Genomic DNA, 127,607 nt, shown 5'->3' with positions numbered 1-127,607 from the left:
AGATATCCCCACTTGAATTAATATCCATCTGCTCAAGATTCAACTTAATCGCGACGCCAGTATGATAATTAGAAGTTTTCGAACTAATGTGATACGTGGGAACTTCCAACATATTGCAGTCTAATCCAGGTATAACTAGATGAGCATGACTGAACGCATTATATTTGAAACTCGTGTAAAAGCGCAATCAAGTAAAAACGAACTATCAGTTAGTACAAATACCACACAACAGTTAGATTATTGAAATTGTTAATAACAGACATGATTTAAATGTGTAGTTTCATCATCATCATCGGAAAATACTGCACATATACTGTTAACAAATCCTTCCGATATTCACAACAGTGTAAACTGCTTAGGGAAGATAAATTTATGAAATGAATGAAGGTTGACAATATAATATGCAGATCACTAACGTATGATCTGTCTCGAGTGATTGGGGCCTACTCAAGTTAGACGGGAATGATATGAGCAATCAGTCAACGTCGAAGTCATACCTCGTGGTTAGCACCCAATGCAGATCACCCTTCGTCGCATCCAGGTACTATGGCTGGTTTAATGACCTTACAACATAAACGACGTTATTGCCGAAATATATTGGTAAGAGTATGTACAATTAACAAAGTGAAACCACTGTTGCGCGAACCGATCCATAGTAAGCAACTAATTGGTGAGCGTTGGTCGTCCTTGACGAGGGTCGATGAACCACTCGCCATTCAATGATCCAACTGCTGGATGATTTGGCTAGGGTTCAGTGACATTTCACTCGCCCTACAAATATAACTAGGTATAAATGAACACTAAAAGTATTCCTAACATTTTAGTAATTACACACACTAAGAAAAGGCTTGACTGTCTTAATCTTACGTAGTTAAGAGCCATCCTACTAGGCTTTATGAGAATGGGTTTTGGATGAGCCTGACATTAACAACTTTGAAATGGTTTCCATTTGTTAGCTTCAGCCAAAGTAGTTTTTATCAGATTTATTTGATACAGTTAAACCTTTAATATACACTATCAGACCTACACCTCAACGGGAAAACAGAAAATCCAACAAATTGGTGAAACATACAGTAACACTTAAATCCAATTCTTTAAATTACAGATGATTAAGGATTAAAAATGCACTAACTTAGAATATTTCAATTGGATCATTCATCCGTTTAAATACTTAAAGAAGTTTAGTTTTAACATTTATGTTTGGGCACTTAGAATACGATTATAGATAGTTTAATTATAAGCATCAATGAGGAGCCATATCATGGATCGCACTCCAAACGGATGTTTATCAAACAGCCTTAATATCATATACTTGATACATACTTAAAACCCCAGCGATGAGAGTATGCACTGATTTACCGAAAGTTTGGTCTACAACATTTACTGGATGAATTCAAATCTTTTCCAGAATATAGTAGCAACCTATCTCAGGGATATGTGGAGATAAGTCAACTAAAAGATTTTAATATTTTGGTAATAATAATTTTAAATCACATAACAGTATCGTATGTCTTAATTTATTCGTACAGCGGTTTTATCAGATTAATAACAAAGATCATCTTTATCGTCCACCAATTAGTTCATGAAACTATTCCAAACCAACTAGGGCAGTCAACTTGTAGTGGCTGTGCTTCGTTAATTAATCACCCTCGAACCGTTATCGTATAACCTTCAACGATGTTTGAAATCAGAAGGCAAAAAGAAGCAGCTACTACAGTTCATTTAGTAGATAATTCGGACCAGACAGCAGAGAGTCAAAATGAATGAGCAAGCGAACTACGATTGAAGCAGTAGCAAGTAGTTGTAGTAGTAGTAGTAGTAGTAGTAGTAGTGAATGGGTGCAAATGTACATATATGTATGTATAGGAAAATGGATGAGTCAGCGAATAGATTAAGCAGTTAATAATGAAGCTAGCAGAATGAATACATGCGTAGGCGCTAAACAATGTTCAAGCATATGTATTTCATACAAGCATAATAATAAAGATAGTACAACAAGTTGTTATATCATGGATGACTTTGTCCATTAAATAGGTCAACAAAAGACCTTGACTGAACTAAACTCAATTGCACGTGAGTCGCTATAAACTTCTTACTATTTATTTAATTCATGTAAACAACAATCACCTCCAACTTCCAAAAACTATGACTCATAATTCAACTTATTATCAAAACCTCAAAAGATAAATCTCTTGATGAATGATCAGCGACACTTAATTAATGGGCTACAAGTTCGAATACCATTGCTCCTATAATGAATTCGATAATCAAGTCATTACGCTAGCTATCACGAGCTTCCGCTTGAAACCAATCAAACGAACCTGTACCCGATGAGTGATTAGCAAATAGAAAAATCAATTCGTCTCCGAAACTGGGCGTGAGTAAACAAAACGAAATGACAGAATGGGTTGCGGTTTTTGTATTATATTGAAATCACGAGCCAATCTACCCTTAAACAACCGTAGAAGACTTAGAATCACCACAGTAACGTGACTACTATTTTCACTAAGTGTACCAGTTTCAGAAAGAAATTCTCGAATTTTAATACGATTTCTGTGATCGTAGTGGCCGTTTATAGCATTATAAGTTAACAACCATTTGTCACTGAGTTTATAAGTCATATAGTAGTCTTAATTTGATGTGTACTAATACACAGAGTGGCACCATAATTGATTCATTGTAGTCCTGTGAAAGATGAATGCGACAAAAAAGGGGTTCTTTGTGGACGAACAAAAACAGACTGCAGCGAACGGATGCAATAGTATATGATTATATACGCAGATAAGCATATGTGTGTATATATTGTATTTTACATACATTATATATATATATATATATATATATATAGTATATTGTTAATATAAAGGTAAACCTTATAACCATATTACTCTGGGAAAGTTATACCGACCCTCGTAATGATCCGATAAGAAATATCAGAATCAACATTTATTATCCATGTTCACTTGAATTAACAGGGGAAATGAATAGATAGTAGAGTCAACTTACATAACAGCATATTGTTATGGAATATATAGGTAACTTGGTCAGCGTAAAGTGCACAGCGTTCTTTATGTTCATGGCGTAAATATCCAGTTAGGGTTACAATTTAATATTAAGGATAAGGATTAGTAGTTAGGGTTGGGGTTTAAATCACTAACTAACATCAGCTTTAACTCCTAGGTAATAATATCGATACCCTGATCGTAATTCTTAGCATAAAAAGCTATGTGATTACTTTGTGTGTAGTCCGATTGGCTAAAAAGACGCTTACATCGCTTGGATGTATATTTGACCCCTACCACCGCCTGTTATATCCGTAGACGAACATGAAATAGGTTGTATATCGCGTGTTAGTTGCATGAAAATCGATAGATTCCGTTGTTGAAATATGGTGCAGATATTGAAAAATTAGACGCCATATAACTTTAGTTACTAATGGTTAACCAAAGGGATAGAATTTAGCTGGTTGACTAAATTATCTATGAAGCTTTCGGCTCAGATTTTGAACATTTTCGACATCCGTGTATTATGGTTAATGCTACTAATCCCACTTATCATAGTCCCTTTTGATTTGTTCATTGTTTATTGATTTCCAAACTTTCGTCGAAATAGTGATTGTCACAATTTTGTCGCATGTCAGACAACTTGAAAGTAGAATGTTTCGAGAACATTCAAACATTTATATATATGTTTCTTTTCTCTGTACCGTTTGGTTGTGCACACAATTCATTTTCCTTTATTTCATACTGATAAAAAATAGATCATAAGTGTAAAACGTCGTAGTCACTGGGAAATGTCCCATACATCTCAGTCAGTGGACCATTGGTGTCACTTTCATCCCTGTCTTATGTACTGAATAATATTGGAGCTTCCTAACGACCAACATCTCGCCATTGCTAGTAACTGATAAATCAGTCTCTAGAAAGTGGAAGAGTTTGATGTGCATGGGCTCCTTCCGTTTCAAGGATAGTCAGACCTAATTATTAATCTTCATAAGATAAAATCAAAACTCGACTTGTAGTTTCATGAAACGTCTTGAGCGGAAATGTCAATGGATAATACACACATTGTACCCGAAAACACTACACATGAGACTCAAGTGACCTTCAACCAAATTGTAGGATCTCATGACATTGTCTGTTTTACTATCGCCTACGATGACCTTTTTAAAATTGCTATATATATTTCTGTTTTAATAGTAATTGATACTGCTTTTTGAAGTTATACTTTTATGTGATGTTCATGTAATCTTGGGTCAATGATATGTATCTGAATTTTGAATTTCTTTTCCTAAATTTATCTGTTCATTATAGGTAAACGTTTAACTTGAGATACATCAGTGTAATGTAGGACTTTTTTCGCCCTATTTGATTCTTATCAGTTTTATATGTCTGCTGTAACTTAAATTGAGGGATATTGCAATGTTTCATACATATGGCATTCGCATTATTCACAACGCTGTGCATTAGTTTGGCTAGATATTTGAGGCATGCCCAGCTTTATATTTTATTTAAAAATATCTGCACTGTTTTGGGTATTTAATATTCGACGAAGGTAACTGTGGCCTGCTTGAATATCTGGGCTACCTGTTTCTGCCATCTAATTATTTCAACAAGTTTTCTGTTTTTTCATTAATCGCATAGCATATGCGGGCGCTTTTATGAAAAGCCTGCGACCTTCCGCTGCACAAGTTACAAAATGTACTATAAAATACATCGTGGTCGTTGGCAATATGCATTAAAGAGAATGAAAATTAATCACATGTCGATTCTAGAGCTTCTAAATTCTAACTGCCGATCACCAATCAACAAAGTGGACTATCTGCGACTCTTACTATGTCAAAATATGTATCGTAATTGTGATGTCATCGCAATTCAAGAATCTTGGTTAAATAATTTACAGGATGACTGCCTAGAATCACTACGTGATTTCAAAATTTATCCTCAGGATCGATCAAACAATAAAAAAAGGTGTGGGGGCGGTGTAGCTACGTTTGTAAACATAACCTGGTGTCGATCTTCGTTTGTGTGTTTTAAGTTTTCAAATGACTTTATTGACTGTATAACTTTAAGATGTCGCCCAAAACATCTGAATAAATACAAATATGTTCATGTTACTAATATCTACGTGACTCCAGGCTGAACATAATCTGCTCTATCTGGTTTCGCTGATGAATTCACTGGTTTCACTGTTTCTGCCTCCAGCCATTCACTTTCAGTTGTGTGTGGTGATTTCAATTCATGTGACTGCAGCTTCCTTACGTCGCTAGGTCACCAAAAACGTAGTAGATTTTCCTACGCGTTTGGATGCTCATTTAGACTTCGTTTTAATTATTGATATAGGTATACATGCGACTCGTAAACGTGCTCCATTGTCTAGCTCGGATCACTGTATAATTCGTGTTCTACCTAAAGTATATGGAAAACATGGGAAGAGTACACTCTTACATCAAACCAAGAAAGTCAAATATAGGAATTACTCAGAAGAAAATAACCGACTAACTGGGAATTATTTACAGATGACTCACTGCAAATCACTACTGATGTTATCACTTGTTACCTTAAATTCTTTTTTGATATTTGTTGTCCCACTGAAACCATTTTTGTAAGTTTTGATCGACTAACATCTTCACAAGTAAAAGGACTACGCAGGGTGAAAGAAAGAATGTACAAGGACAAAAACTGTAATGAAGTTCGTAAGCTAAATGGTCTGATAAACCTACAGAATAAACGTCTCAACACTATATTTACTCAAAAACTCTTGTCTTGCAAAATCTCTCCAAGTATATGTAAACTCTTTAAAGAACTTACAGGTGACAGACAGTTTAGGAGCGAAAACCAGCTAAATATTTGTGACTTAAATAAGTCTTTTGTACGTCAGTCATCTGATGTGATGCTCCCTTTACCCACAGGTTAAAAGAACAGCTGTGTTCCTAGTTTCACTTAAACTGATGCTCGAAAATGTCTCCAGTCGCTTAATTCCTCCCGATGTTTGGGACCTGATGGTATCCCAAACATCCTTTTTACAAAGTGTGCTGACGTCCTATGTTATTCATTCACGACTATTTTTAACAGATCCTTCTCATCTAATCTCGTACTGAAAATGTGGAGAAAGATGAAGATAATCCTTGTACCAAAGAAAGTATCTGGTGATAAGAATGTGAAATTTAGACCTATTGCAATAACTTCACCCTTCCTCAAAACCATGGAAAAATTATTGATACTTCCACTTCAGTTTGAGATTAAAGAGCATATTGATCCATATCAGTTTGCTTACAGATGCAAAAGAAGCACCTTAGGTGCTGTTGCTGTTCTGCATCACAACATAGTGTTCAACTTAGAAAAGGGTAAGAAGTAAGTTCGATTCGCTTTTCTGGACTATAGTTCAGCTTTTGTTTTTATACCAAGACAACATCTAATAACAAGCTAATCAGCGTCGACACTGACGGCTGGATAACCAACTGGCTATGTTCCTACCTCTATGGAAGGGAGCAGTACACTGTATTTGGAGGAAAGTGTTCAACGTCCCTACTGTCTCATGAGGGTGTACCACAAGGAGCTGTTCTTTCACCTCTTCTTTTCTCCTTTTTTTCTGAATGATCTGCCATCTTCCACAAAAACACTGTTGTGAAATATTCAGATGACCTCACTGTATGTATGCCGATTTCTACTTCTTTACTTCCCACAGAAATGAATGAGTTTTTATCTCGCATTGATTGTTGGTCTGTTGGTATTGGTCTCATACTTAATCCGTCTAAATGTCAAGCCGTTAACTTTAGCATGAGACATGAATGGCATCTAAACACCATTTTGAGATCCCATAATGCTGGTGCCATCGGAGACTTTTTGATAAACACAGTGTCGAAGGTCAATTATCTTGGTGTTACCTTTTCCTATGATCTCTCTTGGTCTTCCCACGCTTTATTGTTATCGAAGAAGGTTTTCCGTCTGACTTTCTACATAAAGAGAATGCATACTCTTGGGATTACTCGTCATTTACTCTTGCAATTTGTCAATTCTTGCATATTACCTATTATTGTTTACTGTTCTCCATTATCCTTTCCCGGGCTTTGGAGAAAAGCCTTTGCTGTATTGCGGAGAGTGCTGAAGGCAGGTAGTAAGATGGGTGGCGAATCGTTCGAGGTCATTATTAAAATGATTGTGGATAGACATCTAAAGTCTTGCAAACTTCTGTCACGTGTTATCTTATCAGGTACTAACCATCCCCTTCACTCATACCTTTCTCCTTGTATATCTTCTGGTGGAACGAGACGTAATTACATTAAAATCCATGCACGCAAGCAAAAGTATAAAAGTTCTATAATACCTTACCTAGCGAATATACTCTGCGGCGAACAGGTTGTTAGAGTGAAGCTAGTCAATAAGCTGCATTCTTAACATGTCTTTAATTTGAAAGGTTGTAGAGTTTTTCGTTTTTTTAAAGCCTTTTTTTCCTTTTTTTGTCTTTGTCACTGTCTTTTTTTGCTTAAGTAACTTGTTGAAATACTCTGTGCTGAGAATTCTATATTGTACCAAAATATAATACTGAATAAAGCCATTAATAATAATAATAAAGAAGGACGGTAAACTCATAGTCTTTTCACTCTAATCCGATAGCTGGACTATCTTCCTTGTTTGTCAAGAGTGTTTTTGTTTAGGCAACCCAGGTATTTTAACTTAGAAAATGAATATAAAATGATGTTGTGCATGACATGATCATGGCACTGAACTTCAGGACCTATCTTCATTGTTTCATTATTGCGATAGCAGTGTAACAACTAGCATTAAGTAAGTCTTTATTTATCTTGAATAACATTGTGCTGTGTAGCGTTTGGAAATCGGGAATGGTGGAACGAATAAAGGTATGTGATTTCACTACTAAAAATGTTGATACAAACCATCTTAGTAGTGTCAGAACAAAACTCACGTATTTATTTACTTCCTTATCTTCAGTAAGTATTGTATTACTATACTGAATGTTGATTGCTTTGTGTTTGAAAAAGGGAAACTTGCGCTTCGACTCTCCTATTACACTATCTTAACAAAAGCCTATTCCAACTACTGATCTCACCTCTTCTATAGATAAAATGAGATGTGTGTAATGACACTAAAATAAATAAGTAATAGCCGGTAAAATAGCACAAAAAATATCATCATAAAAGGAAGACTGTTTTCCCAATAAATTCTCATATTGTTTTGAGTAAAGTCAAGGAGGTAATAGATGAAGCCATTTAGCAATTGAATGAGCTTTCAATAAAGCTTGTTTCGATCTATGAGGTGAGGAAGTGAAATAGAACATATGATTCGAATTTTGTAAAATACTGAAGATATGTTACATTAGTTCAAGTGCCCCTTACGTACGCAAATGGATAATGAAGATAAAAACTGAGATACTCACAAAATTATAAAAGATCATACAGATGGATTTATTGTTAAATTGAATTTTTAATTTTTTTAAATTTCATCATTACTGTCTGTTACTTGAACTATTAATAACCCGCGGTTTTTCGATTACTTAGTATGCACATAAATCATGATTTATTCTGGGTTTTAATAAAGCCTCATTGACCGCTGTAATCTCTGTTTCACCTCATGTAAGTTAGATGTGTTCATTTTATTGATATCTGTAGCGTCTTGACATGTGTCAAAATAACTCAAAGTAACTCAAAACGTCAGGTTATATATATTGCTCGATGTTTTTAGTTTAGTGTCTCTATGTGACTAACTTGGGACAATAATAAAACGTCTGCATCACATGCGTTGAGAAGAAAGCTCTATGGCCATTAACTCACCCACGGATTATCATCATTCGGCTGGAATTTTCTTGTCGAAATATATATATTCATATACCTTTTGACACGATGTGAGATCATCTTTCAACTCTTTATTTTCACTTATTTTGTATCTTGGTGTATATGAGTTTTTTATACTTATCCAAATATACATTTTGTATCTGCTGCAGTTGATTTATTTCCTGTAAATCCATCTACCCATGGATCAATAAAGATCTCTATTCAAACAATTGTTTCTTGATTTTCAATCTTGAACTCATGTGGCTCTTTTAACCTGCATTCTTACTTTACAGTCTCTATATTGCGACCGAACACTTGACATCTTGGTAACATGATGGTTCGTGGTCCTGACAATCTTATTGCTTTGGGACAAATTCATTCATTTCTACATAAATCTAGTAACCTACATGTAACTGTCAAATGTGCTAAGACTAGTGCGGCCAGATGTATAAGTAACTTTTTTCATAGGCTACCAAGACCCCATGGCGTACCTTGACACTGGGAGGCGAGCAGAGAAAAATAATTTGATTTACAGTGACTCATCAAAAAGATGTCTATCAAATCATTCTTATCATCTAGGAAACGCTTAATTCCCCTTATGCTATTTCATATTTGTAATTGTTGTAATCAGGCTCAGTGTTAGCTTTAAAAGTGCAGTTTTAACTTTTCTCCAGGTAGCGTGTTCAATAAACAATTCCTTACGATCCATGTGTTATTTTATGGACAAAAACGGTATACGGCATGGTATTCCTCTTCTTTCCAGTGTCTCGACAGTTAGATGTATGGCCAAAAATCCTTTCAAATTTACAAACGCGGCATATAGAGGAAAAATTAGCATTATAAATAAAATTTTATTATTTGTTTGTATTCTATCCGTCAGAATTAGCACAAATGAGAAACATTTCTGATCAAAATAAAGTTTTGTCCCATCAGACTAGAAAAAAGTGCATCAGAGGGAATGCATGGTATCCTAGTATTGATTTTGAAAATTAGATTGAATCATATCCTCTGAACAATACTACGGAGAGTTTGGATGTAACCGTACTTTGTTAACTTTGATATAATAAAAAATGGTTCATAAATTATTAGTTGGTAGCCTCGTGCAGTAAATTGATGTACTTAGTTTGATAGCAATATAATTTAAGTCATTATATACAGGGGACAGAACTTTCTCTGAATGCCTCATCTTCAATCAAAGCAATTAAGTCCACTTTTTTTTAAACATTCATTAGATCTCTAGTTTGTTTCGTGATAAGATGTTATAGTGATAAAAATGAGCATAACAAGATATCTAACAAATTATTTTGATGTAAATGCTACATGAATTTGCATCTTTTTAGAATGTGAAATATGTTTGAATGTTTAGAAACGTCATACGCTTTTCAATATTAATAGTCTGGTATAAATGTTTTTACAATCATCTGTTATTGGTTGGCTGAGTGCTGTCATCTTGTACTTACGTTTTTCATCCTGTTTTTAGATACTTGAAAATAATCGTGTGGTTTTTGATCCATAGGAACGTTTTTAAGGCATAGGTAGTTTTTCATATCTAAACGAGTTGCCTCAATCGTGTTTTCTAACTTTTCACTACGTTATGCATTTTAAGATTTTCTACCACGAACTGCGGACATCATAGGGCTATTAAAAAAATTTAAATGCTGTAGCTTTCACGTTGTTTACGTCATTAGATTTGGGAGCTTCAAACTAAATTACTGATGCTTTCAATATGAAATTAGCTTTTTATCACTATTCCAAACCTATAGAAACTGAATGACTGTTTCGTTTGAGTCTAATACTTCTCATTAAGTATTATTATTACCTATATAGTTCAAAATGTATCAAGGCCTGAACAAGGTGGTTAATTAAATTTATGTGTATTTTCGTATTTGCAAGATTTTGTGCACTGTCAGTTGTTGCCAGACAAAGATTATAAGTATTTCATAGTTATTGGTAGCAAAGTCAAAGACAATGTTGAATTATTATCAGCAAGATTAGGTGAACAATAAGTACAAAATATTGTTTCTCTACTAATAATAGTTACTTTAATGCATTATTTTTGAAAGAGAATATTATTTTTACACGAAATTCAGATGTATATCTAGTCTACATTTGTTATTATTATTAATATGAGTAAGTAATGAGTTTATTAACCGATAATAACAAGTTAATTTGTTTCACTAGACGTTTCAAAATAAACTATTGTATTTTTTTTCCGTGAAGGACATTGTAAAGTAATTATTTTTTATAATTCCAGACTATGTTGTGAAGAAAGCCGTTTAATGATGTTGTTTCTCAACGGAAAATATTTCAGATTTAAATATTTACTGAATGCAAAGCATAGTTTAGTAATATAAAGTATTTTTGTAATGCCTAATTAATTAATAATCTTAGAAATGAGATGTGAATTTAGATTTTAAAATAATTACTTCAATTAATTTGTTCATCGTAGAAGTTCTGTGAAAGATTATCAGAACATAAGCAAGTAGTCTAAGACTATTTTATTATAAATCAAGACTGGTGAACTCTGCACATCCACAAACTCACATACGACTTTAAACACCAGATCATCATTTTCTATAGTAAGGATGGGACTGAAACGAGATCCAGTGGTTCATACGACTCAAGTTGGGTTTTATACCTTAATTATATTCATTTTATTGTTTCATTGTCAACAGTGATCAACCTAACCGATCACTTTTACATTAGAATTTTGTGAAAGTCTCGAAATTAGTTGATGGTGAACATAAGACTAATTACTTTGGTGTTACTTTGAGTTAGAGGGTTTCGTCTAGTTTAAAAAATAGGTCTTTCTCAAAAATTGACATTAATTGTCGATGAATTTCCTAATTTACAATGCTTCTTTAGTTTATAACAATAAATAAATTATTATTTGGTATTCCTATTTTTCTTCGCTTAAAAAATTTCTGTACGGTAACGTGCACAAATATATTTAGAAAAACAACTTCGTCAAGAAAAAAAGATTTGAAATTGAACTTTCAAACAAAATAGTAAAAAAAACTAATGATGATGTTTTAAGCAGATGAAAAATGAATTTGTTTGCTTTCAGATGATTATTTCTGAGATAATTTGTGTGAAATATGTTATCACTGATTCAGAGCGTCTTATACACACAAATTATTCTTGTCAATGTGTCCAACCAATAAATGTAGGAACACATGATAGCTTAGAGTACTCTGGATTTACTAATATATATATTAGACGATTTCCGCTTAAATTTGTATCTTTAATTTTCAGAGATTTATTGAAATGGTGATTTGTGAATCTTTCAATATTTACTTATCATTCGTTTCTATATTCTGGTCATTCTTATTTTCACCACATATCTATGGTTATTTAATTGGAGCCGGAATATATGACATAACTGGTCCAATAACCGATATCAATATGGTAAGAATAGATTAATTGGTACTTTATTATCATCCGAGTTTATTATAAATCATATTCTATTTCTAATATAAGCTGTATCTGCCTTTGTGAAGTGAGTAAAGTAAAAAAGTTGAGAGGTTAAAATCATTTTGATAAATTGATGAAATCCCGATAAGTCCGTTCAAGGAAAATTCAATCATTTCAAGGACAATTTTTAGCCTAAAATTGATATCGGCTTCAGTGTTGTTAGAAACAAGAAAACACTGAACATATATCTCTAAATTGTTTGTGGTTCATGAGTACTAATCTCTCTAGATTCTACATTAGATCAGATTTAGTGATACAAGCAGCTCAGTACTGTGAATTTACTGAATATTAATCGGATGTTTAGCGTTTTGCAGCATTAACCCATTCAGTTTATAGTTTAACCATTATCTGTGGAGATTTTCTAGGCTTAAAAAGAGTGACTAAATCCACAGATAACGTCTGAATGTTCAAATGTAAGCAATGTATGAGACCCTGGACAGTCATCTACTTATATGAATCATTTATTTAAATTGAAGAATATGTACATTACAGTCATGGCAGAAGTAAAATACTGATATCATTCAGTCGTTAAAAATTCACTGTTTTAATGACAATATTGAGTTACAGAACAAAGTTTATGGTTAACTCATTGATCTGGATAGAAATCAGAACCCAAAATTTCTAGTTTTGATCCCCTAACGAAGTAGTAGATGAACACTACGGAAGAGTCCCATACTAGGAAATCACAATCATTTGTGCTTCCTAATTCGCAGATTGAGAATTCCATGCTATTAAAAATAGATATTGAGTGATATACTATATTAAAAGCAATGTTTCAATAATTTTCCTTTTCACTTAAAATACAAGCTTAATTAATTATCACGAATTATATTGTTCTTCAATGATATAATGATAGTAATACAAAGAAGATAGCCTTGGATATTCGTATAAAGAGGAATTTCTAGCATTTTGTTTTCACTTGTTTCTAGATCATTATATCTTTTTTTTTAAAAAAAAACAAGTTTATCACAATCCAATCATCAACTTGTTACTGATCACAATCAATTACTCTTAACTTTATAAGCATATTCTGTGATTGTTACTTCTCTCTCTTTTCTTTTTATCAAATATGAATTATATTTATAATCTTTTATAATCAAATATGTTTTTGTTTTAATAGAAGACACTATTTATTTAAAAAAATCATTAATGAGTTTAATGAAAATTCTGAGAATATAGGTGTATGAAGTTAGAAGATAATTTCATCTATTGTATAGTTCGTTTACATAATAACTTCGACAGAATCAAGAATACAATGTAGATTTAAATGCTACTGGGTCATCTATCATATCTGAAAACTATTTCATTTATTATTATAATTATCATTATTATTATTGTGATTATTACTAATATTTCTCTTCTATTTACCTTCTTTTTTTAGATGGGCTATGGTAATATGAAACAAAATGATAATGGACTTCATTTAAGATTATTTAGTCGTGCATTTATTATTCAAGAGAATTCTAGTTCACAACCAATTGTCATTGTTATAATAGATGCTGGTATGGTATCACAAGCCGTTAAAATTAAAGTATGTCTATATATATGATAAATTTTATAAAAATAATAAGTATTGGAAATCAATACATTGTGATTAACTTGGCTGAAATTGTAAAAGTTTGTTTTCGAACCTTTTGTTGATATTTAGAACCTATAGGACAAAGTAGTAGACATAATAGTTTTATAGACAGCGCGTTAGCATTCGAAGCAAAAGATGCTAAAGATAAATTTCAGTATAAATATCAACACTGGAATGAAAGCACATTTCGATAGTGAGTTTTATATAGGATTCAAAAAGATTTCTTAGTTTCTACAACTAGTCATGTACCAAATATTATAAAAAAATCATTTGTTTATATTGGTTTGAAACGGTTATAGTAAAAAATTTCTCTCAAATAATGGATTATAATAATTTTAAGTCAAAAACATATTTTTACAATGGTGACCAGTAAACTAGATTCCCTTTGTTAATTTTTATAGAATAGCATGGTTTGAATAGAGTAATCTGGACTGTTTTTTATTTCGTTAAGTATAAGTTAACCATTTACAATCTGTTTTATGTAAATACCAAATTTAGATTAGATAATTTGTTAATGTAAAATTGTTCTTCATTACATTGGTACTTCCATTTGTAAGTAACTATAATGACAATCTAACAAAATCAAATGAATTCACATTATTCTATTCTTTTGAATTTATCGAATGTTTGGTCACTTAGATTGAAAATATAGTTAATTTTCTCGGTCAATGGATCACTTTTTGGATAAATGAAGATGAGAAAGATAAATTCATTTAAATTTAATTTTCATAGTATTCTTAATCCTATCCTGTATGCTTTCTTCAAATGATTAATTTTGTACTTTTTGCTTTAATAATTGGAAAATTATGCAAAAATGCTTCTTCGGCATTATTATGATAATCTTAATATTGTAGAAAATGATCTAGATCATTTTTAACTTAAGGAGGTTGTGAGAATTGTTGAATTTCATATTGTACTTCACGAACTGCTTCTAGATACTTACTTACGCCTGTTACTCCTCGTGAAGGTGCAGAGGCCACCCATCAGCTTGAAAGTCCTAGGTTGGATGCCTGTTGGAACTATGGGTTCACACCGCTGTAGAGTTTCATACCAGCACGAGACAGCCATCCAAATCTCTCTGGTTTTCACTGATTGTTTAACTAGAATCCTTCCGCGCTGTAAACCATAGGGTATCTTACTTGTTGCTATACAACAAAAAATTAAAAGTTTTTTGGTCTAGTTTACTGTCCAGTTATTTTTAAGGTTCTATATCATTAGTTTTGGGACCTCCCAGGAATTTCCAATATAATCGACCTATTTCTACCGTGCTTTTTTAGGTTTAGATGTGATCTTTTCTCATTTGGAATAAATACATATTTCCTTACTATTTATTGCTTTGTTGGCTGGATCACTTAATATTTTGACGTATGTTCCCTCAATGAACAGATACTCCATACCGGTTTCTCGGAAATATAGATCCTTTTTAAATCTTCAAACTTTATAAATGCTAACATTGCAATATGAGCAATTTTCGAAATACATTCACTACATACAACATAGCAATGAAATCGTAAACCATTATCGGAAGGTTGTCATTAAAAAATAATATTCAAATCAGTTCATTATCATTTATTTAATTATCAACGCTCATTTAAGTATTCAATTTTTGAACTATGTGTAAAACTACAATGTTATCTGTAGTAGATCATTCTTAAATTATAGAGCTTTATTTTTTAAAATAATGCTATGCTCCACAATCCGTCACTTATTTATTTCGAGTTTCTGGTTTAGTAATTTCAATCATGAATAAAAGTTCCAGATTAAGCTGTAACCTAGAAAGTTATAGAATCACAAGTGAAGTCACCGATAAAATTGAATAAAGGATCCAGATGTACTGCAAGTGAATTGAAGTTAAAAACATGTTCTAAGTAAAATATGTTAGGTGTTAGTTCGATTCTGTAAAAGGAAGGGTCACTGTGTTGAATTTTCAAATCAAGATAATAATACCGTTCAGTATTCACTAATTTTCCAAAGGGACCCACCTAGCACTAATGATGAAAATCGTTTTTACATTTCGTACTTTTTAATCTGTCCGTTTATTTTCACATTGATTCTAACCATTTCAATGAATCATTTGTCTCTTTCTCAAACAAAAAAAATCGATTTTAGGTCATCGATAATTTAAAAAGTCGATACGATAATGGGTTATTTACACATCAAAATGTTTTAATTAGTGCAACACATACTCATTCCGGTCCTGCTGGTTATTTACAATATGTTCTATATTCATTTACGTCTCTTGGATACGTTCCTGAAACATTTCAACCATTAGTTGAAGGAATTGTTAAGGTATATAAAAAATACTTTTATCTTTAATCATATGTAGGGGGTTGTGGAGATTGTAGTAAGTTAATAGTTGAACTCGTGAGCCGATTAAAGCCAGACCACCATTGTCAATCTGTAAGCAATGGACGGTCGTTTCGTTCTAGTATGGGACTCAGCAGTGCGCATCCACGATCCCACACGCGAGACTCAAATTCAGGACTTTCGATCTCGCGCGCAAACGCTTAACCTGTAGACCACTGAGCCAGCATCTAACGGTGTTAATGTCTAACTTCAACCAATCCAAGATATTGCGCCACCGTCCATCATTGCCTTCAGTGAGTAAATGCCTCACAAACAAATATCTTTTTAAGAGCTATCTTTAAACGTCTGATACAATAATGTCTTATCAATTAATTGATGAGGATAATTACTTAAGTTGATTGAAGACGGTCGTCAAAAAGCCTAGGCAGAGTTAGGCTTCGTGCTTGTTGATTTCCATCAGTATGAGATATCTGTAGTTTCGTTGAGAGTGATGCTCCCCATGGATTCAACTCGCACAGGGAATATTACTTCTTTTATGAATGCAGGTGTGTTTTACTAACACATACCAGCTAGCACAGAACCTCGATGTAGAGGTTCCTTACAATTGTTCCCAGTCACCCAGTAGTCATGCAAAGTTCACATGGTTCTAAGTCACTTAGACTGGTAAACACGTTACAACTGAATCAACGTAATTTAATTAGCACTAAGGACTAGGTCATTATGACAGTGATTGATACTCAGTGGTCAATCGATGTACATAATTATTATGTTTGTGTAACACGTTTGATAGAGCCCATGAACATAAATGAAATAAATGTGCACTTACATAACCGACTGAGTAATTTTTGTATTGTATTGTATCATCATGTTATTATACTAGAGTTTTAAGTTGTTAAGAAATATCAGCTCAAACCTATGAAATTATCAATACAAAAATACTTGAACAATAAAAGTAGTAAAGGTATCAGTGATAAATAAAACATTAGGCATGGAAAATATAACTTGCGAAACAAAAAGGTATAGTTTTGAAATCCAAGATCTAAGGAAAAGCAAAGAGTGAATGGATTTAAGCCATGTCACCCAACATTGATTGTGTACAACGCAATCAAGTACTTTGCAACCGCATACACTGCTCAAGCAACGTGTATAGTATTTATTGGACATCAGTTGTTATTAATGAACTTGCAAATTTATGTTTTTTAATATTCAGAAATATGTTGAATCCACATATAAATCATAAGGAGAATCGTTGATTTATTATCGTGTTTAGTAAAATCATTTCCCAATAAGTTCCATGTCGGCTGTATCATGTACCCAGTGAGACATTAGAATCAGAATCATAGTTGTAGTCATCTGTGACCTTAACTATATTGTCGAAATAAGGCCCAATATAAGGCCTAGAAACATTAAAATACATCTGACCCTACTTGTGAGATCGCTATCATGGTCATTAGTTTCATCCCAAATAGAACGAAATTCTCTTTCTGGGTTCCAATACTAGCGACCACAACTCAAATCTAGCAAAATGAAGATATTATTTTTAAAATTATATTATGAAAACTTTTATTTACTTGTTTATTTGATGTAATGCAATTTTAAACTAAAGCAATTGAAATTTGTGGCCTGTATTTACATTTTATTCGGGTGGATTTTTTTTCAGAGTATTGATTTAGCTTATTCTAATATGAAAGAAGGAAAAATATTAAAAGCTGAAGGAGATTTACATAATGCTAGTATCAATCGTAGTCCAGCGGCTTATTTAAAGAATCCAGTAGAAGAACAAGCTCGGTGAGTTTCCATTACTTTTATAGTGTGTAACGGGTTCTCGTTTATGACTAGACTCCATTAGTTAGCCATGCGTTGCATTCATTATAATTGGGCTAGACTTGGTACTATAATTTTAATTAATCATAATAAACAAAATAACTAGGTCAGTTAGAATCTTCTCTCTTTCGATTTTAGTTATTAACTATCGACCGAACTATATCATAATCTGATTGGCTGGATAAGTAAACATATCATATTTTGTAATTTACAGAGTTTGATCACCACTGAAGGCTAGCGGAACGGAATGTCAATTTTTAGGAAGAATATTGGGAAATAAAAACCCTAATAATATTTTTATTGATTCAATGATATATCTTTGTCCGTTTGTGTGTGACTTATCTTCGTTATTGTTACAAATCTATCTTTCAGGTAACTGTCGATAAACACTTAAACTAAACAAGGTGGCTTGTTTAGATTGTCATTATCTACATAAGCTTACGTGCAGAACATATCATCTCCATAGAATCAATCAGTTTACGTAGCTTACAATGTGAAGGTTAACTTATTTAGATCTTACCAACACTTTTATATGTCGGAGTAGGTAATGTTATTCACCAGTTTAAGCTTTGCTAGATGAAGCGACAGTGAAGCCACTTATTAAATCATAATAGGTTTATGCAACGAAATACTGATACAGTATAATTACTTTGTGAACGATCAATTCCAAGTAATTTGAATTTAATATTTTGAGACATTGAAAAATCACGATTCGACCTAAGTTAGATCACCATTGAAAATCTATAAGCATTGGATGGCCTGTTCGCATGCGAGATCTTCAACACGCACTTTTGAGGAGTCTCATACTAGGACCAAAAACACGATCCAATGCTTTCAGGTTATCGATAATGGTCTAAGTTAGATCAATTCGTGATTTTAACTGTGAAAATACTACAGTCTCCACAAACCCCCATATTGATAACATATTAAATTAATGCGAAATGAATAAACGGCAATAATAGCGTCTAAAAAATGTTAATTGATTTTTATTTCTATCATAGAGTATAGATAATCTATGATGAATATATCAATTTCTTATATCATTCAAGAAAGAACATGCATAAACACTTCTAAGAAAAGGAAGCGGTCTTCTTCTTATCATTTTTTAAACATCGAATATTAAAGTCGCTTTTATTCAATTGTAAAAGTTACAGTTAATGAAGCAATAATAATAATGAGATTTTCCGTAATATAAAATATTGAGTAGTATATTTATTTTATTTCAACTCATTTTGTGACATATCATTGAAAGGTTTTCATATCCTAGTTAATGATGATCTCATTTAATAACATCTAACATTTTATGAGTAAAGATTATTTGTAAATAATAAAAAAATTAATAACTAATGACTAATAATTATCATTTCTATTAAGTGTGATATATTTCTTTTATTATTTCAGTTTAGTTGATATAGTTATTAGAAAAAGAATAGGAAACCAGTAAAACACTTTTAAATTTTCAATGAAAGCGTTGAATAACTACGTTTATTAGATGTAATAAAAAAGATTTATTATTTATTTATTTGAACACAAGAGGGCACCAGATACATGTGCGCCACACAAATCTCATTTGATTTACGTGAGGGCTGTTATACTGCCCGGGTGCCCAAACCGAAGCAGGTGGTTTTCTTAAGGGGCCACACCCGGAGCCTTTGACCTAAAGGTCTGATCCACAAGGCAGTGGAGTGACGTAAAGAGATTCAGTCTCGTGGTAGCTGGTGACCAATAATTGGTTCATACGCCATTTGTTCCATCAGGATACTGAAGCCCATGTGTACCATTGGTTTGGAATCAGGGTTTTTCGAATCCCCTAGGTGAACTTTCCGCGTCCACCAACCCGGTTAAAGCGCCGGACACTCACTTTTCGTCCTCTCAATTTTGTAAACAACACCCGTGGTGCGAGCAGGTGGTGAGTAGGACTTCTCTGACAGAAGCTATATACGCGTGGCCATGTGAGAACATTTTTCGAGGGAGAGCGGACTCTCACCACTCTCGGCCGTATCAGGGCATTTGAGGGCTAATAAAAAAGAAATTTCGATAGTTAGTATAATGTTAAACAAATTATTTTATTTCAATTTACACTTTATATTAACTCAATTCTTTTATTAAATATCAGAAAGTACTGTAGGTGAATAATTTTGGAATTATACAATACATTCTATTGATGTAAGTTTCACTGACCGGTGAAATTGTTAAACGTATATCACATATGATCTTTAAAACTTATGTTATCCACATATTAACTAACTGATAATATTAACCAAAATAACAGTAAAAGGAAAAAAAGCAATAATTTGCTATTGACATATTAAGTCCTGATATTGATTTATTTTATGTTACCATTTGTTTGTTTGATTTGCAATTCAACATAAAATGTCTTCGTTTAGAATTCTTATAATATTCTTAGATAATCATTAGAAACCAAAGATAATATAGTCTAAAATGTATCATATTAATGGTCATATTTTCTTGAATATTAGTAAATCAGTAATATGTCGTTTTCAGAATAAATATTTTATTTATTTTTTGTTTATAAAACATATTTTAATTGATGTATTAAATTTTAAATAGAGCAAGAACAAACATTGATGCAGAATAGTATGAATTTATACTATTCTGCATCAATATTTGTTCTTGCTCTATTTGAATTCATAAAGGGAACCAATCGCATGGTATTAAATTTTGTCAATATATTGAAGATATTTATTTTTTTTAAATGTAAAAACAAATTCTATGATAATTTTTAACATAATTAATTCATAATTTGTACATAAGTTTTGTTTATAATGAAATCAAAATTGTTTCTCAGACTGAATACAAAATCAGTTACTAATCAACCTATTACAACTTCTTATTTTAATGTCTACAGATATCTTATATATATTACTCGTCATCTCTAACTCAGATTGATTTTTCATAGTGAGAACATACTTTACTGAGATGATTTCAAGTACTGTTTTCAGTTTTTGGTTGGTCACACAATAAAAAGATACTTCTTGAGGTGTCTGTAAAAAAAACTCGATTGATAGTGTTTGTGGTAACTTGGGAAGTTAACAACTTCTTGAGTCTGGTCATACATAATTATTTTCGCATAGTTTCGGATATGTTAACTTTACAATTAAAACATCGGCAAATTAAATCCTTAGGACAAGGTGAGGCATTGTATTTTCAGGGCTCACCTCTTATAAATTCTTTCCATCTTTGGAAGATAGCATCTTGAAATATATTGTTTGGCTTGGGCGTAACAGCTAATTGATGTCACATTTAAATACAGTTGACAGTACGAATTCACCGTTCGATCACAATTTTGTTATTTTCGGTGATATCACTCCCCAACCGACCTGGATGTTGTGATAGAGTCTAAAAAAACAAACATACCAGTCAATACAGCTCAACTGGGTCATCATAATAGAGAAACTCACCCACCATGTCAAGATAGCAGTTATAAATAAAACTACGTTGAATCATTCAGTTATTTATTCTTTCGGTTATAGATTATTTTAATTTCTAAACGTTTGTTATTATTAAGAGCTGAGATAATCAGTCTCTGTCTTGGTTTATAAACTTTGAACCGGGTACCTTGATACTCTGTCCATCATGTGTATTAACTCTTGGATATCATTGGTTCTGTATAAGAAGTCTGAAAATAAAAGGAAACACATGTTTTACATTTCACTTTGACGCATTATTACAAGAATGTATTTTTAGACTATTTTTTGATCTTTTTTTGTAAAAAAAAACATTTTCTTGTAGGTATGATGAAAATATAGATAAAAATATGATTTTATTAAAATTTGTTACAATGTATAATACACCAATCGGAATGATCAATTGGTTTGCTGTACATCCAGTCAGTATGAATTCTACGAATACTTTAGTTAGCAGTGATAATAAAGGATTAGCATCAATTTTATTTGAACAAAAAATGAATCATAACCAAATGTTAGGAAAAGTTAGTCATTTCCATGGTGATTGTTTTTCTGTCTAAATATTTTCCATTAAATAATATTAAATAAACTATTATTCATATTAATTTTTATTTTAACAAGTTAGTAAATATTTTTCTTAACTAGTAGTATAATTTTTTCTGCAATATTTTTCAATAAAATAATTTGAGTAACTTTAAACTTTTACAATAAAGTAAACTGTTTTCACACAAGGTAGCTGTGTTTCCTTAAGTTTTCTGATAATCTGATATTTATAATTTCATTGTTCGCATTATAAACTATTCCTAGATAGATAACTACTAAAAACTGAGAATCATTGGATAACCACTTGATTCTTGTATAAAATTTCGACTGTATTAAATCATGATAGTACTATAGACCGAACCCAGGAAACCCTAGTCATATCAAGTCTTTATTTATTTGTTTTTTTAATTTTAAAGAGAATATAATGTTTTTAGTTTAAATTTTGAAAAAAATTAGATAATTTATCTCTCTCTTATTCAGCTGATTAAGTTGTCAAGTGAATTTTTGTTTTTCATTTATTTTACAATTACTCAAAATATCTGAATTCATTTACAAAAAAATCAGATGAAGACATATGTGGAAATTGTATTTGAAATAATCTCAATGATTGGAATTTAAATAATTACATCGTTTCGTCCAGCAAACTTGTCTAAACTTCTTTAGGGTAATAATTAAAATCAAAATTAGCAATGAAATATATAGTATTCAGTGATCAAATGAAATTTTTACTATGCTTATCCACTCATATTTAGATGTTGATTTCAGTTTGGCGGATAACTTAGGTCAGTCATGTGAAACGTTCACAATGTAAAAATAAATGAATGAATGAAATTTGTGTGTATGTGTAAGATTGAGTTATTAATAGTTGATACTAGGTATAATTTACTCTTATATGAAGTGAAAATAAAAACAAAAGCGCAAGTTGAATGTTGAAATCGTCTTTGAATCGTCGATGCGCATGTAAAATAGGAATCATCGAATACATAATTGTATTGCTAAAATATCCCAGATTAATTTTTTTTCAGAATAACGATACATGTGAAATAATCAGGTTGGATAGAGAAAGGGTCCAATTGCTTTTCAATGGACAACTGCTAATTAGTTGCAAGTTGAATACCATCCTTTCTGTTCAGGCTGTTTGTATTAGTCCATATATACAGCGCTTCTGCTGTCGAGTTTTCTTTATGTGTGACAAAACCTTTCTGAAGTATTTTGGTACCTTCAGGGTTGATCTTGTGCCCTGTTTATGACGCATGTAACGCTATCGTCGGCCTATTCTCAAGAATCCTCATATATAATATGAACCATAATGAAGAGAACAAATTCTGCTAATAACTCTTCTTTAGATTGATCATATTGATATCGATAAGTAACTGCTGAGTGTAAATAATTTCATTAAATACAGACAATCCATTAAATATTAAATACGATGATGTTAAATCAACTTATCTGATTAGGTAGGTTCAGATTCTCTAATGGAGAGTAGTTTCCATTAGATCTACCGATGTATCCTACTATTTATTGTCAACAAACATAGAACGCTTATCAAGTAATAATTCCTCACAATTACTTCCAGTTATCAAATAATTCCAAAAACCTTTTTCAGCACAAAAAAGGATAGTAAATAATTCAATTTTTTAGAATTTCATTACCCTATAATTACCTATATAACCTATTTTAAATTTGAGATCATGAACCGATCAATGTTAGATTACCATTGAAAACCTGAAAGCACTGGATACCCATTTCATCCTAGTATTGAACTCTTCAGTAGTGCGTATCAACGATCCCACATGCGGGGCTCGAGCCCAGGACCTTTGATCTCGAGCGCGAACACTTAACCGATATTCGACGTTGTTAATGTCTAACTTCAACCAATCTAATTTATGATATCAATTAAAACTCAACAATCTTCACAGCCCTATGCTGATGTATAATATTTACCTGATTTTCTACAAAATTGTAGTTTTTCATATATTATACTGTTACGTCTTTATATAATTATTTTGAAGATTAACTTTCATTGACTATATTTATTCAAAGGAAAAACATATGGTGTAACCAAACACTTACCAATGTTATCGGTTGATTTATGTTTATCAAATCACAAAATGTTATGTACATTTTCCTAAGATTTATTAAGTTAATGTATTAAATATAAAATATTTGAATAATAATATCATTGTTTAATGCAAGTAGCCATCATCATTGAATACATCTACCATTATACATATTTGATATAAACAACATGATAACAGACAAATTTATTTCCAGTACTGTTAGGAAGGTTGATTTTATAAGGTGTTAGTTCACAGTATTGTTGACAATCACAACCAAGCTAAAAATAAAAGTACAACAATCTGACTGTTCTATTTTATAACTGTAATTTATAAATTGATTTTCATAAAAATAACTTCTCTAGTTTATTTCCTTTTATTGCTTTTCTTATTGATTTATATATTTCAAAAGGGTCCATTTGTTGCTGCATTCGCTCAAGCTAATGAAGGTGATGTTTCACCAAATACTGCTGGTCCACGTTGTATTGACACTGGTTTACCATGTGATTTTGTGCATAGTAGTTGTGGTGGTCGTGTAAGCCAATCAATAATAAACAAGAATTATAATTAATTTAATTTAGGCACAAAATTGTATTGCATACGGTCCTGGTTCAGATATGTTTGAAAGTACAAAACTAATTGCATACAAGCAATTTGAAAAAGCATGGGTTTGTTAAAATAATTACTTTCTATGTTTTACCGTATTCTTTCCTTCGTTCAGTTATTGTTTAATAATGCTACTACTGAGATAAATGGACCTATTAACTTTATTCATCAATTTATTGACATGACAAATATAAGTTTAAATTATAAAGTAAGCTGTCGATCTTATAGTAATTTAAACATATTTAATCAATTTAAAGAATTATTCAGGTCATACATGTGAACCAGCCATGGGTTTTAGTTTTGCTGCTGGTACAACTGATGGTCCAGGAGATTTTGATTTTATTCAAGGTATCTCTAATATACTTATAATTTAAAAATCTTTTACTAACTGTTTCAAAAGGTATTACACATGGTAGTTTATTTTGGCGGATTGTTCGAAATTTTATTAAAACACCAAGTGAAAAATTGATTAAGTGCCAAGCTCCAAAACCAGTTCTTCTTGCTACCGGTGAAGTAAGTGAATTGTTTGTGAAATCTTATATTACTTACTTACTTACTTACGCCTGTTACTCATCGTGAAGGTGCAAAAGCCACCCATCGGCATTCTCCATACAACACTGTCCTTTTCAGTTGTTTCTAGTTTCCATTCACTCTTCAGATATCTGATTTCGATTCCTAGCAAAGTGTGTTATTTAGCCTTCTTCTTCCTCCTCTTCTTCGTCTTCTTCTTTTTCTTCTTCTCAGTTTCCCTTCAGGATTCCGAGTTAGGGCTCATCTCGTGATGCAGTTTGGTGATTTTCGTATTGTATATCCTATCCACTTCCAGCGTCTCTTCCTATTATTAGAAGATAAGAACAAGGCTAAATGTTTGGTTAATTTGTGAAAGTTAGACGCTTTGTAGCGTAGTCTACACAAAATGCTACAAGATTTCTTAACTCATTTTTTATATTAAGTCATCAGTATTTGTAAAGGAATTATATTATATGAATTATAGCAATAAGTTTTTTACTCTGCCAAGATGAATAAACTGTTGGTTTGAACGCATTTCAGTACTGTTGAAAAAGATTTTAATTGTTTGAATTTATGAAAGTCACTCTAAGGTTGTTGACGTTTCTGACGTATAAGCTTTAATAAAAATAGTAGTAATAATAGTGATAATAATAGTATTAGAATTTCGAAATGCTATCTTGAAATTACTTTTTTGTCTCTCTAAACATCAACATATTAATATACTACATATTAAAATCTGTTTACCCTGTAAACTATGTTCCTAGACCTTGTGAAATTTACAATTGAACTTTTTTATTATGCTTTGTAGATGAATACTCCTTATCCTTGGCAACCGTCTATTGTTGAAACTCAAATTGTATCGATTGGATCTCTTTTAATTGTTGCCTTACCTGGTGAATTTACCACAATGTCTGGAAGACGTATTCGTGAAGCAGTGATTGAAGTAATTCTATTTATATATTGATCATAAAGACGCACTGTTTATGACGTCAACTTATCGCCTGATTGAATGATTACTTATGAAGTGCACTTAACCTTTAGTGGAGGAAGCTTCTTTATGTTCAAATAACCAAATTAAATAGCGTAATTGAAATGGAATACTTTACACCAATGTTACATTACATATTTAGATTGTGTATAATTCTTTACCTAAAATTTTCGAATTCATTTAGATGTTAATCAACAAGCGAGTAATTGATAAGTGTTTTCCATGAGAGCATAGTAGTTTGAATTCTAGGATTTATCACGATTTGACCTTACCTAGAGACAAGAAAAAATCGATTGTTGACATTCATAATTCTTTAATCATATTGAACAGATTTTTTTTATTTATTCATCTTGAATTACAATATCGTTAATGATTAATCCCAGCAATTATTACCGAGTCATTAGGCTAGAGGTATGATCACCATAATATGTTGCCCACTGATCAACTTACATATAACAAAGAACTATATAAGCATTTACAACTGGTCAATTACCATGGCTACTGTGTAGTAATTAATATAAAATTATCTCAATGTTAGAATGTAGTGATATTGTACTATCTGAAAATAAATATGATACAGATTTTTAAAATTTATGCTTAGATTTATTTATTTATTTTTTCATTTCGAATGACACAAAGTTCATAACTAAATAATTATCAATCGAATAGTTTATTTATTGTTATGATTTTATTTAGTTAACATAGAAATAACTGTAAACGAACAATGGTACATATTGTGTATTTTTATTTAAAAAAATTTTTTCGTTGATATTCATCACAGAATTTAATCAGTTGATAAATACAGTTAAAAAACTAGGTATCATTGAATAGTTGTTTTGTTTTGTTTGAGTTCTTTAAAACTGTATTCTATTAACAACCCTGCTAAAAGAGATTTTTATGTTGCATGAAGAATTAATTAAAATTGGAAATATGAAGTCTTGACTTTCTAATCTATAAAGCTTAAATGGATCTTAATTTTAACTTTTGGTGCCATCGTGAATTTACACAGCTGAAAGCTTCCATTCTATGATGAAATATTTATTTAGTGCTCGTTCTTTTTTTTTCTCTTAGTGAAACATCAACTGACACTTTGCTTTATTGTGATTTCTATACATAATATAGTTTAATAAAGCAAACAAAGTATCAACTAAATATACCTAAACACTATGATATATTTGTACAGATTAAAAGAAAAATAATCGATAGATTTAAGATAAGTCAATTTTAACCTGAAACTAGTTTTGTTCATTTATGAAGTAAAATCGCTTATAGAGTATTTTGATACTATCACAATCGCTCATTATGTTGATAAACACATTCTGTAACTAAAGTCACAATGGTTACCTAACCTTATATAAGTTAAGAAATTTAAAGATATATATAGAAAATTACCTTTTTTAAAAATTGATACAATAAAAATCTTCAAAAAATAAACAACAAAATATGTTAGATATTTTTTGACTATCTGACTGAGTGGATTTGCAAACTACAAAATTAAAACCTTATACACCTATTTACTATTCAACTAGTGGTTTTTTTTTAGTTATACTTTTTAGATTCTAATTAGTTGGTTAATTGAATGTAGTCGATAGAAGTTCTTGTTTGACATAGATTCCGTACTAGTTAACATTACACAGCAAAGTTTAATCATAGTATTGTGTAAACTGATGTTATATTTAGGATTCTAGTTCTCGTGATGGAATATATGATACTTAACAAAGTTTAACCTACATCCATGACTTTCTCTTGTCTCCAATTAATTGATATTAAATATAATACAACATCCACATTTATTTATATTTTCATTTATTTAGTTGATTTGCTCTAATTTTACAATTTTGACACAAGTCTCATATCAATTTGAATTTATGTTACACTTTACTATTACAATCGGTGCTGTGATAGGTAATGGTAACTATTATTAATTTAATTAAAAATATATATGAGGACGAATGTGTATCTGTATTATGTGACAGAAAAATTATTATAATTGTTCGTAATTAATATCTGACAGGTTAACTCGTGACACATATTTATGGGTGAATAAATAATTTAACTAATTTTTTATAGTTTGATAATATAAAGTATGAGAAAACTATCCATCATTTCTACGATAACATCATGTTTATCATAAGCTAGCACTCTTCCAACTACAACGAACATTTGAATTTCCTATAGACAAAAAACCAATTACCTACAAATATTTGTGAGAACTTTCGATTAACTTTGTACGAATAGTTTCACAATATTTGGCGTCTAGTTGGTGTAAGAAATTAAGGAGGAAGAGTGTATTTGTAAAATGTTGGTTCTAAAACACCACACCTTACTTTATCCAACGGATTCCCATCTCTGGTTTAAGGTCCTAACAAGTACGGAACTAACACGAAAAGTACTCACAAAAAGGTCGTCTGTGGTCGATCTCAAGCAGTTGTCCCTTGGGCACTGCGGTCATGCTCTAAGATCACTTAGACCACCTCTGACCCAATTTACTTTTCAGGTACCTCCAGGAAAATCCTTCCACGATGTGAGCGACCGGGAAGTAATAACCGCCCTCATACCTCTAACAGCACTCAAGACCACTGTATTCATAATCAACCTCCCTTCTCAATTCCTATTATTCCTCCTACATCGACCTTCAACACTAAACTTCCCCTCGTGGCTTCCTCCCCAAGTGTCACCATAGCCAACGATTCTATTGCGCAAAACACCGTCCCAAGTCTACTGAAACCTCGTTCCAAACTACGCATTGGAGCCTTCAACGTATGCTCCCTATGTCAAATCGGTCAGCAAACCTACTTGGATGAGACTCTAGAAACTGGTACAATTGATGTATGCTGTGTCTCCGAAACACGCATACAGGATCTTAGTGTGGTTATCCACTTGACCTCACCTCGCCAAAACGGAGAGCCGACGAGATACACTTTCCGTGTATCTGGTCACGCGATGGCTCGTTCTCGTGAACTGGCAGGTGTAGTCATAGTGCTATGTACGAGGGCAGAACAAACAGTATTAGAGTGGATCCCCGTTAACAGTCGTCTATGTGCTGTTCGGCTAAACGGCTTCGTAAGAACTCGGAAGGATAGGGACAAACGTCGTCTATTCGTTGTTTCTGCCCTGTTAGGTAGCTTAAACCATACGGAAAGAGATTTAGGTGGGTATTTTAGTATTTCGGCTCAGCGAACAGATAATGATGATCGTCTGCCGCAACTGCTCAGATAATCGTTTGTTTTTAGCAAACACTAATCTCAAGCATAAGGAAAGACATCGTCTAATATGGCGACCGCCTGCATCAAACCAACGATGTGCTCAAATAGACCGTATTGCCATCAGTCATTTTTGGCGAGGGTCGATAGAAGCTTGTAGCTCATTCTGGAACATCTGCTTGGACTCCGACCATGCTCTAATATGGGCACACATCTGCTTACGCGTTCGACTACTTCACTCCCTATCCTTAGTTCAGGTGTTGACCCAGACCAGTCTTTAAGCAACAACTTACATTTAGAGGGAGAGAAGCGTATTCCAAGCATTCTGATGTTGTTGCTTGGTGCTACCAAAAGACTCTGCATTGTATTAGCGTCTTCATCAAACAGGACTATATCATCTGCGTATTCAAAGTCGATAAGTGTACCTCCTGGTAGGAGATCAATACCCGAGAATTCAGTCGACGAGAATATTATTTCCATCAATAGGTCTATGATGAAGTTAAACAAAAATGGAGAAAGTGGACAGCCTTGACGGACACCACTTGAGGTTGCATAAGCAGATGACAGTTCGCCATAAGCTCTGACTCGACTAGTAGTGTTCGACTAAAAAGCCTTCACAGGGTTTATGCAATTCTGAGGTATGCCTGAACACCGATTACCACGACGCGCAATGCTGACTAGTTTTGGTGATTGTTCGAAGAAAGTTAGGGGCGGCCAAACCAAAACGCGGCATCAGTTCTTGAAGTCAATAACTTCTAGTCTTAGCCATTTAGGTAGTTGGAGCCAGCGTGACTATCGTATGGTTGGAGACTTTAGGTGACATGGCTCTGAATCGACCACTATGGCGTCGGTGTATACACTTTTTGTCTTCTTTTAAACTATGAGATTAAAATCGCTTCATATCTTTCTTTCTACAAATTAATTCTATCTTCCCGGACTATATCCTTTTATGAAATCTTTCTTTTATATTAGCGCTATTGAATTAACTACTTCTATGAATCCGGTGTTCATCTCGTTGTGCTAATGCGGTATGGCAACTTGTACCGATGCATATATGTGCTTGGTCGTACGTTGTAGCTGACTGAAAAGTGAAACGTTGGATTTGCTTCAAATTCATTCTCTGTGAATATGCAAATACATTTTACTTACAAAGATTATCTCATCATTTTACAATGTCATTTATTATTATCATTATTATTACTACTAATAATAATGTTACATATTATATATGCGGAGTACATTGGTATCAAGTGTATTCAATTTCAATTATAGATCTTTTCTTAAAAATTTCATTTTTTATGAAATTACTCTCAAATCTTCGTAAACGGTTTGTCAGTGAATAACACGAAATTTGAGTTGCTTGAATCTAATTAAATAATAATTTATATAACTTCCATATCAAGTAAAACCAGTATGCGTTATTTTGATCTATGCTTTTAAGATAAGAGGTATTGATGTTACTGTAATGTGCTCGAGGTTGTAACCAACTGTTAAGAAACCAAGTGCTTTAATTACTAACTTGTCGCTTTCGAGTTTTGTATCTTCTCGTATATTCTCTGGTACCAACATATTTTTGCATACTCTTCTTTATATTAAAAGTAACCTTACTTTTAGATTATACCTTGAGTTTCTCAAAATCTTCTACTTAGAATGTTCTAAGTAAGAGAGATAAAACATTACTTAGTTATGACACTTAAAAAATACAAAGTTATTGCCACATTTTTAAATTTATTTATTGGTGTTTCTATGATGAAATTGCATTATAGAATAATAATGATTGGTTAATGGAACTGTTAAAGACCACTAATGACAACCTTATATTCTAATGTTGATATTCATAATTACCTTTGAAATCATCATTTATTACTTCAAATAGAAAAACCTTATTTTTAGGCTGTTGATTTCTGATAGCCAATAATATGTTCAACTGAGATAATATTTATGATTTGTAAATGATTTTATTTTCGTATTGTTAAGATTTAATCCACGATTTTGCTGATAACTACAATACTATGAAAAAGGCTATATCGAATCATTTGAGGATGTGCACAAGTCACTGGTTAGAGTTCAACCCCAAAAATCTATGATAGGATAAAACTAATGTTCCTAATTTCGAATAGAGTTTACATATTATTCACGTTATTCAATTAAAATTTATTCATTTTGTTATTCGGTTTATTTGTTTTGAATCTATCACTGTGTGTAAAACTGATTCCATACATATATTTTAGAAATACGAACTGACCTAAGTTAGGCAATCATTGAAAATCTGAAAGTACCAGATGGCTGTTTCGTCCTAGTATCGGATTCCTCAGCGGTGCGCGTTGATAACCCTGTGTTCAGGTGGTAAACCCATAATGTTCGATCTTGCATGCAGACGCATAACCTCTAGACCACGTAATTAGCCTCCATTGGTGTTGAAGTCTTACTTCAATCAACCTTCGGTATTACATAACCATTTCACTTCAGTGATTGTAAAAATGTTACCTTAAATTAAACTACAGTGGATATGTGTTTTTCTTATCATAACGTTCTAACTGTTTTGGTCGATTTAGTTGGAAAGATAAATTCATGATAGTCTGTAATAACGGTGTCATAATATTTATCAACCCCTAGATTTATATTGCTTCTTGATTGCATCTTTCTAGTTGCATGTATAATTGTACGCGTACATTGTCGAGTATCAACAGTATTTAAGAATGAATAGACTTTGATCATCTTAATAAGAGCGAATTATATTCACTTACTTTTTATAGACTTATAAAACAAGTACTCATTTAGTGATATATTTACTTTATTTTCTTATGTAAACCTATGTCAATAAATGTATTTAATTAATTTTTATTAAAACAATTAACAACTAGTAAGTAAATAATACTAAAAACAGTAAAACAATCGTCAATATGGTATCATAAAAAATAACTTTACGAAAACAAATACAGACAAGTAATTTAATATGAATAAATACTAAAAAGTAAATATTATGTTTGCATGATGGAAATATTTTTGTCATTTAAGTATACATTAATAGTTGTTAGTGGTTATTGTAAGCAGATATTTCAAAGGGAAGTACTTGCTCGAGAGAATGATAAATGCGCTACATAAACGTTTATCAATGATTAACTTAAGGATTGTTTAATACTGAATCTAGTAATTATTAAATTCCCAGAGAAATCTCGTGATCAGCGGAGTTCATTCATGCTGGGAATATAAAGACAGTTACTAAAAGTGTCAATGAACGATAATAGCTCATCATGAAGAGCTGACTGAGATTAGTAATATGAACCATTCAATGTTAACTACATGTTTCGAATGTAACTCAGCTGTTGTGCTGAGTTTGATTCCTGATGTGATCTTTAGTGAATTCTATTATGAAGTATCCTACTAAGATGAAATAGTAATGAAGTGGTCCTTCATTTTTGTTGGTTCTTCACATGATGATTTGCAACGAAAATTTTACAAATCGATCAATTGCCATATAACTTGTCATCCTACAATCAACACAACTAATTAATGCATTTTATTATTTATTTATTTAAACACATAAACATTGGTACCAGGAGGCACCAAATATATATGCCCCACATAAACCACATGATTTGTATCGGATATTGCCTAGGCGTCCAAACCGAAGTAGGTGGATTTTTTTGGGGAGCCATACCCTGAGCCTTTGACCTAAAGGTTTAATCCACAGGACAGTGAAACAACATTAGAAGATGCAATCCCATAGGAATTTCAAAAACTAATGATAAGTTAATAAAATCATGATTTAAAAAATTTGGTGAATGTTTAACAATATAGAACTTTTATTAATTTGGTTTTTCGGATTTAAGATTAATTATATTGAAATTGTTTCTATAAACTTGAAAATGTGACTAATTTCAATAAACTACGGAAATTTTTTTTCAATTTAATACAGTGATTTTCAAAAAGTCTTATTTATATGGCTGAGTGTATAGACTTGAAATTTATCAAATAAATGTAGGTTGTGGATTTACATTTGTAACTGGACGATGGAAATTATGCTTATTCGTTTAGTTGGTAGTATTTACTTCACCTATATTTTGTAACGAAATAAATGAATAAATATTTTGAAACAGTCCAAATACTTTACGGCTAATGTTATGTCGTTATCAAAGAACACGTTTTCTACAAAAGTAAAGTCATGATCGGGCAATGAAGTAGAACAAACGGTGAGACTATAATTTATGGACGACTGAGCGACTCTAAGACCTTGAGAGTGTCCACCTACATACTGCTGCTAAATGAAGGTTATAAATCAGCATGAGGAATTAGGATTAATATTTACAGTTGATGGTTAGGGTTAGGAATCAGATATAGGGTTTTCATCACGAACTGATGTCAGTTATAATGCCAAAACTCTGTTTAACCAAATGGATATATGAATTTCGCGCCAAAATTCAAGACCTGTTATCGTAAATCTGATTGGTTCGTCTATAAATTATAGTCTCGCCGTTATATTTCTAGGTGATGTATTTGCAGTTTAAAATACGAATCTCATGATTGCTGACTACTGTGTAATGGATGTTGCCTTGAAACACTGCAATGCCCACTTGTTTTAACTGCGGAAAAACAGTCTGTTTATTGTTGTATATCTGAAAAAAGACAGCAATTATTTGACGTAGGGAAAAAGGACAAGACTATAGATAAATATTTTAGTATGGATTCTTAATAAATCTATAACTGATCCAACCAGTGATGGACAGCTGAATCTAAATACTTGAATTATAGACCAATAGTTAAATTTGAAAACAATGAACTAAACAGTAGTAGTTGACATAAATAATCACTGACTAAATCCTTGTAAACAGTTTACAATTACTTATAATTTTAGCTGAGTTAACTAATAATACAAACAAAATTCGGAGTTACATTTGTACTCCTTCCTAATACGTTTTATATTTTACAACATTGAATAATAAGGATAAGATGTACAAAAAACTAAATATATACAAATAGGTATACTTTTCCCATGTTCATGTTATAAAGTTTTTATGCATAAAACAGTTGATCAACGTTTAAATTGTTTCTAAAACATAAGGTCTGATTGTTGCCATATGTAATACATTGATATCTTAATGTAATAAAATCATCATCTCTATTTGACAAAGATCTGCCTATTTCATAAACAAAATAGCGTAGTTTAAATGGTATGAAGTTTCTCGCAACACTTTCACTCAACTGTTTTCGTACAGATTGAGAAGTTTAGATTTTTATTGGTGTAGTTAGTTGCTTTTCTTCGTATTGGTGATGATTTAATACATTTAAAATCTTTTATACTACATTAACAGACGTATTTTGAAATAATCTGACACAATAACTATAAGTTGCTGTCAATAATTCTCGAGAAACATTCGAAATAGTCTAATACAGATGTAATAGGTCAACTTAAGATTACCTAAGTTTTAGAGATTGATGGTATGTATGTAGACTGTTCCTTTGTATGAATAAGTATCAAGTGGATACAGTGTTGGTGACAATTACTCATTTACATATTGACTAACTAGTCTCAAATAAAAAATTCGTGGTCTTGGTTCTACTTCTAGTCACATACTACGTAAACTAAAACTATTGACTAACATTTAAAATTATTATTTATTCACTTATGATAGATTTGTACCAATTTCCTGAATGCTAATTTTCTACTGTTATTTACGAAATCTTTTCCATTTAGACCTTATTTGAATGATGAGATTATTGTACTAGAAGTGATAGATATAATTGTAGCATCATCAGGAATTATCACATTGTTCTGCTGTGTATATGTTGCTGTAAATAATACCGCATATTTTAAATTAAGATGTTTATGGATTTCTTTTCCATGTCTTCGTTGCATTATCATACATTATAAGTTGTAAAACTCGTTATTAAAATGTAGATGCTGAGAATTACATCAAATAGTGATTGTTGTAATATTAGCAAATACTTTCTTATAGTACACTAGTTTTGTAGCTCATATACTAAACTTTAACTCTTAAATGCTATAACTCTGAACACAGTAATGTTGAGTTATATGACGCAAAATCGGTCACAGTGACTTAAAAACAAGCATTCACGTCATTCATTAATTTAAATCTTTAGTTTAAGTATTCTTTTTCTGCGAACCTTGTTATTCTATCTTTCAGTTACTAAATTATTTCCCCTCCTTTTCTACTTATCTTTTTAGTTTCATCTCAATTAAATATGGGGTAATGCATGTTTGTGTTAGGCTTTAAGTTGTTTATAATTGCCCGTTATATGCTATTAAATAAATGACTAAATCGTTATTTTTCACATTGTTGATAGAAAACTTAGTCAAGGCTTATCGTGTTAACAATATGCTCATCATTTTTTGAACTTTCAGATTTATATGGATATTATACTAGTAACTTTAAATCGCTTCTTTCTTTTTTTGACTGGATTCCCATTTAGGCTGCTAATAATGCTTCTAAACAGAATGATCCAAGTTCAACTACACAATATGAAGTAATTCTTTCTGGTCTGTCAAATGTTTACTCAAGTTATATTGCAACTCCTGAAGAATATCAAGTAATAATAATTCACTAATTTGCTATGAATCAATTGTCCAATATTTTGTCTTTCTACTTTTATATAATTTATTTTAATCTAAGACTGTTTTGAAAGATTATATTAAACAATAAATTGTCACTACTTTTTTTAACATTATTAGAATGAGGAATTGTGGAAATTGTAGTACTTTTATTAGTTGAATTCATGATTCGGTGTAGGCCAGACCACCATTGAAAATCTGGAAGCACTAGACGGCTGTTTCGTCCTAGCACGGGAATCATCAGCAGTGAGCGTCTAGAATCCTGTACGCGAGATTTGAAACGAGGACCGTCGATCTTGCGCATGAACACTTAACCTGTAGATGACTGAGCATGTGTCCAACGCTGTTAGTGTCTAACTTCAATTGATCCGTGATCTTGCGTAACCCTTCATCTATTGTCTGTGGTAGATAACTGTCTTCACCCGACACGGATTGGACTCCATTGGTCACGGCTTCAATGGTGGTCTACCTTACATCAACTCATGAATTTAACTATTGACAGATCATTTTTAGTGTTTATCTAATGAGTAATGTTCACTTGTTAGTAGGTTTATATGTAGTAGTTGTTCTTATTTTTTTTGGAAAGAGGACGTAGAAAAGCACTTTTTAGGTATCTAAAAGAGATAATTATCATTAAAAAAAATCATAAATGGACAAATTAGTAATTGTAATCAATTCATAACAGTTTACAATGAAAGAGCATGAATTGATCACAATCTGTAAATTATAAATTGAAATAACAAAAACGGTGTCAATTTCCTAAATAATCATAAAGTTAATATTTCAATTTACTTTAATACACTTGTATTCATACTCATGTACAAATTATTTAACAAAATATTAAACTATATTACTTTTTATTACAATATAGAATTCTTCAAAATAAGTTAAAAATGTTCAAGTATAAATATTGTATAGATAAACAAATTTTAAATGAAAATAAACACCATTTTACGATAATTTGACAAAACGAAAATTAATATCAGTTGAGATCATGATTCAATTAAAGCTGGACCACCATAGGAAACCTGTAAGGACTGGACGGCCGTTTCGTCCTATTCTGGGACTCCTCAAGAGTGCTCATCCATAATCCCATATCGCGGGATTTAAACCCAGGACGTATCAGTCTCGCGCCAGGCGCTTAACCAACTAGACCACTGAGCCGGCATCCAATGGTGTTAATGTCTAACTTTAACCAATTCACGGAATTGAGCGATACATCCACCATTTTCTTCGGTGAGTTACTATCTCACAACAGACCCGGTTGAACTCCACTGGTCACTACTTCTCACTAGAACTTCAGGAAATGCCTCTTGAAGCCAGTGGGTGCGCATCACTAAGGAGTCTCACAATAGTACGAAACGACCGTCTAGTGCTTCCAGGTTTTCCATCGTGGTCTAGCTTCAATTGACTCATGATCTCAACCATTGAAAAGGAAAATTGTTCATTCGTTTTCTATTTTGTATACATTGTTTGAAATTATAATTACATATTTGTCTAACTAATTTAAAGAAATATGAATATATAATAAACGGATAAGTTTTCTCATTCAATGTAACCTTTATCGAAGTTTGAAATCATGAGTAAACTCTTCTCAGAATATTATATATAATTTAAACAAAAGTATTGATCATTATTCATTTGTTTTTGCGGAGAAAATTTAATTTTATTTTGTTAATTTAATTCTGCGTACTTCAAACTTTTTGACAAAATATTTCTTTATTTAAAAAAATTTCCATGTGATAATTGTGAGAGTGATTAAGAGAGAATCAATAATGTTAGTGAATTTCTCTTATATTAAACAATAATGAAAATTTAGTTCTTTTAAATAGGGTTTATTGTATTGTTTTTAATTTTTGAACATAATTATTAATTATTAAACTCGAATACCGCCAAGCAGTGCATCCTAAGATGTGGATTTAATACCACTTGAGATTCGTCAACCTGTTATTCCTGCTTATCAGTGTTGATGTTTATATTGGAATCCAAATGCAGTTCATTTCTTATCAAATTTCAATGCGTTATGCATCGATTTACAGTGACTGATAGCCATCAGTTATTGAAATAGGTGTAGACGTTTTTTGTGATAATTTAAATTTTCTATTTATTAGTGTAGTTGATCAGCGGCATGTTCTGGGTTTGCTTCTCAGTGTGAATATTAACATCTAACCGACAATTCCCAAATAAGATGAAGGCTGAGTTTTGAATATTATTTTCAGATGCAAATCCTATTTTATCTAAAACTAGTGAATAAGCTACAAAATCTTGATTATATCCTCAGGATTTATACATTTCAGCAGAGACTAGTTGCATACAATCCTTCAGATCAACAGCAGGAAAATACAAACATTTAAAAAATTATTATCTTCAGTTTTATCTGTCCTAAGGCTTCGTAAATCAAATGAGCTAATAACTGTCGCTTTATTCAGCTTAACTTATTAATAAGACTATATGATAGCATATGGTTATAGCTAATTTATTTTTTGACAATGTATCCTTTCGATTGGTAAAGCTGTCATCATCATCATCATTTGGACTGATCAACCATTAATAGAAGTTAATATTACTTTGGTCTTGATGCTTGTTGTTTATTAAACTATCGATTAAACTGCTCGCTTGTCTAAATGAATGATTAATTAAAGAAACTCTAATGACTTCGATACGTGATTGAATCAAAACAGAAGCAAAGTTCGTTTAAGATTTCAAATATATTTTGCTGAAAAGTTCGAACTAACATGAAATTCAAAGTTAAACAGAGATAATTACTAACACTAAAATCATAACTACGAATAATTTATCCAATCACTTTGTTTCTCTACTTCTTTGCTTTGAATTACAGCTTCAACGATATGAAGGTGCATCTACTATTTATGGTCCACTTACACTTCCTGCTTATGTTAATCAATTCAGTTTTTTAGCAGAAGCATTAGTTAAAGTATGTTTTAACCAATTCATTACAGTGATTATTATTAGTCATGACTTTTTTAATGCGTTTAAAATATACGGGAAAAACTATACTATTCAGTCTACTGAAAAATTTAATACTTTCACACACAAACCAAGATGTTAGCTTTCATTAATTTATTTGTCTATAAAAAGGTTTTCAATATTTGTTACGTAATTCACTGTTAGGTTGACATTAGGCCTACGGCAATTAAGATTTCGTACTCCCCTTTTCTTAGAAATTGTAGGGTGTGAAAAAAAATTCATTGATCGTTGATTGGTGTACTTGTTTTGCTAGTGTGTAGTGAAGTGAAAATGAACAAACATTTTGTCATCTTTAATAATTTTGTTATTGGTCGTAAACTGTTCATATTTGCAATATGATTAGTTGAAATCGAAATCGCATCTCGAGCTGTGATTGGATGTCAGAATAACAATAACATCACAGAAACGAACTGTCAAATTCATTTGCTCAGCAGTCATGAAGAAAAAATACGATAGACAGTTATCATCGTCTAGTTCGTATTCGCAAAGCCCGCCCAAGGATGTTATGTGAGCTTGTAATTTTCCGTAATCACCTATAGTGTACATTATAAATTGGCAAATTGCTTACCAGGAAGGTTCGCGCGTGCGAACACTTTGTACCGCATATTACAGACATCTTGATCTGTCAGACGTTTCCTAAAAGATTGGTAAGCAAAACTCTTTATGTGGAATGGAGCGGTACCAGATATCAGTAGCGGTCTCACAATTTGAAACTCCCCATCCGTTAACCTGCGCACCCATGAATTACCTTGGTACCTCAGGGAAGTGCACTCGTGGTTGTGATGCACATTCCCACGTACAACAATCCAGTAGCCGTCTATGATCTTACAATACATGAAGGCCGGACATTGAGTGTTCATGGAAGCCCTTCATGACCAAAAATTTTAAGAACATTAATCAATTTACCTCCTCCGTCTGATCCGCTGTGACGAACCGATAGATGTTATACGACCATGTCCCCAGCATACAAATTTAATATACGAGTTTTCATCTCTGCACAAATGCGAATCTCGAACTATATAATGACTGTAAGTCGACCTTTCATAATTTGTGATAGCGGACTTCAACGCTTCAAGCGATGGGAACGCAACGAGAAACAATGTAGTCAAAAAGACTTTCTTCATTTCCGTTACGTTAGAAACAACAGCGCTTGTACTCGGAACGTTACTCTCCTCCATAATGATGATTAAAATGTACTTCGTCGACAAGTACTGATGTTTTATAACTATTTGACAATACATAACTAACCAACTGAAACGAATTATGAAAATAGCGTTTTCATTGGACGAAACGGTATGAAAAATATTGTAATTTTGGGGTCGAAAAAAATTTTTTAAAAAAAGGGTGGGGTTTTTTTTTAAAAAAATGCCGTAGGGATAATTAAAACCACTATGTTATGTGTACTTATTTTATTTGAAACAAACTTCACTCATCTGTTTCCAGAAGCTTTCATAATTAGAACTGTTATAAATTGTCAATTGATTGCTACTTGTTATATCTGGTCGTCGCTGATTGTTATGTCGGAAACGCTTATCACTTATATTCAGAACAAGGGACCTCCACAATTCCCATGACGCGAAAGTAAAAACACAAAGACTGGTATAAATGAAGATTTATTAACCCCAAAACACGACCACCACGACGACCCTAATCGAAAATACACTCATCTATATATTGATTGTACGCACACTTTGATTAGTAATTAGGGTGAAATCACATATATGAAAAATACTCAGTTATAACAAACCACATACTGAGCATAGTTCATGTCAATTGAATGCAAGAATATCGTATATTATACAGAATAAAATATCATACGAGAAAACAACAAAAACTAGATTGAATAATCATCACATCAAATCATAACGGAAGTAATGTTGAACAAAACTCAAAATAAGTAAAGCAATCGAATTTTGACATCTTTCAGTCATTTCAGGGACACTCAAGAATCAAGTGAAATGTACCATTTATACATTTCTGAGTTTTAAATAACCTTACTAGTAAGTTTTTGATTTATTTGAGGCAGGTTTTGTGGAGATTTGTAAGTAATTATTTGAAATAATATAGCGACTCACGTGCAATTGAGTTCAGTTCAGTCAAGGTCTTTTGTTGACCTATTTAATGGACAAAGTCATCCATGATATAACAACTTGTTGTACTATCTTTATTATTATGCTTGTATGAAATACATATGCTTGAACATTGTTTAGCGCCTACGCATGTATTCATTCTGCTAGCTTCATTATTAACTGCTTAGTCTATTCGCTGACTCATCCATTTTCCTATATATATATATATATATATATATATATATATATATATATATATATATATATATATTGCACCCATTCACTACTACTACTACAACTACTTGCTACTGCTACAATCGTAGTTCGCTTGCTCATTCATTTTGCCTCTCTGCTGTCTGGTCCGAATTATCTACTAAATAAACTGTAGTAGCTGCTTCTTTTTGCCTTCTGATTTCAAACATCGTTGAAGATTATAGGATAACGGTTCGAGGGTGATTAATTATCGAAGCACAGCCACTACAGAATTGGTAATCCCGACGTGAGAACGGGAAGCGAATTTCGGCGAAATAATCAAATCCCAAAAATCCGATTCTTTTAATCTCAATTTGGATTATCAAATGAACTATAATTACAACTGTGGATTTATATTATTATTTTAATTACACTCACATTATTTCGCAAACATTATTAAACGTGACGATTATAATCATAATAAATAACAATTATCCATAAACAATTGATATATTGGTGCAATTTAGTAAGTCTGTTCCATTTTATAAATCGTGCCATTTTTTTATTATCATTGTTTTTGCCCGTCTATTCTTTCTTGTGACTGTTAAGTTATTTTCGTGTGCTACTTAATCTTTATAAGCATGTCTTATGAAAACACAGTTTCAAGCGTACAGCAAGCCTCGTCCGTGAGGTCTCTTAACCTTCCTGCCCCTTCTTTTAAAATCACAGACCCAAAACTTTGGTTTATAAGACTTGAAAATTATTTTCTCGCTAACCGCATTCTTTTGCAAAAGGATAAGTTCGGCCTGACAAGCACACTACTCCCAGACGAAGTAGCTGACAGCGTTCGAGAGGCACTAGCAAAACCAGACACAGAAAAACCATACGACGTGCTAAAAGAGGCAGTAATTAAAACTCTCTCAGTGACCAACAAGCCGTCGAACAACTCCTTAGCCAAGTACAAATTGGAGATAGAACCCCATCACAACTAAAAAATTATATGAAAAGTCTACTTGGCGATAGACACATTGACAATAATCTCTTTTATTAACTGTGGCTCCGCCGACTCCCTGCAAATATACAGCAGATCCTAGCTGTGGGAGATACGGATGCTGATTTAGACAATATAGCAAAGATAGCCGATAGAATATACGAAAGAAGCAAGCAAGCAAGCCCTCCACTACACAGCGTGACGGTAGACGATAGACTTGATACTCTACAGAAGGAAATAAATGTTTTATGCCGCAAACTCACAGAATTAACGCAGAGAGAAAAGCCACGAAGGTCATCGCGAGATCGCTCGCGTGAAAGGACCCGGTCAACTTCTAGACGACGCACAACTCCCGCGATATGTTGGTATCATCAAATGTTCGGCTACAGGGCTAGAAAGTGCCTACAACCTTGTAGATTTAACAGGGCTGGTAACCGATACCCACGAGTATCAATGGCAACAGCATCAACACACATAATGCCTGAAAATAGTCGCCTCTTTTATATACAAGACTGGACCACTGGCGCACAATTCTTAGTTGACACTGGAGCGGAAATTAGCGTAGTACCTCCATTTAACGAGGAAAGAAAAACATTAATCCGTCATTAGTGCTAAGAGCAGCAAACAAATCAGATATTAAGACATATGGTAAACGGAAATTGTCCCTAGATTTTGGACGTGGCGCTTCATACCGTTGGAACTTTGTCATAGCAGACGTATCGATGCCCATAATAGGCATATATTTCTTATGTAACTTTGACCTTCTAGTAGACTCTAGACGACACAGACTTATAAACGGCAATCAAACCACTTCGATAAGAGGAATACTTACGGAAGCCGTTTCAATGAACCTTGTGATAGATAAAAGTTGTGGTGATCCATATAAATTGTTGTTAAGGGAGTTCCCTGAACTCGTAAAAGTAACATACAATAAAGCTGATCTCAAACATTCTATTCAGCATCACATAGTAACGAATGGTCCACCAATCAATGCAAGACCAAGAAGGTTAGATCCCAAAAGACTAGCCATCGCAAAACAAGAATTCGACAAGCTGATGAGGCTAGGCATCGTAAGGCCATCGAACAGCCCGTGGGCATCCCCGCTACATATGGCCCCGAAAAAGAATGGAGAGGTTAGGCCATGTGGAGATTACAGAGCACTGAACAAACAAACAGTAGCTGACAGATACCCTATACCGCACATTCATGATTTCACCTACAGTATAGAGGGCACTACTATCTTCTCGAAGATCGACTTAGTCAGAGCATACTACCACATCCCTGTTGCCCCACAAGACATACCGAAGACAGCAGTAACAACCCCATTTGGGCTATATGAATTCCTGCGTATGCCTTTTGGACTGACTAACGCGGCACAAACCTATCAACGGTTTATCGATCAGGTCGTTAGAGGTTTACCTGGGGTATACGCGTATATCGACGATTTATTAGTAGCTAGCACCACTAAAGATGAGCATATACAACAACTACGGCAATTATTTATGCGACTCAGAGAACATGGCATTTCTATAAATATTGAGAAGTGTGAATTCGGAAAAGAATCTTTACAGTTCCTAGGTCACAATATAACTTCTCAAGGCATCACACCAATAGCAACAGAAGTCGGCGCCATTAGGAATTATCCCCTACCCGACTCATGGAAAAAGTTACGCCGATTTCTCGGGTTAATAAATTATTACAGACGATTTATCCCGAATTGTGCGTCAATATTGCAACCATTAACAGACGCGTTACGCGGACACGCACGGACATTCCAGTTATCACCAGACGCGATTCAAGCATTCGAGAACGCTAAAAAAGCACTAAATAGAGAAGTGACACTAACTAGACGAAAGAGCGAAACACCGTTAGCTATCATGACGAATGTATCAGACGTAGCGGTAGGAGCCGTTTTACAACAATTAGTAAATGGCATATGGGAACCACTCTCATTTTTTTCGAAAAGACTGAATCCGACACAAACAAGATATAGTACTTTTGAAAGAGAACTCTTAGCAATTTACTTAGCAATTAAACACTTCCGTCATATGGTCGAAGGCATAAATTTTACCGTCTATACAGACCATAAACCACTAACGAAAGCGTTAAGTGCTAAGCAAGACAATTATTCACCGAGAGAGATCCGACAGCTAGAGTTCATTTCACAGTTCACTTCCGACATACAGTACGTTAAAAGACAAGAAAACGATGTGGCCGACGCATTGTCAAGAGCAACGATAAACACACTTATGGCAAGTGGGATTGATTACAACGGTCTGGCAAAGTTACAGGAGAGAGACATCGAGTTAAATAAACTGAGATCTGGTGGTACAACATCATTAGTACTCGAAGAGGTGCGGTTCGGCAACACGAAAGTAATTTGCGATACATCAACAGGCCGACCGCGACCATTTATCCCGAAAACGTTGCGACACAAAATATTCGAAAGCATGCACATGTCGCACCCGGGAATAAAAGCCACGATAAAACTGATCAGCGAACGATTTGTATGGACAAACATGAATCACGATGTACGTAATTGGACACAAGTATGCATGAAATGCCAAAAAGTCAAAGTACATCGCCATACTAGCTCTGCAGTGGGTCCGTTTTCACACCCAGACACTAGATTTGAACATATACACATCGATATTGTAGGCCCACTGCCTGTTTCAAATGGATACAATTATATCTTTACATGCATTGACAGGTTTACACGATGGCCGGTAGCAGTGCCGATAAAAGACACCTCAGCTGAAACGGTAGCCAAAACTTTAATTGAAAATTGGATTTCTTACTACGGCGTGCCAACAATTATCACAACTGATAGAGGAGCACAATTCGAAAGTCGACTCTTTCAACAGCTTACAGAACTCCTCGGTATTAAACGAATTCGAACGACGTCGTACCATCCAATGGCAAACGGAATGGTCGAACGCCTACATAGGCAATTAAAAGCGTCCCTTACAGCCGTCATTGTTAACAACGATTGGTCTAATAAACTTCCTCTAGTAATGTTAGCTCTAAGAGCAACAATTAAGCAAGACATGGGATGTTGTCCAGCCGAGTTGGTATACGGAACTACTCTACGGTTACCCGGAGAATTTTTCACTCCAAGTAAAGGTGTTCCGACTGATGTAACCGGCTATGTGCAACGCCTGAGAAAGCACATGAGCGACTTAAAAATAACACCTCCCAGACCACAACAACGACGAGTATTCATACCACAGGAACTGCATAACAGCACTCACGTATTCATTAGAAGAGATAAAGTACAACCACCTCTACAACCGAGTTACGATGGCCCATTTAAAGTGATAGAGATGACGAATAAAACAGTTACCATAGAGAAAGCTGGGAAGACAGATGTAATTAGCATCGATCGAGTAAAGCCAGCTTTTATCGATAGCGATATTCAATCAACAAGTACAAACTCCTCTAAGATGGTCACACCGGCGAAACACGAGTCGCAAGAATCAATGACGTTAACGCAACAAAAAGACAAGACTCCGATAACAACAAGATCTAGCCGCAGAGTAAGATGGCCCCAACAATATGTCGCTACGATTTCTTATTAATGATCTACTATTTTAAATATTAGTTATAACTTCCACTTCATTGTATACACACGCATTATTAAGCTCATGTTATACGCTATAAAACTCAACGTATCTTATGTACCCTAACACTTATTCGTATAATTTTTGTTTAAAATGTAAAGCAATACCGCATTCCTCCTATTTATTGCTATTATTTTTTATAACCTCACGGACAGGCACAAACCAAATGTACAGCACACACTAACTTCATCTTAATTTTGTACAAACCATTTTTTTAAAACGACTGTAACTACCCTACTCAGTTTACTATTTTTTTGTGCAAACAGACATTTTTCCATATATCTTTGTTTGCAGGGGGGAGCTATTATAGCGACTCACGTGCAATTGAGTTCAGTTCAGTCAAGGTCTTTTGTTGACCTATTTAATGGACAAAGTCATCCATGATATAACAACTTGTTGTACTATCTTTATTATTATGCTTGTATGAAATACATATGCTTGAACATTGTTTAGCGCCTACGCATGTATTCATTCTGCTAGCTTCGTTATTAACTGCTTAGTCTATTCGCTGACTCATCCATTTTCCTATATATATATATATATATATATATATTTGCACCCATTCACTACTACTACTACAACTACTTGCTACTGCTACAATCGTAGTTCGCTTGCTCATTCATTTTGCCTCTCTGCTGTCTGGTCCGAATTATCTACTAAATAAACTGTAGTAGCTGCTTCTTTTTGCCTTCTGATTTCAAACATCGTTGAAGATTATAGGATAACGGTTCGAGGGTGATTAATTATCGAAGCACAGCCACTACAATACCATTGGAAACCAATAAGGACTGATGAATTATGTAAACATCCTCAACTGTGCGCGTGTACTTCACTGGAGATCAAATGTATGACCCTCGGGTATTGCTTCGAAAGTATGAAGGTCATAACAACTGATCCATTATCGTGTAGTACAATTTCAACTTCAATCGTTGTGTCAGTTTTACTCCAACTAAATTTATTTTATGACTTATCCTACCTGAAAAAATATCTGATTTGTTGTACATGAAGTGATATTTTGACAAACTGGACAGCTTTTTGATTATTGACAATACAAATACAATTCACCTTCATCCTTCTTGATTAATAAAGATTCCGTATGCAGTCATTAAAATCTTTTCTTCGAAATCATAGTTATTTCATTGTTTGCAAATTATCATTTATCGGACTAATTGATTTTTGTACATAGAAGTTCAGTGGAAAGAAATTTATATGAATGTGGACTTTAGTTATTATCGAATATTTGGACGCTCTCAACCTAAGCTATCGATTTATTGTTGTAAATAAACCGTTCATCTTTATAAAACAGTACGAAAAAAGTGTTTCGAAGTTAATTACTGTACACCGTAAAAACATTTTAACTTATAACTTGTATTAATAAATAATTCATAACTGATAACCAATAAAAATTGATCACACAAACTAATCAACTCATTACACCATAAGTTGATATAATTTATAAGTTATCAGGTAAATAGGACTTTGATTCAGAAATCGAATAATCCAGATTGAAGTGCAAATTATAAAAACTCCCTGAAAATAAGGATTACTTTAATGTATATAATTCTTTCCGAGATTAAGTAAGTTTTTATCGTACTTTGATTAGACTGTGGAGATAGGCACGACAAAATTATTTTGTAAATAGTTTTCGATATTATTCCCATTTATTTTGTTAATTCTCATAGTTTGTACATTTATACAAATGATTGTAAAAGTTGTTTAAGTGCATGACCTTGAACTCACACTCTTCCGTTTTGAACAGCTTATAGCAAGACACACTCTGCTAACCGCTCATAAATACTCTGCTACACACACGTCTCTCGTTCTTAACTGCCTGTGATTATGATAATTAAACTATAAAAGCATCTATTATTTATATATGTAAAAGTTATGGAACGTTACTTAAATCAGCAGGCTTTGGCGTGTTCAAGCTGCTTTTGGTTCCATAATCCACAATTATAGTTAATTAATAATTCCAATGAGGTTGTTGCAATTTAAGTGATATAGCACAGATGTAGTATATAATGGAAATATGGTTGTAGTCTGCAAATATAGATAATAGATACTTTTATAGTTTAATTATCATAATCACAGGCAGTTAAGAACGAGAGACGTGTGTGTAGCAGAGTATTTATGAGCGGTTAGCAGAGTGTGTCTTGCTATAAGCTGTTCAAAACGGAAGAGTGTGAGTTCAAGGTCATGCACTTAAACAACTTTTACAATCATTTGTATAAATGTACAAACTATGAGAATTAACAAAATAAATGAGAATAATATCGAAAACTATTTACAAAATAATTTTGTCGTGCCTATCTCCACAGTCTAATCAAAAATAGACCTAAAAGGTTTATCAAATATTCCATAATCAATATGGTGATCGATTGAAGTCAGACAATAATGCTGTTGAATGTTTGCTCAGTGGTCTGGAGGTCAAGAGTTCACGCGCGAAACCGAACGTGGTGAGTTCGAGTCCCACGTGCGGGTATAGCTTGGATCAACTCGTGGATTCAGTTGAAAATATTCTATAATCACCATTTGATTTTATAGTTGAAATGAACTTGGAAAATGACTTGTCATCGTGTGATATTATTAGTAATATGGGTTAAATTGTGTATTTTCAATTAAATCACTTCCTTTTTCTGTAAGACATGATTTATAATTGTGAACAAATTACAATTATGAAATATTAATTTACTACGTTCTCACTTATAATTTAAGTTTCGGTTAAAAAAATTTTTATTACAGTGTTCCCAGACAAAAACGGAACAAACACAGCCTTTAATAAAAATTATGGAAAAATATATTATTTTACAAATGAATTCATGCCTATTGAACGTGCAATTAAAGTTGATGTTTAAAGTGATAAGTATTTGTTGAAATATTTTAGTATGAACATCAGCACAAAGATTCACACATATCAAGCTGATAAGTCTTGCAGATGATAAGTCGAACATCCTGGAATTTACTGCTAACCAGAATTTCATTGTACAAAAAAATGTCTTAAATAGTTGTTTTCTTTATCTAATGAGATGAAATACAGATGCCATTAAAACAATAATCTGCTTTATAAGCCAGTGAAAATGTGTTGTCACTTAAATTTTATTGGTATTTATTGTTCATACGACGCCTTCACTTTGTGATGTGTGCTCCCTATGTTAACAGATATAAGTAGCATATAACATCAATCAGAATTTGAATGCCTGGTAGTAGAAGATTGAGAAGATTGAATTGAAGGGAATATGAATGTACACAGAGAGTAATTTTAATAACAACAAGAATGGAAGAACGACGAAGTTTGTAAGAGACAAATGATGGAAGATATACAAAGGTTGTATTTAATATATAGTTTTACGAAGTCACCTTTTAGTTTTGCATTAAAATAGTGAGTTAGTTTTCGCCACCTAAGTCTTCGTTTACTACAAAATAAGAATAAATTATAAAAATCTCTGTTCTGTCAATTTTTCATTAGAAATTGTTACTTAATAAAATGCATTAAAGTGACTGATAATTGATAATTTGGAGTAGATGGATAGATAATTTAATCAAAGGATTGAATTTTAAAATTCAATCAAAAACGATATAAAATTGACGGAATCACTGGCAAAGATAAAACATCTTGCTTTTGTTTGTACAATGAAAGTTTTTGCTCACACAATGAAAATAAAATCTCCAGCAATGATAAATTATTAAGAATAATTAAGGATGAAAATACCAAGTTATTAAAAAGTCAATAAATAAATACATCTAACCAACTATTTTCATAGGCTGATTCAATGAATTGGATGACATTCACTCTTATTTTCTTTCGATTTATAGTACTGCGTAATAGTTGTAGACCACGGACAACTATCACTAAACCAACAATCCATGTAAACCTGTTTCATCTTCGTATATGAGTCTCATACTATGGTAAAATAGTTTGTTAAGTACTTCCTAATCTTCAACAGTTGTTTAATTAAGATTAGTCGGTGAAATAAAGCATATAATTTCAACAAATTGCACAAATTGTCCTTATTTATGTTGATATTATTGTGATATTTCACAAGTATTATGTATTCGGTTCTAATTCTTACAGGTATTTTTAAAAAAAATTGTATTTACTTTTTTTTTAAATACCATCTAGCGACAAAAAGTTTCTCCCGGAACAGTTGCTCCATATTTTTTCAATGAAGAATTCAGTTTTGTGCCGAAAATTTTATTTGATACAGCACCATTAGGAAAACCATTTGGTGCTGTAATTAAACAACCAAATTCAACTTACTATAATGTAAGTCTTTTTTTCCCAGTAAATGATAAAATGTAAAATCATTGTTGCTATTACCATCATAATGATGTGATTTTAGCTGTGAGTAAACATAAGAAATAAAAAACTTTTTTCCTATTTTTAAGAAATATCAAATGAACATTTAGATTTATTGTAATTGTAAATTAAAAAAACAAACATATTCCGATAGTGATTAAATTAAACTTAAGTACTACACGATATTAATTCGATTTATACAAAATCTTGTTTGATTATTACGAATCAGAATTTCAGTTTCAACTTCATACTCTCTTTTCATTAACTAACTAGTCGAATAAACCAATGACTTATATCATTATGAATGATAGTTAATAATCTTACCGAAATTACAAAAATACGTTTGTATCCATTAAGTAAATGCTTTGTTTGTTTTTTTGCATCTTGTCTTTAATAAGTATCATTACCAACGTTTGAATTGACAATTTCAAATAAATTGAGCATTGGGTAGTTTGTTATTATTATAACTTGTGCCGCCAATGAGAGAGCAGTGACTTATCGATAGGGTCAATGACGCGTAAACCCGTATGAGCAGTTTAGAGTCCTTATTGGTCCTACTTCTTGCCTAGCCCAGCTAGTTAAGTACAGAACACAAATCCGAGCCTCTGCGATATGAATTATCTATTTCAAACATACTCGGTTTATATACCAATCAGACAGACCACATCGTACCAATAAAATATGAAACAACATTTGTGAAAGAATTAGCCAGATATAGCTGTGAATAAGGGAGGTAGTAATTAATATACCGGGTATAACTCAAGAATGGTAAAATGTATAATCATAATTTATGGGTCAAAATAAAGCTTATAATAAGAGGAATGTAATATGCATAGTTTAGTCACTTAATAATTATACAGTAGAAATATACGTTTATTATTGGTCCATAAATGGATCCCAAAAGTTACCATTCATTATTCTTGTCGGGAGATAACAGTTATAAATAAAAAATTATATATTTGTAATGTCCAAGTGAGTAGAAAAATCACATTTCTGACGCTTCATGACTTCATGTAAGCCGCTTCTTCAAAGTACGATTTTATTTTACTGTTTGAACACATAAATATTGGTACAAGAGAGCACCAAATATATATGCGCCACACAAAACAATGGAAATTTGAAGAGAAGGAAAAAGGTGAAGAGCGTAAAAAAGAACAATAACGAACAGATTAGTGGTAGGTAGTCTAATAATAATAATAATACTAATAATACTAATAATAATAATAATAATAATAATAATAATAATAATAATAATAATAATAACAACAATAATAATAATAATAATAACAATAATAATAACAATAATAATGATAATGATAATAATGATAGTGATTAATGATAATAATAATAATGATTGATGATAATGATTAATGATAATAATAATAATAATAGTGGGGGAAACGAAAAGCTACAATCAGAAGAAATCTTTCAAATAAGAATTAAACAACCACTTTTTATGAAGAAAGTAAAAGGTTACAGCAGGACCGCCACTGGCTTCTATTCTGAGCCATATCTGATAACGTCTCTAGCCACTGTGTAGCACCATCTCTCGGACCCCAGCCAGGGAATCGTGAAGGACCAACACAAGCCAGTCCTTTGCAGCTTTCTTTCATGCCACGACACCATGTCATATACTGACCACCTCTCCGCTTTTTCCAACCAGTCCCAGAGTCGGCAAATAATGCACGACGTGGAACTCTCTGAGACGACATTCGTAGAACATGTCCAAGCCACTGAAGTCGATATTTCAAGATGGTGACACCAATTGTATTATCATCTCTGTGCCCGAACACACGATACCGAACCTCTGCATTACTAACATGATGTTGCCACTGGATGTCAGCAATCCTTCGGATACAACGATGATAAAACACAGAGTCGTTGAACATCCTCAACTCGGAGAGGCCAGATTTCACAAGCATAGAGCAAAACTGCTCTCATCGACGCGTTGTAGATCCGACCTTTTACAGCCAGACTAACATCACGAAGGCCCCAACGATGGCCCAGATTGGCAGAGGCCACTCTGGCATTCACTATACGTGCATTGATCTCATCACTCACACCCCCACCAGTACTTATGCAGCTACCCAGATACACGAACTTCTCGACTACTTCTATCTGCTCACCATCCAGGGTGAGTACAGGATTAGAATCCTGCCAGTCTTGTAGAAGTACTTTGCACTTCGAAGGTGCAAAGCACATAACATACCTACGGACACTGATTGTCAACTGATTAAGTGCGGATTGCATGGCTAGGGCATTATCGCACAGTAAGACAATATCATCCGCATACTCAAGGTCGAGAAGTCTTTCTCCGGGCAACAGATCCACACCACCATTACTTACAGCCATCAGAGCTGTTTCCAGAATCTCATCGATGACAAAGTTGAAGAGGAATGGTGAGATTGGGCAACCCTGTCTAACCCCACTGCTTGAATGGAACAATGGAGAAAGGTGATTGTATGCCCTCACTCTGCATGAGGTGTTTGTATATAGGGCTTTTAGGATGTTAATAAACTTCTCAGGCACACCCTTCTTCAATAGACAATCCCAGAGAACAGTCCTGTCCAACGAATCGAAAGCAGCCCTAATGTCAAGAAACACTACGATTGTTGGCCTTTGATAAGTATGACGGTGTTCTAACATTTGGCGAAGGGTGAAGATATGATCAATACATCCTCGACCAGAACGAAACTCAGCCTGATCCTCGCGAGTCAATCTTTCTCGGGTTTTGAACAACCTACGAAGTATGACGGAAGCCAATAGCTTGGACGCAACCGGAAGTAGACTTATCCTCCGATAGTTGTTACAGGAACAACGTGAACCCTTTTTAAAGATAGGGACAACTATCGACTCATTCCATGACGATGGTACACTCTCTAGCTCCCAGAGCTTTGTAAACAACACAGTCAGTTCCTTAGCCAGAAAATCACCACCATCTCTAAAAAGAGCCGGAGGTAAGTCATCTGGGCCAGGTGATTTGTAGCGCTTCAAGAGTTGGAGTTCCTTGAGAACTTCCGCCTCATTTGGTGGATCAGTCGTCACCGGCCATGGAGGGCAGGACAGTCTGACCGATGTTGCCAAGGCAGCAGGCCAGTTGAACTGCCATTCGAAAAATTCTACCCATCGTCCAAGACGTCGATGGATGTTTCGCTCACACCAGACTTCTTGCTGCCAGTGGCTCGGATGAGTTGGAAGAGCTTCCGGTAGTTACCAGATGCAGCTGCTGCTCCCAGCTCATTAGCATGCTCCGACCACCAGTATTCTCGGTCCTTACTCAAGCTTTGCCCGATTTCATTACGTAACATCCTTCGTTTGTGGTCAAACTCACGGTCACCCGGAGTAGACCGACAGGCTTCAATGAGTTGTAAGGAGCCTGAAGAAACCCAGTGCTTATAAGCGGTTCGTTTCGCGAACCCACAACTCTTCTCGCTTTCCATTTTCATGGCTTCATGTAATTGCAACCAAAGCTCATCTATACTTTTCGGTGGGATAGTAGCTAGCCTAGAAGCTAGCTCGGTTCGATACTTACTTGCAACAGAAGTTGCAACCAGCTTGCTAATATCAATCCGTTGGTGGCGGTCACTTTGTTGGCCAGTGAAAAGTAAGATAAGATTGACGCAGACCAAGGCATGGTCAGAGTCCAGATAGGTACTCCAAAAGGAGCAGCGGTCTTGTACACAACCACGCCAGCGATAGCTGATATCTATGTAATCAACCTGAGTCCAGGCTTGAGATGCAGAGGTTGGAAGCCATGTGGCAAATCGGCGATGACTGTGCCGAAAGTTAGTGCTAGCCAGAAACAGGTTGTGGTCTGTGCACAGTTGCAGTAGACGGTCCCCGTTATCTGTCCTGCAACCAACAAGTCCCTATCGACCACCTAAACGACTCTCTTTTGTGCCTAGACGCCCGACCTGAGCATTCAAGTCTCCGGCTAGTACTACAATATCTGTCGGACGCACTTTCTGGAGAACAGATGACTGGTGGTAGAATTCATTCTTGATTGCATCCTAGCTGCGATCTTTGGTTGCATAGGCGGAGATGATGAAAAGACATCGTTTCTCACGCCGATTTCTTCTCACTTTGATGGAACTTTCTAATCTAACAACACATAACCGACTGTTAATAGAGATGCAATCGATTAGTGCTGCCTCAGCTCTAGCGCTTAGTGCGACACCAACGCCAGCAAGACCAGACGAAGATGCCACAGGGTCCCCGGATAAGCGCACGCAAAACAAGCTTTTCGAAGCGACAGATGAAGAGCGAATTTGTAGTACTTCACTAGAGTCTTGAATACGGGTCTCAGATAGACAGCAAACATCGATATTAAGACTTTCCAAAGACCATAGCCAGCCTTATCTGTTATCCGACCTGCATAAGTGTGCGAACGTTGAAAGTAGCCAGTTTGAATGATCCACGTGGTTTCAGAATAACTGCTTCAGTCCTCGTATTCGGTGGTAGCATACAATTTTCAACCAGGCAGTGACTCGAGAACGTTTAGATAAAACCGAGTTTCCACCATAGGCGAGCTGCTGTATAAGTCGAAATATAAGGATACATAAAGTGGGAATAAAAAAGAGTGGATAAATGACGTAGTAAATAATAATAATAATAATAATGTGAGTCATTTGATTGTTATTCGGAGCAAGAAGAATATTTTCCATAAATAGACAGTTCATCATTTTTTGTGTCTGGGCTGTGATACTCCCCAGGTGCCCAGACCGAAGCAGGTGGTTTTCTTAGGGGGCCACACCCTGAGCCTTTGATCTAAAGGTCTAACCCACAAGGCAGTGGAGCATCGTGAGAAGATGACGTCCCATCGTAGCCGGTGACCATTAATTAAACTTGGGTTAATTTAGTTTGTTTGTTTATTCCTTGAAAAATTGGTTTACATTGAGTCGCAAAACGTCCGAAAACCTTATTGTTCTACTTATTGGGATATTAAAAACATTTTATATATGATGTCTTTAATAATTTTTTTTATACTGAGACTTGATTACACTACATGAAGATTTAAACTCTGATGTGTTTTCTATTAAATCAGTAAATCCTGAACACGAAAATAAAAGTAAATCCTCAGTTACCCTTTTAATCATATTCCATATATACATAAACTTATAAGAAAATCATCATTTTAGGAATAATTCATTGTTGCGATTTATATAACAAATGAAACTGATGAGTTTTAATGTTGATTATTAACAATAAAGTATTTCATATCGTTTAGAAATCTTTATTTTATATTACAATCAATTGATTTTAATACAATAAGTTAATTAAGTAAAATCTTAAGTGTTTACTCAAATATTAAATTCTTTAAAAAGTTACAAATGTTCTTATAAAACATTTTGAAGTACAAACTACAAAATGCTCTAATCTTTATTAAAAGATTAACATAGTATACAGATATATATATATATATATATATATATATATATATATATATATATATATATATATATATATATATATATATATATATATATATATTTAGAATTACGAATCAGTTTAAAGTATTAGTATTAATAAGAACATACTAATGTAATCAAATGTGTAATATCCTAATCTCATAGAATGGATGATTGTTTGAATTTAAAATAAATTCCATGAGACGATTTTTGAGTAACGCTAAGATGACCGTGGGAGTGTCCAACCAATAACTAGGATTAGATGACGGTTATAAACCAATATGAGAGATTAGAATTATGATTTACAATTGATGGTTAAAGTTCTCCACCATCTCAAAATCATATGAGCGTAATACGCTTCTCGTTGTTCGAAAATGGGAGAATTTCGCCAAAAGGCAGGCTTCCACTCGAGAACAACTATATTTTCTCCATGAGTGCCTTCGCCAGCATGTTCTACCGACAAGTGTAAGATATAGACCTCCAATCAACTGCCCATTAGGATGGAGAATAGCCGAGCAAAGTGGAAGAAAAATGGTACACCTAATGATAACGGATGTACACTACAGGATCTGCAAATACCAACACGTCATAGAGGACCAAAAGATAAAGCTACAAAGGATGCTCACATCAGAACATTTGTAAATCGTGACAACAGCCATCAAGATATCATGCAAACGACATAGAGAACAAAGAAGAAACACCTTAAAGAAAAAACTAATCAAGATCTCAAAACCACCCATGGAAGAAAACACAAACAACTGCGTGATCAATCTGTCAAAACAACCACTAACAAATACGGAAGAACACCTGCTCCAAAAAGGATTAAACTACAATACAAGCGACGCCTCAAAGCTGGAGTTCTTCGCAGCACTAGAGTCATCACTCAAAACATCCGGAATCAGTGAAGAAACACAACAGGAAATAAGGCAAACTATAGTACCGATAACTCAACAGGTGAAAGAAAACAACCAACTGACTCCACAAGAACAAAAGGCCTTGAAAGAACTCAGAAATAGAAAAGATATTATCATAATACCAGCGGACAAGGGACGCACCACAGTAATCATGGACAAAGAAGAATACATCAACAAAGTCGAAGAACTACTCAAAGATAAGAGCACATACAAACTGATGGACACAAATCCCGTCAAAAAATTAGACAATCAAATCTCAAAGACTTTAAACAAGCTAGTCAAAGCAGGAGAAATAACAAAACAAGACCAATGGAGGATGAAATCCAGTGGACCAGTACTCCCTCGATTCTACGGTAGACCCAAAATACACAAACCAAACATTCCACTACGTCCAATAGTAGCACTCCCCGGAACGCCAACATACAATTTGTCAAAAGAAATTTCACGAATACTGAGACATCTAGTAGATTCAGCCAAACACTCCATCAAATCCCCAACACAATTCCTGGACCAAATTAAGGATATTCAAATCAACAACGACGAACTCATGATATCCTTCAACGTAACAGCACTGTTCACCTCAATTGAACCACAGCTAGCAAAAGAAACTATATCCCTGCTACTGAACAACGACACAAATCTCACCAAATACACGACGCTTCAAATTCAAAGTCTACTGGAACTCATCGATTTATGCCTAACAACATATTTTCAATTCAACAACAAAATCTACGAACAAACAAAAGGGACACCAATGGGATCACCAATATCAGGACTGATCGCAGAGACAGTAATGCAAAGACTAGAAGCCACGATATTACCAGTGATCAAGCCAAAACTTTGGATTCGCTACGTAGACGACACCTTTTTCATCGTCAAAAAGGATGAACTGGAAAACACATACAAACTGATCAACAACGTTTTCAACGACATCAAGTTTACAATGGAACAGGAGTCAAACAACCAACTAGCATTCTTGGATATATTGATCACTAGAACTGATACAGGAAAACTGGAAACTCAAGTATATAGGAAACAGACCCATACAGATCAAATCCTCAATTACAACAACAACAACCCAAGAGCTCACAAAATCAACTGCGTACACACATTGTTCAAGAGGGCGAGGACACACTGGCAGCACGAAAGAATGAAGAGAAATACCTGGAAGACATATTTCAAAAGAATGGCTACCCAATCAACTTCATCAAAAAGCACCAACGGCACACAGCATCAGAACCCAAATCAAGCACAAAAATCAACAAAAGGATCACCCTACCGTACATACAAGGAATATCAGAAACCGCAATGAGACGGCTGAAAACCTTCGGGATAGGTGTGGCACACAAACCAACGAAATCATTACAATCAATCCTATGCAAACCAAAAGATGAAATAACAAAGGAAAACAAATCAAACATCATCTACAAAATAAATTGTACCAACTGCGACAAACACTACATCGGACAAAGCAGACGCCCCCTTCACCTACGCCTACATGAACATCAATTAGCAGTCAAACGCCATGATATCTCTTCACTTATATCAATACACGTGGATAATTACGGACATTCATTCGTTTGGGAAAATGTAGAAATCTTAGACAGAGGAAACTCCAAAAACACCAGAGAATTTTTAGAAGCTTGGCACTCAGGTCAATCAGCAATCAACAAACATTGAAATCAATCCAATTTATAAACCAATCAGGAAAATCATGCATAAATATAGGAAGAAAAATCAAACCAATGGGAGGTACAACCAAAACAAAGAAGTAAACAATGATAAATTTAAGGTCAACAAGAACCAATCAACATCGAGGTACACAGAACAAGCTGTGAAACACATATGGAGAAATTCGAACACTTCACTTCTATCTGGAGTTTGTGCTGATGATGTCGTTCAGAAGAACGATGAAAGCTCCACGACCAAACCATCCAGCTCAGAGAACAAAACTCTATCAAAATGGTTAAAGTTAGGAATTTAGGATTTTCATCACGAACTGATTCGTTATCTTAAATCTGATTGGTTCGTCCATAAATTATAGTCTCACCATGGTGTATATTGATGATATGGTGTAGGCTACTTATATGCACATAGGTAGTATACAACGATAGTCAACAATAGAATATATTTCAGTAGAAGATCGAGAAGGAAAGAAAGAGAACGGAAAGCAATTGTTATGAAAATGCAGAAATTATGAAATCTGAGACGATGAACTGATGTTTGTAAAAAAAACAGTTAAGTTTGAGATAATAGATTGATATTTTGCAAATTAATGATTTACTATATGATTCACAGATTTTAGTGAGATATTCTTTAATTTTGTGTTCAAATACATTCGGTTGTCCTCACTGTGTGCTCTTGTTCGCTACAATGATACTTATTAGATTTTTCTAAACTATTTAATTATATGAATTATTTTTATTCATTAATAAATATTTTAATTATTTAATAAATTCAATTTTAAAAGTACCTACGACAGTTGAGATCATGAGTCAATTGAAGCTAGACCACCATGGAAAACCTGGAAGCACTGGGAGACCATTTCGTCCTATTGTGGGACTCAGCAGTGCGCACCCACAACCCCTCTTCGCGGGATTCGAACCCAGGACCAACGAGTCTCGCGCCAGGCGCTTAAAGAACTAGACCACTGAGCCTGCCTCCAGCGACCTTAATGTCTAACTTCAACTAATCCACAAAACTGAGCGACACATCTGTCATTGTCATCAGTGAGTTACTATCTCACAACAGACCCGGTTGAACTCCACTGGTCACTACTTCTCACTAGAACTCCAGGATATACCTAGCTTCAATTGACTCATGATCTCAACTGTTGAAATTACTACAATCTCCACAAAACCCTTTCTGATATTAAAAAGTGTCATTATTTTAACGATTTGTCATTTATTTTTTGTTGTTTATTTTGTTTTACTTTTAAAAAATTAGAAAAATGATATTGTTGAAGTACGTTTTGTCACTGCTTCACCACGTAATAATGTACTTTTAAATGGAACATATCTTACTATTGAATTATATAACAAAACATTAGATAAATGGAATATTCTGTATACAGATGCTAATTGGGAAACAAAGTATGTAGTTCTTTTTATATATTTTTTATCAAGTTTTTTGAATAAACATTTCTTATATGTTTATAGTATTTTTTCAAAAATCTTATTTCAAGTAAATTATGAAGTAGTAATACTTCGTCATTTGAGATGGCTTGGACATGTGTTACGTATGCCCAAACACCGACTGCCCCGACGTACGATGTTTTATGGTGTAGGAGTAGGTTGCAAGAAAGCTAAGGGCGGCCAGACCAAAACGTGGCACAAATACATGAAGTCACCGACAAGTGGACTGAGCCGTGTTGGTAGGTGTAGACTACCTGGTTGGAATCCGCGAGACAATAGCAACCGATGGTAAGAACCCTGAATGACATGGCTCGAAATTGTCTGCAATGGCGCAAGTGCATCTACTCTTTGTGTTCTCCCAAATTCTAATCATCTGAATTCTTCATGTCCCTTTCTTTTTTCTCTTTCTAAATTTATTTCACTGGATTATACTCCTAGAGTAACATCTTCAAACCCTAATGTTTCCGATTACTGCTTATACTCTTACTACCTCTACCACTACAGTATTTCAATCGACAACTGCATCTCTGTGTTAATGTGGTATGGCAACTCGAACTAATGTACGTACGTACGAAGTTCTACGTTGTTACTGACTGATATTGAGTTGGAGGTGCTGTATTCTCTAAGCCTAACGGTTTTTTATATTTAATCGAAAAATCTTACCGGTTTTCAATCAAATTTTCTTTGCGATTAACTAAAGCGTAATTTTAAATATGCGTTACAAGAAATAAGAAGAAAATTCATGTTTCCTCAATAATAAATGTATACTTGTTTAAAGTATGTTACCATTATGATTTGAATTTAAAGAAACAGTTATTGTAAATTATTTAACTTTGGACACCTATTTTATAATGACAGAACAGCTCAGTAATGGATGTTTTCGATTCTGTCAGAAATTCAAATCATGTACTCCATATTGAACAATTATTATAAATCTTCTGTTTTAATAGAATGGTGATATTTGTTTTACATCATAACCAGACTTTAGTTAGATATTTTTTGAAAGTCAAAAAGTAATGAGAAGTTGCTTAATACTAGTATAGGACCTCTCAGTAGTTCACATATATGACCACACCACGGATTAAGCTCTAATCTCTTGGGCTTTACAGAATGTACTTAATGTCTATATTACCAAGTCAAACGGTATTTATATTTAACTTCTATAGATTTACGACCGATGTTCAATATGCTTACTGGTTAACTGCCTCATACTCGATATTAGTGGACTGTAAATGTAACAGTCTCCATAAACTCCTTGTACTAATAGTTATAGCATACTAATTATAAAGGTTCTTAGTGACAAATATTCAATCATGCTGCATATGAAACAGTTACCAAACCCACTGGAATTTGATCGAGCAGAATAGAAAACTTACTAAAGTTAAACATATAAACTATTTAATGCTGACTTGGTGGTATAGATACTAAGTGAATTCTTCAAGCCTCATGAGTTTCAAGTTCAATCCGTAGTATGGACATGAGTATTCCGTATTGAGGAGTCTAATACTAGTTTCAAACAGCTTTTAACTGCCTTCTGGCTTTTAAAAATTGTTTAACCGAAATTGAAACGTGATATAAAGTATCAAATTCAACAGTCTCCATAAACCCTTCACATGAAGTGTTGGTTAGTTTTGTTTGACGGTGCCTTATACTTACCTATCCTTTTTGTTTAACTGATTAATCAAAGTTTAGTTAGGATATAATTTACATTCTTTCTATTTTTTAACTGTCCTCTTAAAGCATGATCCATTATTTTCTAATTTAAGGAGGTTATATGTGTGGTAACACCTATATATGACAATCTAAAGTGAAAAATCGAAACATGACGTCAGTAAATTTAACTTGTTGGTTAGACTATACTTAGTATAATTCTACATACATCTCTATTAATTTTATTCACATTATAAATGTTATTCTTTACTAAACATAAAGAAACCTCATCTTTCATACTATATGAAATAAATAACCATATTTTATTCAAATTTAAAACAAACAGTAGACACTTTTATAAGTCAAAATCCAATTTTAATGAGTTTTTAACTTTGAAATAGTTATTACAATTTAATTTGTTTCAATCTATAAACTACAGATATTTAATCAGAGTAAACAAATCACATTGATAGTGATTTGATTGACACGATTATGAATTAAATATTTATCATATTATTTGGGGTGAGATATGAATTCTAACTAATAAATATCTTAATAGTTGAATTCATAAGTTGATTTAAGCTAAGCTACCAGTGAAAACCTGGAAGCACTGGACGGCTGTTTCGTCTTAGTATGAGAGTCCTGAGCAGAACTCATCCACAATACCGTAGGTTGGATTCGAATCCAGGACTTTTAATCTCTCATGCAAACGCTTAACTTCTAAGCCACTGAGCTAGCATTCAACGGGGTTAAATACGTATTGATAATTAGTAGCCGGTGACAGATAACTTGCTTTTGTTTTTATAAAAGTTCTCAATAATACTACACAAAGATCTGTGAATTTTTTAAGATTATTTAAAAAATTGTTTTACATTATATATGACAATTAATTCAGAGCCTTCTATTGTTTATATTGTTTTCTGGAATCATTTTTGTCATTTCGTTGACATAGAAAAATATAGTTAATTTTTTACGTAAATGCACTTGACCCATAGTCCTACAATAAGTTTTGTTATATTTTTTGGAAGTTCAGTAGTCTGGATGTTTTCTTCGTAATATTTGATGGATTAATTATTATATTTAGTGTTGAATTTTTAATTGAAATTTACTTTTTGTCTTTTTATTTTTGGCTACTTATAAGTAGCCAAAATACGTCTTCCACATTTTCTATCATTTGTCGAATTACATCCTCAATATTAGTTGAATTTATGAGCCATGTTTTCTTCAGATGTATGCCAACATATGTTAACCTGAAATTTTGTATTTGTTTCGTGATGGTTTTAAAGGTGAGTAGACAATACAATACTATTTAGTTAACTAAAGTTTAAGAATTAAAAATCTATTTCCTCCCGTTATTTGTAATACCAAACACTAGTGATCTCAAAATGATCGGTTGTATGAAATACTTGCTTTAGAAATGCATGTGCCACACTGTAGTCCTGAGTAGTTGAAATCGAACTGTAGAAAACCCTTTATTTATTCTACTTGAAAAATTGTTTTTTATATAATAAGTTGACGTAATTTGAATGAATATAACCAAATTTAAATTTCCTCATCTGTATGTATTAGGCTTTCTCCATGTATTGATTATTGTTTCTCTCATGATTTACATTTTTTCGAGAGTGTCATAGACATGTTCTGATCTTACTAGCCAATCGTGTAAAATTGAAACTAAATTCATATAAAGTTCTAGATACATTTAATTTCTGTAAAACAACATTGCGTATGTGTATAGTGCATTTCCATCTCACTGTATACACAACAATATACATTTGGTTGAACTGTAAGATGTTTTATCATTCCTAATCACTTGATGCTATCGGTAAACTACAATAATATATCAGAATATATGCTATCAGGAAACAATATTCAGTGTATAAAACGATGTATTGAGCATAGGAATAAGCGTAAATTGATTCCATGGAGATCCTCTACAACTCAATAATCGGTTGTTGACCCAGTAATTCACAATGCATATTGGATTTTTCTGTTTGTTTCATAGGACTTGTGTTCTTATCTATAATAAATTTAAAGCAAAGTGTGACTTAAAGATAAATTTTTCATTTGTATAATCACTTAGTTGTTATTATTGAAATATTCACTTTTTGAAATATTTTGAGATAACTAAAAGAATGTAATTATCTGGCAATACGATTTTCAAAGTATTACATTTCGCAAATTCAAATTTTGGCTAACTTTCCCGACAACATCAACACTGTACACTTTAAAAAAGGGACGTTAGTTACTTCATGAAACATATCTCAATGGACGAGTATTATTTTTTGTCGTTAAGCGTACATTTCACTTTGTTTCTATCTGTTTCGTATGCATTAATTTATATAGTCACTCAATCTATTTGATAAAAATCTTATATATTTTACGTTATCTATCAAAGGTCATTGGCCCCAAATGCCCTGGTACGGCCGAGAGTGAAGAATGTCCGCTCTCCCTCTCGTAATGCTTTCACATGGCCAAGCGTATATAGCCTCTGTCAGGGAAGTCCTACACACTGCCTTCTCGCAGAACTGATGTTTTATACGCAAGTGATAGTATGAAAAGCGAATGTCCAGTGCTTTAACCAGGTTGGTGGACACGGAAAGTCTACCTAGGAGAGTTGAAAAACTCTGATTCCAAATCACTGGTGCACATGGGCTTCAGTATCCTGAAGGAACAAATGGCGTATAAACCAATCATTGGTCACCGGCTACCATGAAACTATATGCACTACCTTGTGGATTAGACATTAAGGTCAAAGTCTCCGAGTGCGGCTCCTTAAGAAAATCACCTACTTCGATCTGGGCACCCAAACAGTATTCCAGATCTCACATAAATCGAATGATTTATGTGGCGCATATCTATTCAATGCCTCTTTTTATCAATGTTTGTGTGTTTAAATAAATAAATCAATCAAAAGTCATTAAAGAGACTTTTATAGCATTTTATTTTCCGAACTTCCTTTTCCTGATATATCAATTTATTTTTAAATATTCTTAATCGATGACATAATTTTTATAACATAATTATTATATAATGTTTCAAAATTACACTACAAATAAAGAAAAAGCAATCATTAACTCAATAGATGATATATAGAATATTATATTTAGAACGAATTAAATAAACGTTTCAATGTTTCACTTCATGCTTTCAAACAAATTTAATAAAATAATAATCATACACTGAATTCATTTGTTTCTAATAATGATTATCATATATCTGTTACGACCTATATTAATTTTGGAATAAAATATGAATCTATCAGTCTTTGATTGATTGATTTATTTTACCAATAAATTTTAATCGATTTATTTGATTTTAGTTTCTACTTTTTAATAATTTTTTTTGTTTATTTATTTTTAAATTTAATCTTATGAGTCTCATTTTCACTGATCAATATTTTTATTGTGAAATGTGAAGTGATTATTCAATTAAACTACATTGAGATGATGATTATTTATTTAAATTTTTTAGATTTCATAGGATACTTTTTTAATTGTAATTAGTATTTATTATTTAAAAAATGTAGCGAATAATTCTCTTTCAAATGTTTTAATACCAGAATATTCAAAATTCAAAATCCATGATCAATTATCAACATGTAAATAGATTGATTTTTAAAAATATTATACAAGAAATCACAATTAACTATGATTAAGATCATTAGTGATCTTAAATAATTTACAAATAAATATTGAATTATTATTATTCATTTGATTTTATGGTGAGACTATAATTTGTGAATGAACTAATCAGGTATAAGATAACAGGTCTTAGATTTTGGCGCGAAATTAACTTATCCATTTGGATAAATAGAGTTTTGACATTATAACTGATATTAATTCGTGACGAAAATTATAAATCTAATTTTTTAACCTTAACCATCAACTGTAAATCATAAATCGAATTCCTCACATTAATTTAAAACCCTTATTTGGTCCTAGATATTAGGTGAACACTCACAAGGTCAGTCGCTCGAAGGCTGTCTATAAATTGTAATCTCACTGATTTTATTAACAAAAAATGTTTTTCTGCAATTCATTATGCATATTAGTTGAATAAACATGAAATAACAATCTTATCAAAATAATCAATAATTCTCTTCTACGTCTTACAATTTAAACATAATAGTGTGGCTTGCGCTAATGATGTCGACAGATATAAGTAGTATGTATCATTAAACGAAAGTGAAATGCCTGATGACACAAGATTAAGAAGAACGAAGAGAAGAGAACGAGAACAAAGAATGATTGGTGTGGAAATGAAGGAACAGTGAAGTCTGATACGATAGATTGACATTTTACAAATGGTGTATTTAATGTATGGTTCTCATATTTTACTAAGACGTTCTACAATTTTGTGTTCTAATAAATGAGTTTTTCCCCACTTGTATTCTCATTCACCACAAGATAGTTTATAATGTATATCAGAGAAGTTTCTGTCGATGAAGATTCATCAAAAAAATCAAGTATAATTTAGTCAGTAGAAATATAGACCTGTAAAAGCAGGTCACCGTAAGCTTATGAAATAATGCATCGACTGTTAAAACATCTATTTTATAAAAAGGTTAATATTTTACATGAGTAGTGATGGCTTAGATGTCAGATCAGTTGATTTTGAACTAGTAAGTTATGGATTCGTATCACATACCAGCTACTTCATTTCATAAATCACTTGTCTGAACACCAACAGTCTGGCTTACATAATCATTTACCGTATAAACGAGTCACGTAAATAGATAAGAACATTAGTTACATTGAACCATAATTTGTCGCTTATGGTGACCAAATGTATAGACTTAGTCAACAGAATTCGCTTAATAGTGCCTGTGATTTAAGTCATATGATGTCCAGTTACTGGTTAATAACCAATTGACCAAACACTACTAAATTCATAGTATACACTTTTCGTATGTTTCAAGTAATTTAATTTTTATTACATTTAAAACTATTCTCAGTCCAGTTGTGTTGCTTCTATGAACAAAGAAAAAAATATATCAGAAATTCAACTTTCTTTTCATCTGGATTTATGACTGATTAATATGTGATTAGCGAAAGATATGATTGTCTACCGAGCGAAAACACACTATATAATAATGTAAATCCATTCCATTCTGCTTTATATTTTACGGTATGTGAACTGCTGCTCGTAATTGAAGCAACAAATTGTCGTCTGGTTTATTAAGGTTCTCAGTATAGTAGTTGGATTATCTAGTCTCCAGGTGTATCATCTCGTATTCCCATATATATACGAGTGATACACCTGGGGATTATGTAGTATTTCATGTTGAGAGCAAATGATAAAACTATCGCAGACATAACCCTATTTCATTATTATATAAGTTGTCAACTTGAACCTCAATGTATTTCAAGTCAGCATACATAATTTTGTCAGTGTTATTTTTAAAATAAAATGCAAAGGATAGATATATTCTATTTTTATCATAGGAAAATCCATATTAATTGAAAGGAAATAATACGATTATCAATTTGATATTATCATAAATCATTCTAACTTTTTTTTGTTTGTGATAAACGTTATATATAATCACTTAAATCATTAAATAAACTAATTTTAACTTTTAGTTGTCAACCGTATCATTTTTTGCTTATTTAAATAAATTTCTTTCTTGTCTACCTCATAAGAACAGTAGAAAATAATAAATATAGAAAATATCAATATATATATATATATATATATATCTTCCTGTCTCTATCTCACTCACCTTAGTTAACTCATTTTTTTCTTGTTTTCTTTCTTTCATTCTGTCTTTCTTTCTTTTTGTATATAATCAATAATGATATTATTGATCACACTTTTATCTACTATATAAATTTGATTCAATTTCAGATAAAAGGTATAAATTAATACAGTATATATTAGTCAATAGATAAATACATCCATAGTGTCATTGAATTAGAAAAAGAGAATTCAGTGAAGAAAATTTTCTTTCCGACGAAATCATTTATTTATCCTCGAATCCATTTTTTGTGATGCACTCCTTTCTATCCTTCTATAGACATACATTTTCCATATAACTATATATACGAATGTACAGCTTAAGTAAATGATTTCGTCGAAAAGATAATTTTCTTTACTGAATTCTCTTTTTCTTATTCAGAGATAAATACACATTTCATATTATAGATTTAAGCTAAAATAATTCAACAGAACATAATGGTTAATAAATCAATACAAATTTTCTTTTTCTTTTAAAACATTGTTTATTCTCCATTAGAAATTTATTTACTTATAATAAGTTATTGTTTAATATAAATAAAAACAATAAGATTATTTTTAACGAACTTCATTTTCATTTGTAAATATATTATTATTCTTATATATTTATAGATGATTAAATTGTCAAATGTTATATTACTATTTAATGTATTCCAAGTAGTTTCTTAATTATTATCCTAATATCTTTGATTTTGTAAATGTATTTACATTATTTATGTAAGATGATCCACCAGGGTGCTTGGTACCTGAGTGATTGCGCCACAGGATTGTGTTGTACTATTCAGATTGTAGCGTTAAAGCGAGATCGAGCTGTACTGCTCGGGTTTTCACGTGAAAGTCTGGATGGTGTCTGGTTCTCCTGAAAACCAATGTTAAATTACCCTTGCTCACAAGGGTATATTATATGACTATGAACTAGTGTAAGAGGAAAAAAGAACGATAATATTATAATAAACATAAATAATAAAATTAAATGTTTACAATAGAAATATTAATCCACTGAATAATTTACTAATTTTTGCTTTTAACTAATAAACAAAAATGGTTGCGATTGTTGTATTCTCTCAATCTCTCTTATATATATATATATATATATATATATTCATGGTTATGTTTATCCTGGATTTAAGCATTGAATATCATGTAATGTAATAGAAAGATGTTTACCATTCGATTTGATTCAATTCTGTATATTATTAATCGAAATATATAATAATAAGTTAATTACATTTATGTTTAGCAATGTAATAAATCGTCCAATGTACCTACTGATAATTTAATGTATGAATTTATTTGAAAAATTAGTAAAAATTGAATTAGTCGATTGGAACTTGAGACTCAGTAGTTGCATACTAGATATTGTAGGTATCAACCTACAAATATTAAGTTTCTATAAAAATTATATTATTTAGTTATATCCTTATGAGTAGAAAATTTTTATTTATGACGTTTCGTGATTCAATGCGAATCATTTCATCAGAGCAAATTAATAATCGAATTAAATTAATGCGATTTTAAGTATTACAAATGAAACAATGCAGTGGAATTTAGCGTTATATGAAACGCTCAATCTACTCGCTTTTTTTAATAGTTGGAAAAGCCTTTCTGAATTATTTTGATATTTTTAACATCAACTTGGAGATTATTGAAAATAACATGTACTGTTGTTGATGATTTAACCTGTAAATTTTCCAATTCTGTAAGATTGTTAGATCTTTTTGTGTAACTTAATTGTTTCTTGGCACGAGTAGAGATCTTACAAGCGTTTCATATGATCCAATCATATTTCATCTTGTTTATTTTCCACGCAATCTACACACACATATATACTCAATTTCAACCGCGATACTGCATAGTACAATTGCATACATTTCTCATACCTACATTCTGACGCACAAATTAATGCCATGACAGGTCATACAAATTTCCGTTGACCAAGAATAACTTGATAATAATGTATTCAGACCAATTATTATTTTCATTGTACTCGAAATATGCTGCATTGTTTCCTTTGTACTGTTTAAATTTGTGTTGATTTACTTCGGTTTTTTAATTTCACGAAACGTCAGAAATATAATTTTTGTACTCATTAGGACATAACAAAAAAGTATTTGCTATTAACTTCGTACTCAATGCTCAAGTTATTTGAAACTTTTAAGTCTCTATATTGTATAAATATGTTCTTACGTTCAAAAACCTATTACATATGACAAACGCATTGTCAATGACTATTAAAATCATTGACAAACTTTACACCTCATTCTTTCAGATGTTTCATCAATCAAACTAACCTTTCTATGATAGTAATAGCAAATTGTAGCTGATAAAAACTTGTATTACAATTCAGTTTGGTTAGAAAGTTCGTATCTTTCAGGCTTGTAACAGTCCATTAGATTTCTAATAGATTATTTACCAAGTTCATGGTTTTCAAGATCTATGTTCAACAAGACACTTATAATTACTGAAGTTCTCGTAGTGATTCGATACAATTTGTACACCAAAGTATACTCCCCGATTCTAACTCATTTAAAAAGAATCGGTAGATCTTCACACAATTTCAACAAATACATACCTTTGAGTGATCAAGATATGCAATGAAAGGCTTGAAGTCAATAAGAATTAGCTTTTACTGGTCCAAAACCATTTTATTCACCTAACAATTTTCTTGTTTCTACAGCGAATATACGCTTTAAAACAATTAGTCTGTTTTAAAAACTTTGATAGAACTGTTGTGTCCTTATGCCTGATTAATTAAATCACGTGATACGACCACCAGTTAGAGACACGAACTTATACGACCAGACTAATGACTCACAAACCTGTACGAGCAGCCTAGATTTCTTATTGGTCCTCCAAAATGGTAGCTTCTTTCCTAACCCAGCTGGTTCAGTTCAGAACGCCAATATCAGCCTCCGCGATACGAGTCATATAGTTCAGACATACCGGGTTTATATACAAAGAAACCAGACCGCATCATACCATAAATAGAAAATAACAATTATACAAGATCAAGCCAAACGTTACTGTGATTTTCAAAGACTTACTAATAATTTGGGAATATCTTAAGAATAGTAAACTGTATGATGATAGTCTGTAGGTCAAATGGAAGCTTATGATAAGAGGAATATGAATATGTATATAATAGTTACTTAATGGTTATACAATAGGAATATACGTATAATATTATTCCGTAAATAATTCCTGGCGGTTACAATTCCCTTATCATCCGTCCAGTTTTAACACGAACAATTAGAAAACGGAGTTCATCTAAAAAATTTGATGAATATGCGTTATACACTTCAAACAATCTGGTCATATATATACATGTCAAGTCAGTTTATATGAAAATTGATCGAGGTCAAACAAATGAAAGTTCAATTAAACAAAATGATAATTGTAAATAAAACGAAAAAAAATTAATATAGGATGGAAGGAATAAGAAATTTTCTGCTTACTCTAGGCTATAGAATGACTTAAAGATTACCAGGATAAACTGAAGGTTACAACAAATCGTTTCTGTACACATAAGGCATGTTTGAATTCACGAGCAACAAAGACTACTATAAGCCTAGGAATTCATCCTTGACACTTTCTATGAAATTTTTTAAAAACTATATTAATATCGATTCTATCCCCTATTTTAATTATATGCTTTCCTATCAATGAATATAGTTTTCTAATTCACATGTTTATCAGAGCATTTGACATTCATTGTCACATATTCTATAATCCTTGATTGCATGTATGTTCATATAAACATGTAAATTGGTAAATGCTCATGTGTTTTATCATTATTTGATAATAGCAATATCAAAAATAATTAATTTAGTTTTAAATGATAAATGAATTTAAACAAATTAAATAATATTATCACATTTATATTTGACTATTTTACATGTGTTTTTTTTTAATTGTTAGCTAAGCTTTTTCAGTAATCTTTAAAAAAATAACAAATAACATCTAGGTATTTTTATTGAAATGAAAATACAAAAATGCTTTTCGTTAGAAATACTCTCTATATTAGATTGTATATGTTGCAAGGATCAAGCGAATTCATTTCATCTACAAAATCGACTGAAATTTAAAAAAAGAGAAATAAGGCTAATAGAAATCATTTGATTTTCTTTCTTCTTTGCTCACTTACTTACTTACGCCTGTTACTCTCAATGGAGCATAGGCCGCCGACTAGCATTCTCCAACCCACTCTATCCTGGGCATTCCTTTCCACTTCTATCCAATATTTGTTCATTTTTCTCATGTCTATCTCCATTTCTTGGCGTAACGTGTTCTTTGGTCTTGCTCTTTTCCTTTGGCTATTAGGATTCTATGTGAGGGCTTGCCTTGTGACGCAGTTGATTGCCTTCTATTCAACTCTAAATGATAACAAGTCAGTTGGGAAATCTATAGATTATAGATTCGATCGTATATGAAATAGTGAGTATACTATACTGTTCAGAAGTTTCAAGTTATAAGTTAGTTATAGATACTTATTGATGTTTGACTTCAACTGAAAGTAGGTTTTTGTTGTTGCTGTTATTAACATTAGTAGTATTAGTATTTTTATCATTATAATTATTGTACATGATAATAATATAACAGAAATCACTTATTACATTCATTTCGATCACTTCAAAATTTACTTTAGTTAGTATGCGGCTGTGAAAAGTGTTGAATTTCACTGAAAACATGAGTCGATATAGGTTTGACAACCATTGAAAACCTAAAAGCATTGAAAAGCCTTTTCATCCCAGTATGGAAGACTTCAGCATTAAGCATTCATCAATTCGTAATCGAGAATCAAACCCAGTGCCTTCGCTCTTGCACGTAAACACCTAATCTCTGGGTCCCTGTGTTGAGGTCCAATTATGTGCGAGTTTAAATGCAATCAACTCACACTGTTGGTCGACCATCATTTATTGTCTTCGGTGGTTAACTGCCTCACACTTGAAAAGTCTTAACTCCATTGGTCATTGCTTCTCGCCAGAACTCTGGAAATTTCGCCCTGAACTCATTCACTAGAGAGCACATGATAACTGTTTGATTCCTGCTATCAGGGTTGTGGGTGCGTACTGCTGAGAACTAATGTACTAAGATAAAACCGACGTTGAGTGATTTCAAATTTCCAATGGTTTTCAAACTTAGATCGTTTTATGATTGCAGCAAAATTTTGTTTTAGATTTTTCATTAACAAAAAAATGAGTAGAAAACAACATATTGATTAGTAAACTAAAGCTAATAATATTTCACGTGAAGATGATGTTTTATTCATTTTCCTCTTTAAAAGAACGTAATAGTATAGTTATTTATACAATAAAGTTAAAACTATTAAACTGAAAATGGATACGTATGTGAATATGACAGAGTTTATTGTGAACGTCTTCGTTATTTCTTTTTTCCCCAAGATATTAACAATTTTTTACTATCTTTAGTGTTTATTTGATGTATTGAACTATCTTGTTCAGATTATATTTTCTGTGGAAACGGCAGCGTCATCTACTAGTGATTTAAACCACAGGATTAAGAAAAACCAATGGATTTCTAATCAGTGTACTGCACTAATAGATTCTCGTAAAGCTTATCCCATCAGGCTTCGAACACAATGAAGAGCAAAAGCAAATCAGGTTTAGGTTAACCAAACGTCTATGGAGCGACCGTGAGCAGCGGTGGGCAACGAAAGCAAAAGAGATGGAAAAGGCGGCAGATGTAGGTAACACAAGACAGCTCTTCAGGCTAATAAAAGAAACTGGAACTAAGAAGTCATGTGTAACTGAGACGGTCTCTGAGAAAGACGACACTTGTCTGCTTCCAGACTAGACGTTTAGAACGATGGGCGCTGACTGGTGTTGGAAACGGTTAGATGAAAGTTAGGTGCGGCCAAACGAAAACGTGCTATCAGTGCTTGAAGTCATTAAATTCTATCTGAGGTATGTTAGTTGATGCAGACTACTTGGTTGGGGTGTGTACACTTTTTTTATTCCCTTAAACTGTGAGATTAAAATTACTTTATACATCTTTCTAAAAACTAATCCTTTTTCCCTGTATCATGTCTTTATATGCAATCTTTAACTACATATATTACTACCATTGAAGTAACTACTCCTATGAATTTTGTGTTCATTTTGTTTTGTTTATGAGGTATGGCAACTTGGACCGATGAATATATGTTCCTGGTCCTATGTTGTAGCTGACTGACTGAATATCATAAAAATGTTTCAAATCAAGAGTAACATTCGATAAGATGGTCTAATGTATTTGGATCATTCCTAATTTTAATGAATACATTTTTATCATGTCCAAATAAATTTGAAATAATAAATTGTGATGAATAGTTGGAAAAAAAAACGATGTGATTCATACGTTTTATAAGATCACTATAAGTTGTAATATGGAAACAAACGCGATTTATTTATTTATTTGAACACATAGATATTGGTACAAGGGGGCACCAGATATATACGCGCCACACAAATCTCATTTGATTTATGTGAGGGCTGTGATACTGCCCGGGTGCCAAAACCGAAGCAGGTGGTTTCCTTAAGGAGCCACACCCGAAGCCTTTGACATATAGCTCTGACCCACAAGGCAGTGGAGCATGGTAAAGAGATGCAGTCCCATGGTAGCCGTTGACCAATAATTGGTTCATACGCCATTTGTTCCCTCAGGATACTGAAGCCCATGTGCACCATTGGTTTGGAATCAGGGTTTTCCAAATCCCTTAGGTAGACTCTCCGTGTCCACCAACCCGGTTAAAGCGCCGGACATTCACTTTTCGTCCTCTCAATTTCGCAAACAACACCCGTGGTGCGAGAAGGCAGTGAGTAGGACTTAACTGCCAGAGGCTATGTATGCGTAGCCATGTGAAAGCATTTCGAGAGGGAGAGCGAATACTCGCTACTCTCGGCCGCACCAATGTATTTGGGGGCACAAGTGGAGAATACTAATTTATTGTTAATTTCTTCTCCTCTTTTTATATATTATGCAACGTTGCAACTGCTGGGTTTCCGAATAATTACTTTGATTATTATTAACCCTCTTTCTTCCAATTACTCAATGTTAGTTTATAATCGATATGTCATTATATAATTATTGCGTAACGTATATATATAAGTGTAGAGCCATGATGAAAAACTAGTTGAAAAGAAATTTATTTGCTCGATTTGTTCCTTCTTAATTTATTGTTTCATCAAAAATTACTGAGTTCTGTCATAAAATATGAAAACCATACATTAAATACTTCATTTGCAAATCCTTCAGCAATTATTTTAAACTTCATTGTTCTTTGATTGCTATTAAAATTACTCTTTGTTTATATTCCTGTTCTCTTCGATTCGATTTTTTCAGCCTACTGCCAAGCATTCCACTTCTGATTAGCGTTACATACTACTTATGTCTATCGTCATACGTAGCATACACCACGATAATTGTAAATTACCTATTGTTTAACAAACTAATATATTTTTTTAAAGTATTAATAGATGGTATTCAATTTTTTCTCTTACAATTTATAGAAGTAACAATACTTGTAAATGTTTGAATTAGTCACATTTAAAGAAACATAATTCATTATGTTTACTACATTCATTTTATGTTTATTAATTCAACTTCCGGATTTTATTCAATTGTAGTTATTATTATATCAACAAATAATTAATTATTGATCAGTAAGTAATTTTCTGCTGCCTAGAATATAGTTCTAATAAAATTGTACTTATTACTATACTCTCTAATCGACTTGACGTGGCAACATAATAAATTTCATTAAGTGCTAGGTGATTGATGGGAATCTACAAATATCAGGAGAATGAATGTTATACTAGTTGGTATTTATTGGCAAGGCTTATCTAGAATTTTGTAGAAATTTATGCTACATGCCCGAATCGAGTTGACATCACCTAATGCCAGATTCAAATATTGGCTGTTGCTAATCAATTAACCAACCAACCAATAACATGAACTAATTTGTCAAATGAGTGAGGAAGAAAACGTATAGCTTTATGATTGTAGAGATATAGCTTTTCTAAGTGTAAAGATATTTATTCGTCACTTTTCTCTTCTTATATCTTACACTTTAAATTAGCAAAGAATAGGATATTTTATCAGATGGCCGTTTCGCCCTAGTAGGGGACTCTTCAGTAGCACAGGTCTACAATCTCTAACGCAGAAACCGAACCAAGGAATTTCGGTCTCACGCACGAACATTTGATCGCTAGAACACTGAATTGGCTTCCAGTAGTATACAAGTTTAACTTCAATCAATCTACAATGTTGCGCTACCATCTTTGGTTGCCTTTTGTGGGTAGCTGCCTAACATTCGAAACGGTTGAACTAAACTGATCGCAGAGTCATACTCTAGAACTAAACGATCGTCCAGTGCCTCTGGGTTTTCAATGGTTTTCTTACTTAGATTAGTTTTTGGTCTCAATGAAATTTATCAACCTCCATGCTAGGTTTGAAGCGGTTACGAGTTCACTTAGACTGCGAACGGAACAAAGACTCGGTGACCAAAACCAAATAACCTAGCTATTCGATGCGTCCCAGCCCCGCTAACTAGAGGAAGAAGTTCAAGCTTGGAATGGGGAAGTGCATTCCGCAAACAGCCAGTAAATGAGCGATAACAACAGACACAAATCAAAACGTATGTATATAGCAAAAATCCGTCCTTGGGGAGTTACAAAATAGCATACTGAAAGACACAACGGTCCAATAGCATTTAAGATTCTCCCAAGGGAGAAATACGACATAAAAATGAGAAGAGCCCTTTTGGCGCGAAAACAAGGAAATTCAAAATTTCGAAATAAAATTACAAAATTAGGTCCTTTTCCAAGTGAGTTCTGGGAATCTAACGTCCCCAATACTCCACAACCCTATTATTGAGGATTTTACAGATCATCCAACAAACTATTATTTAGGAAAAATATTAAAACAATCTTCTATACTACCTTTTTGTAATTTTCATCGACTTATTAAATCAAAATCGCTGTGACATTCAGTTCTCCTATACGTTATGTTATTTAATCATGAGGTATAGTGCGTCAATCCCTAGTGTGATATACGCTTACTAAGAAATCGCCCTTCGCTCTTAATAAGAAAACCCTTTTGTTGACAAGAAATGACTGTAATCGACGTGTAAAAAAAATCTTTTATTTTGCAATGGTTCGAAAACATGCTCTGTTTAACCCATCATGTAATTGTTATGAAATGCTTCACCGTTTTATAAATATCCACTCAATTTTATCAATGGAGCTAAACGTATTTGTTGATAGTTAGAATTTTGACGTTACAAGCGTCATTACTACAAATAAAATAAAAAGATTGAGCACACATTAGTAGTTATCCAGCCATAACATATTTTTCTGAGTATGCATGGTTGTAGACAAAACAATATTGGATGTATCAGTTGATATTACCTCTCAACTAATTAGTTTTATCGAGTTAGATAACAGTTAAAAAGACTTCCAGAAGAGACTGTTCTTTCCTTTCAGTAGATAAATTTATCCATTCACTATTCATAAACAGTTGGACTCTATTAAGTTATCCCAAGTTGTATTATAGTCATTTTACCATTACTATTATTACTGCAACAATAACTACCAACTACTACTAATGAATATATTTCTGATGTTTCCACTCATTGATATATAAGAAAAAATATATTTGTTATTAACTCTCTACTCACAGCTCAATTTGTTAAAAAATATGAAATCCAACCTTGGTATTGATACCTACACTAACTATTACGTCGATTTAGTAATGCGAACAATTGATACTTCGATTTTTGAATTGTTTACGCAGTTAAAATACTTCTAATATTTTACAAGTAAAGTGTAACTGAAGAAATCCTAGACTGAATTACATCGTGTATCAGTTGAATTTAGACATTAACACCGTTGGATACCAACTATGTGATATAGAGGTGAAGCGTTCATACACGAGAACGAATATACTGGATTGGAATCCTAAGTGTAGGATCGTTGATGTGAACTTCTGAGGAGTCCCGCACTAGTATGAAACGGCTGTCCAATGCTTCATAGGTGGTCTAGCTTAAATCAACTCATGAATTCAATTAATAAAATGACTACAATCTCTATAAACCCTCGTTCTGATAGAATATATTGCTAGTATAGGGGTTGTGGAGATTATTGTTTTTGATTGAGATCCTGAACCGATTGATGTTAGACCACCTTTGGAAACCTGGAAGCACTGGACGGCCGTCTCGTCTATTGCGGGACTATTCAGCAGTGCGCATCCACGATCCCACTGCGGATTCGAACCCAGGGCCTTCGGTCTCGCGTGCGAACGCTTGATCTACTGGACCACTGAACCGGCATCCAGTGGTGATAGTGTATAACATCAACCAATCCACGAAATTGCGCGACCAACTTCCATTGTACTGAGGTAGATACCTGTCTCTACCCGACATGAATTAGCTCGACTGATCACGGCTTCTCACTAGAACTCCGAGAATTCCCTCACGAAGCTAGTCACTAGTGCGCACATGTTGATTACTAGTATAGGGGTTGTGGAGATTATTAAGTTTTTGATTGAGATCATAAACCGATTAATGTGAGGGAATTCTCGGAGTTCTAGTGAGAAGCCGTGATCAGTCGAGCTAATCCGTGTCGAGTAGAAACAGATGTCTACTTCAGTACAATGGAAGTTGGTCGCGCAATTTCGTGGATTGATTGATGTTAGACACTATCACCATTGGATGCCGGTTCAGTGGTCCAGTAGGTTAAGCGTTCACACGCGAGACCAAAGGCCCTGGGTTCGAATCCCGCGAGTGGGATCGTGGATGCGCACTGCTGAATAGTCCCGCAATAGGACGAGACGGCCGTCCAGTGCTTCCAGAATATATTGCGTTGAATATCTTGTCGTCTATAGCATCTCTTAGAGTGTATTGTGTGAAAAAGGGGTGTGGGTTATATTTCTCACTACATTAAACAGACAGCCCGTTGTACTTTCTCCATCAATTCAACCATGATATGGTGAGTAATTACTCAATCGATTAGTGAGAATGACGACATATCAACTTAGGTATTGATCTGGATAAAATTTAACTTTAGATTTTAATGAGTAAACAAACAGTTAAGGTGTATATTTGTGTTCTGATTTATCGAGACATGTTTTTCTTTTTTAATTGATAAAGTATAACTGAAAACATAAGTTATTTAGAAAAAGTAAGCAATGATTACGATAGAATTCAGAGCACGTGTTTCATTCTATTTAAGGTTTGTCGGCTGTATGCATGTAGTTGTGGCAACATAGTTGTCTTAAGTTGATTCTTAAAAATATGTATATCTACCAATAAAACTTATCGGAATTCAATGTGCAATATCAACCACGGATTTATTTAAACTTTCGCCATAATTATAGGATGTACAAAATTTATATACATCAACTGTAAAAAAATAAACACAGTATGGGAATCTTTGTCATTAATAATCATAATAAAGCCTCGTAAAAATATAATTGCATCGTACCACCACATGAACACAATGAAATTTAATTACGGATATAAATAGCACGGGAATTTCACTAACAGTAATATTAATAGTAGTAAAAAACCTATACATACTTAATATGATTAAAAAAAGAAATAAATTCACTAGTTGTTGTTTACTTGTATCTTACCATTGTTATTCAGGATTGCAATTGATCAGTTTCCTGTTAGCATATGTGCATCATATGTGGACTGCCTCGATATTGCCTTAGGTCACAAGTTTTATGAGCAAAGATCGATGGTGGTTAGCAGTGGAATCCAGGACGCGCGTTTTGACATATTCGGAACTCGTCAGTTGGATGTACCTACATCCCAGAATTGATGTTCGCTTTGGGACTCGAACCCAATACCATTGGGTTCAAACCCCATTGTGTTGCCTACTTAGCTACTGAGTCCTTATAGCTACCTACTTGAGCGATGGGGTCAAATTTTAAATTCACTTGTTGAGAAGATACAAGTAAACAACACCACGTAATTTTAAAAGTTCATGCCATTGCACAAGTAGTTGACTATCAGGACTCTATAGCTAAGTGGGTAACGCGATCATGTTTGAAGTGATCGGTATCGGGTTTGACTCCCAGACTGAACATCAACTCTGAGATGCAGGTACACCAAACTGATGAGTTCTGAATATGACGAAATGCACGTCCAGAATTCCATTTCTAGCCTCTATCTAAAGATATTCAAGGATATTTAACCAATAATTACTATTATAGAATGTACACCTAAATCACCAACGCGGTTAATAGTAATATTTAATGATTGCATGATTTCATATCACAATATACTCAAAAGTAACATTCATTTAATCTGCCTAAACGCCAACATCAAAAACAAACAAACAATTAAAATCAATCTTGATAAAACAAAAGTTATTCTTATCGATTTTACAACAGAATAGAAAATATAATTTATACAATAAGTAAATTAAATGGTTTATATCAATTGCTTTATTCATACAATATCATCAATGTTTAATTGAGTATTTTAAATTGATGAATTGCTTTGTATCACAATATTTTGCATTATTTCATATTATCCATTAATATTGGAATATTGAATTTATAGGTCAAATTTAATCGATAACCATAATTCAGTAATGAAAGTAAATGAATTAAGTATAATATTTATCTCCCATTTTCATGTATTACTTTCTCGTATTATTTATTTATTTCAATTGTTGAGATCATGAGTCAATTGAATCTAGACCACCATGGAAAACCTGGAAGCGCTGGACAGCCGTTACGTTCTATTGTGGGACTCCTTAGCAGTGCGCATCCCCGAGCCGTGACCAGTGGAGTTCAACTGGGTCAGTTATGAGATAGTAACTCACTGACGACAATTGTGGATGTGTCGTTCGATTCTGTGGATTAGTTGAAGTTAGACACTAACACCATTGGATGCCGGCTCAGTGGTCTAGTAGTTAAGTGCTCGCGCGCGAGACCAGTGGGTCCTGGGTTCGAGTCCCGCGATGTGAGATTGTGGATGCGCACTTCTAAGGAGTTCCACAGTGGGACGTAACGGCCGTCCAGTGGTTCTAGGTTTTCCATGGTGGTCTAGATTCAACTGATTCATGATTTCAACTATTGAAATTATTAATTAATTATTTTAATATTTGATAATTAATAAAAGTAAATAGAAAAATTATGTAAATCGATAAGTTACAAAATGATTATAGTATATAACAAATTAAATAGTAAAATGTCAATATTACCTAAAATAAACTGTTATATCACAATGAGAATAATGAGTGGTAACTGTTGGGATCTATTTATGATCTAATATTATACATATATTTTTATTTTATAACTGTTAAGTAACTAAACTATTCATATTTGTGTTCCTCTTGTCATAAGCTTTATTTATACCTATGAACTTTTACTATACGATTTACCATTCTTGAGTTCTGGCCAGTCTATCGATTACTATTTCCCACATTCACAGCCATATCTGGTTAAATCTTGTACAAATGTTATTTTCCGTTTTATGGTACGATGTGGTCTGTTTGGTTGGTATATAAACCCAATATGTTTGAAATACATGATTCATATTGCAGAGGCTGAGATTGGTGTTCTTAAGTTAACAGGCAGGGCTAGGCAGGAAGCAGGACCGATAACAACTCTAGACCGCTCGTACTTGTTTTATGCGTCGTCATTGGTCCGGTCGATAAATCACTGTTCTTTAATTGGCAGTATCATTACGTTATATATTGATAGGGACTCAAACCCATAAGTTATTACAGAAACCGAATCAAAAGTTTAGTTAGAAGATTTTTCGGTTTATTTTTTAGAAACTGAATACACTTCAAATAATTCTATCAAATTGTTTGCATGTGTGTGTGTGTACGTAGATTATTCTCTGAAACACAATAATGTCTTTTCTTTTGAAGCTGTTTTTTTTCTTATTTTGGACATAATGTCCAAAATATGAAATTCATAAAAATATAGTTGAACAGAGACAATATATTTTCAATGATACTTTCTTAATGGAAGGTTAACTTACTTTTAAATAAGACAATCCAACTTCTGTGTAAAACATTTATGATGATAATAAAATATACTCAATCGAACAAAGTAATTATCATTATATTAATATGATTTTCGAATGATTTTTTTGTGGTTTATTGTTTAAAAATACCAACAATATGAAATGTATCATGAATTATATTAAAGAGGTTGTCCTAAACTTCTTGGTATCTTTGTCACGGTGCGGTGTGTTTTACGTAAATCCGCATAAGTAGTATATAACGGTGGTTAGACATAAAATGTATTTCAGTAGATTGGTAAGGAAAGAACGGAAACGAGAACGTAATTGGTATGATAATGCATGAACAATGAAATCTAAGACAATGGACTGATATTTGCAAAAACAGTCAAATTTAAGACTATGGATTAATATTTTGCAAATTAACCATTTACTATATGCTTCTCAGATTTGATTAAGATGCTATGTAATTTTATGTCAAATACATTCGATTTTCTCCATTTGTGTTCTTTAATAAAAGACTAAATATCTTAAGCTCATGTTATTTCTATTCAAAGAGCTATTTTAATATCATAGTTTTAACAAACTTCTATTTATTTTAAGTTCTATTCAACCAGTTTCTTATATCTTAATAAATTTATCCAAAATTTTTTTTATTATTTCTAAAATATTATTTTTTTTTTCAGATTTATTTGGAGTCGAGATGGATTTTTAACATGGTTACTTGGTCGAAGTTATGCTATTATAGAATGGACAATTAGTTCAATTGATGGTATATGTATTCCTGGTATTTATAGAATAAAACATTATGGCACATCTAAAAATATATTTGGTGAAAAAAAACAGTTTTCTGGTATAACAAATAATTTCACAGTATTATGCTAAACACAAAATAATAATGAAACTATAAATTGAATTAAATTAATTTTTAGTTTCATTTATTTATAAATTCTGTTTTATGTTTTAATCTTTAATATTTTGATATTTCATTTATTCATGTTGCACAGTTTTGTTTTTCTAATATATATATTTTTTTTTAAAAAAAATTCCTAAATATTCCCTTAAATAAAATACCTTTTATAAAATTGACAAAAGTACTTACTTACGCCTGTTACTTCCCGTAGAAGAGCATAGGCCGCACACCAGCACACTCCATCCAACCTTGTCCTAGGCAATCCTTTCCAATTGTTATTTCATCTTTTTCATATCTGGTTCGATTTCCCGACGTAATGTATTCTCTGGTAACAATATTTTAACTTACTTATCACAAATCAATCTATACACAATCAGTATTTATTTGATATTACCATTTCTGTCTTTCTTAAATGTATCATTTATTTATTTATTAAGTTTGTCAATTAAATTATAAAAATTCTTTTTATTAATTTGTTTTAAATGATTAAGTTCTTTTCGAATTTTTCAATGATCTTGAAGTCTCTTCAGTTTTCTTTTACATATATATGATCAGTATTTATTGGTTTGATAACATTATCTAAATCTCATTTTCTTCAGGTAAGACGAATTATAAAAAAAATTCTTTATAAATTTACATGATCATTGATAATAAATTAGATGAAATTGATTTTGTTGTTGAATTTCAAAAAGACACTTTGTTTTAATTATTATTATTATTAAACAAGATTCATGTATTATTCATAAACAAAATGGGATTGATTAACTAGTTTTACATTTTGTGTGTTGTTTTATAAATGAACAAACAATTAAGTTTTTTGTTGTTGTTATTATGATTGATTTCATCAAACAAAATAAAATCATATTGTTCTAAATTATTCAATGTTTTATTTGTTAGGTTTTGTTTCAATTCTTAAGTAAATTGATGCAGAAAATGAATTACATTTATTGCAATAGTTTTTTCGGTCAATGGTATATTAGTTTGATTTACATAATCAGTGAGTAGAAAATAAAACTATGATTGATCTAAAATTCTAACTTTGCTAACTAGTTTTTAAATCAGATCAACCAAGCAAGGTCGCTGAAATCACAATATTAGAGGCCTGAAAGCTTTTTCAATAAATAAAATGACTAGTATTAATTGTATGTATATTCGTTGCTGAAAAAAAGAGTAAAACTTTATACGAATCATAATTACAAGGACATAATAGAACTTCTTAAAGGATACAAATGTCAAAGATTAGTATTCACCTTATTCTGACTGAATTATTCGAACTGATATCTACCGGCAGACACTTTTGGCACGACATACCAGAGATGAAATTTTTCAACGGTCAACTAATTTAAGAAACCTATGTACTACAAATCGTTAATCTAAGTCGAACAGAAACCCAATGATTTAGCTAACCAATGGCGTCAAACATTTGAAATATCGATCCCCTGTTTCCTTGTTGTAAACGTTCAAGCAGCCACGAGCCTTTATTTTAAAGCAATGTAATTGATTCTACGTTATACATATACGAATTACTGAACATCGTTAAAAAGGGAACCTTGCATGATGTTCGACGTATTTTCAAGTTTACATCAATTTCAACTAGCTTTTTCGCTCCATTAATCAATTCATCTTGTAACTGCAAAATTTTCTGCTTATAGTATTGGACTGTTCTCAGTTACTTTTATTATTTTAAATTTAACGATAATGAATGATTTATTTTCCTTATTATTTATCCCCCCTGTTTCAATTATCTGCTTTAATTAAACAAACTTCTTGGTTTGTAGAAGATAGGTATTATATATTAGTTTGGTTGATACATCTATGTCTATGGGAAGGGACACAAGCAGAAACAACTTAACACCTAGGATAAAAATATTGTGCTACTGAAAATTCTCACCCAGTCACATCATGATATGAGGAATGGTGGAGATATTTTTATCAAGAAAACCAGGAAAAATAGAGAAATTACACATAACAAAATGTGTACAACCGTCCAGTGAATATTCTTAAAAGTATAGTATCGGACTCATAAAACAATAAAATGTTAAGTTTCTCAGCATAAAGATCCCATAATTCTAGAGACAGTCAAATCACAACATCAATCAAGAAAATAACTGACTTGCTACTCTGAACCATGCAGAGAGTATTGTAAATTTTTAAATAAATATTTATAATATTCCAGTGAGTAGAAAAATTAGATTTTCTGATGTTTCGTGACTTAGTGTAAGCCACATCTTCAGAGATTAAATAACCAAATTAGAATTATTTATAACAATCCACTAGTGAGCATATGTTGATTAATATCAGATGGGTTTTGTGAAGATTGTAGTAATTTCAATGGTTAAGATCATGAGTCAGTTGAAGCTAGACCACGATGGAAAACCTGGAAGCACTGGACGGCCATTTCGTCCTATTTTGGGACTCCTCAGCAGTGCGCATCCACCGACTTCATGAGGTATTTCCTGAAGTCCTAGTGAGAAGTAGTGACCAGTGGAGTTCAACCGAGTCTGTTGTGAGATAGTAACTCACCGAGATATTAAGTGGTTCATTAAAAAAAGGAAATAAATATTTGTTAAATAATTTTTTTCAAATTAGACATAATTCTGTATACATGTACAATATAAAAACAAGAGACAAAAGAAAGCCACAACGATGATAACATTAATTCGAATTATATATATAGGTATATTGAACATACACATATATGTTAAATATTAAATAAATTAAAATACACAAACATCAGTGTCAAATACAATCATTTTGCCGTTGTTAAATATAACACCTATGAATAATTGTATAAAAGATATACGATGACAATTTATTATTTCCGTTAATTGCTTGTAATTAAAAGAGGAACGTGTGTGTGTGTGAGAGAGAGACACAGAGAGAGATAAATCCTGATATCATCATTACAATTAAAATGAATTGATTAATTAGAAAGAAATAAAAACTCGATGGTATATATTTCTTCACTTAAACATATTCTATTCAAAATTTATTTTGGAAGAAAAAGAAAACAAAAACAGAAAAGAAAAAAGTATTGGGGAGGAATACAAAAGGAGAAAAAAAAGACAAATTATTATTTAATTAATGTAAAATCATTTGAACTATCTAATCTTGAAGATAATGTTGAAATTGAATGTTTAGCATTTTTTAAACCGGATTTTTCTATAGTTCTACCAATTAATGAACCCCAAATTAATGTGAATAATATAATACCAAGTAATATTTCAAATAAACATTTTATAATTGATGTTAATCTATCAGTTGGATATATTAATATTAAGATAATTAATAAAATTGTTATAAATATCGCCCATATTAAATGCAATAAACGACCATGTATACATTGATTCAAACCACGAGTTAATTGTTGATCTATATCTAATAATAAATCACGTAATCGATTTAATTCATTTGCTGACATTGTTTCACCCTCTATAGAATAAAAAAGGAGATGAATTAGTACTGTATTATATTTAAATATATTTAATAATAATTAATATAAAGTAGATTCATTTTGTCTGTAAACAAAAACAACTAGACAATAATATCGGATTATGGTTAGTAATTGAATTTATCATGTGAATTTCGTTTTCTTTAGGACTCGTCAGCCGGATCCATCCGTAAGGGACCCAGTGTAGATCCTTAAATTGTTATTCCAACTCAGTAATTTGCGCCTCAAATGCTCATGTTATTCATTCGGTTATAGGGTCTAGACAGCCACAAGGTTGTGCGAAAAAAGGTGAAACATGTGTCACTATCCAAATTTAGTAAAAATGGGTATATTAGGCTAATTCGCTCAGGATTTGCACACACCAATAATGTTCCATTGTAAATACTTAATACAGACAGGAAAGTATAAACCCTTGAGTGAATAACAAATGGTATTCTACAACAATATTAGCTTTGCTCGCAGTCCTGGGTCCGAGTCCTGCCCGCAGGGTCGTAGATGCGCACTGCTGAGTAGTCCCATACTAGGATGGAATGGTCATCTAATGCTTCCAGGTTTTCAATAATGGTCTAACTTAAACCAGTTCATCATTTCAATGAAATCCAACAATGTCCACGACCGTATAATGAAACTCTGCTTTAGTTGTGATAGATTTTGAATTGGAATATAGTGCATTGACATGAATCGATTCATGAAATCTCCAAACGCCAGTAAAATGACACATGTTTCATACATTTCTAAAAATCAACAACTAATGAATTGGCGGACCGTTATTATTACTATACCGATCTTAAATACTAAAGTCTACTCGACAACATGCTTTACTTATCAATTAAATAAAAGTCTATAGTTTTATTAAATTACACCTAACCTCATTTATTTATGTAGAAAGTATTCGCCTCAGATTGCTCTCAGTTGAGGTACATTTGAAAATCAAAGAGCAATCGAGAGCTGCTTTGTCCTCATAATAGACTTGAAGTGTCTAGTAATATATCAAATTTATATACTTTATTCTAGCTTCCGTATATCCTGTAGCCACCGAGTAAGTAGCATAGTTGTTAGGAAACGGGTACTAGGTAAGGATGGCAAATCAATTGATGAAGTAGTAAAACTTCATCATTTGAGATGGCTTGGACATGTGTTACGTATGCCCAAACACCGACTGCCCCGACGTACGATGTTTTATGGTGTAGGAGTAGGTTGCAAGAAAGCTAAGGGCGGCCAGACCAAAACGTGGCACAAATACATGAAGTCACCGACAAGTGGACTGAGCCGTGTTGGTAGGTGTAGACTACCTGGTTGGAATCCGCGAGACAATAGCAACCGATGGTAAGAACCCTGAATGACATGGCTCGAAATTGTCTGCAATGGCGCAAGTGCATCTACTCTTTGTGTTCTCCCAAATTCTAATCTTTTGAATTCTTCATGTCCCTTTCCTTTTTCTCTTTCTAAATTTATTTCACTGGATTATACTCCTAGAGTAACATCTTCAAACCCTAATGTTTCCGATTACTGCTTATACTCTTATTACCTCTACAACTACGGTATTTCAATCGACAACTGCATCTCTGTGCTAATGTGGTATGGCAACTCGAACTAATGTACGTACGTACGAAGTTCTACGTTGTTACTGACTGATTGAGCTTCCGTATAGACCAGTTTATTCGTTCTTGAATCAAATTTTGATGTTGTTAATTATTCACTTACTAACTTTGACTGTTTTTTTTAGTGCATGTGTATGGATTACTTACCGTACTCATCACATGTCTTCGGATTACTTTTGTCTGGCTATATATATTAAGTCTCGCTTTATCAAAACGAGTTGGCTCACTCGCCTTTGCCGCTCCGCTTCTCTTTATCGCCTCCTATTCTGAATGGCCGTCTGGATAAACGAGAGCATGAAATAAATTCATCCAATCCAATTTGTATTTGGTTTCTTATTACTGCCGGATTAGCATGGGTAATATACGAAATCAAATGAAAGATTTATGCTCATAGCATATTCATACGTCTATCAACATTGGAATCAGATCAATGAGCTATCAAAGGCTTCTTGTCAATGAGTAGCCGTGACCTCAACAGTCACCAAACTCACGATCTTCAGATTTCGCAATGAACACTTAACCCTTAGAACTAATGGGCCGGCGTCGATTCATGCACTTTCCACTTCAAACAATTCGCAATTCAGTGCAACGATCATACATGGCATTAATGGCGAATATTTTACTCTAGCCTTGTCTGAATTCCGATCGTCACGAGCAACAAGTCAAAAATAGAATTATGTTGATAAAGCTGAATGTAAATATTATGATGAAATAGAACAAAGAAACGTCGTATATCAACAAATGAAAACATTGATTACTAAAATGTACAAGTGAAGCAAACAATTCAACCAGGATAATTTTCTTTCAGATAGGGAAGTTCACCTAAAATTTACAAAGAGTGTATTGAAAAACTGCAGGGGACTCGCCAGTAGTCTCTGTTGTTTCAAGTCACTGAGTCCCATGGTTTCTATGAAACTAACCAAGAAATCGTGAAGAATTAGCAAATGTCGATACTATAAATTTATTTTTCATGTAACAGAGTCATCACAAATCTGAATTACACGCGGTCCATTTAGTAGTCCCGCCACATGGCAGAAATTTAACGGATATAAAGAAAACTATATACATATGGCTCTCTTAAACTATCTACAATTGAGGATTATTAAAGTGTCACTAGAAAAACAGACCTATGCTATACTTTATATTCTTTTTAACAGCGTCTGAATTACATACATCAGAAAAACTAACACATATCCGGTGCGTATCTGATTAAATTTCATTGGGCAATCAGCATCAGCCAAAGTGACTGCTTACTATATATTTCTTAAAGTCAAATTGAACACTAATATGAATAACTTTTTTAAATCTTGTGCAAAATGGATGGCAAGCACTAGGAGAATGTTTTCAATTTTAATTAACTTAAATGGCTATTGTTATTGAAGGTGGGTTTGTAGAGATTGGCTAAGTTTGCAAGCTGTATTCGTCACAGGTTGATCTCAATATAAGTACTGCTAAAAATCATGAAGTACTAGACAACTATTTCATTCCAGTATAGAACTCAGTAGTGCATGTCCACGACACCATCAGAAATTAAACCCATATTCTTCAAGTCTAGTGGTGAGCATTCGACTAACCGCTAGCTTGACGTCCAATGGTACAATACCAACTTCAATCACATTGAGATAAAACGCAACAAACATCCAAGGCCATTAGTGACAACTGATTAACTTCCGATATGTTTGAACTCCAGTAGTCACAACATATTAAAAATCCATGAATATCATGATCTTAGTGAGCTGAATATTATAGTTTAGTTGATGGGATATTGTGCACATTGATTCAATTCACACAACGAATTTACCAATACAATCTACGGACAATCATGATGATTGTAATTCTAATCACATAACTACATGATAAGAATAAATACAGATAATCAAGTAGAAACGTATACCTGGTTTTACAGGATTGCGTAATCTTGTAATAGTAAAGCTTGCAGCTACACCTTCATGATCGGAATAATGTAAACCATATGGGTCGTCAGGTACTTTACGCATATCTAACCAACACGAATCACAGACAAGTTTAGCATAAGCTATAGTAAAACAGAAATTAAGTAGAAAGACAATTCATAAAATATTTTAACTTTTTTATTAATGATGATTAGAAAAAATAAAGCAAATATTTTATTACTACGATATATAATTGTTCAAGAAATGTATAAACATATACAATACTATTTGTTCTAATATAAATGAATATTCATATATACAATAAAAACACACATTTTATTATAAAGTTATTGAAGTGATACAAAACAATTAAACATTAGACTTATTTCATATTATAGGATCAGAGGTAGTTAACAGTAAACCGTGAACATGGATACTATGCTGTTTGAGACTCATTATGAAGGCGTACCTGCAATCTTGAGGCAAATGATGCATTATATTAGATTCAAATCAGTGTCACTCACTTTCACAGTTCAAAACGTGATCACTGAGTTACACATATAAAAAAAATTTTCAAAATGTATATTCCCTTTTATAACACTAATCCACTAGATATTTTAAAGCATTATTATAATATAATTTATCCAAATATTACTGATATCAAATCAATAATAAAAGTGTAAAAATTCTAGAGTAACATACGGATTAACATGACAATATATTGTAGTAAGCCCATTCAATTACTGCATTATTTACCTACCCATTGGAATTTAAACACTTAATCCATAATGTAATTTTCTGTGTGATTCTGATTGAGCACATAACTGCACATCAATTTTAATCTATTCTCTCATTAGTTGTAATACACAGACAATCAATAATTTATCCATACTTGATTAACACTCAAAAATATATATATGAATTTTTAACACTCACACACAAACACACTCTTGGTTTCCCTGTGTGCTTCCTTCCTATACGTTTGCGGATTTTACCAATCTTTAACAATAAACTATCTCTATAACTGGTGTTCAGGCATTTGAATAATCTCGGGTAAATCCATAATTCTACTAAGAGATTTAGCGTGCATTAAATACTCAGTTAACGGGATACTATTTACTGGAGTCAGATATAGGGGAAATTAACCTCTACAACATTAAACTTTAAGCATCTCAGTAACTAACTGTAAATATAAATGAAAAATGTGTTATTTTTTTGTTTTCTGATAAATAAAAGTTCAGTTCGTACTGTATTTGTTTGTTTCGATTTCTTTTTTCTCCACGAAATTGTTTATTTCATAAAGTGAAATTATTTAAATAATTAAATTCATTTTTTAATTAATCCATATTATTTAGACAGATTATATATGTATAAATACATCACTTTTTCATTCTATTTGTGTGTGGGCTGTGGTACTGCCCGGGTGCCCAGACCGAAGTAGGTGGTTTTCTTGGGGAGTCACACTCGGAGCCCTCGATCTAAAGGTTTGACCCACAAGACAGTGGAGCAACATAAGGAGATACAGTCCCTTGGTAGTCGGTGACCAACAATTGGTTCATACGCCATTTGTTCCTTTAGGATACTGGAGCCCATGTGCACCATTGGTTTAGAATCAGGGTTTTCCAACTCTCCTAGGTGGGTCCTCCATATCCACCAACCTGGTTAAAGCGTTGACCATTCGCTTTTCGTCTTCTCAATTTTGCAAACAATACTCCCGTCACGAGAAGGCAGTGAATACTACTTCCCTGACAGAAGCTGTATACGCGTGGCCGTGTGATAACATTTCGAGAGGGAGTGAGGGCCCTCCCCACTCCCGGACATACCAGGACATTTGGGAGCATATATATCTGGTGCCCCCTTGTACCAATATTTATGTGTTCAAGTAAAAATAAATAAATATATCACTAAGTAACACCGTAGATTTAAAAAACCCTGATATATTGAATAATCAATTAGAAAATGAAGGTAGAATTTATCAGTGATAACTTTTAAAAAATTTCATAGTTTCAGTTTTACAATAATTTTTTATTTTGAACTTAAACATTATGAATATTTTTTTATGCTTAACTGATTTTTAATCTCATAGTTACCAATTTAAAAAATGTATTATACATTCTAAATCTATTTTAAGCCGATTTGTGTTTAGAGGATAAAGTATTTTATAAAAGAATTAAGCATATCTTATCATTCTTATCCGTTTATGCAATTGACATTCTTCGGACTATATAATAGTATAAGAGATAGTATTTTTAATAGTTGAGATCGTGTATCAATTGAAGCTAGACCATCATGGAAAATCTGAAAGCAATGGACGGCCGTTTCGTCCTATTGTGCGACTACACAGCAGTGTGCGTCCACGATCCACGATCTCACAAGATGGGATAGTGGAAGCACAATGCTGAGAAATCCGACAACAGGACAAAACGACCGTCCAGTGCTTCCAGGTTTTCCATGGTGGTCTAGCTTCAATTGACTCATGAACTCAACTATTAAGATTACTATAATATCCACAAAACCCCTTCTGATATTAAAATATTTTTGTTTAGAAAGCAAACAAAAAAACAACTTTCTTAAAATGTGTAATTCACAAAAAGATAATTGAAAGTTGTCTATTATGTATAGATTTGTTTTACAACTAAAATATTAGCAGAAATGATCAATTGTGTAGCAATCTCTTCATTCTCAAACGTAGCGTCGACCGTTCGATTACTAACCAATCAGTATATTCGGAATCGCCAAACAAAAAGTATTCAATTGTTAGAAAAATAATATCCTAACATCAATAGTTCACCCTAAATGAAATTAGTCGGTGATGAAATATCATACTTACACTATACACTTAATTCAATCAGTTATAATCAATATTGGGCTTGACACAAATGTACATTACCACGAGTTCTAATACCAAATTAATATAATGAAATAAAATTAACAAAATGAATAAAAAAGCAGTCCAAATAATAGTAATATTAATGACTAAAATTGGATAATACACATCAAAAAAAAAAAAGAAATGAGACGATACGCATAACGTAATATTGAAACACAAGATCTAGAAGACAATTAAGAGTGTCACTGTGACCGATTCTAGGTCATGTTTAATTACTGACCATAATCATTTTCTTGAACATTAAGTCAGGTAGTTTTCAGTTACTAACATGGATAATTCCAATAGTTAATAACTTCTTACACTGATATCATAACGGTAATTACGTCCATGTTAAATCTAACAAACTAAAATTCTCAGTATAAGATTGCAGAGATTGTTGAGTTTTTAATTTGGATCATGAAGTGATCAATGTTAGACCACAATGTCTATTGTGAGACAGTTACTCACTGAACACAATGGTGGACGGCTGCACAATATCGTGGATTAGTTGAAGTTAGACATTGACACCGTTGGATGCCGGCTCAGTGGTGCAGAAATTAAGCGTTCGCGCGCGAAATCAAAGGTACTGGGTTTGAGTGAAGCGTGAGGGATCGCAGATGAGCACTACTGAGGTGTCCCATACTAGGATGAAACGACCACCTAGTGTTTCTAGATTTTCAATGGTGGTCTAACATTCATCAGTTCATGATCTCAATTAAAAACTGAAATTCATATTACCTACACTACTATTTCTTTTTATTGAAATACACACCTAAAAACTACTTACGTAGGTAGTATCTAAATGAGATTTATAAAATGTATTCATACTCATATATACATATGTATATGTATAGAGATTATGAAAAATTAATTTACAGATTTAGAACCATAAAAAATCAGCGTAACATATTTTTCTTCCAAAAAAAGAATTCATATAATTATCTTCATTTGGATAAAAATAGTGTTGTATTTGATTTTGGTTATTTCATCCCACATGTCAAACTGTTTTAAATATATAATCTATTTTTCTACGCAAATACTATTTTTAAGGATATCCGAAAATAGTAATTACGAATGTATTAGGTTAATTGTGATTTCTTCCTTTTTTTGCTTACTTATTCTATTTAAATGTACTCCAACATCAGTGACAAGTACGCACATACCCACATGAATACTCACAGCTCTGATGAATCATACCTGTATGGTTATAATGAAGAGAGAAATATAAAAAAAACCATTGTTTGCAAATATCTATTAGCGAACATCTTAACTACTGTAGTGAACGAGAACATGAGTGGGGGTAATCGAATGCATTTTAATACATTATAGAATATCATAGTAAAATCTGTAAACCATACAATAAATACTTCATTTGCAAAGTGTTCATTAATTGTCTCAGATTTCGGTATCCCTTCATTTTCACATCAATTGCTTCCTGTCCCCGTTTTTTTCCTCCTCGATCTTCTACAGCCAGACATTCTATTCCTGGCTAGCGTAAAATACTACTTATGTCGATATAAGTAGCACACACTACTGTTAATTGCATTACTTTAATTTTTTTAATTTACGAATGAGTTTGCTCATGACAAATTAATGTGAAGTGAAAATAGTTAGGGAAAAAAGTGGACAAATGTTGTTATGTTAAATTTTTCAACTTCAAAAGACTTTAACATTCTATATGTTGGGATATTCAGGAAAATATCCCAAAATTTATTCTATTAAGTCTAATGCTATTCTTGGACTTGGAGATGGTATTATTTTCTTATTGGTCAGTACTTATTTCACGTATCATTTTCCTACTGGTCAATATTGTACAATGTTATTTTCTATTTTATGGTACGATGTGGTCTGCTTGATTAGTATATAAACAGTGTTTGAAATATAATGATTCATATCTCCGAGGCTGTGACTTGTGTTCTGGACTCAACTGGCTGGGCTAGGCAGGGAAGCGGGACCAATCAGAACCCTAGGCCGTTCTACGTGTTTACGCGTCTTTGGTCCGATCAATAATTCGCTGTCCTCTAATCTGCCGTCACAGCTATAGAACTATATCAGTCATAAACACTATAGAACCTGTTTCGGTTGAAGTTGCCACACTATATGAATTATCAAAATAAATGTCACAATAATGGAAATAGTAACAGTAACAGTAGTGACAGAAAAGATAAGACATAAACAGTAAGATTTAAGAATGAGAAATTAAAAATTAAGGTAATTTTAGAGCTTGAAATCTAAGAGAAGATAGAGAGTGAATTTGTACCATTTCACCTAACATTTTCAACCATTAGACCAGATAGTCTAGTGGACCACATATAGGGAATCTGTACCTACCAACACAAATAACAAACTGATACCATGTCGTGGTTTTGGTGTCCCTAGATTTCTTCCAGTCTACTCTGACATCAGTAAACGTCGCACGTCGAGGTAAACCATGGTTAGGCATAAGTAATACAACATTCATTCTACCTCACTTGATGGAGTTTAACAAACTTAACCGATTTTTTATTTTCCCTAGTACCCTGAATTCGGCCTACATAGAAGAAAGGCATGATTGTTAACGAAATTTTCAAGGAAAATACCTCACAAATATCACTAAACCTATTCACATTTCCAACTTTAGTTAAATCTAAACATAAAAAGTGACAATTATTCAACTGTTTCACCTCCCAACTTGTTCAATGTTAACAATAATATTGTAGTCCGACTGGTATTCTTAAAACTCCAATGGAAAGCTAGTGATTAGTAAATATCTAAGATGTTTTCAGTTGCACACAAATAAATTATTCTGGTAAACAAGAGGACAGTTCTAAATACCGAAACCGATTCATAAGGAATTTAGTATTGTGATGATATTAAGATGATAAAGAAGCTGGTGAAGACCGTGGTGTAAATGAGTAGTATGTAGATTGCCTGCTAGTTGATCTTTCATTCTTTATGCCAGATTTACAAAAAAGAAATATCATATAACTAGATCTCTCAAAATATAATGATTTATTGTAACAAAAAAGACATTCTAAACTCTGAAGTTATTGTGCAATCACAAGTGTTCATACAGTGACATTTTGGTTATGAATGCTGTCCATCAAGTTACAATGTGGTTACTAGTCTGAGTAGCTCGATATTGTATGCACTATGATGAGCTTTAAGATCATAGGCACGCCTTCCTGAAAAGTGCTAAATAGCATTAAACTTTGCTCCAAGTTTTCTAATCGACCACCTTACATTTTAAGATAGAATATTCTAGATTAGAAAGGTCCATTCTACCTTCATGAAGAATGTAGTGTAAAACAAAAAGAAAATTGAGGTTATTTTCTTTTTTTTACCTAGATACTAATGAACGACATAATCTCTAGGATCTCAACTAAGGAAGTTCTTACGGACCAATTTAATACTGATCGCATAAAACTGTTTCGTTCCATACAGTGAACAACTACTTACTTTTTATACCTATTAGTATTGGCGAATAATGCAGAGAGAAGAGGTCTATGAGACGGTGTGTTCGTAAGTCAGTTTCATCCGAAAAAAACTATGGTAATGATGATGGAACCAAGTGACCAATCAATCAACATTATTTAAAGGGATATAAAACCAAAAAAGGATAAATCAATCCAATAACAATAATATCATCACCATCATTATCTTACATGGTATATGAAATGAATCTATTATTGATGGCCCAGAACGATAAAATATGTAATCTAATCTTTCACCATTCCCATATGTATTTGTCCAAAGTTGATTACGATAAGGATTATCAGCTCGATCACACGTACATCCCTCTGACTCTAATTCTGTAATATTTGTATTCTTCAAAGCAACAGTCTATATATATGCACATATTTTTTATTTTATGGAGAAAAAAGAATGGAAAACGTAAGAAAAATCAGTAATTTTAATTTTTTGGGAAAAAACATAGTCACTATTATTTTTTAAATGGCACATCAGCCAGACTGGCTCATCTGTGGTTATTGTATGAGGACTTCAGTCTTTGATTATAGACTCAGAAGACCTGTCAGATAGAATTATATCTAGTTTCAAGATCCTAGCTAGTGTCGCAGTCAGACTAACAACTTAAACCGGAAGCTTTGAAGTTAATCTACCTGGTCCTTTCCAAATTCGTTGAGTCGATAGGCTTACCTCAATTTCTCATTCAGATTGTTTAGAAAGTGGTTAACCACATAGTAGTTGAAGTTAGCTGAGCTGTTTTTCGGAAAGTTTCACCCATCGTCCCAATTTTCCAGCGTGACAGTGGACCAAAGTATATGCTTCTACTGAGATCGTTGCACTAACAACTGACTCTATAACACCTGTGTCCTAATATATCTGATCAGTTACCAACTATTATCTATCCAATCAGCCTGTCCCATTTCTTTTGTTTTTGTCACCAACATCTCAAAATCATATCACTGCTGTTTTGATATTTTACCAAGCTTAACATTATTCTAGGCCAAACGTCTCTCTATTTGTTTTTGAAATACACTCTTGATCTTCACATAATCAAGATGAACACTAAAGTCTTTCGGTAAGACGCATACTCACACTACAACACGATCCGAGTCTAAATATAAGCTCCAGAACAAGCATGTTCTCCTACCGAGCCCCTCAAGCGATAGTTGATGTAAATATGGTTTATTCGTGTCAATTCTATGGTTAATCATGTTAAATATTTCTCTTTATTTTTGACAATGATTTTGTTAGAAACAAATTATTACCTGAGAATAGTTTCAACATGCCCTTCTTTTTATCTGTTCGGTGATCCGGGACACTGAAAGGCAGATCTATTTATTTTCTAGCTTCATTTACCCTAACCAATTGACCATCATAATAATCTCCTACGATTATTGTCTGAGGATTTAAGTTTTTTAAAACGGGTGTAAACTTACTTACTTACTTACACCTGTTACTCCTCGTGAAGGAGCATAGGTCGCTCACCAGCATTCTCCATCCAACCCTGTCCTGGGCAATCCTTTCCAGCTCCTTCCAGTTGTAATTCATCCTTTTCATATCTGCTTCTATTATCCGACGTAACGTGTTCTTTGGCCTTCCTCTTTTCCGCTTCCCTTCAGGATTCCAAGTTAGAGCTTGCCTCGTGATGCAGTTTGACGATTTGCGTAATGTATGTCCTATCCATTTCCATCGTCTTTTCCTAATTTCCTCTTCAGCTGGAAGTTGGTTTGTTCTCTCCCACAGAAGGCTATTGCTGATGGTATCCGGCCAATGGATGTTGAGTATCTTGCGTAGACAGCTATTTATAAATACTTGTACTTTCTTGATTGTGGTTGTTGTAGTTCTCCAAGTTTCAGCTCCATACAGTAGAATTGCCTTGACGTTCGTATTGAAGATTCTCACTTTGATATTGGTTGAAAGTTGTTTTGAGTTCCATATGTTCTTCAATTGTAGGAATGCGGCCCTTGCTTTGCCAATCCTCGCCTTTACGTCTGCATCTGAACCTCCATGTCTATCGACGATGCTTCCCAGATATGTGAAGGATTCTACATCTTCCAGAGTTTCGCCATCAAGGGTGATTGGATTGCTGTTCTCCGCTTTGAATTTGAGGACCTTGGTTTTCCCTTTGTGTATACTGAGGCCTACTGATGCAGAGACTGCTGCTACATTGGCTGTCTTTATCTGAATCTGTTCACGTGTACGTGATAGGAGGGCTAGGTCATCTGCGAAGTCCAGATCGTCTAATTGGTTCTGAGCTGTCCATTGTATTCCGTGTTTTCCTTCAGATGTCGAGGTCTTCATAATCCAGTCGACCACCAGAAGAAAGAGGAAGGGAGAGAGTAAACAGCCTTGTCTGACTCCGGTCCTTACTTGGAATGCATCTGTCAGCTGTCCTCCATGCACTACTTTGCACTGTAGTCCGTCGTATGAGTTCCGGATAATATTGACAATCTTCTCAGGAACTCCGTAGTGTCGAAGAAGTTTCCATAATGTCCTCCTATCTACACTGTCGAATGCCTTTTCATAATCAATGAAGTTGATGTAAAGCTTCATATAAATTTCATTTCTTACTTCTGTCAAAAGGGAGTGAGTGAGAGGGTATACTGAGATGAAGGTTAACGATGTGTATCTTAAACTGTTCAGGTTTTTAAAGGTTCTGTTGATCTGAAAAGCACACAAGCGACTGTCTAATGAAATATATCCCAGAAGCGACTGTTGTACTACGGGGCTTATTACTGCATTTACGTTAACCAGAGCACGATAAGTAGGGATGATGTCTCCAGATGTACGAAGGGTAAGTCGTCTTCGTCCATAATTGATTAGGTCAGGTCAATTGCAAGTTTCGGAGAGTTATATATATATATATATATATATATATTAATGCCACAATATTCTAGAGTCCTAACTAGTAAACTACTAAGCTGTAACATTCACTAATACATATAGTGACATATACAGTTGACAAATAACCAACAGTGAATAATGTAGCTAATTTGCCAAGTAAGTCTTTCTTTCTCATCAGTACATTTGTAGAAACTATTAATGCCATTCAACTGCCTAAAATGAAATATAGCAAGATTTGAATCTATCAATAAAATATCAAATGATTTTAACCTTTTAAACTATTGTTTCATTAAAATATAATCAACAATATACATAACAAGAAAAACTTTACACATTTTAAAAACTGTCATTATTAGCATAAAATAGTATATAATAATGTACAGACTATAATAAATAGAAATTACTATACTACTTCTAATGGATATTCAATGTAATAATATAATCAGCTGATAATAGATCAATAGTAATTCTTTTTCAAATATCATATTTATCACACGAGTTAACCACATGAATATTATAAAATAACTACTCCCATTACATGATACTATGATAATGATGATGATATCTGATTACATCTTGTTTTTCTGAACTAAAATTATATAAGATTATATAGGAACATGAAAATATGTACATTTAATTGTAATTTTTACTTAGAAAGATCTTCCATACGCGTATCCCTTTTATATATATATATATATATATATATATATATATATATATATATGAAAATGTGGGCCCCGCTTATTCTCCAACAATTTAAGATGTGGTTGATTGGGAAATAGTTTTCAATGCAAAATAATATCATTTGTAGAAGACTAGCGACAGTCAAAGAACTACATAATTGGACGCGTTTTAAACAATCTTTCCTCTTTTCTCACACGTAAGTTTTAGATAAAAATTATCAACTTGTGAAAAAAAAGTTAATATATCAGTGAAGATGAGTCTTGAAGATAATAACTTCATTCATAATCTCAAATGGAGTTAAGCTTAAAATGATACTTACCATTGGCTAAGTTATAAAGTTATTATTAAATGTATGATCACATGTTTAATGATCCAGACAGTACCAAAATTTCGCATTGGTAAAGGGTTTTAACCATGATTAGGATACTGAAAATTCACCCGTTGATTTTAGCCGATAAAGAAAATGCTTTTAAAGCACTTCCTTTATATTAAAACATAACCAGAGAGTACTGGGTAGCTGTTTTGTGCTAGCATGAAACTCAGAAGTGAACATCGGTGACCCCAACACGGTTCGAACCCGGGTCCTTCAGGTCTTCCAGTGAATGTATAATGGACTATATTCAGAGCAGCAATTATAAAGTAATTGAAACAGTTAAATTTTAACTAGGTTACTGGTTCGAACCCTGCTAAACTCATACCAGTCTAGACATCCAAGTAGTACCACTAGTTCTCAAATAAAAATATATAGCCTAATATAATGGTTTAATACACGAAATTGCAATCGACTATCAAGTTTTAGAAAAAAATTATAGTAATTACTTAAGAACTAGTGTAATGAGAGGGTATTTCATACTATAGTGATAGACAACCGTAGAATACATTATAACAATAGAACGTTCTGAGCTATCACGTTTATTAAACAATACGAAAAGACAAGGAAATGGAAAAATGAAAATAAATATGGGGCAAATCAGTAACAGAATAACAAAATGATTGAGAATTAATTATTTAAGTCATACTATTTTTATAACAGATAGTGATATTAAACGGCTGTCCCAGCCAAATTAGATATGGAGCGTTAGAGCTTATAACTTACAATTTGAAAACTAATTATCTTAACTAATAATCCGTTGCTTAATAGTGAATGGATCTAAATAATAATGGTTCAGTCAGTCAGCTACAACGTAGGACCAGGCACATATATGCATCGGTTCAAGTTCCCATACCTAATTAACACACCAAGATGAACACAAAAGTCATGGAAGTAGTTAATTCAGTGGTGGTAAGATATAAAAGAAAGACCGCATATAAGGACATAGTCCGGGAAGACAGAATTAGTTCGTAGAGAGAAAGATATGAAGCGTTTTAATCTCATACTTTAAAGAAAGACAAAGAGTGTATACACCAACGCCATTGTGATCGATTCTGAGCCGTGTCACCCAGAGTCTCCTACCATTGTTTACGATAGTCACATGGACCCCGACCAAATAGTCTGCATCTACCAACATGGCTCAAACTAGGAGTTATTGACTTTAAGCACTGATGCCACGTTTTGGTTTGGCAGCCCCTAACTTTCTTCCAAATATCCCAAACACTAATCAGGATTGCGTGTCGTGTTAATCGGTGTTCAGGCATACGTAACACGTGGCCCAACCATCTCGGTCGATGAAGATTAACAACCTCATCAACTGCTTACGAGTATTTTCTACCCTTAATGGCCATGTCTCGCAGCCGTAAAGTAGAATAGAACAAACTGCTGCACAGTATACTCGTCCGTTAATTGATAGGCGGATATCTCGCCTTCGCAGTAGGTCACGTAAGTTTGCAAGAGCCAAACGAACTTTTCGAATCCGTGTTGAGATTTCGTCGGACACCAAAACTTCCAAGATGAGTGAAGTTGTCTACGCAGCATACATAAATAGTACCACTTTCTAGAGTCTCAGCCAAGTAGGTCTGCTGACCGATTTGACATAGGGCGCATACGTTGAAGGCTCTAATGAGCAGTTTGGAGTGAGGTTTCAGTACACCTGAGACAGTGTTTTGACCACAAGAATCGTCGGCCATGGTGACACTTAGGGAGGAAGCCAAGAGCGGAAGCTTATTGTTTAAGGTCGATGTAGGAGGAAAAATAGGAATGGAGAAGGGAGGTTGATTATGAATACAGTGGTCTTGAGTGCTGTTAGAGGTATGTGCGCGGTTATCACTTCTCGGTTACCTACACTGTGGAAGGTCTCTTCTGGAGGTACCTGAAAAGGAAATTGGATTAGAGGTGGCCTTAGTGACCTGAGAGCGTGACCGCAGTATCCAAGGGACAACTGCTTGAGGTCGGTCACAAACGACCTTTTTGTCTTACCGTTCTTCAATCGACCTATCTGACGTGATAGGACCTTGAGGAATGATTGTTACAGCCAGTATAGCTTGATTGGTTCAAGATAGGCGAGCCCGACCACTACGTCAAGGTAGTAACAACGGTCGGGAATCATGATGGTTAATTTGTAAACTATATCATGTGGTGTTGCTCATCACGCTATGATGATTATATTCAGATAGCTCACAATTTCCGAAAATACATATGCCTTAAAAAATTTACTGCGTATCATTCGTCTTAAAAGTTTGATGATATCTTAGGGACAATAACTGGATTCACAAAACATTTTAACAATAAAAAATAACTTAATAATGTGTAGCATATCGAAACATAATTCAGTTTACTTCCATATTGATCAAATATATTGCTAACTGTTAATTGATAATATAAAAGGTTGAAGTTAGACATTAACACCGTTGGTTGCTGGTTCAGTAGTTTAGAGGTTAAGTGTTTGCGCACGAAACCGTGGATACGCACTGCTGAGTCCCATACCAAGACGAAACAGCCGTCCAGTGCTTCTACGTTTCTATTGGTGATCTAAAATTGATCGATTCATGATCTCAATAAAAAAACTCAACAATCTCTACAACCCCATATTGATAATATGAATGTACTTTATTTTACTACAAAATCATTAGTTTCTGTTTTATCTAATTCTTTTCTTTCCTTCATGTTCATGCATCAATTTACTTTACACTTTTATAAATGAAACCTATACATATTGCTCTAAATACTAACATATCAACAATAATATACAACAGATAAAATTACTAACAACTGGACATACCTATGATGTTATTTTATGTAACTCAACTATTGGTTTACAGTAAATTTACTACAAAAATGTATGTGCTATAAAAAAAAGGTTGAACAGCTGTAACTTTATAAACATTTGAAATATAATATTTAACACATCTAGTATAAATGTTAATTAAGTTGATTAACTTTTCCCACTTATATTTACATTAATTAATTTAATGGATTATTTAAATTTAGTCATAATCATAAACTAACAGTAGTTCAAGAACTGTTAGAGACTAGAGAAAACTGGATAACTGTTTTGTTCGACGTTTAGAATTTCTTAGTAATACCCACTTAAAAATTTATAATCTTGGTTAGACAGCAAGTGCAATACTTTAAAATCACTTACATTTTAATTTCAATCGATTCGTCATACAGAGCGGTGATCAAGAAATTCCATCAGTAAATGACTTATTCATAAATAAGTTAGCACCATGAATCCCGACATTCAACTGATAGTTCAAAAAATCTGTCTTAAAGTTAATCGCTATTAAGAACAATAACTAGGAGGTTTTCATAATTACCAAGTAATGAAACATGTGAAAACATTTTTTGAAGAAAAAAGACAGCATATATATATCCCAAACTTACATTATTAAGCCATGCATCAGATAATTTTAATGAAGTACTAAACAATTCAATAGCTGAAGTATTCGATTCCAAATTGAAATCTCCAGTAATTATAATTGCATCAGAACCAGTGGATGTCATGCGAACAAATTCCATTATTTCAACTAATTGAGATATTCGATGTCCATTATATTTATCTAACATACGATCTAATTCATAACGAGCAATTAACTTGAATGGAAACAGAAAAAATAACATTTCGAAAAAAAAGAAAATTGAGCAACTGAATATGAGTATATATATGTATACAACCAAGTCGAAATTATCATGGGATCATTGATTAGTTAATTTGCAAGAAAATAGTATTTGAATTAAAAGGCTTGAGTACAAATTCTAAAAAAATACTATGATTGATCACATTCTTCTATTTACAAATTTATTAGTTCAAGTACTTACCATTATTAATAAGTGGTTACTAACTTTTATACATGACTTAACAATGTCGATAAATCAAAGATGTGAATATTTCAAGTCAGATAATTGCGATAGCCTATTCAAATAAAAGAATGGTATAGGCTAGTACTATGTGAAGTCCACATAGGTTGTTCTAGTCTCTGGACAGATCAATCTATTCACTCATCTTAAGCCATATTTTTAACCTGTCACTTATTCACTTATCTGGACTGTTTTTTATATGGTCACATGTGTGCTAATTACTTACCTTACTTATCACATGTCTTATTTTTGGTCTGACTATAAATATCGATTCACATATGTCTAAATGGAGTTGGATCACTCGCCTTTTCCACCTGGTGTCATTTTGTTTTGCTTCGCCTTCCGATCAACGATTGTACGAAATATGCGTATTCAAAAATTCATTCCCGTATTGCACTTATTTAATCCCGTTACTCATTAATGTCAGTTAAGTCGATGATTATATACGAGGATTGACGACATCTATATTTCGACGACAAGCAGCAAACAATCTACCTCGAGTCAGATCTCGAGCCACTAAAGAACTAATTAATACATCCCAGTCTCTAAGGTTTCCTTCCATTTTCGTTTAAACTAAAACCTGAAATAAGTAGGAAAGTATATATTCGCGAAACTATCGTAGGGGCTTGTATCGTCTAAATAAAGAATATGATTTAGTCGAATGTACTGAATATTATGACACTATATAAGTGTAAATCAGTTCAGTTTGTTGATAGAAAGAAACAAACAGGTTATATTTAAACTTGCAAAACTTAAAAAAGTAAAATATTTTGAGATAAAAGTAGATTTGTCATTTAAGACTGTTAGTCTAAAAACAGCGCGGAACATATGAACCAAAGAGTCAATAAATCCCCATATGACTTAAGGTTAATTAACACGCTAGTCTGATGAAATTCAGCTATAAACAACTTATTGTCACTCTGATCAGAATATTAAACTTGGATAAATGAAGTTTTTTAATGCTCAAAAAGTATCTGAGATGCTTTTTCAGTTTAGTTCTAATGGCATTCTCGACTGATTTACTTTGCTTGACTACAAATTTAGGTTTTATTTCAACACTACTGACAACATACTTTAACTGTGTTTAAATAAAAATTTTGACTTAATCTCTACCAGTTATTTCTAAGTAAAAATTCAAATGTACATTCACTCAGTGAACACTAGAATTTTCTTTTTTTCTGTTGTTGCTTGACTGAAAATATTCACTCACCAGCTTTAGTGATTACACCATGAACATTTTTCCGAAATCCATAAACACCAGTATAATTACCAACCTCAATATCTAGGTACCACTAATATGAGTTCAGATATCATCATAATTTTCAAAAATAACACAAATTGTAGCAACAAAGTTTATAATTTCTTTTTAATTTTTAACTGTTTTAACCCATTAAATGGGTCATGTGATTACAGCATTCAAAATATTGTGATGCAAACCTCATTTTTTTTGCAGTAGAACTTAAATTACGGAAAAAATATAGCCTTTTGCCAGTATACAAAATCCACGACTATCAAAATTATTGAAGAACAATTCTCTCCTTATTTCAGTAGTATAACAATGGAGAAGATAAAAATATGTCAAAAGCTTTTTATTTGAATAGTAAATCTTAAGAATCTCATTAGACAAGTGGTTATTACAGAACACATAAATCCTTCAAATCAATTGATAATTAAATCATGAATGCTTAAAGAATGATATCAGAAAGAGGTTTTGTGAATACTATAGTAATTTAATAGTTGAGGTCATGAGTCTATTGAAGCTAGACTACCATGAAAAACCTGGAAGCACTGGACGATCATTTTGTTCTGTTGTGGGACTCTTCAGCAGTGTGCATCCACAATCCTGCCCCGTGGGATTCAAACTCAGGACCTATCGGTCTCGAGAGCAAACGCCTAACCTCTAGACCACTGAGCCGGCATCCAACGGTGTTAATGTCTAACTTCAACCAATCTACGAAATTGAGCCACTGTCCACCATAGTCTTCAGTGAGTTACTATCTCACAACAGACCATAGTGGTCTAGCTTCAATTGACTCATAAACTCAACTATTAAAATACCACACTATCCACAAAACCCCTTTCTGATAATAATCATCATACGCTCACTAGTGACTGGCTTCAAGAGGTATTTCCTAGGGTTCTAGTGAGAAGCAATGACCAGTGGAGTTCAACCGGTCAAACGTTGTTAAACACAGACTTTATACATCAGTATTATATGTTAGAGATAAAATAATGTTAAATAAATCTATTCACTTGAGGGTTAAGATCATATTAATCTATTAAATAAAATTACACTGTAAATAATAGATATATACATACCTGGCAAGTTCGTTGGTAAAATTATAATTGCATAAATCACACAAAAAATGATTGCTTTAGAAAAGTGTCATTATTATATAGCTCATCAGTCATATGATATATTGATTATCTGACTAGATACTAATATTATTTTAATTATGCGATTAAAAAAGGAAAAATGTTTAGAAAAATCTAACACTTATCGAAGTTTATTTAGAATAAAAATATTATTATTATTGGTATCGTTTAAACTTGTGTTAATTTTATTTCGTCTATTTATTTACTTTGAAGAAGTAACTTGAATTAAGTTATGAAACGTCAGAAGTACAATTTTCTACTCATTGAGATATTACTAACCTATTGTTATTATTAATGGCTTTATTCAATATTCCACGTTTAATACAATTCTAAAAATAACAATTCAACAAGTTTCCTTTCCAAAAAAAAACGACACCTGAATACAGACATAAACTAGGTTAATAAACTAAATGGAACTAAATGAAATATCTTTTAATGAGATTAGAATCTGTATAACTTTTACTTAGAATCATGTTTAGGAATACACGTCATTGACTACGTCAGCTCTTACAACCTGTTCGTCATAATTTATTTGCTAAGTAAGGTATTGCAGAGCTTTTATATATTCGCTTGCGTGCATGGATTCTAAGGGATGTATTACATAATCCAATAATCATTTCAGTTACCAAAGGGATGATATTTTGAATGTCTTGATTAAAATATGTTCAATCAAAACATATCTTATTAAAGGTTTAGAAAGTTAAATTTGAATATACCAATTTAAAGGTACAAGTTTTTGCGGTAAATTAATGGCAGTCAAAGAGCTGCTAAATAACGAAAAAGTAAGGAGTAGCCTAACTTCTTATTGCATAGTATCTAAGCCTATGACTTTTGTGAGAATTACACTTGCAGACCTTTGATTTCAAGGTGAGCACGAAAACCGTAAACATCTCTAAACTCAAACACAATAACTTAGCTTTGTTAACAAACGAATTATCATCATTACAAAACATTTAGAGTTCGATGAGTACTGCTGTACTTAACTAAACCTGAATTCGCACCTAAATTTATGAATATTAAGGTAGCTATATTAGTGTTCGCTATTTGTTTTATTTATTCTCATAAAAGAGGACAAAATGAATAGACACTAAGGTATAGTCTGATGGCTGAAACATACAACATCCAACCAGGTCACAAGTTCTGTCTATTTTGGCTTGGTCAGTTTGAAGTAGAGTATGCCAAACTGTAGGTGGCTTATGAGTACCATAAATACCAATTAGTCATTAATTAAACATATACTTTAATAAAAATATTATTAAAAGATCTCAGGAAAGATAATTTATACAAATTCTTGGTAGGTGTTGTCCGTACCACTAAATATAACTTTTGAATAATAAATTATTTTTATTATAGAAAGAAATCGAGACCACTGAAGATTCTATGATATTATTTTGAATAAATTACAAATATAGAAATAAACAAAGCAGAGCATTAATAGCGCTTAATTGATGTAGGCATACAAATTGTAAACGTCGTTCTTTTAATTTTGACAGATTATTTGAAATAAACAGTCACTATTAATTCATAGTTTTTATTCTTCACTCATTGTTTAAACTGTATTTTCTATATTTAAATTTCTAATGTGTTTAACTTTATTGTACCTCTTCTACTTCACATATTGTTGATTTCCTGTTTTGTACTAATATGCAATGTAGAAAATTGGATCCCATTTTAACTATTAATTACCAGTTTTGAAGAATCAAAACTTTTTATTTATGTCAAATAATCTTTTTTTTTGAAAATACCACTACTAAACATCATTAGAATTTCAACTAGTCTATCCTATATTTTCCGCATTATTTATAATACTGCATAAACTATAACTATTGACAGGTTTTATTTCATATACTCAATGCATTACGTTAACAGGAGATTCACTGCCTTACCGTTATATTGGAATGACATATAAGGAATGCTCCATATAAAATCTAACAAGTCCTCTATATTTATATACTTCGCCTTAAGGAATATCCAGGTTATTCATCAAAATTATTTTAATGTGTGAAACTTTTAAATTCATAACGTAATTTTGATTGCTATTATATAAACCGTGTAAATGAATTTGATTTATGCACAACATAATATGTCCATCTCGGTCCAATCTGTATTCAGCCAACTGTTTTTACTAAACTCATTCGATGGCTCAAAAATCCTCAAATTTCTTGTTAGGGTAAAACAAAACAGACAAATTATGTTTTCTCACACAGCTAAAAACAATTTGACAAATTTCACAATGTTCAACTAATTTCGATAATGTAATAAGAAGACGAAGATTATCAGAATTATGTGATATATTAGCGCAATACATTTTGAACAATCTGTGTTTACCAATTTAAACGTGTATTTGGTCACACATACATAGGGAGGAGCAATCGTGATCTCAAAATTAGTGTCAACATGTACCGAAATGGTTGCAGAAACAAATACAATCAAGTGACCCAATAAGAGCAGAGGATAAACATCCATCATCGTCTATTGCTAAACATATAATTGAAACAGGCCATAAGATTGGTCTAAACTCGGTTTTTGTGGTTTTGTATAAAAGTGTAAAAGGGCGTATACTAAGGTTTATTGAGGCCTTAGTCAAACCCCCTTTGTGTGTTCAAAAAACAGTTTGTTCTTACCTTAAACCTACCCTGGTAATATTGACTTATTATCCAGAATGATTAGGTTTCGAATTGTGTTGACATTATTATTTCTCTTATTATTATCCTTATCTCCTCTTACCCCATTTCCAGTCTAGTTGACCTTTTATATTTTATATATAAATGCTCTTAACAAGTATATGTGTGATCAGATTGTTCGAAATGTATTGCGCTAATATATCACATAATTTTGATAATCTTCGTCTTCTTATTACATTATCAAAATTTATCAAAGGAACTGATTGCTTTAAAGTTCAACAAATTATAATCAATCAGCGTAATCTATTCAGACTGTCATTGCAGGAAATTGCTGTCAACAGGGGATGGACGTATAAGACGAAAACATACCTTTCATGTTGTATGCCTAAAGCATCATAAATATTCTATAACTACGCAAACAAGTTATGAGCAAACTATGGTTATTAAATGATTTGAAACGCCTTCTACTAGTTTCTACCTAAGTAGATAAACGATATAATACTCTACATAGTGTGAGAATTAAAAATGACTATTCGTACCTGAAATCAATTACTGACTCATATAAAAGACTGAGGGATAAAACATCTACTAATCTGTCTCATCCAGTCAAGTCCTCCGACAGAATTGTCTTAAGTAAGAGATGCGTGAAAACTTGATGCTTTTCTGATTATAGCAGTATCCATCAAATATTAAATAACCTAGATAACTATGTTGTGTTTGAGGAAGATTTTTAAAAATAACTACCAATCAAACAAACAAATTTAGTATAAGGGTTGTGCAGATTATTAAGTTTTTGATTGAGATCATGAACCGATTGATGTTAGACCACCTTCCAGGTTTCCAAAGGTGGTCTAACATCAATCGGTTCATGTTCTCAATCAAAAACTTAATAATCTCCACAACCCCTATACTAGTAATCAACATGTGCGCACTAGTGACCAGCTTCGTGAGGGAATTCTCGGAGTTCTAGTGAGAAGCCGTGATCAGTTGAGCTAATTCATGTCGGGTAGAGACAGGTATCTACCTCAGTACAATGGAAGTTGGTCGCGCAATTTCGTGGATTGGTTGATGTTATACACTATCACCACTGGATGCCGGTTCAGTGGTCCAGTAGATCAAGCGTTCGCACGCGAGACCGAAGGCCCTGGGTTCGAATCCCACGAGTGGGATCGTGGATGCGCACTGCTGAGGAGTCCCGCAATAGGACGAGACGGCCGTCCAGTGCTTCCAGGTTTCCAAAGGTGGTCTAACATCAATCGGTTCAGGATCTCAATCAAAAAAATTAGTAAACGTGATCTTATACTAATGAGGAGATATAAGCGAAACTGTGGTTTATGAACGAACAAATCAGGTATAAGATAATAAATCTTGGATTTCGGCGCGAAATTCACTTTCATTTGACTAAATAGTTTCGACATTAAAGCTGATGTCAGTTCGTGATGAAAATCCTAAATCTAATTCCTAACCTCAACCATCGACTGCCAATCCTAATCCTCACACTGGTTTATAACCTTCATTTGGTCCGTTATTAGGTGGACACTCTCAAGGTCACTTTAGTGTCGCGCAAAGGTCTTCCATAATTTAGTCTCACCGAGATATGCACACTTTTACCGCTAACACATGCCTCATCAAGTTATTAGTTGAGAAATATCATTTGCAAAAACGTTGAGTAAGAGAAGCGAAGTTTGGTGTTATCCCTAAAAAAAAATAACTTTGACAAATCTTGAATGATTCCAAAGATTCAGTAACCCTACTAATTGTCTCTCATTAGTGTCATAGCAACTTGAAGTTTACGTTTAGCTACCAAGGTAAAAGCTAGAACGCTAATTTCCATGTTTTGGTTTCAGTGCCCCTGTTGTTTCGCCAGATCTTACACAATCCATACATTTCAAGAACATGTGCATGATTCTGTATTGTTTAGTAAAATGAAATGGTTTTGGTAAACAAGCTTATTGTATTCATAGCAGGCCATTCCATGATAAATTCATATTTGCTCAAACTTAGAGGCATTAAAACTAAACTATTTGAAAATAACGACGTTTAAATGGGGATTATCAAAAACACTGGATAACACAATTGCAATAAGGAAAAACAGCTTATCACAAAGATTTACTTTTTATGAGTCAAAAGCTGTATAATTATAGGACTGATAATGTCGCAAAATCTGGATAGACAAGAATGACCCGAGGTTCCAGTACGTCTTCTCTACATACAATGAGATGTCCATAGAACACCCATTAAATAAAGAAATGGACAATGCTTCATTAGAAAGCAGTGGAAAATGAGTGAAATGCAATGAAGGCACAACTTTTTGAAAATTATGAAACAAAAAAGAATTGGAACTGTTTGTATCAAAAAACTGCTGACCATTCAAAACCAAACTTTATCGTTTTGATGCGTTAGAAGGGGATACTACTAATAAATTTCTTGATACTTAAGCGACTGTCCCAGGTAAAACAGATATATATGCCTGCTTTGTAACTTGATTAGTTTGGAATATTCCAGGTTCAACAAACTCTGAGAGATCTAACTATATGAGTACTTTTTAACAAAATCTACAAACTTTTTATCAAATAAAATCCAGTTAATCAAACCTATTTTTAAAGAGAGAAAAATCTTACGTGGGTTACATAAAAGTTAATCCTAAATCCTTCTTTGCTTGTGATCCGGGCTAACCCAATACCTTTGCCACAATAGTAATCAGCTTGGTGAATAAGATGAGGATATCCGTTAGTAGTAAAGGGATGTGTGAACACACATTCTATAGTCCATTTTGAAAATATGCACATACCAGTTCCTATAAGGTTGCTAGGAAACAATTAGATGACTCCATCGAATACATACCAATAAAAGTAATTAGAGTATGGATACTTCTCGTCCAGAATGTTTCGGAGCTTTCTGTAATCTGATTCCAGCCAAATCTGCCAAAAGCTAGTTCAACGAGTACACCTACCTACCTCCTGAAGTAAAATCACGTCGAAATCCCCAACTGATAACTTCGCGGCAATCGCATTAACACGGTCTTCTTTTCTCACAGTCGGAGACGGGAAAAACACGGCCCTAAAAGATCAACTACAGAAATCTTCACAAACCAGCAATTAAATGTTAAAACCTTGAACTTTTCTTCGACCATGTTGTAAATTATAATATCAGGGGGTGCCAGTGAAGCTTTACGGCTCGGAGATAAATCTCGACGTTTAGTCTGCAGAAAATGTATAAGAAAAATGTGCTGCCTAAATAAAGAGGATTCTACTATACAATATCGTATTATTGCATTTAAAAGATATAACAAGACAGCATACAATACCCATGCAAAAAGATAAGATGAATCGGCTTTCAAACTTTTCAAAACAATGATTATCTAAATGCTCATATGATAGGACCACCCTGCTAAGTAGGAAATCACTTACAAAGCAGCGAAAATTATTCGAAGATCGCTCCGTTACTGAAGTGTTGCCTTACCAATCATATAAAGTTTGATAATACGAATATAACCAATATGACAGGATTTTAACGTGGCATGCTTTTAGAACATTTTAAATCACTAGTACGTAGAATGGCCTCGGGTTTATGATGATCTGTTGCAAATTTCATTGGTCTTCGTGGAGCATCATAAGTCTTCTGCACAGTTCAGTGTAGTGAGTCTAGTCACTTGATTCCCAGTGACCATCTTCATGATTATGAAGATCTTTGGACCGACGAATGTCGCTTAAAAATTTATATTGACTCGTTAAACGCTGGAAAAGCAGAAAAATATGTGTTGATGTACAATTTTACTAACTTCGGTTTTTTAGATCACGAAGACCACTGAGCACCTAAGCGCTTATTGTTTTCCCGTGAAAGTGCTGGATTAAGAGCGGCTTACTGCCGTTTTTTCAAGTGGTTTGCTCAATAATAAAGCAGGCATTAAATGTAACGATTACAATTGGAGTAGTCGCAGCGGCTGCATTCGAAATAACTTCAGTGTTTTACCCGGTAATATGATCAGAGCTACTCTCCGGGAAATAATCAATACTGAAATTTCCGAACAACGTGTAAATTTCGATGATGAAATCACCCGAAAAGCTTATGCAGCAATTTGTAATTTTTACATAGTAGTGTCGCGAGAGTTAATACACTGGATATGATTCAAGAAAGGAGGAACAAGAAAGCAGTGATCAATACCAGCCGAACAAGAGCAGAAAAAGCCAAGGCACAAGCTGAATACACAAGCAAGCGAAGAGAAGCATCAGAACTGACAAAAGTAAATATGTGGAAGGTTTAGCAATGACAGCGAAAAAAGGTGCAAGAGAAGGAAACATGAGACTACTGTATGACACGACAAAGAAACTCTCTGGAAATCGCCGCAAACCAGAACGACCAGTGAAAAGCAAGGAAGGTAAGGCAATCACCAACATTGAAGAACAACAAAACAGGTGGGTAGAACACTTCAAAGAACTCTTGAATCGACCAGCTCCACTGAACCTACCCAACATCGAAGCAGCACCCACGGACCTCCCAATCAATGTTGGCCCACCAACAATTGAAGAAATTAGCATGGCCATCAGACAAGTCAAGAGTGGCAAAGCAGCAGGACCGGACAACATCCTGGCAGAGGCACTAAAAGCAGACGTAGCGGCAAGTGCAAGGATACTCCACATTCTCTTCAATAAGATTTGGGATGAGGAACAAGTACCAACAAACTGGAAAAAAGGACTCCATAGACGCCCAACTTCGAGACCAACAGGCAGGATTCCGTAAGGATAGATCGTGTACAGACCAAATCGCAACTCTACGGATAATTGTGGAACAATCAATTAGATGGAATACATCACTCTACATCAACTTCATTGACTATGAGAAAGCATTTGATAGCGTGGACAGAACAACACTACGGAAGCTTCTTCGACACTACGGGGTGCCTCAAAAGATAGTCAATATCATGCAGAGTTCATATTATGGAGTAAACTTAAAAATCGTGCATGAAGGACAAGTCACAGATTCGTTCTAAGTAAAGACCGGTGTCAGGCAAGGTTGCTTACTCTCACCCTTTCTCTTTCTCCTGGTGATCGACTGAATCATAAAGACGTCAACAACTGAAGGGAAACACGGGATACAGTGGACATCTAGGATGCAGCTGGACGATCTAGACTTCGCAGACGATCTGGCCCTTCTATCCCAGTGTGGCAGCAGCCTAAGCAGCGGTAGGTCTCAATATACACAAAGGGAAAAGCAAGATTCTCCGATACAACACAACACACACCAATGAAACCACACTGGACAGAGAAGATTTGGAAGATGTAAAAACCTTTACATATTTAGGCAGCATCATTGATGAACACGGTGGATCTGATGCAGATGTGAAGGCGCGGATCGACAAAGCAGGAGCAGTATATTTACAACTGAAGGACATCTGGAACTCAAAACAACTGTCAACCAACACCAAGGTCAGAATTTTCAATACAAATGTCAAGACAGTTCTACTGTATGGGGCAGAAACCTGGAGAACTACGAAAGTCATCATCCAGAAGATAAAGGTGTTTATTAACAGTTGTCTACGCAAAATACTTCGGATCCGTTGGCCAGACACTATCAGCAACAACCTACTGTGGGAGAGAACAAACCAGATTCCAGCGGACGAAGAAATCAGGAAGAAACGCTGGAAGTGGATAGGACACAAATTGAGGAAAGCACCCAACTGCGTCACAAGGCAAATCCTGAGGGTCAAAGGAAAAGAGGAAGACCAAAGAATACATTACGCTGGAAAATGGAGATATACATGAGAAAAATGAACAAGGATTGGATGGAACTAGAAAAGAAGGCCCAGGACAGAGTGGGTTGGAGAATGTTGGTCGGCGGTCTATGCTCCATTGGGAGTAACAGGAGTAATTAAGTGTCATGAGAGAATTTCATTTTAAAATACAGGAATGCGCTCGTTTATTTGCGCGTAATTCTTGAAAGAAACTGTGATGAAATGAAAGATTTAATCCACTGACCCGAATTGTAGGGCGTTATGTTAAACGTCTTATCCTAGGCGAAATCAATCCATAGCACAGCTGCGCTGAAGAGCTTACGTTGTTAGTCCGTAGATCATTTTACTGGCCATCACAAATAAACGATGGATTATTTGGGGGTCATTTATTTATATACTGTACGACAGATGGCCGTAATTCCTGTATGGAGTGACTACCAAGAAAACTTTAGATTTTTGACATTGTACTGAGATTAATTGTAACCCTCAAACAGCTAATTCAATTTTCCTCAGAGTTTTCATTTTGAGCCTTCAATTATCGGTGAGTTTTCATCATATGTAGCTTGCAATTTTTACCCACATGTCCAGTTTGGGAAAATTTCAAACATGGTGATTTCTTTCTGACTCACCCTGACCTTCGTTATACATGTGAACTGACTAGTTTACCACAACCATACAAATAATAACTCTCACTACACAACAAATTCAGTATATTTATTTTCCACCTTAGCAACCTGCTCAACAGCCACTTTTTTGTAAATTACAGAATGACTAAGACCTGTTATGTTATGTATCATGTCGGCAAACCTCAAAGACCAAGTCGCATCTGATTAAATCAGCTCTTAAGCAGCGAAAGTTCTTGCTCCAGTCCCTACATTTTTCACGTTTCCATTGATACTTATCCATCTTATGTGCCTGTAGGAAGAGGTTTGTCCACTTTCTTAATTACACCTATCATGTTCAGCTATTGACACTTATCTGTTAGCCGCAAAGTTTTTATACTAGCACAACAAGCATCCAAAAAACAGAGAGCTTGTTGATATATGGTCTGGGTTGGTTTCATTTACATTTAGTCTTTGGCACTAAAATAATATACCTGATCCCAAAATCACAGATTTGTTGTGATTTGATTACCTAATCTGTAAGATCTAACATGGAAGTCACATAATTGCCCATACCGACTCATCCTACGTGATAAGCAGCAGTATAACGTTTAACACTTTCGAAGGGATGGAATGATATGTTTGGTATGAAAAGAGATAAGTTCCATAGAGTGACTGCTTCTCCATCACCTAGCCATGCCATACTAACTAAATGTTTCACGCTCACCGCTCCTGACCTCCAAGTGTTAAGTGTTGAATGAGTGTTCTGCTTCAAGGATCGTGTGGTTCAAGAGCCAAAATCTCTATAAAATCCATCAGATCAAATTTATTCTGTCTGTCGTTGTATTCCACAGATTCAATTTAAAAAGTGACTAGTCCCAAATTTCAATCGTATCTAGCTCAACATCTGCTTCATTATCATCAAGCAGTTAATCAGACAAAACGGAAGTATCTATTGAATGATTACTCAGTCAGCTAACAGACAAATGTCGATATTTCTCCACAAACAGAACCATAAAATAAGGAATACTCGCTCGTAGCAAAAATTTCTGAAGTTAAACTCGAACCAATTTTCAATTAGTATGAGATCAAATAAGAAACTCAAAACCAGATAGTGAACTGGAAGATGTTAGAAACCAACCCCATAATTTCAGCTGGAGTTAAACGGAAATTGGAAACTGACAGAAGCTCAGTGACAAATAGAAACTGTTATGATTGGCAGACTTACTGTCAAATAATGAGAATATAAGCTCGCTAATTCAACCACGCACTGACTGAGGAGATATGACAAACAATCACTTGGCGTACAGATTTATCAATGTCACCTGAAAGCTCCAACCCGTTGCACTTGCTAGAAGTGCTTGAGAGTCACAAAAATCAGTTGCGACAACAAAAACATTGGTAATTTCGTTTACCATTTCTTCTGATATTCCATTCCAGCTATGGTGCATGCGGACTTCGAACAACTGAATAACACTGATTAAAGAATGAAATTCTAGTTTGTATGGACAAAACCCCTAGTTTCCATGCTGTCATGCAGTCGATACTGTTTTTTGCAGGCAATAAGCCTATTGTTGGTGAGTTTGTGAGCACTAAACCTTAGCCAGGATGACAGCCTAAAGGTTTGGTGTATGGCGGATGAAGACATAACGCATGACTGACCAAACAAGAATATTCTCAAGAAGATTCAGTTATCTGTCCTGGTCAACAGAGTTGTCCTTGTAGAATTATGGCACAAGTTCGTTGTTACTATTTTTCTAATAATAGACTTAATCATAATATTGTAGATTTGTCATGATGTGACTAATTATCCTATAAGATCTTACGTGGAAGTCACATCATAGTCTACACTGACTCATCGTATCGTGACAAATAGCAAATATGATGCTTCTGAAGAACACATTTGGGCTGAACATAGAATAATATATTCAAAGTGAATAAAGACATGTTATACAGAATGACCACGTCTGCCAGGATGAGCTATGCCATTTGATTGAATTAATTAATTATTCCCGCCTTCAACAAGTTTGGTCTTCTCTCTGTGTCAAATGCTGAATATATATTTTCCCAGTTATCTCGCGTTCAGCTTTGGAGATTGTGTGGTTCAAATGGTTCAAATGGTTGTGGATGGAATAGAAGAAGCTTTCGCTTAACAGGCTTCCGTGTCTAGTAGCAGGGGATCACCAAATCCTCCAGGCAGGAACCTAGGTATGTTAACAATAAAAGAGGAAAAGAAATTAGTAAATCATAGTGTGATGCTGTTCTTGGTTCTTAAGAGTAGGTCAAGTTGCCTCTTGAAGGACTCCTGAGAAGTCGCTTGAACTAGCTCGGCCGGCAGCGAATTCCAGCATTTGACAACTCTTAAGGAGTGGAAGTTGTGTCTACATTCCGTCTTGCTACGTTGTGTTTCCAGTTTCTGGGTGTTACCCCTTAGGTTATTATTCGAACTAAGCTTAAGTAGGTGTTTAGGAGGATGTCCAGAAGTGTTAAGAATACTATACGCCATTAATAAATCACCTCTAAGACGCCTATACTCTAATGGGTAAAGGTCTAGTGAATGGAAGCGTTCTTCGTAAGGTTTAGATTTGAGTCCTCGAACTGATTTCGTGGCTCGCCGTTGGATACGCTCTAAAGTGACCTTGTCCTTTTGGAGTGAGGGGGGAGTACTATGTTTCCGTACTCAAAATGGGGACGGATGAAACTATTGAAGATTGTATGGAAAGTTCTTTCGTCGAACTGTCCAAAAATGCGCTTCAACGTTACCAGTGCAAGGTTTGCTCGGAAGGCATTTTTGTCACAGTTAGCGTAAGACTTCAAATCATGGGGCATCAGGACTCCTAAATCTTTTTCTATTTGGGATACTGCTAGAGAGGAGTTTCCCAAGTTGTAACTGTAGTTTGCGACATGTCGCAGATGGACTACTTTACACTTTGAAGTGTTAAAGGTAAGTCCGTTATCGTCTGCCCAACTCTGAAGTCGAGTCAGATCCTCCTGAAGTGCCTGTATATCGTCTTGGTTGCGTATCTCTCTCCAAAGTTTCACGTCGTCGGCAAAAAGTAGTAAGTCTGACGTTACCTGTCGAGGAAGATCATTTATGTAGATCAAGAAGAGAAGAGGCCCCAGTACTGAGCCCTGGGGGACCCCACTAGGACATTCCATAGCCTGAGATAAAGTGAAATTAACCCTAACCTTAAAGTGTCGATTTTTTAGGTATGAAGTAAGTCAATCGATTAGAGGTGGTTTGATACCTAGGTTAGATCCCAATGCCACCACATGCTCACTCAACCAGAGTATCCTTCCAAAATCTGAAAGAATGGGATCGCAATCACTCCTTCAAAGATTTTTACGTGAGTCCATTCATAAGGCAAGTCATCTGTGAAAACAAATCTGTGAAGAACTCATTATTTTGTTAGGTGAGTACAACATTAAGAAGTTTTGCACTTTTGGTTTGATAAAAATGCAACCTACCCCATAGCCTTACCTTTTCAGGTCACCGGAGGTACTATCCCAGTCAAACGGAAAAAAATATCACTTCCCTAATGTCAGTATCGGTTTTTGATTTCTATCTAGAGCAAAGAAACAAAACAAGTTGGTATATATCACACCCATGGAGAGCATTGTCATGTAAATATAGTATAACATACAAAATCGTTTACTCATCCAGTTGCTTACAGGACCATATTTAACTACTAATTTAAGGATTTTACTTCATGGTTTGAAATTTATGCATTTCCTGCCAGTGATTGAGCTTTCAAAACTGTAACACGAATACTATATGCGAACAATTCAGCAAGCACTTCTCGCAGTGCTACAAAACTGGAACCGAAAACTCCATCATTACATTTCCAATGCTGACATCCAGACATCTGTCGAAAATTGATTTTACACCCTCCAACATCAAGCAGGCCATAGCTGCCCTGAAAAAGTCTTATGATGGTGAACCTGACGGGATACCTTCATCATTTGTGAAATATGGAAGTAGAGAATTTCCACTATTTTGTTTGAAACGTTTCAATCTATCTATGGAATATGGGACCTATCCATCTGTATGGAAAACATCTCTTATCACCCCTAGATTCAAAACAGGATCACGTAGTGATATTGTTAACTATAGGCCAATTAATTTGACATCCGTGCTCTCAAGAACCATGGAAAAACATCCACAAACAGCTACTATCATTTTTACTTTCGGCTAGTCTGATCAGCCCATCCCAACACGGGTTTATGACTAAGCGCTCATGTTTCACATCGCACCTGGAGTTTTTTGATCAAATTACCCAGACAAGAGATATTGGTCAGTCAGTGATAATTCTTTACTTCAATTTTAGTAAGGCTTTCGACAGTGTCTCACACAAACTTCTTTTAAAACTCTCTTCATTTGGCATACAGAATCCCCTTTTATCTTGGCTCAAATCTTTTTTAGCAGAACGTAGCCAAATCGTTCGCTTTGGATCTTGCTACTCTAAACCTGTGAATGTAACCAGTGGGGTTATACAAGGAAGTGTGGTTGGCCCACTACTCTTTCTCCTTTTTATCAATGATGTGTTCCCATTTTCAGTATGGCAGGCCTTTCCTTTTTGCTGATGACCTGAAAGTAGTTTGTTCATTCTCTTCTCCCACGAAAGAAAGCTATATTTCAGCGGTAATCCAAGAGGAAATAAACAAGTTATACGAATGGACTGTTTCGTGGAATATGCCACTTAATGTTGACAAAAGTGGATTTATTTACATTGGTCGCTGTCTTAACTTAAATCTGACTGTACACACACATACACTCAAACCTCTCAACACTGTTCGTGACTTGGGTTTAAGATATAGCAACAGTCTGAACTTTTCTGAACACATTATATATCAAGTGTCCAAAGCTAGAAAGCTCATCGGATTGATAATGATAAACTTTAATAATATCGAATCGAGATTGTTACTATACAGAAAATGTATCTTACCCATTCTTGAATATGGTATTTTAGTTTACAGTAATTGCAGACATACTGACCTGACTAAAATTGAAGGTGTTCAACGAAAGTTCACCAAAGCTGTTCTGGGGTACTCTGATAACAAAGACTATCACCAAAGATGTCAACAACTCAACTTAGAACCTCTTTGGATCAGACGTATCAAATTAAATCTTGTCTTTATCTACCGGCTTATTAACGGTATTTCCTACTCTTCAGTATCCACCCCTTCATACCTTATGATATCATCCCACAATCTACGCAATAAGGAGAATATTCTAGCGATTCCAAGAACCCACACAAACTTACGTCAGAATTTTTTCCTTATTCGCTACTCAACCATGTGGAACAGACTGCCAGTGAACCTCCGTTGCAGTGAAACTACAACCCGGTTCAGGAGTCTCCTTGACGATTTTCTTTCCGAAAGTGGATTATGTCACCTATTGAATATCAATGTATTCAATAACGATCTATACAAACAAGGTCCGTCATCTATTTAATTGCTTGAAAAGCAAAATAAAACCTTTAAATCTTTCCACGTCTATTTTATTTCTATTTATCTTAATATATGAAATCTGCTTATGTTCGTGTTTATCATTATTTCCGTTATTAATATCATTATTAGTTCCCCGACACATTAGACATTCTTTTTGTATCTTCTTATCCTTCTAAACATATTTAACTCCAGACTGTCCTTTGAAATCAATTTTGACTTTCATAGCATCAATCTTAATTATTATTGCACAAATATTTATACTAATATCCGGTTTCACTCTGTATACTATTACATAAATCTAAATGTATTCATCCGAGTGCTTTAACGGATTTTTATTTTATTTTTTCAATTGCTGGTTTCCTTGTGAGGTTGGTATTCATTACACAATTATTGTTCTTATCATGGATCAAAACTTTTCACTAAGTGTTCACTTCTTTTCTCTCTTCTTTCCATCTAAATAAGTATTATTCTTAAGATTACGAAGTTTGTAATTAAGACAATAACTTGTGTTACACTTAAATTAACTTCTCAGACCCGTTTTATCTTCACTATGCATATATGTCTCATACATATTGATATTTTATTATCCTTTTCATTTAATTGTAACTTTCATAGCATCACTCTAAACTATAACTGCACAAACATTTATTCTAGCGTCATATCTTACTGCAATTATAAGTTATTTTTTCTTAATTATTTTTTGTTACTAATTTAACGATACACACATAGTCGTTTATTCTTGTTCTGTGTTCGTAAACACGCCTATTAGACTGTTTGCGTATTTCACGTCTCCTTTATTTCTATTCCCTTATTTTCTTCATTTCCTTCTTTAAACTCAATTCAATATTCTTCTCACTTGCACAGACCCGATTCATTATTATTAATATTCTACCATTATTGCTCTAAATTTTTTTAAATGGCAAGTATAATGCTGACATTATTGAAAATTGTGTATTATTGCATTTTTTGAAGAAACCCTAAATGGTTTCTTCACAAAACTTATGTACCCACAAAATGTTTGTAAATAATAATAATAATAAAATGTATAGTTTGTATTACATTTGACTAGTAAGTTCATAAATTGTACGTTCATTGATCGGAGGTCGATACTGTGTAAACAAAAAGAGTTGTAAGAGGATATTAAGCAATATTTTGTCCGTTTAACCGCGTGAAACCCATATCGTAAGCGCAATAACTTTCAAGTGAAGGTATTTGAATGTCTTGATCCAGGTATACTTAGTATAGCAGCAACCTGTATCGCTGGACAAACCATGGTGAGATCAAACAGAATAAATTTAATGTGAGTAACCACTCAGCCTAATGATTGTAAGTGGTCGGATGCATTGGTTTCCCTTTTTGCTTATCCCAGTCTACGGAGCTTGATCAAAAAATTAACCCGCCGATGGCAATATTACGCACACACCACCACACTGAATCTCTTTGACCTTGTACGACTATGTCTTGTTCATTCATCAATTATAATCCTTCAGGTTTGTCACAAACTATGTTACACTTTTATCCTTTGTTTATCATCTAGTAACTGTAAGGTGTGTTATTTACGTTGCCGTTTTTCCCTGTTCGAGATTGTCTTAGCTGTTTTTATTTACTGAGTCAAATTATGCTTTAAAAACAAATATGGTTTATCGATTCAGTTGTCGTGGTCCACAAGAATGCATCTATATACACGTGATATGGTCTTTAAATCAATTACAGATTATATTTCGTCGCAAGCTGCCTCATTACACTCATAATGTATTTACTTACATCAAAAATGGATATTATTTCCGATTTCGTCGTCTCTGCGTAAAATGTGTTGATTGAATATTTTAGGAAAGATATCAGGTGAGATCTAAGTGATACAAATCACAAAATGTATGCAACATTGAGTGAAACGGTTATTCATAAAGTCAGCAACCCAAATTTCACGGAATAAGGACCCCCACGCATAAAAATATCATCGCATGAGAGCTAATGATTGTTGTTTGAATTTCTGGATGAATTAGAATGGGGGTCTATTATTCGCCACTTTAACAGGCATTGAGACTCAGTTTGCTGATATGAGAAAACAAGGTTCGTTTATGTGTAGGCTTTTTATTGTTCACCCGTTCCATGGATGTTCGGCTGTAAAAATGACGTCATTATAAACTAGTGAGTCATCATACCATTTTATCTGGATAATTTTACTAAGCTCGCTGATGCGTAAGCACACCACTTCCGTCCTACGTGCACTGAATTTTAAGCGTCTTCTGCTTCGAAATTCTTTTATATGATTGGGACAATCATAAAAATATATGATTTCCTATTGAATTTGATATTCATGTCAAAAATGTACCACTGCAACATTGTAAAATATCACACTCAACTTCTTTTACACTTTAGATGAACTGGTTTGTTTTGTCCAGTGGCTAAACAGGAATATATGAAAGGTATAAATTGTCATTACCTTAATAAACAAATATTTTCAAAAACGGTTTTGATATCTTGGTTTCTGTACTTTGTATGAACGTCTTGTATTCGAAATCAAAAGCCAGGGCGGACTCAAATACAAAATGACCATTAGTTCATACTAACATCACACGGTCTCTAACTACATCGGCTCACTTTCACTAACACTCATCTACAGTAAAAGTATACAACGTAAACTCAGTTCAGTCGACTGATGGACCTCATACCAACTGGTCACAGGAGTCCATTTAGTTAAATTTTTGTTGTTGTCGCAAGATGTCTGAAGAATTCCCATAGTGTGACTTATTTTCAAGAGATAGAGACTTACCTACACTTTTTAAATGGACTATCTTTAGATTCTGAAGGTTAACCTAACGGTTCAAAGTGGTTCGTGATGATCGGGAGGTTGTGTGTGTTTTCTCGGTTGGCTTGTCGGAGAGCTGTTTATATATTCCGAGAGTTTTGTGCTGAGGCAGAACGTAACCGGTTTTTAATGCTCTCACTGTTTTCCTAGTCTTGGTAGAAGATGGGAGTAAATCAAGAAGTTGTAAACCTATACGCCCTTTATATTTTGATTTTCAAGCGTCTACACAACTGGTAAATTTTGTGTTGCGATTCACTGTTGAATAAAGGATCCTCGCGTCTTAGATGCCATGTTGCCGTTTTATATCAGTCATTTTGGTAACCCTCATTCACGCACACATGAGTATGGTTGGTATTGCGAAGAAGCCATTGAGAAAGCTAGAGAGGTACTTTCCATTTCTAACTTCTTAAAATCTTTCAGAACGTAGCCAATCAGATAGGTGCTGACCATAAAGAAATCATTTTCACCAGTGGTGCGACAGAAAGTAACAACCTAGCTGTAAAAGGTGTTGCTAAGTTTTACCACCCAAAGAAGAAGCATATTATAACTACACAAATTGTAATGAATTAGAGAGTAATTTTATTTGTATTTTAGGAGCATAAATGTGTCTTGGATTCCTGTAGAGTTTTGGAAAACGACGGGTTTGATGTTACGTATTTACCTGTTCAGAAAAACGGAATTCTAGATTTGGAGGTACTAACATTCTTTTTTATGATCTATTATAGGTTCTGGAACGGTCTATTAAGCCCGAAACGATTTTAGTCTCTGTCATAGCTGTTAATAATGAGATAGGTGTCCTTCAGCCCATCGAAGAAATCGGAAGACTATGTCGAAGTAAAGGGGTTTTCTTCCATACTGATGCTGCACAAGCTTTCGGAAAAGTGCCAATTGACGTCAATGCTATGAATGTAGGTTTCTATCTCACCATTACTGCTTTTGAGGCACAGATGCGAAATGTTTTGGTTTCCTTTTTTATTTGACGATTCTGACTACACCCAATCAAAAATCATGACGGTTCATTCTGACATAAGCTGATATTCATGACTAAAGTAGTTTCTGCTAGCCATCATTTTCGTTTTTAATTACTTAATAGATGATTTTTAAAAGTCAGTTTGCCACTTTTCTGGACTTAGGAATGAAGGATTGCAGTTTCTGTTGGTACTCCCTAGCCTGACGGTACTTTCCGTATCCGTGGAGCATGTAGTCATTTGAAAAGTAGTGAGTTTTATGTGCCCTCGAAGTGTCCAGATTGCGAGGTTGGGCCATTGAAGAGTTTTTTTATGGTCAGTAAGTTTATGTTCGAACTAATAAGTTATATTATCCCTAGAAATGCTTCAGGTTGTCTGGTAGTTTTCTAGTTAGTCCGACAAGAACTTTTCGTAATGAAGTATGAATTTAGATACAATGTCATTCTTAGAAGAAAGGCATACTCACTAATATGAATACACGGTGATTTGGTGTATCAATTCAATTCGTTGTGGCGAATTCGTCAGCCAGTTTGTAGACTCTATTGAAATATTTATGCGGATGTCTGTAATTACTCACAAAATGTCTGCAGTGTCACTCCTTAAATTTCCCCTTTGATGACAATAATATGAGTTTTGGTAATCACTAATGTGTTACTGCATGGCAACCTACGTTTTACAGTTATAAATTTATTTATTGACATTCATGTAATTCACAGTAGTCTGAATTGAGACAGTGTTTCTTTACAGAATGTAATTACATTTCATCGTAAACTAGTTTCTTACAAAAGATCAAGCTATACTTGGTTGGTTTTTCTAAATATTCCCCAGATATTTTATACTGCCTCTCGTTAACTACTTGTCTCGTTTTGAGCCTAATAATATGATTAGTCATCCATACATAATGACCCTGGTTTTAAGATTGACGGAAACTCCATCAGTATGTGCGTTATCCCAAACTCCTTATATTTGTTTAATAGCTGGATCTGTAATATCATTGATTACAATCACTTTTGTTACTATTTAGCACACTGGAAATTTTAACAACTAGCTTATACAATTAGACGTCCTGTAGTCTACTGTAAAGTAGATTTGATTACATCTTCCACACTAAGTGTTTACCATCCCGATAGGCCAGTTATTTAGCTACCTTGTACAAAGATCAAACCGTTTTCTTATCCTCACAATAAAACTTGCTAAGAGGCATTTTTGTAAAATTACTCTCGATCTATTTATTGTCAACACCTTGTTACTATTACTGACTTAACCCCCACAACACCCGCGTCTGTTGATAGAAATTATCAATTATAAAGTCATCAGTAAACTATATGTGTTGAAAAACTAAGACGGTTTAGTATTTAATAGATGTGATTTTCAAAAATTGACTGTCCACCAAGCGGTATTATGACCTATCTAACTTAGAATATTTTATAAGCATTGGTGCCACAGTCCAAACGATTATTTAAGTGTCTTACTTGGATTTTTCATATTATCAATATCGTCACTTAGTCAATATATGAAGTTCACTCTAGCTATAAATTATGAAGTTAGCTACCAAACCCCAGGATTTTCCCAACTCATTTGAATTTAACGAGGTTTCTTCTGACATGCTTGCACTGTATGCATTAATATTCAGTAATCACTTAATTTTGTGAGCGTAAATATTACTGTGTAATGGTTTATTACTTTTCATATGCATTACATTGTTGTGATGTGATAAATTTAGGGATATATTTTTGTGGAACTCCTTTCAGATTGATCTCATGTCCATTAGTGGTCACAAGATATATGGTCCTCAGGGGATTGGTGCTCTCTACGTACGTCGTCGACCCAGGGTTCGATTAGAAGCTCAGCAAAATGGAGGTGGACAGGAACGTGGGTTAAGATCTGGTACTCTTCCTACGGCTTTAGTTGTTGGCTTAGGTGAAGCAAGCCGTTTGGCCAGCGAGGAAATGAAAGTAAGTTTTCAAAAAGATTACTATTTACTTCTTGTCATCTAAAAACATGAATAACTTATCATTAGTGTTATTCATTTTGTTTCTTTTATTAGGCTGAGATCTTGTTTTTCAATATCAGTTTTTCCAATACCTTTTAAAGGTTTCTGTCACTCAGTTAATTTATCATGATTAACGTAAGTCACCCTAGTATTGGTGATACAATTTCATGTAATTCTACCTAACACTAACACTGAGATACTTTTGTAAATGACTTTCGAAGTATTAATGAGATTTTCAGACACCCCTCTTTAAGATAGCTCCCAACCACGGCCGTGTCTAACTATTCAAGACCAGTCATGTCATCCGGAAACAGTGATTGTCAGCTTGAAATATCCAAAGTGGTTAAGGGTTTGATGGAGTGTGAAAAGTGTTCAATAAACCCACAACCTGAACAAAAACCAGTCCATTTCCTGTGAATCGGTTTTTGTTGCGTCCAGCACACTGGGAAGTGCAATAAGAGACACAATTTTGGACTCATCTATCAAAAAAATTTTTACTTTAGTGTCTATCACCTTTATTTTCTAAGCTGTTTTTTTGGAAATGTACACGATAGTCGTCTCACTTCAGAATAACCTAATACAGTTTGCCATATCTTCTAAATTATCTGAATGCTATTTAAATCATATGTTTTTGGGGGATTTTAGTAGTTGATGTTCCTTCCAAACTTTCGATTCGTTATAGATATCGAAATTCACTAGATAGTGAGTACATGGATAGATTGATCAAAATTCGTCATAACATAGGACAGTTAAGATGTCTTTTAAATTGTTTCATTTTGCTCTGTGTAGATTTTCAAAGAATGATAGTTAGAGTGTTATTAATTTCGTATTTTTCACTGACATGAGTCTTTCCGCTAGTGGATGAGAATTGTGTTATATTCTTACAATAAATAGATACCACTTTTTTTAACATCAGTTTTTTTGGCCGTTGCGAAGTCTCCACCACTGTTTTTTAGGAGAATTTAAGTGTTTGACTATCGGAACTAATGTGAAGCCGAAAGACAGCTTCTTGTGTTGTATTGGGGCTCGTGCATTCGGGCCATCTATTGTAGGAGCAGTTGTATTCTATTTATTTATAATTTATTTGAACACATAAATATTGGTACAAGAATGCGCCAAATATGTATGCGCCACACAAAACATTGTTTTGTGCAGTTGTATTCTCTAGTCCGATTATTGATTTATTCACCTAGATTGCCTTTATAGGACTAATTACTTGTTAGTCATCGACACAATGATCTTTCTTCGACTATTTCCTCAATGACAGTGAGATAACAACCGAGATGAATAATTAACGCTTATTGGTCTAGGATACTGTTTTCTATGCTCACTTACTCGATAGCTAGAATAGAACAAGGTAGATAAATCACTGTAGAGTTCGATTCATAGCTCAAAGTAGCGTGATAGCATGCATTAATTTTCACTGCAGATCAGCATAAATAAGGAAGCACAATATGTGCATAACTACCCCTTAAGTGCAATGGAACTAAGTATTAGGTCCATAATTATTTCACCATAAATTTAGTAAGGTAAACAAAGGACTATAACTGATGTGGCACATAAAAGCTTACAACCAGGATAATATTAAGTACTATCATCCAAGCGTCTAATAATCATGCAATAGAAACATAAACGATAGTCCTTTATAGGAGTCCCCAAAGTTCTACCTTCACAATATTCCCTTTATTATTAGCAGAAACATGAAATATGTTCATTACATACTTGGTCGAAGCTAGAATAGTGGAATATATATCCCAAAAGAGTCTTCATCCCTGCTCGCAATCTCACCATCGATAACTAATTTCAGTATTATGACTTGATCAGAAGTTGATGCTTGCGCATATTATAATGTGCGCAACTCTGTTAACCAGCACAGTATCATAAAGTACGCATTGGCAATCCCAACGGACTGTCTTATGTACATTGTAAGCCTCAAGCTAGTACTACAATATTATGTCTTTCCACTTATTGTATTTCATATCGTTCATCCAGGTAAATAACACTTATTCTCGACTGGTCATAATATGTAGTCCAGTTGACTTTGAGTCTTTCTAAATTATCACTAATGCAGTAATCTGACATGTTTCTGGTCGTAATTGGTTTCTTCTGTGCTGTATAAGCTGTACAATTATGCAGTGTGGATAGGTCAATTTTATTTTCTGTGTGATAATTCATATTATTATGGGTCGCAGAAAATATTATGATGTACTCATTTGGTATTTTTATTTTTATCCCATGGGATTGTAAGTGTATA

General features: G+C 33.5%; 3 protein-coding genes across 9 annotated transcripts in view; 2 read left to right on the top strand and 1 right to left on the bottom strand.

Moving 5' to 3' along the window:
• The first annotated feature begins 8,312 nt into the window (after window positions 1-8,312).
• On the top strand, window positions 8,313-82,756 carry ASAH2_1 (Neutral ceramidase). Of its 3 annotated transcripts, XM_051211758.1 has the most exons (18): window positions 8,313-8,593; window positions 12,047-12,199; window positions 13,647-13,796; window positions 15,954-16,133; window positions 17,812-17,939; window positions 21,729-21,927; window positions 24,416-24,538; window positions 24,585-24,671; window positions 24,725-24,817; window positions 24,867-24,957; window positions 25,010-25,122; window positions 25,928-26,062; window positions 35,743-35,859; window positions 38,721-40,869; window positions 49,862-50,005; window positions 59,307-59,452; window positions 62,289-62,430; window positions 81,551-82,756. In XM_051211758.1, exons 2-14 carry the CDS (start codon window positions 12,059-12,061, stop codon window positions 38,949-38,951), a joined length of 1,788 nt encoding a protein of 595 aa, XP_051071856.1. In that variant the 5' UTR covers window positions 8,313-8,593; window positions 12,047-12,058; the 3' UTR covers window positions 38,952-40,869; window positions 49,862-50,005; window positions 59,307-59,452; window positions 62,289-62,430; window positions 81,551-82,756. The 3 variants fall into 3 exon arrangements, with proteins under 3 accessions (XP_051071856.1, XP_051071855.1, XP_051071857.1); XM_051211757.1 differs by lacking the exon at window positions 62,289-62,430 and having other exon boundaries at window positions 38,721-38,816; XM_051211759.1 differs by lacking the exons at window positions 15,954-16,133; window positions 62,289-62,430 and having other exon boundaries at window positions 38,721-38,816; window positions 81,551-82,651.
• Window positions 82,757-82,826: 70 nt separating this feature from the next.
• On the bottom strand, window positions 82,827-111,897 carry SMPD2_1 (Sphingomyelin phosphodiesterase 2, neutral membrane (Neutral sphingomyelinase)). 2 transcript variants are annotated; one of them, XM_051211755.1, is made up of 9 exons: window positions 111,210-111,897; window positions 110,892-111,001; window positions 110,757-110,859; window positions 110,644-110,720; window positions 110,421-110,607; window positions 102,326-102,535; window positions 95,235-95,412; window positions 88,724-88,864; window positions 82,827-85,209 (listed from the first exon to the last, which is right to left on the bottom strand). In XM_051211755.1, exons 2-9 carry the CDS (start codon window positions 110,930-110,932, stop codon window positions 84,851-84,853), a joined length of 1,296 nt encoding a protein of 431 aa, XP_051071853.1. In that variant the 5' UTR covers window positions 110,933-111,001; window positions 111,210-111,897; the 3' UTR covers window positions 82,827-84,850. The 2 variants fall into 2 exon arrangements, with proteins under 2 accessions (XP_051071853.1, XP_051071854.1); XM_051211756.1 differs by having other exon boundaries at window positions 110,757-111,001; window positions 111,210-111,251.
• A 10,351-nt stretch (window positions 111,898-122,248) lies between these two features.
• The window catches only part of NFS1_1 (cysteine desulfurase), a gene marked incomplete at its 3' end in the record, with an annotated part of 11,933 nt that continues 6,574 nt past the window's right edge, over window positions 122,249-127,607 (top strand). The window contains exons 1-8 of one of the 4 annotated variants that reach the window (XM_051211752.1): window positions 122,249-122,507; window positions 122,543-122,625; window positions 122,661-122,777; window positions 122,813-122,950; window positions 122,987-123,085; window positions 123,118-123,441; window positions 123,486-123,679; window positions 125,112-125,315. In XM_051211752.1, coding sequence (XP_051071850.1) covers window positions 122,423-122,507; window positions 122,543-122,625; window positions 122,661-122,777; window positions 122,813-122,950; window positions 122,987-123,085; window positions 123,118-123,372 — 777 coding nt within the window. In that variant the 5' untranslated portion in view covers window positions 122,249-122,422. Of the gene's footprint in view, window positions 122,508-122,542; window positions 122,626-122,660; window positions 122,778-122,812; window positions 122,951-122,986; window positions 123,442-123,485; window positions 123,680-125,111 lie in introns of all 4 variants that reach the window. The other 3 variants (XM_051211754.1, XM_051211751.1, XM_051211753.1) reach the window with 3 other exon arrangements.

This window comes from Schistosoma haematobium, chromosome ZW (assembly GCF_000699445.3).
Source record: "Schistosoma haematobium chromosome ZW, whole genome shotgun sequence".
NCBI classification, from domain to species: domain Eukaryota; kingdom Metazoa; phylum Platyhelminthes; class Trematoda; order Strigeidida; family Schistosomatidae; genus Schistosoma; species Schistosoma haematobium.
The sequence above is the reverse complement of the archived record's forward strand: the minus strand, read 5'-3'. Positions and strand labels throughout refer to the sequence as shown.

Excerpts from the sequence above, each read along its gene's own strand:
- ASAH2_1 (XM_051211757.1), top strand. The coding sequence starts at position 12,059 with ATGGTGATTTGTGAATCTTTCAATATTTACTTATCATTCGTTTCTATA. Across the intron at positions 35,860-38,720 it reads CAACTCCTGAAGAATATCAA|CTTCAACGATATGAAGGTGC; the intron begins GTAATAATAATT and ends TTTGAATTACAG. Across the intron at positions 38,817-49,861 it reads TAGCAGAAGCATTAGTTAAA|CGACAAAAAGTTTCTCCCGG; the intron begins GTATGTTTTAAC and ends AATACCATCTAG.
- SMPD2_1 (XM_051211755.1), bottom strand. The coding sequence starts at position 110,932 with ATGGTCGAAGAAAAGTTCAAGGTTTTAACATTTAATTGCTG. Across the intron at positions 95,413-102,325 it reads CTGATGCATGGCTTAATAAT|ACTGTTGCTTTGAAGAATAC; the intron begins GTAAGTTTGGGA and ends GCATATATATAG. Across the intron at positions 85,210-88,723 it reads ACGCAATCCTGTAAAACCAG|AGGGTGAAACAATGTCAGCA; the intron begins GTATACGTTTCT and ends TTTATTCTATAG.